This window comes from Suncus etruscus, chromosome 10 (assembly GCF_024139225.1).
Source record: "Suncus etruscus isolate mSunEtr1 chromosome 10, mSunEtr1.pri.cur, whole genome shotgun sequence".
Lineage (NCBI taxonomy): Eukaryota > Metazoa > Chordata > Mammalia > Eulipotyphla > Soricidae > Suncus > Suncus etruscus.
In genome coordinates, this window is record NC_064857.1 from 11,799,424 (window position 1) to 11,943,602 (window position 144,179).

Here is a 144,179-nt window from a genome sequence, read left to right on the forward strand (position 1 = left end):
CAAAGCCCAACTGTAGTTCCCTCATTACTTTCCTCTCATCTTCCTTCCTGCGTTGATTTCTTTCCTTCTCTGTCCTTTCTGAAACTCTGGGATCAAGAATAAGCTAAGCATTTCCCTTTAGTGCATTAATTTCCTCATCTAGTTATTCTATATATCACAGATTAGTGAGATTATCCTGTGTTTGTCTCTCATTTACTTCACTCAACATACCTTGCAGGTCCAACCAGGTTGTAGCAAATCACATGATTTCATTATTCCTTGAAGCTGCATATCACAATGACATTTTGATGAAGCCAGTCCAACTTAATACTGTCCCTCACTCCAGGTTTTTTTTTTTTTTTTTTTTTTGTGGCAGGGCTACAAGGTGTGCTGGAGACCGGGGACCATGTCCCCAGCTAGACTGGAGGACTCAGGCCCAGTGGTGCTTAGGCCTCCAGGGCCAAATAAAGTACCCAGGGACTACTTACCGGGGAGTGCTTGCAGACCAACATGGTCTGTCACTGCTTGGGGCAGGGGTGTAGGTACAGATTGGGAATTAAAGTTGGGGCCTCATACATGTGAGGTAGCTTGAGTTAGCTCTTGTGCCCCAAATTGACCTTACTTCCTTTTTTTTTTTTTTTTTTAATTTCTGGGCCACTATGCAGTGTTTGGGGAATAGGTGCTCAGTCGACTTTGTGATGGCAATGGAGCCCTGAGCTCAGCAGGTAACACATTTGCTCTACTGTGCTCTCAGGTCCCAAATTGGCTTTGTCAATCGCACAGTATGATAATACTTTATTTTTTAAAAATCAAGTTTTTGAGGGTCAAGGGAATTCTTGACCAACTGCACTGTCAATTCAGTGTTAAGGGTTCAAGGATATGATACTGTTTGGGCCCTGCATTGAATACCTTCAGTACATGGAACCACCCTGGAAGTAGGGAGGCGGTTCCTAATCATTGCACCCTTTATAAATGTCTATAAATGCTAGGCATGTGCCCCACCTGTTGTACTGTCTCCTGCCCTCCCACTTCTTGGGTGTAAGGTACAACTCAGAGCCATGTGGTGCCAAGGATTGAATCTTGTCTTCTAAGCGCAATGTCCAGTCAAGCCAATTGAGCACTCTGGCTTAATTCCTTTCTCCACCAAAGTCCTTACGGGGTCCAGAGGCAGTACAGGGATTAGGGTACTTGACTTAATCTGACATCACTTATGGATCCCATGTACTGCAAGAGGCAAATTCCTGAGTAGATAGCCAAGAATGATCCCTGAGCATTACAAGACAAGGCATCCTCATATCCCCAAGTACTTCATTACTATTTACCTTTACATTTACCCCCGTGTCCCCCAAATCTGGCAGTTACCCAAATATCTAGAATTTATTTCAAGAACCTCTTAAAAATGGAATTCTATAGCATGTGACCTTTTGAAATAATCCTTTATTTAGTATAATTCCTTTAATAAGTACCCTTGAGGCTGGCTAGTACGGGGGCTAAGATCCTTGCCTTACATGCAGCTGACCTAGTTTCTATCCCTGGAACCATGCATGGTGCCTGAGTACCACCATGGGTCCAAACACCTTCATCTATATTTACTTTCAATCAACATTCCATTTTTGTTGTTGGTGGTGATGATAGTTTGTGACGATAGTTTGTGTCTCTGGGCCAATTCACTTAACCACCCATAAGAGGGCATTTAGGCTTTCCTGATTTGGGGCTGTCATGAATAGGCTTTATATCAATATAAAACATTTCCCTCCCTCCCTCCTCAGAAGACATAGTACCTTCCCAATAGCCTGATTCTGAGCTTTCATCACTTTTAATTTCCCAAGGGCTGGACTCACCTGGTTACACACGATTCTTGGCACATTATTCTCACTCAACATGTAATCTGCTACTCTAGAAATGAATCTTGCGACTCCACTTCTTTTCCTCCATTCCTGTGTACGTTTTCTGATTGTAATTCAGATATGGGCTTGTGGTGACAATAGGAGGGGATTACTATTTTGGGCAATGACAATGTATAGTGGGACCAAAAGTAGACATTTGGCACTAGAAGCCTCATAGAGGTAACCTAATAAGGACTGGGGTTTACCTATTGATTTCAAGCCTGTTTATGAATTCAGTTGATTCAAGTGTTATAAGGGATAATTATTCGTAAGATAGATAACCATTATTCTCTTACCCACATTATTTTAGTCAGATACTGGTTTAACTTCTGCAGCGTTCCCTGTGAAACCCTTTTAGGTTAATTAAAACATCCAGACTCACAAAGTCAACAATAGGCTAAGTTGGTACCAATTTACTCATAAGGCTACAAGAAAGGAATCATATTATAAGCAGGTCAAGTCAGACCTTTTTACATTCATTTGACTTTACCAGTCTTTGTAGCAAAACATAAAGTCCAAGAAGTAACATCTTCCCAGCAGTGATGAGTTTCTGTCTTCTGGAAACCTTAAAGCTATAATTTACCATCAAAAACCCAGAGATACCCCAGTGCAGATGCAACTTGCAGTCATATTTTACAGAAGCAAAGTCTGATAATGTTGACACAGACTACCCAATTTTAATTCCAGCATTAAGAACTTTCTTGGTTATTAACTGAAGGCTGCAGAGTTATTAAAAGGTCTTAGTAACTTTTCAGCCTTTTTAACTGTCTAGGAGATACAAAACACAAAGAACATTTGTAGTTGTTTTTCCTGATAATTAAAGTTCATGAGATTTGTTTTATGCCTGTCATCTGTTTCCTAGGCTAGCTTACTGATACTGATGTAATGGGAGGATTGCAGAAATGACACTATGATATGAATTCTCACAAAGACTCCCCTCTCTGGTCCCATTCCCACCTGAGTTGCCTGTCTGCAGTCACAGTGAACCTTTCACTTCTAGCCTTTCTATGGCTAGAAGGAAAAGAAAGAAAAGCCACATGTTTTTTCACTCTTTCTCACTGCCTTGAATCTTCCTTTGGGTTGACTATGAAAGGTAGAACACCACGATGAGTTCTTTAATGCGCTGTTTCTCAAAATGGGTCATCTGACCCCAGCCCAAACGATACTGGCCTTGGGTATAATGGGAGAAAACTGGTTGTTTGCTTGAAGAAAACAGATTTCTAGGGTGTGTGGAGTATCCCCCCACTCCCTGGAAATGAGTGTAGTTGTTATAAACTGCTCTCCAGAAGTCGGTTTGATCTCCTTGCAGACTCTCCAGAGCCTCCTGTGCTGTATCTCATCTGCAGAGACAAAGGGGCAGAGGCATCCTATTCTGAAATACTTATCTTCATTCCAACCTTCTAAATGAAATTCTCATTTCCACTGTGTGATACTCAATTATTTGCCATAGAATTCAATGTGGCAGAGCTTCCTTCACTATTTTATGCTTCACTCTTTCATAGCGTAATTAATTTTAGAGATTAGTCACCTTCTGTATAATCTGTATTATGCCCTAATTATTAATACAATGACTGCATCATACAACATCCTTATTAATAGCCTATTTATTGCATATATGTCATATTTAAAAAAACTACAGGTAAGTTTAAAAATAAACAGTGATTCGGATTTGGGAAGGAATCTATTCAACCACGTGGACTACTGTCATTATTGCACCTTTGTATCTTCATTACTATAAATTTTATTTATAGTAAACTAAATATTTTAGGGAAAAATGGACAATAAACTAGTCAAAGAAAGGAAACTTCTTACCAGGATTTTATGTACTAACCAGTGAATATGTTACAGATAACATTCCGAGATGTTAACTCCATGATTATAATTTTTAAGTTAATAAAATTATATTGCATATTAAAATAATGATCAAAAATGAAATGTAAGTTTTGTATTAAGGAAGCCCAGTTTGCTAAAATAGCATTAATATCATTCATATCAGGTTTGATGGTAGCAATTAAAGTATTGTTTACTTAGGACAGAAAGGGCTATGGGGGGAGATGAACCAGTCATTTGAGATACACAGAATTTTCGTGAATTTAAGAGTAATCATTCTCAAAACAAATAGAAAATCATTAGATTCATCTGAATGTTCTAATGCTTATGTAACTCCAGATGATTTTATAAAACTTTGAATGCAAAAGTGGGACACTGGACTTTATATTCCTAAGAATCAGATTACATCCATTTATTATGAACTGACCATCATTTTTGAAAATAAAAGTACAGACGTGCCTTATTTTTAATTTCACAAATTCCTAACCAGCACCCCAAAGTAACATGTAAACAACCTCTGTGCTGCTCAATTTCCAATTTCTAGAATGAAGTAAATGTTACTTGATCTAATATGTGACTTTCTTGTTAACTTATATTTCATTCATATTAGTGTTAGTAATAGCAAAACGGGAAAAATTTCAGCTATTTTGTTTATAAAACAAAATGACAGGTTCGATCACCTGTCCAGAAAAGCCAGCAGCATTTTTTAACATACTCAAGAGTAAGATTTGGCCTAAGCCCTTAATACCTTCCTGAATGGCCATGCAACTAAATACCCTTAGAAGATGATACAAAAGGGAGAAAGAAGAGTATGGAGCAATTTTTACTTTTTCCCCTGGATAAGAAGAAAGAAGTTAAAGCAAATCCAGATATTTTTGAATGAATGGTGGTCATGTTTAATATACTCAGAGCTCTATAAAACTAGAGCCACTATCATATGTTTATAGAGATAATATACTTCAAGTCTCTTGCTTGCAAATTGATCTTTTTCAATTATCTTTTGATAATTTTGATGATCTTTTTCCTTATCAGTCACTTGTAGGGAACAATAAATAAAGTAGAAAAGGATGAATGTTTTTGCATATTTCTGTGGAAGAACGGAAAACATTTATACTTTGAGAGGTTCAGAAAAGTCACTGTACAGAATGGACAGTTTATATACACTATCTGTGCAATTTTCCTTGGCTGGGTATTTAAATGCAAGAGCTCCTTCGAGTCAAGCCACATTCATTCTTGTCCAAATCCCTCAGTCTCTTCTATCGCAAAAAGAAGTTTTTCCTTTAGTTGTTCATAACTCTTATATGGTGGTAGATCCAAGCGATTAAAGCTGAACAAAAACAAAAATAGATGTGTTTCAATAAAACAAACTAAAGAGATTTCTAGTAAGTAATTAAAAGCACATTTGATAGACAATTTTTTACACCAAGCCAATTCCCTGGACGTAAGACTTTTTTTGGTTTTGGTTCGATTCGGAGGCCACACCCGGTTGGGTTGTGCTCAGGTACTGCTATTGGCAGGGTTTGGGGGACCATGAGTGCCTGGTCTGCCATGTACTGGTCTGCCACAGCAAAGCAAGTGCCCTACCCATGCCACTATCACTCCTCTGCCCCTCCCACCAAAGGCTGATAATTTTAAAATTATCAGCACCGATGGATAAGCAGCACATTCGCCACAACTGCCTATGCCTTTTCGTGAAAAGGCACTGCCTGACCCCTTTCAGAGAACCTATAGATTAGGACAATACTAAGTTGAACAATAACTAATGACCTGAAGGAGCTAAAGAGCCAGTTTGCAGAACCAGTTCAGTGAAGGTAGTTGGAGATCCAAGCCCCTGCTTTAGGCCTCACAAGCCTCTTGGGAGGCTTCCACTAGCTGCCTTCAATACTAACCTGTGTTGCACATTGCCTCAGCCTATACCCTGCATTGGTACAAGGCTCCAACCATCTAACCAGGTGCAGAAATGTTGTATAAAGAAAGCAACACTCAGTGGGTGGCTCTTGTATTCTGGGCACTATTTCCTTTGAGGTGCAGAAGCTTCTCAGCTTCATATAGTCCCATCTATTTATCTCTGCTTTCACTTGTTTGGAGAGTACGGTTTCCTCTTTAAAGATACCTTTAGTCTCAATGTCATGGAGTGTTTGACCTACATGTTGTTCTATATACTTTATGGTTTCAGGTCTGATATCTAGATCTTTATTCCATTTGGATTTTACCTTTGTACATGATGTTAAATGGAGGTCTGAGTTTGCTCTTTTACAAGTGGCTAGCCAGTTGTGCCAACACCAATTCTTGAAAAGGCCTTCCCTGTTCCATTTAGGATTTCTTGCACCTTTATAAAAAATTAGGTGACAGTATATCTGGGGAACATTCTCTGAGTACTCAAGCCTGTTCCACTGATCTGAGGGTCTGTCTTTATTCCAACACCATGCTGTTTTGATAACTATTGCTTTGTAATACAGTTTAAAGTTGGGGTAAGTAATACCTCCCATATTCCTTTTCCCAAGTATTACTTTAGATATTCATGGGTGTTTATTGTTCCAAATGAATTTCAGATGGAGGTCTGAGTTTGCTCTTTTACAAGTGGCTAGCCAGTTGTGCCAACACCAATTCTTGAAAAGGCCTTCCCTGTTCCATTTAGGATTTCTTGCACCTTTATAAAAAATTAGGTGACAGTATATCTGGGGAACATTCTCTGAGTACTCAAGCCTGTTCCACTGATCTGAGGGTCTGTCTTTATTCCAACACCATGCTGTTTTGATAACTATTGCTTTGTAATAGAGTTTAAAGTTGGGGTAAGTAATACCTCCCATATTCCTTTTCCCAAGTATTACTTTAGATATTCGTGGGTGTTTATTGTTCCAAATGAATTTCAGAAGTGTATGATCCACTTCTTTGAAAAATGGCATGGGTATCTTTAGAGGGATCAAATTAAATCTGTACAAAACTTTGGAGAATACTGTCATTTTAATGATATTAATCCTGCCAATCCAAGAGCAGGGTATGGATTTCCATTTCCGTGTGTCTTCTCTTATTTCTTGTAGCAGGGTTTTATAGTTTTCTTTGTATAGGTCCTTCACATCTTTAGTCAAGTAGACTCCAAGGTACTTGAGTTTATGTGAGACTAACGTGAATGGGGTTGTTTTCTTAATATCCACCTCTTCCTTATCATTATTTGTGTATAAAACGGCCATTGGGAGAAACTATTCACCCAATACCCAACAGATAAGGGGTTAATATCCAAAATATACAAGGCACTGACAGAAATTTACAAGAAAAAAAAAACATCTAACCCCATCAAAAAATGGGGAGAAGAAATGAACAGACACTTTGACAAAAAAGAAATACAAATGGCTAAAAGGCACATGAAAAAATACTCGACATCACTAATCATCAGGGAGATGCAAATCAAAACAACTATGAGGTACCATCTCACACCAAAGAGATTGGCACACATCAGAAAGAATGAGAACAAGCAGTGCTGGCGGGGATGTGGAGAGAAAGGAACTCTTATTCACTGCTGGTGGGAATGCTGTCTGGTCCAACCTTTGTGGGAAGCGATATGGAGATTTCTCCAAAAGCTGGAAGTTGAGCTCCCGTACGATCCAGCTATACCACTCCTAGGGATATATCCTAGGAACACAAAAATACAATACAAAAATCCCTTTCTCACACCTATATTCATTGCAGCGTTGTTTACAATAGCCAGACTCTGGAGATAGCCTAGATGCCCCTCAATAGATGAATGGTTAAAGAAACTGTGGTACATATACACAATGGAATATTATGCAGCCATCAAAAGAGATGAAGTCATGAAATTTTCCTATACATGGATGTATATGGAATCTATTATGCTGAATGAAATAAGTCAGAGGGAGAGAGATAAACACAGAATGGTCTCACTCATCTATGGGTTTTGAGAAAAATGAAAAACATTTGTGTAATGATTCTCAGAGACAAAATAGAGGAGGACTGGAGGGTCCAGCTCCTGACATGAAGCGTTTAGTGCAGTCACAGAAATGATTACACTGAGAACTATCATAACAAAATGTGACTGAATGAGGGAAGTAGAAAGCCTGTCTAGAGTACAGGCCGGTGTTGGGTGGGGAGGAAGGACACTTGGTCATGGGAATGTTACACTGCTGAAGGATTATATATATATATATATATATGTATATGTATATATTTTATAAAAAATCAAAAAGAAAAAAAGAAAAAAGAAGGTTTCCCAATTCTTACCACAGGCTGTGTTCTTTATACTGGCTATATAGAAAGAGGAGGTACAGTAAATGCACCCCATATACACCTCAACCCAGGCCCTTTGCCTGGTCTGTATTGTGAATTGGGGGACAAAAAAAAAAGAAAGAAAGAAAGAAAGAAAGCAACGGTCACTTGAGTATTCTGGAAAATTACCTACTATCATACACTACAACTTAGAACAAACTCTGCATTCTCTGGCCATCTGTCTTCAAAGCTTCACTTCTAACCCAATAAGTCACTGCTTCCTCACCATTGTCATCTTTCTTCAGAATTCTCCAGTGCAGTTTTTATATAATCAGATATAATGAGCCCGTCATTATGGAGATCATTATCCGTCACTATGAACACTGCTTTACTCTCCTTTCTCTTTAGAACCGACAAACCCAAACTCAACTATTAAATGAATTCAACCCTCTCATTCACAATACCCCGACAGCTGGAACCTGGGGTGAGATCAGTATGAGTCTTTTGTTATCACTTTAAATGAACTAAGTTCAAGCAGGCAGTCTAGCAGAGCCAAATTCGTAGCCACACCTCTTTTATTTTCTGATAACTCATATTATCTCTGGAATTTTTTCTTTCTTTAGTTCAGCCACCCCACTCTTTTAAGACCTACCTTTAATTTAGAAAGTAGAAATAGCAGTTGATAACTATTCCTTCACAAACTCTAAAATCTACATCATTTAGTTTCTATTTACATTTTCAACTTCTTTCTATCCTTCTCTCCACTGATTCACAGAGTTCTGTTCAAACCACGACATCTTTCATTTCCTTGAAAACTCGTTTATGACTTTAATATCTTTACTAAGGACGCTACTAAAATGTGTTTTCCCTCTTTCCAAGAGCATGCTATTTGTCGAAGTGTACTTACACATTCTCTTTCCAAGAAGTCTTCCTGAACACCAATTTCAGATCACTATTCTCCATTATATTGCCTGGTTTATTTCCTCAAGGATTTTCTAGAACTTGCAAGTACTTATTTGTCTGCCTATTCATTATTCGCGTGTCTTTCCCTCAATGACAAGTACAAGGCAAGAAGCACTTCACTTTTATTTTATGCATAAGATGAAATCAAACTATTTGTTCAATCATTGGATCTCTTTCTCAAGTACTTAACCAGTAAGAAATCGTTTTTAAGTGTTTAGCTATATTGCAGCTGAAGAGAAAATACAACAACCTGGGTTGCATGCTAACCTGGGTTTGATCTCCAGTATTTCATACAGCCCCCAAATCAAAGGAGTAATACCTGAGCACAGAGCCAGTAGTAAACCCCTGAGCATTTCTGGGTGTGGTGCACCCTCCATTTTCCCAAAATATGCTCAGCTGTCGATTGTTACGATTGGTTTGTTTCAACCACTATAATGAATAGAAGTTATACTAGTCTTACATACATTTTCAAAAACTACAGATGCTGACTTAATATTTGGGATTCTTGAACTTACCATGTATGGCTTCTTGGTAACCAGGTATCTTTGCCAACTTTTTCAATGCAAAACTTTTGAGGCCCATTACTTCCTATACCAGGAAAAGAAGACAAAATGTTTCTAGTCCTTAAACTTAAGTGTTAAAAAGGAAGGTTATACCATGTAGTCATATCCATGACACAGAATGCATTCAAATAATGCTTATGATGAAGAAGCTTACTGTTGGAAATCAAAAAAAAATTTGTGAAGAGATACACACCTGCAGAATTCTGCCCCTTTCACAATAACCCTGTGAAGCAATGCAATGGCCAACCAGGCTATGTGAGACTTCCAATTTATCTTCTAGAAAGTATATTTAATGTTAACCATTAATATTTTTCTTATGATAAGATTCCTTTTATACAATACTTAAGAATAGTCCTTATTGGGTGTAAAGAGTTAGTACAGGAAGGCACTCACTTTGCATGCTGCTAACTCTCTGTGTAGGGTCCCCTAAGACTTGGCCAAGTCACTGCTGAACAGTCATGTAGAGTATCCCTGTGCACAGCCTGTTGTGGTACCCAAAAAACACGTCTACATGAAAAGAATAACTTACTGGCTGTCTAAAGTTCATTTCCACAAAATCACGTCCAGAGAAATCATGGTAACACTGTACTTACCCATGAGCTCAGCAAATCCCCCTAGAGGTAAACGGCAAGTTCCAGTGACAAACTGTAGAAGCCGCATTCTTACTTCATTGTCTGTCTCTTTCACAAACTGTGTAACAAAATAAAATTGATTTTAACACATATAGGTTTTCCTTGTGACAAAATAGCAAGTCTATATCTAAATAAACACCTCAATCAATGGTGATGAAACACCATTATTCAACAGTTGGTTTATTAAAAGACTTGACTAGAATACACTTAGAATATAATAGTACACCTAGAATATAGTTCACTTCAGTTCCCTCCTGGTGGATAATTAGACACTCAAATATTACTGTCTACAAATATGTTACAATAAATGTATTATGTACTAATTTACATAACTTAAGTATAAGATAAAACATATTGTCATGATATACATCCCATGTAAAGACACCACTTCTTTTTTTTTTTTTTTTTTTAGAATTGTACCATCTTAATATACTAAGGACCCAAGGGGAAAAATAAAACCTAAAATCTATAACTATAACTTTAGAACTTTATGAATATAATCTTGGGGGTGATGTTTGTATAATCCAAAAAACTTAAAACCTGAAAATCTTGAGCCAGAGCATCTCAGAGCCTTACACTCTTAGGATTTCTGCACTTCAGAATAAGAGACTTTGGGATTTAGATAGATCCTGAGGAACCAAAGACTCCGTGAAACTTTGAACATTTGCATTGAGATTCAGCAGAACTTTAAAATCCAGAATCCTGGAGTGTCCAAATGGGAAGTACCCTGAGGTGGGTCAATAGGCCAACCTTTCTTTTATACCTGGCTAGGGCTCTAAGATGCAGAAAAGGCTGGGGCTGGGATGGAAGTGGCTGGAAGAGAGGGCTGAGTGGTGGGGAAGATGAAGACACAACTTCTAAGGCTGGAGAGAGTACAGTGGTAATGCATGGCTTGCACATGGCTGACTTGCATTCGATCCCTCGCATCCCAGAAGGTCCCCTGGGAACCCACAAGAGTTAATTCCTGAGCTCAGTCAGGAGTAATCCCTGAGCAAAATTAAAAACAAAAACTCACAACTTTGGAAAATCCTTCTACAGTACTACAAAACTCCGGCTTATTTTTTACTTGAAAGCAAAACACACAAGAGCCTAACTTCATGACCAAGTTGCTCAAATGTACCCCAAGTCGTAATTTATGTGAGTAATATTTTTGAGTATTTCAAAATTCAAAAAAAAAAGTTCAATATTCATCTTCGAAGAAATTATTTTCATTACATTTCTCATTAGAAGCATACGTGCTTCATCTTTCTGGTAGAAAATGGACCAACTCCACTGCTAAGCTCCAAAGGAACATGTTGGGCACCAACTTTCCAGACAGACTGGCCCAGGCTGACAACTCTCGGGTCTTTTCAGAATAGGGGCAAGCAGATTCCATTCCTTTTTCTGCTTCAAGACACAGCAGCCTACAACCCACAGGAATAGCCAAATTCCAGAAGTTATCTTCTCAAACAGCCAGGCAAGCAAATGTGTTCTATAGATCTATAGATCCTGACCACATGGCCACAGGATATTGCGGAGTACCTCAACATTTCATATTGTTAGCCCAATAGGTCACAGAAAATGTGATGGGGAGTTGTATAGAAGCACACCAGGCTCAGCAGGTAAGCCTACATAGCCACACAGAAGGCACAATTAGCATGGACTACATGGCCCACTACAGTGACTTTAACACCAGGGAGAGATGTGAAAGTTATTCCAAAATGACCCTTCCTGATTTAAATTTTAGTAATATCATTTGCCTTTGTGTTGTAGCAAACAATATAAAGTACATTTGTGTGTGCCTACATGGGGGTGGGGTAGAAAGATGGGTGGGAAACTGGGAATACTGGTGGAAAGAAGGTCACACTGTTGATGGTGTTGGTGTTTGAACATTCATGCCGGAAACTTTATGATGAACCACTTGATAAATCAGTTACAATAGAAAAATCGAATGAAGTAGATGTAAATGTCCTCATTCACTTCTAGACTTATGTAAAATTTATAGACTCTTTGAGACTTGCTAAAAGATATTTTATCTACAATTATTACCGTGAAACTATTAAAGAAAATTTTTGTCCTTAGTTCTGTTTTATTTCAGGAAAGGAAAAGAAAATAAGCAATAAAAATACTTAACATATTGTCATGCTGTTATTTATGAATCAGAACCAAATGAATAAAACTATGTTCAAAGTTTAAAGATTAGGTTTGACTTATTTTACTAGAAAATACTTTCTCTGAATATGCTTTGAAAAAGACAAAAGAAAAATACCTGCCAAAACCAAATGATCTGCTTGCTATTTCTTGTATAATGTCGATAGGCAGTATTTCTCTGCCAGTCTGTCAAGTCCACCTCTTGCATTCCACACAACATAACCTGGGTAAGAAGCAGAGTATCAAGTATGTCATAGTATAGATTTAGTGATGAGAAAAACATGGTGCAACTAATATCCACTTATGTACATGCATATTTATATGAACACTTTGAACTCTAGAAATCATCATGATAAATCCAACAAACTTGTACGCAAAGTTTTGGTACTTTATCCACATTTACAGATATCAAAAAAAAAACAATGTAACTGTCAATCAATAAAAACATTAAATGATTAGATATTAGATCTCCTTTTCAATAGCTATTTCAAACTAGACATAAGAATTTTAAATATGTAATTTGAAAACTGTGTTATATTAGTATTTAAACATGAAAAAATACAGACTTGCTAGTCATTTATTCAGGCTATTTGGGAATAAAGTAGTGTACATATAAAATAATGTAATACAGATTAATATACATGGGATAAAAGGCATAATTAAATACAGTATAATAGGTTTATTCCACAAATCAATGTTATAAATTACCAGTAATAAAAGAAACTAAGTACAGAACTACTTGAGTTCTGATAGATGTATGAAGCTATGTTACCAGAGCATATCTTGTACAATATTTCTATTGTGTCCCTTTTCTCACAATGCTAGAGCTTGAACCATGTCCTCACTCGTTAGGCATGAGCTCTAACCCAGAGTCATATCTTCACCCCCTTTCTGTCCCTTTCGTAGTAAAGGCTATCATCATTTCTGACTTATGTGATAATTTACCGGATTATTTATTATGCATATAATTTACAGAAAAACACATTCTGTTTTATTTTCTTTCTTTTCCATTTGTCACATTTTTTTTGAGATCAAACTGTAGTATGTACTAGTATTTTATATGAAAATACAATTTACTTATCCATTCATTCACTTGATGCATTAAGGTCACTTCAAAATTTTTGAATAAAATTATGATGAACATTTACATACAACTGACTCTGTAATTGTATTTCATTTCACTTGGATTACCATTTAATAATTAAATTTATCAACTAACAGTACATGTTTTAATTTTGTTTGCCTTGGGAGAATGGGAGATTTGGACTGGTACCAGCCAGTGTGCAGGCATTACAGGGGACTGTAAGAGGTGCTAGGGACTGAACCCAGGTTGGTTACCTTACCTACTAGCCTTTACATAATACTAGCCTTTAATTCATTTTTAGTTCGTATTTCCCCAACAGTTGTGACCTAATTCTAATCAATTTTTGTCTTTTCATTGAGTTATAAACAGTCTGGTTTAGATTCTGGAGAGGTTTTGAAGGGGAGCCCTACAGTGAGAAGTTCATCTTAGGATAGGGAGGGGAAAGGGCATGGAGCCTGTATGCAGGGCATGTACATTTTTTTTGTTTTGTTTTGTTTTTGGGCCACACCCAGCAGCGCTCAGGGGTTTCTCCTAGCTCTATGCTCAGAAATTGCTCCTGGCAGGCTCGCGGGACCATCTAGAATGCAGGAATTCGAACCACCGTCCTTCTGCATGCAAGGCAAATGCCCTACTTCAATGCTATTTCTCCGGCCCCTGCATGTACATTTTTAAAAAAATCTCAACACCCAGACTCTAACAAATGAATTTTAAAAGGTGTCTGTCAAGATGGCAAGCTGAGAGTGGATGGGAATGGTTGGCAGGTAATGAGAGAGAATCTGGGGATACTGAATCTAAGAGAATCTGAGGAAAGTTGACACTAGATGGGATTGGTGATAGAATACTGTATGTCTAAAGCTCAACTATGAATTTTTATAAATGACAGTCCTTAATAGAACAAAAAAATATGGCCTCAACACAGCACTGTTTGCCATTTCTTTCATGCACCAAGTGTCCTTTGCAGAGAATAAGCTTGAGTTTTGATTTGTACACGTAGATACTTTGTTTTCTCCCTAAGAAACCAGTATGTATCTTCTATGATTTCTAACTTTCATATTTACATTTGTTATTTATTTTAAATCCTTGTAGGACAGAGAGATGGTGCATGGATTGAGGTGCTTGCTGTAGCTGACCCCACCTCAAACTCCAGAACCACATGGTTCCTTGAGCATTGCCAGGTACAGTCCTAGAGGAACCAGAGCACCAAGGGAGTAGCCAGAGAGGTGTCTGAATATCACTGGTATGGCCAGGTCAATTCTGACACTGCAGGACCCAAGAGCACTGCATTTTCAGACCAGCCAGACTCGCCAAGAATTGCAAGAATCGCTAAGGGGGCCTCTGACCTCCTGAACACTACTGCTTATACCCCTAAGTACTATTACTTATAAATAAAAGATGAAATAGAAGCTAAGGTTAATTTTCACCCATGTTGATCCAGCACAATTTCTTGAAAATATTTCATTTTCCACAAAATATCTTACCCACTCCTGTATAAAATCAGCAATGTATGTTGGGACTATTGCAAAAACTTTATTATGAACTACTATTTGTTCATACTTTCACAGATACCACACAGTATCCTGTAAAAAATGTCTGAAATTAGATAAAAAAGATCCTTGAGTTTGTCCTTTCTCAAAGTTGTTCTGGTTCAACAACAGCCTTTGAATGCCCCGTAATTTTATAATCAGTCTATCAAGCTACCAAAACTTCTGCTAGTATGCTGACTGGTATTATGTGGAACAACTAGATAAGAACTGATGAGCTTAGAATAGCACGTCTTCTCATGGCATAGATTCATTTAAAATTTTTTGATTTTCCTAAGCAGTGTTTTTGGGTTACCTTTGGTTAAGTGTGGGTTTATTTTAATGCATTCATAAATGAAATTTTATGATTTAATTTTCTCCTAAATTTTGCTAATACACAAAGGGCATATTATTAACTTTATGTTACTAACCTTGTAACCTATAGTCATTAAATTCGATCATTTATGGAACTTTCTCTTCTCCCTAGAAAGTTCCTTAGTATTTTCTGAATTGCCAATCATGTTATCATTAGTAAAAAACATATTTTTGGGGGCAAGAGAGATAGCAGTGGATAAGGCACTTGTCTTGCATGCAGCAGACCTGTGTTCACTCTATTACCACATATGGTATCCCACTCTACCCCACCCCATCCCACTAAACCCCAACAAGAGTGATTCCTTGAACATACAGCCAAGAATAAGCACTGAGTACAATTGGGTCCCAAAACAACCTGAACACATTTTTACTTCTTTCCAATCTTTTTTATTGGGGTGGAGGACATATGGTAGAATACAGAATATAAGTTGTGGGAATAGCTATCTTTGAGCATCTCAATGAAAATTATTTTAAGTATCAACATTACCTAGAATGATGTTATTTTCAACCTTTTATATTGATGTCCTTTATCAAACTATCAAAGTTGTTTTCTGTTCTATAAAGAATGACTTTCATCATCTCATTTTATTTCATTAATTGTTAAGAGAAATAACAAATGCAAGTAAAAGAACAAGAGGAATAAAAAAATAATCAAAAGCAACACTGACCGCCCCATCTGTATTTTCTATACTAAATACCTTAGCATTGTGAGTTAAAGACAAATCAGAAGCCAAATTGTCTATAGTCTATTAAATGATCACATATCCAAACTATATAACAGGGTTTTCTGTGAAAATACTATACATGTTAGCAAGTGTTATATAAAAGTATACATTTAATTATTGCCTTTTTAATTTATTTGTGTTAAGATTAACCTCTAAAGTTGAATTTCTATCATGAAATTTTAAAACTAAAGTACTAAGCATTAGAAAATGATGGCCTCAGGAGACTACAACAGAAAATTAACATGGAAATATGTGCTGTGCTATGCTGTGCTGTACTGTACTATACTATAATTGTCACTGAGTGTCCAATTCTAGTCTTCACATACCTTTGTCCCAGTTTACGCACTCCTTTCTGCTTTCCCTTCAGTAGCTGGCCTAACTGGACTTATAGCTCAAAAGTTCATTTTTGTTTTATGTAGCTCATCTGGTACCGTATGAGTGAAATCATATCACATTTCTCTGGTTTGTCTCACTAAAGAAGTATGCTACCATACTATCTGTGTTAAAACATCTCTCTTTGACCAGGAGGATAATGTTATTCCAAATGGTAGATATTTTAGTTGTATGAATTCTGGAAATATAATTGTTTGCTTTTCTTTTGAATCTTATGAAGATTGGATTCGAGATAAGAACTCTTAAAAATTTTAAATTCTGATGTATTTGCAATTTTATAAGGAAATTGTTTAAAAAAAAAAAGGGTGGTCAGGCTCAGTGTCTTGATTTATGTAACTTTTTTTTTTCCTCCCCTAATTTCAAGACTTGAACTTCGTATAGACCAAGATAGCTAATGTTAGTATAGGTCTAGGGACAAAGGATATGAGGCTCAAAAGGAGTGGAGTACATGCCCAACAAATTTAGACTCTGGGTTGGAGCCCACATTCTACATATGTCACCCTGACACTCCTCCACCTTGCCCCAATCTACCCCACACTGTACTACGGTAGTTTGGTCAAAGGTCACAGGGAGCCAATGACAAAAAACGTGACCAGACTAAGAGGACCTGCTCAGGAAACCTTAATGTCCGATTATGTTCTATTTCATACAAATAAAAGTAGACTTTAGGGATTAATAAACAATAATCATTAGGGAAATATAAATCAAAACCACAATGCGATGCTATGTTCTATTGTCCTAGAATTTTTATTATAAAAACCCAGAAAATGGAAAGTAACAAATATTGGCAAAGATGTGGAAAAATTAGAACTTCTGTACACTGTTGGTGGGATTTTAAATAATACACTATAAAGCTGTTCCTCAAAAAATTAAATATAAACTTAATATATAATTCAACATTATCTTATCTATTTATAAGTCTCAAAGAACTGAAGAAGTTTCTCAAGGAGATATTTATATTTTCATGTTCACATTATTTCAAATGGCCTAAAGGAGGAAGGAAGTCTCATCTATTGCTGGGTAATTGGATAAACAAAATGTAAAATGTACATATTCAGAGAAAAACTAAGTAGCCTTAAATATAAATTCTGGTACATGCTACAATATCAGTAAACACAGAGACATTATGTTAAGTAAAAAACACCAGTTGCAAAAAGACAACTTACTCTATAACTTTACTTATATAAGATGCCAAGATTAGTCCAATTTATAGTTAGTGGATTTCAATTTTATATGATGACAGAGTCCTGGAGAGGTTGTACAAAAATGTGAACATATTACCAAACAGTAATATTTCATGGTTAAGATGGTAATTTTCATGCTATATATTTTAATATATCCACATTTCCTGATATATATTTAGTCAGTTTAATTATAGTTTCAAAAACACTGAAGAGGAAAAACTTTTGATTTTGGAGGCAAGTCCCTACTAAACCAGAATCTCAGAAAGGTCCCAAAATGATTCATATGATTACAGATATGCTCAAGAATTACTTACTGCTGACAGAATGGATTATAACTTTGACATCATTATTTAATAGCATTATAACCTTGCCATCACCATGGATCAGAAAGCCTAATGAAGATCCATACGCATGCAGGATTTAATATCCTTAACACATGCAGAAATGGCAGAATGTATGAGGAGATTCCAGATTATGCCACATGGTTTAAAAATGTGTGGCTAGCTTTCTGTAGCATCACCATAAGCCCTTCCTCCCACTACCATTCCCTAGAGTAATAAAAGAGGCTGACCTCCAATTCTTTTTCATCGAAGTACTGTAGCCACTGAAGGGGAACAACTTCATTAAAACCATCAAGGAATGCTTTGGTTTGTTCTTGTACCCCTCGAGAAAAACGCCATTCTGTCATTAAGCTGAAAATCAAGACGGTATTTAAAAATAGGTGATTTATGTGGAGGTAAAAGGCTCAAACACCAAGCACTTCTTAAATTCCTTCTCTTCTCCTAAATATACCATTATAGATATTTGTATCACAACCACGAGTGTATACATTTTAAGAGCTAGTACATGCTTCCATCTGGAAAAGTCTACCATATTCATTACTACAGAAAATATTATGTTTCAAAATAAATAGGGCTCTAACTTATAAGACAAAGTCTAGCAGTTATTAATTCTTGCTAATTTCTAAATAACTCCAAACACTGCATGCTGATACAGCAATGAATAGCTATAGTCAATAGTAAAAATAAAATAAAATAAAATATAAAACCATCCCTCCACTGAAGCAATTCTGAAAGATGGCTTGAGAACTCATGACTTAAGCTAATTCAAAGGCTTCTAGAGAAGGAAGGGAAGAGAGACTGTGTTCATAATAGAAAGTAAAAATCTGTCTTGTCTAAGCACAGCTATGTGTGACCCCCAAACAAGTACAACAAAAATTTCATCTTCACATAGATCTCAAAACTAGTCTTCCCCAAAATTATTTTGATTTCCCAATCTTGGTTTGTTTGTTGTATTTGTTTTGTGTTTGTGGGCACTTATGAGTGCCCTACTATGCTATACCCATTATGCTATCCCTCCTATTTTCTTATAAATATGCTCACTCTGAGAGAGTTAAGCAACATAGCTGAAAACAAAACAAAAAAAAACATGAGTTATGTCTGGTAATTTTTCTATACAGAAAAAAATAGGGAGAAAGAGAAGATGAGACTAAAAAGGCCATATTAAATTAGTATACACATATAAACCAAGGATACATAATGGAAACTCACTGCAAAAGGGGAAGAAAGAAATGCTATAAATTTCTAAGAGAACAGCACAGCAACATCAGATTTTCTGACCTAATCACTTCATATTTTTAAAAATCTATTTTACAAAAACAAAAGTAGCAGCCCACACAGATTGATGTGTTAAGGGTGTTTTCTGTTGTGTTGAATGGCCCAAATTAGACTCTACTCGAATGGCATGTAGAAAGAAAAATAGCCAAGTAACATAGAATGCACATACCAAACTGTATCTTGCTATTAGAAAATGAGTTAAATATGGGGCCAGAGCTAATGATAATACAGCGGTAGGGCATTTGCCTTGCACACAGCTGACCTAGAACGGACCTTGGTTCAATCCCCGGTGTCCCATATAGTCCCCAAAGACAGGAAGATTTCTGAGCGCATAGCCAGGAGTAACCCCTGAGCGTCACTGAGTATACTCCCTCACCAAAAAAAAAAAGAAAGAAAACGAGTTAGGAACATCCCAATTGAGCTGGAGGGTGGAAAACACTAGAGCAATGTGTTTGATAACTCAATTTTGATACAAAAATTGTGAAAGAAGAGAGAGATGATACTAAGATGGGCAGTAGAAAAAGAGGGAAAAAAAATCTACAAATGAAAAAGAATACTAAAAGCATGAAAGTAGCATCCGTGATAGAAATATCAAGAAGGGTAAAACATAGGGGCCGAAGAGATAGCATGGAGGTAAGGCATTTGCCTTTCTTGCAGAAGGTCAGTGGTTCGAATCCCGGCACCCCATATGGTCCCCCGAGCCTGCCAGGAGCGATTTCTGAACATGGAGCCAGGAGTAACCCCTGAGCCCTGCCGGGTGTGACCCAAAAACAAACAAACAAACAATCAGAAAAAAAGAAGGGATTCGATTCTGGTGTTAACATAGGTCACTAGAAGCAGGTAAATTATGACCTACTGGTAAAATCTTAACCTGCAATCTTTTTTAAAAATACAATTTGTGAAGAGTTTTTACATGATATTTTATGATTTGGACATTACATGAAATCAAATTCAGTGTCGACAGAAGCAGAGCAATGTAGTTGTAAAAGAGATTATATATATAGAGTACAAGTATAAAATATTTACTATCTGTTTTCTTCTTTGAAAGTTTGGATTTACTTGGCTACTTAATAAAAATTCTTTCCAATTTTCGGATAGCTTTAATTAAAAGAACAAACAACAAATGAAACCCAGAAAACCCAAAGTCAAAAAGGCAAATTACTTAGAAAAGCAGATGGAATAAAAGTCTTCAAAATGATATACTTTTTGGAAATGAAGAAATTGCAAAACATCATTAATATAAAAAGTGAAGAACAACAAGAGATCATAAAATTTGAGAAAATACACAAGAAGCATACTGTTGAGAAGAATATAAAAGTAGGGGCTGGAGGGATAGAATGGAGGTAGGGCATTTGCCTTGCATGCAGAAGGACGGTGGTTTGAATCCTGGCATCCCATATCATTCCCTGAGCCTGCCAGGAGCGATTTCTGAGCATAGAGCCAAGAGTAACTCCTGAGCACTGCCAGGTGTGACTCAAAAACCAAAAAAAAGTATAATGGAAATAAGGGAAGCTTTTTTCTTTAAAGGGTATTTTGAATTTTAAATATAACTTTATAAATTACGAATAAAAATAAGATCAAGTTAAGAGAAATAAATGAAAAAAGGCAAGTGAAGGAAGGAACAAATATGGAACACAGATAAAATAATGGCAAACTTTAAACATGTTTTTGTTGAAGATCTAGAATTAAAGTCAATATTTAATTACCCAATATATTCATCCTTGTTCTCTTCAGTGACCAGGATATTGGAACCTCCTAACTTTAGATCATGTGAAGTAACTTTCCCCAAAATCTCCATGTCAACAGAAAAGTACATTTCTAAGCCACATTCTTCAATGTTGTTGTCTCTGAGGGACATAAACAAATACATATTAATATATATATATAGAAAAAAAGATAAAGGGGCCGGGTAGGTGGCGCTGGAGGTAAGGTGTCTGCCTTGCAAGCGCTAGCCAAGGAAGGACCGCGGTTCGATCCCCCGGCGTCCCATATGGTCCCCCCAAGCTAGGGGCGATTTCTGAGCACATAGCCTGAGCGTCAAACGGGTGTGGCCCAAAAACCAAAAACCAAAAAAAAAAAAAAAAAAAAAAAAAAAGAAAAAAAGATAAAAAGATATATAACCACTGCTTAGTGAGATATATAAATTGTTTTCCAGAAAATGCCATACTGACGGAGAAAGCTTCATACCTTATCCAGATAAGAGAATTATAAAATTCAGTATCAATAGATTCCAAATCCTTAATGGTGAGTTTTTTACTTAGCATCCGCTTATAGAATGGTAAAGAGAAACCAGTGTCAATAAACTTCCCATGAAAAAGTGCCTGTCAAAGAAGAAAAAATTAATGAATAACAATTTTCATTGAAAAATAAAACTCCTGAAAATTCCTAAAACATTAACGAAGTACAATTTCATTGAATAACAACTCAGATTTTGCATTTATAAAAAAGTAAGCTAAAATTAGGATTTAATTTATAAATTAAAGGGCCTTTAAAAACTAAGCAGCCTAATTAGGATTGGAGTGATAGTACAGCAGAAGGGCTTTTGCCTTGCACCACTCCATTCATTTGCCTTGCACCCGGGTTAATTCCCGACATCCCATATGGTCCCCTTAGCAAGGTCATAAGTAATTCCAAGTCAAGACCAGGAATAATCTCTGAGCCTCACTGGGTGTGCCCCACCCCCAGAAAAAAAAAACAAGTAAAAATAAAAGCTAAGCAACTTACTCAAAAATCCTCAAATTCACAACATAGGCATTCAAAAATATATGCTATAGTTTGATATAAGGCAAATTTCCTTGGTAAAAAATTTGTGAATACATCTAAACAAGCTCCATACATTAAGAACTGTAAAATGCTTTTGAAATAAATGAAGCTTAAATAAACAAAGAAAGAAAAGAATGAAAAGTAGACTCACCATAGCAATAAAACGACCAATAAAACAGAAGTATGAAAGATGGTCTGGATTAATGGTTGATGCTGGATTTATCTGTAGACAGTAGTTGTTCTTGCCAGCATACTCAAATAAGCAATACATTGGATTCAAAACTTCATGTGAAAGCAAGAAAAACCACTCTCTAAAAGAAAATAATGAGCAGCTTTTAGTATTTATATAGACATATATTTAAAAAGTACAGCCAAACATATATCATACCTCTGCTCTGGAGCCATTTTTTAAAAACTCCATTGTATAATTTCTTGGCCTCCCAAAAAGTATTTTCATGGTATAGATGGGCCCCCACTCAATGTTTCCTGCCAGTTTCTGTACTGCTGAAATTTTCACAAGCAAAAATTCCATATTCCTGACATATAGCATGCTTATTTCTATACTATATCTTTTGCTGGAAATGTTTCAACTTCAACTCAGCCCATACGAATCCCACTTTTCCTTTCAAGTCCAGCATAGATGCTGTTTCAATAAGTTCTAGCATTAGCTCTATCATTTATGGGATATTTTGTAATAACCTCACAATTTTATTAATTTTCTGTATATGATCTGCCCACCTACAAGATCCTAAGTACATCAAGTCAAAAACCACATCTCTCTAAATTTTTTATCCTTAACTCTAAAGAAGACAGCTGCATACCACATGTTTTAATAAATAATTGCAGGTGATAACTGATACACTGCCCTCTTGTTGTGCAACACTTAATTTTATTACCACATTAAAAACGGAACTAAAAATTGGAAAGAAGTTTTTGAATATATCTTTCAAGTTTCTAAATTATATCTATAACTAAGTATGCCACTTCTTTCTCATTAAAAGTAAATTCAAAATATAATCCAGCTAGATAATAAAATTCACAAGTTCTATTATGATATACTCAATTAGCAAAAACTCTCCAATACCATTTATATTCTCCTTTTTAAAAAAAAAATTTTTTTTTTTGTTTTTTGGGCCACATCTGGAGGCGCTCAGAATTTATTCCTGGTTGTGCACTCAGGAATCACTCGTGGAGGTACTCAGGGAACCATATGGAATGCCAGAAATCAAACCCAGCTTGCCTGCATGAAGGCAAATGCCCTGACCATTGTACTATCTCTCTGACCCTCAACACCATTTATTCTTAAGGCAGGGATCCAAATATAAATGTGCTGAGGAATCAGTGTTAAGTATGTTCAAGTATTTACACGAGCGTTGCATTCTCTTGGCAGCAATCCTCTCTTTCCTCATTTAACTCTGACCAAAAAAAAATTGTTAATGTTAAGAGAAAAATTAAGATTACTGATTAAGCTAGAGACAAAGTACAGCAGTTAAGATGCTTGCCTTGCACTCAGCCAACCCAGGTTCAATCTTCGGAATCCCAGAGTAACTGCCTGTTGAGCACAGAACCAAGAGTAACCCCTGAGCTTTGCCAAGTATGGCCCCAAAAAGCAAAAGGAAAAGAAAAATATGAAAAGAATTATTAGCTACAGTATTATAATCTTTAGAAGACTGGGCAGTGGTGGGCGCAGTATTGAAAATGTTGATAACTTTAAAGAGAAAGCGGCTACCTCTCAATCCAGTCAACCGATGCCATAGGAGAAGGTACAAATACAGGTTAGTGTTGAGAGAATCAGGGGTTTTGATTCCTCAATATAATCCAGTGGTTCTTCTAATATGTTAATTGATGCAAAAATAAAATCACTATGGGAGCCACCACTCTTTGGATAGCTCTCTGACCTGTTCACAAATGCTTGCTCTATAGCTTCTAAAAGTAATCATAAAAAGAAAACACGGACTTTAGAAGGGAGACCCTAAACAAAATTCACAAAATAAAATTCAGTGCCTAATAGTATAGTAGTTGACCCAAGTGGACTTCCAGCTGTGTTGAAGCTGAATTAGACATATTTCCAGTGATGACAACTTAACAACACAACTAGTGAAAATGAGTTTAGACACACACATAAAAAGCAGAAATAAAATCATCAGCTACTGCATTAAGTTTTAGTGAACAACATCCAAAGAAAAAACACAATACTTTTATAAAAATACAGCATTTAACTGATATACTCTCAGAAAGGCCAATTCTACCAAAGTGCTTGCTTAGACAGCACTTATACTAAAATAGGAAAAATTCTATCTAGCTAGTAAGAGGCAGAAGAGTTCACTTTCAACATTTTCAACATTTCAACCCTTTTCTATATTTTCAAATGAAAAATATAAAAAATGAAACAATAGATGAGCTAGCAGAACCTAGAGAAGAAAATGAAGAAACAATAAATACACTAATTAAGAAAAAAATATATCAGAAGCAGCAAAAAAGTAGGGGAGTACTATAACAGTGACAGTTTGGCAAACTTCAAAACAAAATGGAAAAGCATAAAGACAAAAATGATCAGAAAAAGATGACAGATGTGTAAGACTGACAAAGGAGATTCCACATACCCATGACTGATGTTCCTGAAGAAAAACAGAACAAATGGAACAGAAAAAATATTCAAAACGTAATAGAAGAAAAGTTCCTTTAGCTTAAGGACGATCTTAATATGTTCATTATAAAGATAAGAGATAGTCAACGATGAAATCAACAAACTTAAAAAAAAAAACCAGACCCCAAAACAAAACAAATGTAGATCCCCAGGGTAAAAAATGCTTCCTATAACAGCTGGCCTCCCACTCTGCAGTGATAATAGTCAATGATTGAGATAGTAAAAAGAACACAGAGTACTAGAAAAAATTATGGAGGAAACTTATATCCAAGATAGTTATGACTGGATGATACAAAAGTAACAAAAAAAATTCTCAAACATGCAAAAACTAAGGAATAAATCAACCTAGTGAACAATTAAGTAAATCAAACTAATACATGAATCATCATAAAATATTTGAGAATAAAAAAGGCCATGACATGGAAGAAATGACCAGATGTATCAAAAACACTAAAACAGAAACCTAAATTCAAACAGTTGAAGTAAATAAGGATCCATATAAGAATGTTAATATTATTTAGATATTATAAAAACAATACTAATATTCTTAATGTCTGACTATCTGTATATTTTTTGGTTTTGGGGCTGCACCCAGTTTGTTTCTCCAGGCTCTGCTCAGAAATGATTTCTGGTAAGCTCAGGAGGCCTTACGGAATGCTGGGGACCAAACCCAATTGGCCATGTGCAAGGCAAATGCCCTACCTGCTAAACTATCATTCAGGCCCTGAGCATTTCTAATATTAAAATAAATCACAGATGTGATATGAACTTTCATTGCGATTGGAAGTGGCATTCTTTTCTGCAAAAGCTTAATAATACTCTGGGTCAGAAAATATGCTAATATAAAAAAAAACTTTGATAATCCACATATATATAGCTGTCTGTTCTGAGTAGCTGTGCCTGGTCCTTCATCTCTTTATGCCAATTGTACTAGAATTGTGATCTTGTAATTCTGTACACTTATGAAATCTAAGTTCAAAGGAGAGTTGATTCTATGAAACTGCAAGATTAATTCTTGGAAAGAGTCAATAAAAGCATTTTTGTCCCCGCCCCAAAAGAAAGCATTTTTAAAACATAAATCAGTCACATTTGGTGTAAGATAAGAAACTGAGAAGAAATTTTAAGTGTAAAATAATTTTCCATTGATAATGCTTCACAAGTGTATGTATCATCGATCATATTTAAGGTGAAAAATGTCTTTCTCAGAAGGTCTCAGATTGGATTAAAAACACAAGCACAAAAAGAGCATCACTGTTAAAATAGCAAACAAGCCTATGCACGCTGATCCATTAATTACTGTATCCACATACAATGATAAATTGTACAATGGCATATAAATAACGTATTAGGTTTTATATACTTTGATGTAAAAGATATCCAGGGTAAATAAACAAAATTAAAATGCTATAATTATGCATTATAGGACCATTTTAATATAATTAGCATATATGCACTAAATATAAATCTACAAAGAAATGTACAGGATGATCAAAATGGAATAATTTACCTCAAAAATTGTGTAAGTATTAAAAAATGTTTTAAATAGTAATTCTAAATTTTATTTTTAAAATACAGCTTTTTAACAATATATCCATTGCATACAGTGAGGGAACAATTATTTTAGAGCAGATATACAATACTCTACCTTGCTAGACCACCATAATCAAGTCCTTCTTCTCCTCTAAATATTACATATAGTCGCCTCCTCAAGTCATAAGGTTTTAATGCCATAATCTAAAAATAAAACATGGATATGTAAGCACTCATAAATAGCATAAGTTTATTCTGAAACTATTTAATTTATTAGTTACTTTCAAAATTATACATTGCTTACTTCACAAATATATCTTGGGAGGGGGACCATACTGAGCAGTGCTCAGGGCTTACTCTTGTCCTCAGTGCTCAGAGATCTCTCCTGATTGTGCTCGGGGGACCATATGGAATATAGGGGATTGAAACTGGGTTGGCTGCATACAAGGAAAACACCCTACCGACTGTATTATCTCCCTAGCCCTTCATATAAATATGTTTTTAACTCATAAAGGGATTGATTTATTGTGCAATAGAGATGTGTTATACTCTATAGAAAGTTTTTGGGCCATGCCCATTTCTGCACTCAGGTTATTCCTGACAGTGATTAAAGGACCATATGGGATGCTGGGGATCAAATGCAGGTTGACCACATGCAAGATAAATGCCCTACCTGCTGTGCTATCATTCCATCCCATACTCTATGAAGCTTTTTCTGGTTTCACTTAGTTTGTATCTCTTTCTCCTCTACTAGCATTAAATAGTAATTCCATTTCAGACTTTTGCAAGAGAGAAATTGTTTGAAACAAAAAGCTTTCAAGCCAGAGAATTCAAGATCCTAGAGCAAATACTCGCATGCAGGAGGCCTAGGTTCAATCCAGACACTATCAGAAGTAATCCAAGAGCATTGCTTGATTATGGCTAACGCCATGTTAACACCCTAAACACCATTGCTAACACCCTTTAAAAAACAATAAAAAGCTTTTAAGATATGTATTTCTCCCACCCCACCCAATCAAATCATAGCATACTATTACAAGTGGAAGCCTGTAAATTTTTGTTATACATAACACTAAACAAGAGGTTAAAAAATGTTCTATGAGGTCATTTACAGTACATATTCTGAAGAACTATCAAAACAAGTAATTCATATAAGATGACAAAAATATGGGGCCAGGAAGGTGGCGCTAGAGTTAAGGTGTCTGCCTTGCAAGCGCTAGCGTAGGATGGATTTGATCCCCCGGTGTCCAATATGGTCCCCCCAAGCCAGGGACGATTTCTGAGCGCATAGCCAGGAGTAACCCCTGAGCGTCACCGGGTGTGGCCCAAAAACCATAAAAAAAATGACAAAAATATACAATCTGCCATAAATTTAAGGTCATATTAAATGAAATACATCAATTTTCATAATCCTTAAAAGGTATCAGGCTTCTAGAAAATAAACTATAGTTGTGCCACATATATATATTAGAACCAAATGCAATGATTAGCAAACCTAGGCCACAGTGAAGCTCCCTTGATTTTTCCCATTTAAGGAGTGGTCATGATAGATTACAGGTTTCTAACGCCAAGGCAGGTTTCACAATAAATTTTGATGTATACTTACTAAAAGCTCTAACAGAATTAATACAAGCTGATCTACATAACATTTTTTTACTTAAGCAAGAAATTTTTTTAAGACAAAAGTGATTTTATTTTTGCTTACTATATTCTATATTGTTATACATATAGCCTAATCTTAAACTAGTAAAATTAACAAATTTCGTTTTGATAAAGCCTTATTCCATTTGGTCTGTACAAAGTATGTTTAAAAGTCCCTGTATACATATACACACAATGAATTTTGATTTATCACTGTGATTCTTTGGCAGGGGAAGAGAGAGAGAGAGAAAGAGAAAGAGAGAGAGAAAGAGAGAGAGAAAGACAGAGAGAGAGAGAGAGAGAGAGAGAGAGAGAGAGAGAGAGAGAGAGAGAGAGAGAGAGAGAGAGAGAGAGAGAGAGAAGAAGAAGAAAATGAAGGCAGCCTGACAGACTAGCAGTGGAGCCATTTCTACCCTAGGTCAGTGAACCCTGAAGTAAAGAGAAGCATCAGGACGATGATAAGGGTCTTCCAGCCACACAGTCCCAAGAAAAAGAGGCAGCCAGATCCTTTTGGACTCAAATGAAACATTTTCAACCCAGGTCTTTGAGCTCTGAGAAGAGCACGACTGTGAGGCCAGGCTTTTCTTTTAGTCCAGGAGCCCCACTGCAACACAGGATAAACACTAGCATGCTCCAAAGGCCACAATGGGAAAGCAAAGCAGAACCCCATCATGCTTCATGCATGAAGATGGTGGTTTTGAAGACACAATTAGTATTAGCCATTTATACAGACTATCTGAAAATAACTTTTCAGAAATGTTCAGAATATTCAAGAAACCCAAAGAAACCATGGAATGAACAGTCAGTACGACTCAAGAAGATGTGAGAGTAAAAATGAGAAAATTTCAAATAGAAATGACATAACTTAACTCTAAAGGTTAAATGGAAAACTCACAGTAAGACCTCACAAGCAAAGTTAAAGTTGTTGAGGACAGAATCAGTGAGCTCAAAGATGAGCTGCATAACACTTTCAGAAGCAGCAAAAGATGGAAAAGATTCTTAAAGAAAACCAAAACACAAAAAACAGAAGACGGAAAAAAAATCCTTAAACAAAATTATGACAGAAATTCAACAGAAACAACATAAAAATCATTGGGGTCCCAGCGAATCAGGTAAAAAAAAATCCTATGAAGAAGCTACAATCAAAAACATCATTGCTGAGAAGTCCCCAGAACTGAAGAGTACAAACACTCTAAATATATACACCCTTATGGGCACCTTAAGAGCACATCCAGTCACAATGATGAAAAGCACAGACTGAGATAGAATACTGAAAGTAGCAATGCTAACAAAGGAGACTACATACAAAGGAGCATCCTTAAGATGTATGGTAGATTTATCACAAACAACCCTTCAGCCCCAAAGGTAGTAGGGAGATAATGAAGAAAAAACAACAACAACAACAAAGTGAATGTCTAATCAAGAATACTTCACTCAGCAAGACTCTCATTCAGGTTTGAAGGAAGAATACATACCTTTACAGATAAACAGAGCTCAGGAAATTAGACTCCAAGTCAATTTGAAAGAACAGATTGGGTACATTAAGGCAAGACAAACCCTACAAATACACCAAACTTCTACAAAAAGATGGCACAAATCCCACAATAATTTCTCTCAAAACCAATGAAATAGTTGCTTCAATTAAGAGAGAGTGGAAAAATGGATCATAAAATGAAATCAAACATTGTGTTTGTGACAGGAAAATACATTTGAATAGTCAGAGCAAAGACAGATTCAAAGACTGGGGTGGCAATACTAATATCAAATGGCATACACTTGAGGCTCTAAAAAGATAAGAGACAAAGAGGGTCATTTTTTTTTAACATTAAAAGATATGTACATCTGGGGCCGGCGAGGTGGCGCTAGAGGTGTCTGCCTTGCAAGCGCTAGCCAAGAAAGACCATGGTTCGATCCCCCGGCGTCCCATATGGTTCCCCCAAGCCAGGGGCAATTTCTGAGTGCTTAGCCAAGAGTAGTAACCCCTGAGCATCAAACGGGTGTGGCCTAAAAAACCAAAAAAAAACCAAAAAAAAAAAAAAAAAGATATGTACATCAAGTATGTACACCTACCAAATTATATGCATCCAATGAAGGGCCAACAAAATACTCAAAAGAAATGCTAATAGACTTGAAGGCATTAATAGAAGCAAAGCAGTAGTTGAAGACTTCAACACCACTCTGTCACCTCTTGATCAACCAGGTTAAAAGTCAACAAGGATATACTGGCTTTGAAGGAAGAAATGGAAGAGTGGCTTAGAAGATAATACAAATTCTTCTCCAATGCACATGAGATATTCTCCAAGACAGATTTCTTGCTGAACCACAAAATATACCTCCATAAAATCAAGAGGATAGAAATTGTATCTACTATCTTCTCAGACTATGCTGCATTGAAAATGGAGGTCATAAACAAAAACAAAGAAATAACTAATACCTGGAAATTAAACAGCTCACTAATGAACAACAGTTTGTCAGATACTAAATCAAAGAGGAAATCAAAAGATACTAGAAATAAAAAGAGAATAAAGACAGAAACTATCAAAATTTGTGAGACACAGTGAAAGTGTTACAAGTAAGAGGAAAATTTATAGCTTTGCAAACTTTCATCAGGAAGGAAGAAATGGCCTGCATGTATAACTTAATGGCACAGTTAAGAAACTGGTGATGGGAATGTTGCACTGCTGAAGGGGGGGTGTTCTTTACATGACTGAAACCCAACTACAATCATATTTGTCATCAAGGTGTTTAAATAAAGATTAAAAAAAGAAATTAGAAAGGGTTAAAAAAAAATGAGCCAAAAGTGGGAGCAGAGAGGAAATAACAATACTAAGAACAGATATTAATAAACTGAATACCAAAAAGACAATAAAAAATCAATTAAGGTCAGGCAGGAGGAGGTTTGGCAGGCCCACGCCATGCCGGAGGCCTGCTTGGCCAGGCCTAGGGGGGGTGCGGGATTTGGGTAACCCCAGCACCCCTCTGCCGCCTTGCTCCAGATCTCCAGGGCTTCCCCGGGCCACACCCCTGGGCAAGCCGTTGAGTTGGGTCCCTTGGTGGAGCTTGAAGGACCCTAGGCCTTCCCCCACTATCCATGCGGCTCCTTAGGGAGGGTCTGGGTGGGGCTCTGAACTTCTGTTCTCCCAGCTTCTTGAAGGATCTCTCCTTCCTGGGAGCCGGGAGTCAGGCAGGAGGAGGTTTGGCAGGCCCACGCCATGCCGGAGGCCTGCTTGGCCAGGCCTAGGGGGGGTGCGGGATTTGGGTAACCCCAGCACCCCTCTGCCGCCTTGCTCCAGATCCCAGGGCTTCCCCGGGCCACACCCCTGGGCAAGCCGGTGAGTTGGGTCCCTTGGTGGAGCTTGAAGGACCCTAGGCCTTCCCCCACTATCCATGCGGCTCCTTAGGGAGGGTCTGGGTGGGGCTCTGAACTTCTGTTCTCCCCCAGCTTCTTGAAGGATCTCTCCTTCCTGGGAGCCGGGAGTCAGGCAGGAGGAGGTTTGGCAGGCCCACGCCATGCCGGAGGCCTGCTTGGCCAGGCCTAGGGGGGGTGCGGGATTTGGGTAACCCCAGCACCCCTCTGCCGCCTTGCTCCAGATCTCCAGGGCTTCCCCGGGCCACACCCCTGGGCAAGCCGGTGAGTTGGGTCCCTTGGTGGAGCTTGAAGGACCCTAGGCCTTCCCCCACTATCCATGCGGCTCCTTAGGGAGGGTCTGGGTGGGGCTCTGAACTTCTGTTCTCCCAGCTTCTTGAAGGATCTCTCCTTCCTGGGAGCTGGGAGTCAGGCAGGAGGAGGTTTGGCAGGCCCACGCCATGCCGGAGGCCTGCTTGGCCAGGCCTAGGGGGGGTGCGGGATTTGGGTAACCCCAGCACCCCTCTGCCGCCTTGCTCCAGATCTCCAGGGCTTCCCCGGGCCACACCCCTGGGCAAGCCGGTGAGTTGGGTCCCTTGGTGGAGCTTGAAGGACCCTAGGCCTTCCCCCACTATCCATGCGGCTCCTTAGGGAGGGTCTGGGTGGGGGCTCTGAACTTCTGTTCTCCCAGCTTCTTGAAGGATCTCTCCTTCCTGGGAGCCGGGAGTCAGGCAGGAGGAGGTTTGGCAGGCCAACGCCATGCCGGAGGCCTGCTTGGCCAGGCCTAGGGGGGGTGCGGGATGTGGGTAACCCCAGCACCCCTCTGCCGCCTTGCTCCAGATCTCCAGGGCTTCCCCGGGCCACACCCCTGGGCAAGCCGGTGAGTTGGGTCCCTTGGTGGAGCTTGAAGGACCCTAGGCCTTCCCCCACTATCCATGCGGCTCCTTAGGGAGGGTCTGGGTGGGGCCTGAACTTCTGTTCTCCCAGCTTCTTGAAGGATCTCTCCTTCCTGGGAGCCGGGAGTCAGGCAGGAGGAGGTTTGGCAGGCCCACGCCATGCCGGAGGCCTGCTTGGCCAGGCCTAGGGGGGGGTGCGGGATTTGGGTAACCCCAGCACCCCTCTGCCGCCTTGCTCCAGATCTCCAGGGCTTCCCCGGGCCACACCCCTGGGCAAGCCGGTGAGTTGGGTCCCTTGGTGGAGTTTGAAGGACCCTAGGCCTTCCCCCACTATCCATGCGGCTCCTTAGGGAGGGTCTGGGTGGGGCTCTGAACTTCTGTTCTCCCAGCTTCTTGAAGGATCTCTCCTTCCTGGGAGCCGGGAGTCAGGCAGGAGGAGGTTTGGCAGGCCCACGCCATGCCGGAGGCCTGCTTGGCCAGGCCTAGGGGGGGTGCGGGATTTGGGTAACCCCAGCACCCCTCTGCCGCCTTGCTCCAGATCTCCAGGGCTTCCCCGGGCCACACCCCTGGGCAAGCCGGTGAGTTGGGTCCCTTGGTGGAGCTTGAAGGACCCTAGGCCTTCCCCCACTATCCATGCGGCTCCTTAGGGAGGGTCTGGGTGGGGCTCTGAACTTCTGTTCTCCCAGCTTCTTGAAGGATCTCTCCTTCCTGGGAGCCGGGAGTCAGGCAGGAGGAGGTTTGGCAGGCCCACGCCATGCCGGAGGCCTGCTTGGCCAGGCCTAGGGGGGGGTGCGGGATTTGGGTAACCCCCAGCACCCCTCTGCCGCCTTGCTCCAGATCTCCAGGGCTTCCCCGGGCCACACCCCTGGGCAAGCCGGTGAGTTGGGTCCCTTGGTGGAGCTTGAAGGACCCTAGGCCTTCCCCCACTATCCATGCGGCTCCTTAGGGAGGGTCTGGGTGGGGCTCTGAACTTCTGTTCTCCCAGCTTCTTGAAGGATCTCTCCTTCCTGGGAGCCGGGAGTCAGGCAGGAGGAGGTTTGGCAGGCCCACGCCATGCCGGTGGCCTGCTTGGCCAGGCCTAGGGGGGGTGCGGGATTTGGGTAACCCCAGCACCCCTCTGCCGCCTTGCTCCAGATCTCCAGGGCTTCCCCGGGCCACACCCCTGGGCAAGCCGGTGAGTTGGGTCCCTTGGTGGAGCTTGAAGGACCCTAGGCCTTCCCCCACTATCCATGCGGCTCCTTAGGGAGGGTCTGGGTGGGGCTCTGAACTTCTGTTCTCCCAGCTTCTTGAAGGATCTCTCCTTCCTGGGAGCCGGGAGTCAGGCAGGAGGAGGTTTGGCAGGCCCACGCCATGCCGGTGGCCTGCTTGGCCAGGCCTAGGGGGGGTGCGGGATTTGGGTAACCCCAGCACCCCTCTGCCGCCTTGCTCCAGATCTCCAGGGCTTCCCCGGGCCACACCCCTGGGCAAGCCGGTGAGTTGGGTCCCTTGGTGGAGCTTGAAGTCCCTAGGCCTTCCCCCACTATCCATGCGGCTCCTTAGGAGGGTCTGGGTGGGGCTCTGAACTTCTGTTCTCCCAGCTTCTTGAAGGATCTCTCCTTCCTGGGAGCCGGGAGTCAGGCAGGAGGAGGTTTGGCAGGCCCACGCCATGCCGGAGGCCTGCTTGGCCAGGCCTTGGGGGGGGTGCGGGATTTGGGTAACCCCAGCACCCCTCTGCCGCCTTGCTCCAGATCTCCAGGGCTTCCCCGGGCCACACCCCTGGGCAAGCCGGTGAGTTGGGTCCCTTGGTGGAGCTTGAAGGACCCTAGGCCTTCCCCCACTATCCATGCGCTCCTTAGGGAGGGTCTGGGTGGGGCTCTGAACTGCTGTTCTCCCAGCTTCTTGAAGGATCTCTCCTTCCTGGGAGCCGGGAGTCAGGCAGGAGGAGGTTTGGCAGGCCCACGCCATGCCGGAGGCCTGCTTGGCCAGGCCTAGGGGGGGTGCGGGATTTGGGTAACCCCAGCACCCCTCTGCCGCCTTGCTCCAGATCTCCAGGGCTTCCCCGGGCCACACCCCTGGGCAAGCCGGTGAGTTGGGTCCCTTGGTGGAGCTTGAAGGACCCTAGGCCTTCCCCCACTATCCATGCGGCTCCTTAGGGAGGGTCTGGGTGGGGCTCTGAACTTCTGTTCTCCCAGCTTCTTGAAGGATCTCTCCTTCCTGGGAGCCGGGAGTCAGGCAGGAGGAGGTTTGGCAGGCCCACGCCATGCCGGAGGCCTGCTTGGCCAGGCCTAGGGGGGGTGCGGGATGTGGGTAACCCCAGCACCCCTCTGCCGCCTTGCTCCAGATCTCCAGGGCTTCCCCGGGCCACACCCCTGGGCAAGCCGGTGAGTTGGGTCCCTTGGTGGAGCTTGAAGGACCCTAGGCCTTCCCCCACTATCCATGCGGCTCCTTAGGGAGGGTCTGGGTGGGGCTCTGAACTTCTGTTCTCCCAGCTTCTTGAAGGATCTCTCCTTCCTGGGAGCCGGGAGTCAGGCAGGAGGAGGTTTGGCAGGCCCACGCCATGCCGGAGGCCTGCTTGGCCAGGCCTAGGGGGGGGTGCGGGATTTGGGTAACCCCAGCACCCCTCTGCCGCCTTGCTCCAGATCTCCAGGGCTTCCCCGGGCCACACCCCTGGGCAAGCCGGTGAGTTGGGTCCCTTGGTGGAGCTTGAAGGACCCTAGGCCTTCCCCCACTATCCATGCGGCTCCTTAGGGAGGGTCTGGGTGGGGCTCTGAACTTCTGTTCTCCCAGCTTCTTGAAGGATCTCTCCTTCCTGGGAGCCGGGAGTCAGGCAGGAGGAGGTTTGGCTGGCACTGGTAATCTCTGTCCAGTCTACATTTTCAAAATCGCGTGGGGGCTATTGCCCCCGCGCGCACAAGAAACATTAATAGTACTCTCACAAGAAACATTACTAGTACTCACTATCATTGAATTATGTTTTTATGTATGCAGAATGTCCATTTTGTACTCTGCCCTTTTGCATACCCCTTCATAAGTTCATATTTCTCTTTAACTTCTTTAACTCCTATCATCATTACTCCTTTTTTACCCTTTCTAACTTAAGTACTCTTGAGTCCTAATTCACAGACCAAAGTGGTGCCCTAGAGTTAACACCCACACAACTATTTTAAAAGGCATAAAAAGGACACATATCTTTTCAACATTTTATGCGTGTTTTCTTTGACGGCTATAACTTTTGCTAAATACTTTCTTATACAGTGATGATCCCCCCCCATTTTTTTTTATCTTCTCTTTGTGAACTACTCAATATGGAATTTGGTGTGAAAGAATCCCTCAGTTTAATACTTATGTTTGAACCAAGTCATGGGTCTTGTTGGAAATGTTCTTATGCCCCCATATATCTGATAGCACCACGTGGCTTTATATCTTGTTTGCGTAGGCACACTGACATGGGAAAATACTATACATACCAATAAGTTCTTATCTAATAGAAAGGGGAACACACAAATCTTGTAGTACAATGAGACCTTACACCCTGAACATTGACATAAAGACCTGGCACAGGCCTCAGAAGAATGGACATTCTCCATTTACCCCTTGATCTACAGAAGACATTTACAAAACATCCAAGGTTGTATATAACATCACCCGGAGGCATTCCTGTACCAGGGACGACCCTACAGCTGCTCTGACATCGATCTACTCAAAAGAGACATCCCTTAGCACTGAGAAGACAACAAGAACAATGACCTGTTTACTGGACAGGGCTTGCTGTATTGCCCATTTATGGTGAGGTTTGTCTATAACATCACCTGGAAGCAATCCTCTACCACGGAAGACCCTACCACTGCTCAGACATCGTCCTGCTCAAAAGAGACTTCCTTTAACACTGAGAAGACTTAACAACAACAACAACCTGCTTATAGGACAGGGCTTCCTGCATTCCCCTTTCATGGTGAAGTGAAACGAGAAGGCACTCCTCATCATGACTTCAATGTAGGACATGCAGATTCCAGAATCTTTAATACAGAAACATGAGACCAACAACAGAGACTCTGTGATAAGTGTGTTGGCGCTACGGACAATGTCTTGGAGCGAACGATAACTTTCCTGAGGCCTAGAGCTGGTCTTATGCCAGGAAACTTCAGGGGTAGGATCTCTTTGTATTTAGGCCAAGGCTATTCCTTTCCATGCCTCTCATATTTTGGTGGGCCTATGCAAACAACAATTGCCACTCTAACACCGTTTTTACTGTGCTCCTTTGACTCTAATCCTTAAAACACACCCACTTAAAATTTGAGGTTAACTTAAGCTAATATGCATGTACATGGAAATGTAAAAAACACTATGCCTCTAATGTTTAAGGAGTTACGTAAGCTTGATGGCTTTAGATTGCCTTGTGTGCTGTTAAGAAATATTATAATGTGCTACAATCTGGGGACTTGAGGGAAAAAGTAATTGCACATGGATTCTGTTTTATTTATCTTAACTTTTTTTGGTGAAAATTCAAAGTTAAGATATCAGCAAGGGGACTTCTTCTGATAATTATGTTATGGGTGATTGTCCTTCCACTGTAACTTTACCTTATCCTCTTTCTTTGCATCTTTTGTTCTCATAATTCATAATAAAAAATTATAAAAAAAAAAAAAAAAAAAAAAAAAAAAAAAAAAATCAATTAAAACAAGAGTTGGTTCTTTGGGGCTGGAGCACTAGCACAGCAGTAGGATGATTGCATTGCACACAGACAACACAGGAGGAGACTCTCGTTCAATTCCTGACATCCCATATGGTCCCGAGCCTGCCAGAAGCGATTTCTGAGCACAGAGCCAGGAGTAACCCCTGAGTGCTACTGAATCTGGCTCAAACAAACAAACAAAAACAAAACAAAACGAAAAGATTACTTTGGGAATCTTTATGCCACAAAATGATAGAGGACCTAGAAGAAACGAATAAATTCTATCTCCCAAGAAAGAACCAAGATGATGTGGAATATATGAACAGACCAGTCAGTATTGAGGAAATTGAAATGGTAATCAAAAGGTTTCCCAAAAAACAAGAGCTCAGGCCCATATGGATACCGTAGTGAATTCTTTCAAATCTTTACTCTGATAACAAAAGTCAACAGAGACACCACACACAGTAAAAGAATTACAGGCCAATATCCTTGATGAACACAGCTGTAAAGATCATCAACAAAGTACTAGCATATAGAATCCAACAATTCATCAAAAAGATCAGACACCATCACTAAGTAAGATAAATCCTAGAGAAGCCAGGATGGTTTAACACATGCAAGTCAATCAATATAATATATAATTATCAATGGCAGAAAAAATTAAAATCATAGTCATAGTATTAGATGCAGAGAAAGCATCAATTTACCCATTCATGAAAGTCTCATCAAAATGGGAATTGAGTATCATGTCATCTGCAAACAGTGAGAGCTTGACTTCTTCCTTTCCTATCAGGATTCCCTTGATATCTTTTTCTTGTCTAATCGCTATAGCAAGTACTTCCAGTGCTATGTCGAATAGGAGTGGTGAGAGAGGACAGCCTTGTCTTGTGCCAGAATTTAGAGGGAAGGCTTTTAGTTTTTCTCCATTGAGGATAATATTTGCCACTGGCTTGTGGTAGATGGCCTTAAAAACCCTAAAGACTATCAAAAAGCTTCTAGAAACAATAGATTCATATAGCAAGGTGGCAGGCTACAAAATTAACACACAAAAATCAATGGCCTTTCTATACACCAATTAATAAGGAAGAAATGGACATTAAGAAAACAACCTCATTCACAATAGTGCCACACAAACTCAAATATCTTGGAATCAACTTGACTAAAAATGTGAAGGACCTATACAAAAAACTATAAAACTCTGCTCCAAGAAATAAGAGAGGACACGCGGAAATGGACACGCATACCCTGCTCATGGATTGGCAGGATTAACATCATCAAAATGGCAATACTCCCCAAGGCATTATACAGATTTAATGCTATATCCCTCTAAAGATACCCATGACATTCTTCAAAGAAGTGGATCAGGCACTTTTGAGGTTCGTTTGGAACAATAAACACCCTCGAATAGCTAAAGTAATCATTGGGAAAAAGAATATGGGAGGAATTACTTTCCCCAACTTTAAACTGTACTACAAAGCAATAGTTATCAAAACAGCATGGTATTGGAATAAAGACAGGCCCTCAGATCAGTGGAATAGGCTTGAATACCCAGAAAATGTTCCCCAGACATACAATCACCTAATTTTTGATAAAGGAGCAGGAAATCCTAAATGAAGCAGGGAAAGCCTCTTCAACAAGTGGTGTTGGCACAACTGGATAGCCACTTGCAAAAAATTGAACTTAGACCCCCAGCTAACATCATGTACGAAGGTAAAATCCAAATGGATTAAAGACCTCGATATCAGACCCCAAACCATAAGATATATAGAACAACACATAGGCAAAACACTCCAGGACATTAAGACTACAGGCATCCTTCAAGGAGGAAACTGCACTCTCCAAGCAAGTGAAAGCAGAGATTAACAGATGGGAATATATTAAGCTGAGAAGCTTCTGCAAAAGAAATAGTGCCCAGGATACAAGAGCCACCCACTGAGTGGGAGAAACTATTCACTCAATACCCATCAGATAAGGGGCTAATCTCCAAAATATACAAGCACTGACAGAACTTTACAAGAAAAAAACATCTAATCCCATCAAAAAATGGGGAGAAGAAATGAACAGACACTTTGACAAAGAAGAAATACACATGGCCAAAAGACACATGAAAAAATGCTCCACATCACTAATCATCAGGGAGATGCAAATCAAAACGAGATACCACCTCACACAACAGAGTGTGACACATCACAAAGAATGAGAATAAACAGTGTTGGCGGGGATGTGGAGAGAAAGGAACTCTTATCCACTGCTGGTGGGAATGCCGTCTAGTTCAACCTTTATGGAAAGTCATATGGAGATTCCTCCAAAAACTGGAAATCGAGCTCCCATACGATCCAGCTATACCACTCCTAGGAATATACCCTAGGAACATAAAAATACAATACAAAAACCCCTTCCTTACACCTATATTCATTGCAGCACTATTTACCATAGCAAGACTATGGAAACAACCAAGATGCACTTCAACAGATGAATGGCTAAAGAAACTGTGGTACATATACACAATGGAATATTGTGCAGCTGTCAGGAGAGATGAAGTCATGAAATTTTCCTATACATGGATGTACACGGAATCTATTATGCTGAGTGAAATAAGTCAGAGAGAGAGAGAGAGAGAAAAATGCAGAATGGTCTCACTCATCTATGGGTTTTAAGAAAAATGAAAGACATTCTTGCAATAATAGTTTTCAGACACAAAAGAGAAAAGAGCTGGAAGTTCCAGCTCACCTCAGGAAGCTCACCACAAAGAGTGATGAGTTTAGTTAGAGAAATAACTACATTTTGAACTGTCCTAATAATGAGAATGTATGAGGGAAATGGAGAGCCTGTTTAGAGTACAGACGGGGGTCAGGTGGGGAGGAGGGAGACTTGGGACATTGGTGATGGGAATGTTGCACTGGTGATGGGGGGTGTTCTTTACATGACTGAAACCCAAACACAATCATGTATGTAATCAAGGTGTTTAAATAAAAAAAAAAAAAGAAAAAAATGGGAATTGAAGGAACTTTCCTTAATATAATCAAAGCAATTTACTAAAGCCCATGGTAAACATTATACTCAATGGGAAAAAATTAAAAACCTATTCTCTAAGATCTGATGCAAGACAAAGTTGCCCAATCTCACCACTTCTAATTAATATAGTACTGAAATTACTTGTCTTAGCAAATAGGCAAGAAAAAGATATCAAGGGCATCTACATAGGAAAGGAAGAAGTCAAGCTTCTTCACACTGTCTGTGGATGACATCTTTCTATATTTTTGAAATCCTAAAAAACCTATAGAAAAGCCCAAAACAATAAATTTACATATTAAGTTAGCAGGCTACAAAATCAGTATACAAAAATCTAGGGCTTTTCTATATACAAATAATGAAATAGGCAAAAGATATTAAAAAAAAAAACTCATTCAGAACTGAACCACAAAAAATCAAAACCATGGAGTCAACCTAAGAGGTAAAAGACTTACACAAAAAATATACAAAACACTGCTTCAAGAAATAAAACAGGACACAAGAATATGGAAACATATACCTGTTCATAGATTGGGAGCATTTAAATAATTAAAAATAATAAAATTCTCAAAGCAATGTACAGTTTTAATGTACCCTATACGGATGCCATGCCATTTTTTAAAAAAATAGATCAAACTCTCATGAAATTCATATGGAAGAGTAAACATTCAGGAACAGCTAAAGAAATTCTTTGGAAAAAGAAGATGAGAGGTATCACTTCCCTCACTTCAAATTGTACTATAAATTAGTAGTCATAAAAACAAACATGGTATTGGAATGAAGACAGGTCTTCAAATAAAGGAATGAAGATTATATCAAATGAAAAATCTGAATAGAGTTGAATATCCTGGGACTAATCCTCAGGTAAACACTCAATTTTTGATAAGAAAGCAAGAAATACCAAGGCAAGGAAAGCCTCTTCAACAAGTGGTGTTGGGAATACTGGTCAATTATGTGCAAAAAGTGAATGAACTCAGACTTCTCTTTAATGCTGAACACAAAGGTCATATCAAACTGGAATAAAAACTTTGACATCAAACCTGAAAACATAAGATACACAGAGGAAATGTAGGCAGAACGCTTCATGACATTGAAGCAAAAAGCATTTTCAAGGATGATACACTACGCTGACCAATCAAGAGGAAGCAAAGATAAACAAATAGAACTACATTAAATTAAGAAGCTTCTATAGGGGCCGGGTAGGTGGCGCTGGAGGTAAGGTGTCTGCCTTGCAAGCGCTAGCCAAGGAAGGACCTCGGTTCGATCCCCCGGCGTCCCATATGGTCCACCCAAGCCAGGGGCGATTTCTGAGCACATAGCCAGGAGTAACCCCTGAGCGTCAAACGGGTGTGGCCCAAAAACCAAAAAAAAAAAAAAAAAGAAGCTTCTATACCTCAAAGAAAATGGTGACTAGGATACAAAGACAGAACATAGAATATGAGAAACTATTCACCCAAAGACCCTTCTGATAAGCAGTTACTATCTAAGGCACTGGTAGAGCTCAATAAGGAAAAAAAAATCTAACCCCATTCAAATATGAGAATAAATTAATAGACATTTTCTCAAAAAAGAAATACAGATGGCCAAATGGCACATAAAAATGTTCCACATCATTAATCATCAGGGAGATGCAAATCAAAACAACATTCATATTACAATGAATGGCACATATCACAAATAACAAGAACAACCAGTACTAGTGCAGATGCAAGGAAAAATGAATTTTCTTTCACTACTGTTAAGAATGTTAATTGTTCCAGTCTTTTTGAAAAACAATATGGATATTCCTCAAAAAACTAGAAACTGCTTCCAAGTATGACCCAGAAATATCACTCGTAGGAATATACTATCTTAGCCCCAAAATACAATGAAGAAAAACCCTTTTAATTCCTTTGTTCATCACAGCACTACTCACAATAGCCAGTATCTGTAAACAACCTAAATGTCCAAGAAAGAAATAGTAAATAAAGAAAAGATGGTACATTTGCAAATGGAATCCTATGTAGCCTTTTTGAAAAATGAGGTCATAAAATGTGCTTATAAATGAATGGGTATAAAGAGTATATTATACACAGAATGATCATACTTGTGTGGTGGAATATTGAATAAAAAAATATACTAGCTTGCCACATAATACTGTGGGAGTGCAGTTGGGGCAGAGAAAGGATCACAATGACAATGATAGTTGGAAATGATTATGCTGAGAAGACTGGGTGCGTAAAGTGATATGCATGATACAGCTTTACTAATAAGATTGCAAATGCAGTCTAAAAGAGAAATAAAAGGAAGAGTGAGACAAAGAAAAATATATCTGCCACACAGGCAAGCAGGCAGAGGAAAAGAAAAGGGTGTGAGGGAAACTGGGGACTTTGTAGTAGAAAATGTGCTCTGATGAAGGGTGTTATACACTATATGACTGAAACTCAAGCATGAACAACTTTACTACTGTGAAAAAATACTCTATTATCAACAACAATGTTGAACAACGGTGTCTGATAAATTTTTAAAGAAAAAGGATAGTATTTTGATCTTTAATTATTTTACAGATGAACAGAAAAACAGACATTTAATAATCAAATATTGACATTTGCACTATTTAGGTACTGGGCGTACAGAGTAGCAATAAAAGAAACAGGTCAGGTGTAATGAGAATCACAAAAAAAAGATAAATTACCATATTTTCCAGCATATAAGATGACTTTTGAAACAAAAAAAAAAAGTCAACCGATAATCGGGGGTTGTCTTATATGCCAAGTATATCCCGAAAAAATGTTTCAATATGCCGCTAAACAAAAATTGTCTGAATATTACCACAAAACAAATTTTCCAACTCGATCCTGCACCAACCACTGCAAGGCTGCTCAGACGCCTCTCTGACTCAGCCAATCCAAGCAGGCTTTTTATGCATGCAAATTGGACAATGTTCTGGACCCGAATCTACACTGTCAAAAGCCTGCTCAGATCGGCCAGAGTCAGAGAGGAAGTCTATGACAGTATGACCTTTGAACCTTTGCTTGTTGTGATTGGTTCACTGTGGTATATACAGTAGCAGCACAGGAACGTTCTGTCTAATACAGCGAATATAGGCCTAAACCTATGTTTTAACTGCACAATTAGGGGGTTGTCTCATACGCCGGCAAATACGGTATAAAAGGTCAAAATGTCACTGAGTTGAACAGGAACTGATATTTGCATAATGAGCTACCATAAGGTATCTCAGAACTTATCACATTTAACAGAAAACTAAGGTGTGAGAATTAACATTACAGTTGCTGAAGGAACATTTAAATGAAATACAACATCTATACCAATTTAATTTTAATTTCATTGAACTCAAGACAGTTTTGAGTTAATACAAAGACTCAGCAATGTGTCAAAAAGAGTCACCCTGTTGTCAATTTGACCATAAGCAACTATTCAAGTTTTATTTTAATAAACTAATTTTAAAAAGAAAAAATCTAATTAATGATAAAATGCTTGTTGTTTCTCAGCTTCACTACCTTTACCCATAAAAAGGAGATAAAGATACATACTATCTCAAAAAGACATTGTGAGGATAAAACAATAACTATAAAGCATAGAGCATTTACTTATTATGTGATTATTACTATATTATAAAGGGCCATCAGTAAGTTGGTAATCATTGCTACAGCTGCACTCTAAATGGTTTAAGATGTTTAAGAATCTGGGGCTGGAGTGGTAGCACAGCGGTAGGGCATTTGCCTTGCAAGCAGCTGACCCAGGACGGACGCTGGTTTGATCCCTGGCATCCCATAGGGTCTCCTGAGCCTTCCAGGAGTGATTTCTGAACGCAAAGCCAAGAGTAACTAACCCCTGGGCGCTGCCGGGTATGGCCCCAAAAAACAAAAATAAAAATAAAAAAATAAGATGTAAGACTCTAATTCTGTGAGTTAAGATGTCTTTTTTTTTTTTACTGCAACAAAATCTTCCTTACCTGTTGGAAGGAATCTTCAAACAGTGTCTGCCGGGACACATTTATCTTTACATGACTGGGTAGGGCATTAGACTAAGAAAACAAACAAACAAAAATGACAGTGTCACGTAAACTGTAGTTTATATACTGTGTAAAGATAAGACTAAATTATTATGAATTTAAGATTTATTTACCACTGTAGTACCTGGCACAAATAACGGAAGTGGGCAAGTTTCCACCTAAAGCTGCGTTCATAAGCAATTTGTGGACCACCTTTAGTTCTAAATAAAAACAAACACAAGTCTAATTTTAATGACATATGATTCATCATACTGTATGAAACAGTGTTCTGAGATCTTTACGTAGGTATAAAAAGCTATTTGCTGGAAGAGAAATAATACCATACATTTAATGACCATTAGTGGATGGAACATGGAGGGCATGTTACACACAAAAGGAAAGACATTTTATAAAGAAGTTAAATAAAATATTATATATATTACTACTTCAAAAAAAACTTTAATAATCCCATATAAGGATAAAGGCCCTAGAAAGGAGACATGAAAAGAAATTCTACTGTATCTTAAGCCTAATCTGAAATGTCAGTATTGATAGAGAGAGCAATCAAAGCAAACTCAAATTCTTAAGAGCTCTTCTGGTCACAAAGCTCTCAGTCAGCAGGTAAGAAGCAGAGCAAAGGCAATATAGAGAGGTTTTATAATGTCAATTAGTCCACATGACAAATTCTGTGCCATGGAATTTGAGAAAGACATGTAAGAAACATGTAAGAACAGGTAAGAAACACAAACATAGGGAATATTTTGGAATCAGGTTCAACAGAAGTGGTTCAGCAGTATTTATAAAACTTATAGCATGCATGCTCCCTCTTCTAGTGTGTTTTATTATTTGTTAATAAAACCAAAAATGTCTGCTTTTGTACAACTTATATAAGACAGTCAAGAAACAAAAGTCAACTACAAATGTAGCATGATATAAGACTAACAATAACTTCTTATAAACAAAAGAATAAATGGGTAAGACTATGTAAAATGAGAAAGATATTGTACAAAAACTCAAAAATTTCTCTCTGAAAAGGATCAAGACCATAGCATTCAGGGAAAATTTATCATTTAAGTAAAATCAAAGTGCATAAGTTATGCAGATATCTGGGTAGAAGAACATATTAAACGGAAGGAATACAAGCTCAGACTCAAGAAATGGAAAGAAGTATCTTTCCTTTTTAATTTGCTTTTTAGGCCACAACCAGTAGTGCTCAGGAGACCCCATAGGATGCTGGGGTTCAAGCCAGGAAAAGCCAAGTGCAAAGCAAATGCTCTACCCAGAGTCCTGTCTGGCCTCCCCTCACCCTCTTTTGAAGAGAGTCATACTCTGGATCAGATGCTCCTAGTTACTCAAACAAGACAACTGCAATCCAACTGGATAAACAACATGGAAGTCAAGTGGGATTTCCTCCAAATTGGTGGAGGAAGTCCACCAGTTTAAGAGACTAGGAACAGCAATAACTGAGACAACCCCACACCTTGTTGTAAAAGACCTATTAAAATAAATGTTCACTAAGTGGTATTTTTAGAAGAATCCATTTAGTGAAAGTAACTTCTGATAAGACAGGGAAAAAAATCTGATACCATGAGAAAAAAATATCTTAACTGCTTGAACAATTAAGTATAAAAGAAGAGGAAAGATGTATACAGAAGGAGGGTCTGGCTTTTGATAGGTCTAATGACAAATCACTTAAAGGATTTAGGGAAAAAAGATGGTGCTATGTATGTAAATATGGTAGAAAGATTTGTAAAAGAATGTTCAAGACTGCTCTTTTCTTGTGAAGCAAAGATATCACACAGAAGAGTTGGGATGAAAGATCTGTCAAATGGCTATATGCCTTTATCAAAAATCTTAATTTTGTTGAATACCTTATTCTCTGAAGTTTTAAGAATATAGCTGCAGTTAAAGAAACTGACTCAGAAGACAGTGACTTGGTTTGAAGCATCTACATTATTAACACTATGATTTGTGCAAGGTAGTTTGTCCTACCCACACCAAGAAAATTTCAGTTTTTATACTTGTAAGAAAGACAATCTAAAATCATCTACAGGGGTTGTTGGAAGATAAAATAAAAAAGCATATATGTATTTACATTTACACATATATAAAGTGCTTAGAAGAAGAATCCTATGCATGCTTAGAACAATTACAATCTCTTGCATGCAGCAATGACTACATACAAATATTTTATATTGCCATGAAAGAATTACCTGGCACAAATCCATTCTGTAATAAGAAAACAACAGCTTTAGAATACCACATACTTAAGTTTCTTGATACAGAAATTAAAGTTTGTGGCTGTACTTCAGTCTAAGTGACAGATTAAACTTTATGTCTCCATTTGACAGAATTTAAGAGGGGCTGAAGAGATAATACAGTGGTAGGGTGTTTGCCTTAAAAGAGGTTGAATACCAGGTTCAATACCTGACACCTGATATTAGTCCCTTGACCAACACCAGGAGTGATTTCCTAAGCACAAAGTCAGGCCTAACCCCTTAGCACTGTCAGGTGTAGCCAAAAAAAAAATTTTTTTTCCAATTAAAATAAAAATCAAAAAAATTTAAGCCTTAAATTTTTCACTCACACAGATGACTTCCCATTTCGAGGATCTTTGAATGTTGTTGTTCTCGTATTATGATCGACAAAGTACCTAACACCTTCCCGAGTGTACCTAATTTCCCAGCCTTCTGGAAGGGGCTCTTCATTTTGTAAGCTGAAAGATAAAAGTCAACACACAATAAGAACTTGTTCCAGGAACTAACACATCTAAGTCAAGATTTACTTGGTTCTATCGACAGAAATAAATGACTTAAGTAAGGCTGCAGCTATAAGATAGATACCCTTGAGTCCTTGGGTCTTCCCACTGGGTTGTTTTGGTGTTATGATTTACAAAGTATACTCTGTCCGTGGAATCCACTCTTTTTTCTAAAAGACAGAATAGTACAGAGTTCAGCAACTATTTGATAATGATATGTATATCTATTGTTCAGATACTCTTTAGACCTTTTTACCAACAATAGAATGCTTACCCCAGCCAGGTGGCAGAGGCCCATATGGGTCATTTTCTGCAGCTAGCATTGAAGCCTGATGAAAGAAAGAGTTGAAATGACATTTTAATATAAGAGATAAACGAGGCATAACAGACTCACATTTTTAGCAATGTCTAAAAGTCATACAGATATATCTGAGTATGTTCATTTCAAGTTATGTCTAAAAAATAACATGAAACATGAATTAGGGGCCAGAGCAGTGGCACAAGCGGTAGGGTGTTTGCCTTGCACGTGCTAACCTAGGATGAATCGAGGTTGGATCCACTGGCATCCCATATGGTCCCCCAAGCCAGGAGCAATTTCTGCGTGAATAGCCAGGAATAATAACTGGACGTCATGGGGTTATGGCCCAAAAACCAAAAAAACAAAAACACAAATAAACCCATGACTTGGAGCTGGAGAGATAGCACAGCAGTAGGGTTTTTGCCTTGTATGCAGCTAACCCAGGACGACGGTGGTTCGAATCCTGGCATTTAATATAGTCCCCCATGCCTGCTAAGGGTGATTTCTGAGTGCAGAGCCAGGAGTAAACCCTGAGCACCTCTGGGTGTGACCCAAAAACAAAAACAAACAACAACAACAAAAAAGAATTAATAAAATTGATCAGGCATGAGTGTTGCCTGTACATGATGCTTGAGTATGTCACAAACATCATCTCTCTTGAGATATGTACTTTCATACTTTAATGTGTGTCAGGTCTTTTCTGCCTTTGGAGATGTCTGTGCTATCTCTTGAATGTGTTATCTTCTCCCTTTCTTATGTTTCCCCACCCCTGCCTCAGAATTTAGAAATAAAATCTGGTTTTACTTAAAATAAAATAAAAACCCGAGCAAATAGTAAAATTATTTTTTCTAAAACAGATTTAAAATGATATAATATCAACATTTTAATCTCTTTGCCTATAATAATCTGTAACGATAAAATAAGAGAACATAGAAAATTTTATGTTAAAATTCTATTAAAAATTAAACATTTAATTAGCATGGTCTATATCAATAATTAGCACAAAAATCTAACTGTGCTAAAATTTTATAATTATTCTGCTAAATTTGTCCATTATTTATTGGCACTGATTATTCTAATGACTAATTGTTAGCAAAGTAATTGGTAATTAGCAACTATTGTCTAAGAATAAGACCAACATTAAGTTATAGTATCATATAAACATTACATGTGATAGCGTTCAGGCATTACTCCTGGCTCTATACTCCTGGCAGTTTTCAGGGAACCATATGAGATGCTGGAAATTGAACCCAGGTTGGCCACATGCAAGGCAAACACCCTAGCCACTGTACCACTGTGTACTCCAACCCACGAATTTTTATTAAGTTGGTATCTTTTATTTACCCATACACTTATGCTTACACATTATATACTTAAAATAAAAACTTAAAATTCTATCAATTAAAATAAACAACTTTGTAAAAATTATTTTCTAAATAATCTTGAATTATTTTATTACTGCTATACTGTTAACTAAATTTGATACTTATTATCCTACTACATCCTGGTAGCCAAACAATTTTTTCTTATAGGTAGCAGAATGTAGATAATATTCCATTTCCAGACTTCCATGCTATCTGGCCAATAATATAAAGAAATTCCTGGGCATCGCTTCCCGAGTAATGATCCAAAAGTTTGTCAGAACGATGCTATTTCTCCTTTCCAATTCTTTCCCTTTCTTTCTTTATGACTAGACTTTGAAAGTGAGGTCCAGAAGACAAGTGCTCCTCATGATTGAAGTAGGTACTATAAAACATGAGGATGGAAGAACAAAGGGACAGAAAGAATCTTGGTATCGGGGCTGGAGCAGTGGCACAGTGGTAGGGCATTTGTCTTGCACACTGCTGACCCAGGATGGACCGTGGTTCAATCCCCTGGCATACCATATGGTCCCCCAAGCCAGGAGCAATTTCTGAGCCCATAGCCAGGAATAACTCCTGAGCGCCACTGAGTGTGACCCAAATCCCCCCCCCCAAAGAATCTTGGTATTATATTTACAAATTTTGGCATTTGTATTTAACTTATTTATGGATGTCTTCATGCCGCTTGCAGGTGAATAATACATGCTTATTACTTTATTCTGCTCTGTCGTACCTCTTCAACCTCATATTAGGGTTTTTAGCAACAAAGTTCAGCCAAAAGTAAATATACATCATTCAGATTTATCTTATAAAGCTATTTGATGGAACTGTGCCACAAATTTCTATACAACCACAAACACAGAACTTATAAATGTCAGGCAAACTGGGTTTGTATCTGCTGACTATATATGTATCCAGGAGAGGAGTCAACTACAAATGACACTTTATTATTTAACATCTGAAGAAAATAAAGATGAAGGTGTCTGAGTTAGAATTCTAGAGAGGCTTTTTGTTTTTTTGCTTTTCCCTTTCCTATTTTACTTTACTCTGATCATCTTCACAATTTGGGTTTCTTCATACTTCTTTTTTGTTTGTTTCTTTGTTTTTGGGGCCACACCTAGTGACACTTGGGGTTATTCCAGGCTCTACTCTCAGAAATCACTCCTGGCTTTGGGGAACCATATGGGACACCAGGGATCGAACCGACGCCCGTCCTGGGTCAGTCGTGTGCAAGGTAAATGCTATACACTGTGCTATCACTCCGGCCCCTCTTCACACTTCTTTAAAACAATAGGATAGTCCAGATGTGCTCAGTACCTAAGATTTTGTTGTTGTTGTTGTTGTTGTTTTGATATGTTTTTAAGCCACATCCAGTAATTCTCATGAGTCAATCATGGTTTTACATACTTAGTAATAACACCTGCAGAGCTCAAGGGACCATATGGATACCGGGGATCAAATCCAGGGGAACCTGTGCAAGGCAGGTACCCTACCCACTCACTATACTACTGCTGCAGCCCCATTCCCTAACTATTTATATTTTCTACTTTGAGTGGTCAAATTCACTTAATATTGTTTCCACCCTATTCCCTAACCTTGTCCGACTTTTGTGGATATTTTCTTATAAACTAAATAACTTATTGGGTCAAAATTTCAGACAGTGTTAGTTTCAACAATAGTCTCTTTCTGACTGCAGAACCAGAGCAACCTGAGCACTAGGTATAAACCAAAATAAGCAATAATAACAAAAAAAATTACAACTAAGAGTACAAATGAGTCATTCTACTTACAAAATCTTATTTATGAGTTTACCACATAGTAAGAATAAGAAGAGTATATAGTTGCTATAATCAAAATTAAAAAGGATGTTTTTATATATCAGAATGATAAAGTAAAAATTTTAATGCAGTTTGTATGAGTGAGAGAAGTAGAACGCCTGTCTCGAATATAGGTAGAGGGTGGAGAGGGAAATGGGGCATTGGTGGTGAAAATGTTGTACTGGTGAAGGGGGGTGTTCTTTATATAACTGAAACCCAACTACAATCATGTCTGTAATCAAGTGCTTAAATAAAGATATTATTAAAAAAAAAAAAAAAAAAAAAAACAAACCCTAACCAAGTAGTAAATGACCAATACCCAGAGGAAAAAAGTTAGATGTTTAAATTTGAACACTACCGAGTAGAGGTATCGTTGGTTAAACTGTTGCATAGCTCCTTGCAGTTGGTTCCGCTGAGATTGCCACTGTTCAAAATTTCGAACTGATTCCATGGTGGGCCGCTGCCAGGTGGTTGTTCTAGTGTTATGATCTACATAATACACTCTTCCACGGTCATCGACTCTTCTTTCCCAACTACCAGGAAAAAAAATGCAAGCATCTGACTATTAAAAACTGGGAAATAGTATTTCACTCAATTAAAAAAGAAAAGATTGTAAATACTGATACTCTTCAGAAAAACTCTGGACACATAATATTTAACTAGATTACCTTTCCATTTAACCAGTACATGGTTTCTATAGACTATCCTTTAAAAAAAAAAAAAAAAAAAAAAAAAAAAAAGAAGAGGCCAGAGATTGAAAAGTATAAATCTGAAAATCCTCACTCATACTCTAATAGGTGGTATATATGGAAATAGAGTAAGGTAACAACAAATAGTCAAAGGCAACAGAGCCTGAAAGGTGGTCTACAGAATTGACCTTATCTAGAGCACGGGCTGAGGAAGGCTTGAGGGAAGGGATTCTCAGGACACCAGTGGAGGGAAGGCAACAATCTTGGTGGGGTGTGTGTGGTGCTGGAAGAATGCATGAAGTCCTTCCACTAACAGCATAGTAAATCAAGGTGCCTCAATAAAAATGGGGGCGGGAGAATTTGACATCCTTTCCTCCTTTGTTTGACAAGCATTTAACTGAGTGCATAAATCTAGTACACTGGTTCTCCTTAAGATTTTAAACATTTTTTAAGTTTCTAAATCAATTTTCCTGATTGTTGCACTGCTACAAATCTGAAGTACAAACCAAGCGACATGTCATTTCATGTTAGTAACACCATCTGTGTCATTAAAAATTAAGAATTATAAAAAAGGGGAAAGTTTGTGATTGGCCTTAAGAGACAACATACAACATCAAATTTTATTTAGTATGCCAAACTTTTCATTCATTTGAACCCCTCTACAATCTTAGTTATCATGTAATCTAACAATATTATAGCAACCTTTGCAAAGGTCATAATTCTGGACTACACTAATATATCTTACATTATTAAATCACATGAAATAACAGTTCACAATCTAAATCTCTAAATTACTACCAATGGTGAAGCATACAATAAACTGACCTACTTATACACAAGCCTTTTGATCCTTATAAAAGGCAAGAGTCCTAATTCTGGTTCAAAATTCTACAACTACACTAGTTGTAGTTGTAGAAAATGAAAAAAAAAATCTTTCACAACTATTCTCAATAACTGTACCAGTGTGTGACAATTAGGCAGTCCTTTAGACTATCTATAAAAGAGATAGCATAGTCATTATACATAGAAGAAAATAATGAAAAATATGTAGAGTGAAACATTTTGTTATAAAAGTTTTAAAAAATAAACAGATAAGACACATTTAGGAAGACACATAAAACTGCCATATTACCCGGGAGGCAAAGGTTGTGGCCTCTCCCATGTGGTTGTCCGAGTGTTGTGATCCACATAATAGGTTCTACCATGAGGATCCTTCCTCTGCTCCCACCTATAAAGATGCAGAGAGTAAAACAGAATAAACCATGATATGAAAAAGGATTCCTTCTTACAGTAAGGTTCTTATTTATTTATTTTTATTAGTAGTACTCGAAGTTTAGAAAGAATAATTAGCAGAAGACAGAAAAAAATATCTAAAGTTCCTAAGTTAATATTCAGAGAAAAAGATTCACAAACATGAAGATAAAAATTTTCATATTCAAAGAATTAACCAAAATTCATTGAGCTTTAAGTTAAAAAATAAATGTATAGCAAGAAATATTAGTTTGAGAAATTCAGCACATTATAGTCTAATGTAAAGCCTAAATATCTGTGGTTCAACTAGTAGGTCCAGGGCTAGCCTCTGAGTACTGCTAGAAGTGATTCCAACTTCCTCATCCACCCTCCTGCCAAAACCAAACAAACTTAAATAAGGAGAATTTTTTGCTTTCGAATGAGCTATTAGATGCCAGACGATTAGGGTGTTTGCACTGCACACCGCCAACCTGAGAGTTCATTCTCTAGCACCACCAGGAGTGATTCCTGAGTGCAGATCAGGAGTAAAATCTGAGCATCACCAAATATGCTCTCCTTCCCCCAAAATACATAAGAATGAGCTACTAGGATCACTACTTGAAAGGAGAAACAGCAGGTGCTGACCAAGAGAGAAAGGTAGAAGGGGGTTGTGTGCCACTGGGCAGGGCTACATGGCTCCCCTTCACATACAAGAAAGGGACTGCAAAACAATTTTACATAAGTAACAACATTTAAGATTAGGGGAAAAATAAGAATAAATATAACCAAAAGTCAATCACTGGCTACAAAATCCTTCTCTAGTTTTGCCTTTTTGTTAGCAAGAGCTAACTTTTCTAATTTAATAACCATTCTTTAGTAAGTATTTAGGCTATAATCATAATGACAGCCATTGGTTTTCTCCCTTTTTTTAAGATGAGGGATTATCAGATTTTAGTGTTTTTCTTCTAGAAACAGAGTTTTTATTTCTCACATTACTCATTTGCTCTTTAGAAAACTGTATTCAGATTCCTTTTGAAGAGACTGTAATTTTTCTACAATTCATTTACAAGGATCAAATGGTAGGCAGACTTTCTGTAAAGTGCCACACTAAATATTTCCAGCTTGGTAAAAACAAGAGGCAAATCTGTGACTGATAGATATTTATATTAGAAGAAAATCCTGTCCTGGCTCACTTTCTCTGCCTGGACTGGAACCTCTCAGACCGTGTTGCCCTCTGCTCTCAACATTCTTGGGACAGAGAATTCCAGTCCCTCAGGACAGGATCCACCATCAGCTCCAGTAACCCCAGGATGTCACTGTGCTTTTCTCTCCGTTCCTGACAGCTGGTCCAGGGGGAACCAACTTGCCAAGTCTCCCAGCATCTGACTTTTAGGGTCTAGCAGTTGCCAAAAGTGAATCTAAATCGTGTACACAGTAACCTGAGCAGGCCCTAGGGGCAGCAATGAGAGGGGAAGGTATTAGAAGGCGACTCTTGTACAGGGGATAAGGGGAATAATTTGGCTCAGTCTGGTAACAAATGATAGCTCACTAGAGGTATACCTGTGTGTCCTATTAACATGGTAGACTAGACTTAATCAAAGATTAGTTTATCCTAGTAGTGGACACTCATGAATATCTCCAACAAAGAGGTGCAAATTACCTGACTGGTAAGACATCAACAGAATCCTTTAATTTCAAGAAAAGTAATGTCAATTTGTAACTGCCACATTTCACCTCCAAGCATAATAAACACCCTTTTAACATTTTTTGTTTTTGTTTTTTTGGGCCACAGCTGGAGATGCTCAGGCGTTACTCCTGGCTCTGTGCTCAGAAATTGCTCCTGGTATGGGGAACCATATGGAGTGCAGGGGATCAAACAGTGCCTTTTTAGTTTTTAGATATAGTTTCTGATCTGAATCTTCAAGTTCAAGTTTTATAACATAGAATGCTTCTTACTGAGCAAAGAAAATCATGGGGAAATGTAAGATTAAGAATTACTAAACAGGGCCGGAGAGATAGCATGAAGGTAAGGCGTTTGCCTTTCATGCAGAAGGTCATCGGTTCAAATCCCGGCGTCCCATATGGTCCCCCGTGCCCAACTGTTCAGGAGCAATTTCTGAGCATGAAGCCAGGAGTAACCCCTGAGCACTGCCGGGTGTGACCCAAAAACCAAAAAAAAATAAAATAAAATAAAAGAATTACTAAACAGGGGCCTGGAGAGATAGCACAGCGGTGTTTGCCTTGCAAGCAGCCGATCCAGGACCAAAGGTGGTTGGTTCGAATCCCGGCGTCCCATATGGTCCCCCGTGCCTGCCAGGAGCTATTTCTGAGCAGACAGCCAGGAGTAACCCCTGAGCACCGCTGGGTGTGGCCCAAAAACCAAAAAAAAAAAAAAAAAAAAAAAAAAGAATTACTAAACAGGGGCAGAGTGAGAATAGTGTATAGGTCGCATGCATTGCACATGGCTTGGGGCTCAAACCCTGGCACTCTATATGAGTAACATAGAGAGTGATTCCTGAGCACAGAGTCTGGAGTAAGCTAAGCTCTGAGCACTGACAGATGGGACCCAAAGACCAAAACACTCAAAAAGAATTACTAAGCAGTAATGCAAACCTGAGATTCTAACAAAACTAATCAGCAGGGTCAGAAGACGGTCCCTGCACTCAGGACAAAATGAGTAAACCGATAGCTCTCTGTTCTCAAATTTAGGACCTGAGACAACCATAAAGGAAACTAGAGAGCCAAAATCATTAGGGAGTGTCATGGTCTTACTGAAAAATAAAAATGAATCAAAAATCAGACCACAGGCACAGCAAATTAGCACCAAGTTTTGGTGTGTTTTCTCCTTTTTTTTTTTTTTTTTTTTTAATTAATTTTTGGGCCATAGCCGGTGACGCTGCTCAGGGGTCACTCCTGGCTATGAGCTCAGGATTCGCTTCTGGCTTGGGGGAACATATGGGACACGTTGGGGATCAAACCATGGTCCATCCTGGGTCAGCCACATGCAAAATGCCCTACTGCTGCGCCATCGCTCCAGACCCTGGTGTGTTTTTAATTTACCCTTTTTATAGCCTTCAACTAGATACATAAGTTTTCTTAATTTTTAAAAGATGACTTGGAGTAAATAGAGCATGAATCAAGTTTCAAATTACTAACAATGAAAGAAAACACATAGATACCAGTCAATTCACCAACTACTATTAAAAATGTTGTTATTTAGATATCGCCAAGTAGCTAAAAATAAAAATTTCAAGTTGTATACCCTGGGCCGGAGAGAGCACGGAGGTTGGGCACCTATCTTGCACGTGACCAACCCGAGTTGGGTGCATGGTCCACTAAGCCCTGTCAGGAGTAATTCCTGAGCATTACCAGCTGTCGGCCCAAACAACAACAAAAACTAGGTCACATACCCGGAGGGCAAAGTTTCAGTGCTGGCATTTCCTGAGTGCTGCCGAGCAGGCTCTGTAGACCCATCTGGTTGTCTTAATTTGGCGGCCTCAAAAGCAGAACTAGTTCCAGAGTTAGTGGTGGCAGGGTCCGTGAGGCTTCCAGCTTCAGAACCAACTGCTGTACTATTAAGAAGAATACATTCATCGTTTTCGGCGGAAGTTTGGATTTCCTGACCTGGAGGATCTTCAGCAGTAGTAGTAGTGCAATTTGAAGACAAAGCAGTTTCTTCAGATGCTACTGCAGTACCCGTGGTATTGTCAGTTGGTGCAGATGAGGATGATTCTCCATTGAAAGAAAATAAAAAATTAATAAGATATTATCTAGTAAGGAATTAAGAAAGTAACTAATTAACTCATCCATTACAATAATTTCAAGTCGCACACACCGGTGTGGTACTAATGAAACTAAAGTAGATTCTATCTTTTACTGTAACATTTAGAGAGGGACATAGAAATGATAAAATTTCATATATAAAATTACTAACTTAACTTTAAGAAAGAGAAATCAATATTTGGGTAAGACATTTTTCCCTCCAAAATGCTAATTTTGAGAGAAACTGTATACTAGATACTTATACAACATTGTGTGTGTGTGTGTGTGTGTAAAATATGTTTGGTTTTTGGATTATACTTGGCAGTGCTCAGGGGTTAATCCCAGCTCTGTGCTCAGGAATCACTCCTAGAAGGCTTGAGGGACCAAATGGGGTGTTGAGGTTCAGCAAAAGTACAGGACATGAATTTTTTGTTGTTGCCATTTTGGGACACACATGATTATATGCGTAGGGACTATTGCTGGCTCTACACTCAGGGATCACCTCCAGCAAGGGTTAGAGAACTGTATGAAATGCCAGGTACGGAACCTGGGTCAGCTAAGTGCAAGGCAAGTGTCCCACCCACTGTATAGCCTTGGATGACATATTTCTGATTGGAAATGTAACTATTCACATAGATCAAAGACATTCAGCAATGTCTAGAAAAGTATCTGGCATGTATTGGAAAAGCGGAGTAGTGGTTAAAATGCTTGGCTTGCAGTTTTGATCCCTGGTCCCCTGAGCCCTGACTGAAGTGATTCATGAGTATAGAGCGGGGATTAAGTCCTAGATAGCACGAGATGTCCCAAACCAATCCAAGAAAAAAATAAGTCTATAGTATGCAACTGAACCATCTCTGATGTCTGTTTCCATCAACCTGCACTATTCAGTCTTTGGTAGCTGTGAAATTCACATCTATTAAAAAAGAGCTAAGGATGGCTAAATGGACTGACAGAAAAACACAAGGGTACAGAAGGGGAGGGAGAGAACAAAGGAGAAGAGGATAATTGGATCCCTGCTCAGGAAAGAATAAAGAGGATTTTATGTAAACAAGTAATTATAATGTCATGTCAGGTATTATAGAAGCTTACAAGAATTATTTCCTTCTCCACACATGAATGATGTTGCCCATAATTTGGTTTCTTAATGTACCCTAGGTTTTACTTTTAGCCATTATGACATTTGGGTTAAGAAGACAGATCTTCCTAATTTCATGTTTTATCCTTGAGAAGTTTTGCATGATATTTTTAAGCACATATTTTTCATAATATGTACCCTTCAAAGCATCATACACTTGTTCTTAGTCTACCAGTTTATGCAAATAAAGCAGAAAAAAGGGTAGCATTAATAAAATACACGAATGCCATTTTCATTCCTGACAATGGCATAACCTGAGAGCCTGGATTACCTGAGAATTTGGAACAAGAAGTCATGAGCACTTGACATGTGGCAGAGAATATACCTTGCATAAAAGAGCCTGGGCTTAATCTCCAGCACTACATACCCCACCACACATACTCATAATGAGTTCCTAGGGCCACCAAAGAACTGCCTGGTACAGAGCACCTCTCAAGAGTGGCCCCGTACAACAATAAAGAGTCAGCATGAAAAATGGCTGGTACTGCAGCCCAGGATTCCAACAATAACAACAACAACAACAAGATGTCTTATTGCAGAGGCCCAACTTGGACAACAGAGACTGAGCAGAACCTTTGGATCCAGAATATCCTAAGCTTCGGCTTAGGGACTGAATGAAAACAGGGAGCAAGCGTTACAGAAGACTGAACACAACAACGATAGGAACCTCTAGAACCGTAAAGACTCTATCCTAGACCCTGACCTATAACCTGAGCAAATACCAAGATCGTTAGCTACAGTGGCTTGATTTTCTCACCCACAACTGAGAGGAAAGTTTCCTGTCACCACAAAAAAGCCTTTGGGATGGGGTAATGAGTATATATGGAGCCAGAAGTTGATCCCATGATGGTATGCTTCAAGGATGGAGAAACCCTTTCTTCCCCAATGCTTACTGTGCCTATGCAAAAAAAAAAAAAAAAAAAGTGGTGGGAAAGCCAAACCCTGCCACTCCAGCACCCCTTTTTCTTGTTTTGTTTTGATTTGTTAGTTTTTGACTTTATTTTCCTTCTCTTTTTTCTTCCACTTTTCTTTTTCTTTGTTGCTCTTATGGTTATTATTTGGTGATTTATTTTTATTTGCCGGGTGCATTTTTTAAATTTTTTCTTCCATTTCTTTTCCTCTCTTTCTTTTTCTGGAAGTTATTACCAAGTTTTTATTCTCCCCTATTTCTTATTCTTTTTATCTCCAATGACGGTGTAATGGATGCTCAATCTACAACAAGCTGTAAAGTGGAGACCAGTTGCACTAGCATTCTGTGGGGTAACGGAGGGAGATATGGGATACATGCTGGGAACAGGGGTGGAGGGAGGACAGCACTGGTGGTGGGAATGCCCCTCATTCATTGTCACTATGTACCATAAATGATGCAGTGAAAGATTTGTAATGCACCTTGGTAACAATAAAAATTAAAAAGAAAAAAGAAAAATGGCTAATATACACAGGACATTTTTTTAAAAGTCAATTTACACAAACATGTGCATGCGCGCGCACACACACACAAAGGCCAATTCACAGGGTAAAGATTTTCACACTCAAACACTGGAGAAATATGTTCTATTTTATGTTGGGGCTGGACTGATAACACAATGGGTAGGGCATTTGCCCTACATGCATACGGCTGACCTGGGTTCAATCCTTGGCATCCGATCTAGGCCCAGGAATGCACCACCAGAAAGGACCCAAGAGTACAGAGCTAGTATTAACCCTTGAGCACTGTCAGGTGTGACCCAAAAAAGAACCCCCAAAAATACCGTAAAAATTTAATTTTGAGTGAAAATAGAATTTTTATAAAGGAGTTAAAAAATTGAGGATATTAAATTTGTCACCATGGTCCACATAACAGTTAACTCTTAAGTAGGAGAGTCAGGATTTGAATGCTGTGCTATTATGACTGCCTCCCATTTCAATTTAAAATAACTATCAGAGGCTGGAGCAATAGCACAGCAATAAGGCATTTGCTTTGCATGATGCCTACCTGGGATAAGCCCAGGTTCAATCCCTGGCATCCCATATAGTCCCTCAAACCTGTCAGGAATGTTCTGAGCTCAGAGCCAGGAGTAAGCCCTTAGTGCAGCTGGGTATGGCCCTAAAACCAAATAAATAAATAAAATAACCATCAATATCCAAAGCCATAAAGCTTATGCAATGAATCCCTTTGATCAAGACTCAACAGAACAAGTGGAAATAAAAAGTCCTTACTATGCCCTGTGAAAAAAAATCGATGCTCTTAAACCACAAAACCAGGTCCAGGTTTCAAATTCTTTATCTAAAAGCTTCAGGTTCAACTACATTTAAGAATTAACAACTTTCCAGAATTTAAAAAGGTAATATGGTACATATATCCCACATTACATTGCTACCACATCAAGTCTGAAAACTACACAACCATCACATACAACTAAGTACAATCAAACTGCTAAGTTACAAGTACCATTAAGTCAATTTTAGTAATTCGGCCATCAAATGAATTTACTAAAATACATGTTTCTTAAAATTTAACTTTTCGAGTTTTTAAACTTTTAATTTAAAAAGATTTGGGCATCTTGACATGCCAGGTAAGAATTAAAAAGATATTATGTGCTATACACAGACTAGAGACATTTTTACCTGATCCAACAATAAAAATACATTTTATATTTTTAAAATTCTTGCTTAGAAAAAGAGTAACATTTCTGCTCTTATACCATAAAAGAGATCAAACTTCCTTGAAGAGATACCTGAATTCATCCCCCAACTAAGAAATAAGAGAGCATTAAAAAAGTTAAATGGTTGCTAACAACAAGTAAAGTTCTAGAAACTTTTGTCAACTAGCCTATAGAATGATGGTTGGACTTCTTTGGCAAAATCTACTCTTATAAAAAGAGTTAGCACAATCAGGGCCAGAGTGATAGCACAGTGGTAGGGCATTTGCCTTTCATGCCGCTGACCTAGGACTGACCGAGGTTCGATACTGGTGTCCCATATAGACCCCTGAGCCAGGAGTGATTTGTGAGCGCATAGCCAGGAGTAACCCCTGAGTGTCACTGGGTATGGCCCCAAACCAAAAACCAAAAAATAAAAGAGCACAATCATTAAGTTGTTGAAACAATACAACCAGAAACCTACCTTACTACAAAAGATATACGTATGTATGTATATATATATGTATGTATGCATATATATATATAAGTATGTATATATGCATATAACTTTAAGACACTAAAAACATGTTATGTTTAAGTGAACAGAAAGGCAGAGTTGAAAGTCGTAGAACTATGAGTATCAATTACTTTCTTCTATTTCCTACCAGTAATTTCTCTGCCTTATTCCTTTTCAAGAGTAAATAAGGAAAGATAATAGAATATATTCAAAGTGGGGCCGAAGTGACAGCACAACGGTAGGGCGTTTGCCTTGAACAGGGCCGACCCGGGACAGATCTGGGTTTGATCCCTGGCATCCCATATGGGCTCCCAAGCCTGCCAGAAGTGATTTCTGAGTGCAGAACCAGGAGTAAACCCTGAGCACCACCAGGTGTGGCCCCAAACCAAAAACAAACAAAAATTCAAAGAGTCACTAGGAGAATTAATTAATAAGTTAATATCAGGCATTTAGAATATGTATAACACAAATATTAGCTATTGTTGTTGTTGTTGTTGTTATTGTTATAATTAATGTCTTAGGTTTCCTAAGATAGAAGGGAACTTACTTTACTTATTGTGAATGTCACTGGAATTACAATAGGGATCATCATTTCACTTCATCATGTTTTACTTTTAATTTGAAATATCATACAAAGATAAATGAGATGGAGAAAGTGAAATGATCACTCATAGAAAGAGCCTAGAAAGTACCTGACAAACTGGAGAAATAAGAAACTACTGTGAGAGGGACCCAGCCAGTCTTCTCCTTTTCCCATCAGCATCTAAATACACCCAAATGCTGTTACCTAAAACTAACAGTTGGTAAATAGCTACTTTACTAATCCACTAGACATTTACATATTTCATGAAGACGAAATAAATCTTCAATTGTAGACAAGTCAGTAGGAAAGCAATGATAGAAATGAAGTACAATGGTGTTAAATGTGTTTTGAAAAAAGCATTCAGGAACTTGAAAGCACTTTTCATGTATTTGGAGTAGACAATAAATAATTAATACTCATTACTTAATTCCTGACAAATAAAATTAGTACCTTACTTGCTTGTCTTTTGTTTCTCTGCCTGCTTTCTCACTCTTAAGGAGCCCATGTTCTCGTTTAAACATGTACTTATTCTTTCACTCCCTCTACACTTTTTCTTTATTTGGGATGGGGCGGGGGAGGAATTGAGTTACACCCAGCAATATAACGGGCATATTCCTGGCTTTGTACTCAGAGGTCATTCATGATTGGGGAACCACATGGGATGCATCTAAGTAAGTTTAAGTAAAAAAACTGTCTTGCTTAAAAGAAAAAGCAGATAATAATTTATAAATTTTACAGCTGAATCTGCTGAAACACGGGATTATAGATAAAACGGGCATTCTTTCTTATAAGAGAACAGTTTTTACTCTTGGAAAATGTAAAACTTTCTAAGATCCCTGTCAGCTCAAAGTACATATTTCTAATTTATATGTCTTTATTTTGAACTATTTGTAACTCAAGTTTCAAGGTACAAGAACTCAAGAAGTTACTAACTCAACTTCTTGCAAACTGAGTGAGTCTAACTCAAAAAACTATGTAGAGTGAAAGCAAAATACACCATTCTTTATTAATGAATTAATTAATTAATTTAAGTGATATTGATGTTTTATTATACAAATTAGTGTCATAAAGCCTAATCAATTCACAAATACTTATTTTGTGAAATGAATTGATTTCAACTAATACTTTTGAAATGTCTTACAAAGTAACCTAGAAGAATTATAATTATTAAAATAATTTTCAGTGTGTAATTAAAAATTCTATCACAGATCTGAAGATTAAGAAAAACAGTAAGAAAATACAGTAAGAAAAATCTAAGTGTGGATACATTAAATTTAATTCTTCCCCCTTTAAAAAATAGTAAACAAGGTATCATGCCGGGCTATGCTTACCAGTGTCATTGGTAGGCTCAGATGAGAGTGGTTTTGGAGCTGGTGTATTTTGAGATCTGGCAGCAACCTGAGACGGAGATGAAGATGTGCTGTCTCCATTAACTACGTATGAACAACTTGAGTTTGAGACTAAGGTGCTTGTAGATACATGATTATTTACTTCATTAGTTCCTTCAACAGTCAACCTTTAAAAAAAAGATGTCTTATTTTAATGGAGTTAAATGAATTAAAACAACTTGTCATCAGAATTTCTATCTGAATTAGGAACTTCTTGACATGAAAGCAGAGTGAGAGTAATAAATTAAGAAATTATTTTCTGTTGCAAGCATATCCACTCCGGCAAAAAATGTAATCAGACATACACATATTCTAATAATAAATTCAATTTCTCAAAAACAAGGATCAAGGGGCCAGAGAGGTGGCGGTAGAGGTAAGGCATCTGCCTTGCAAGCGCTAACCTAGGAAGGACCTCAGTTCGATCCCCCTGTGTCCCATATGGTCCCCCCAAGCCAGTGGCGATTTCTGAGCGCAGAGTCAGGAGTAACCCCTGAGTGTCAAATGGGTGTGACCCCAAAAAACAAACCAAATCAAAACAAAAACAATGATCAAAGCATGTTTTTTTTTATTTTAAGAGTATTGTTATTCTAAAATGCTCCAAAAGCATGTTTAAAAAAAAAAAGACAATTAAATTTAGAAATCACTTCCTAAATATGTCAATTTTATAATGAAAAATAGCTAAGTATTAAAATTTGTACTGAATAATGTAAAATAAGCTGAGAATGTATTCAAAATTGAATATAAATTATTATAATTTATAATAAACACTAAATAGGTGGTTCACTTTTGGATTTTAATTTTAGCCTGAATGACATTTACTCAAAAGACAATTATTTAACATCTGTCTTTAAAATAAGTTAAATATTTTCCCCTGTCAATGAGCCCTTGTTTAAAGGAGTTAATATTACTTAAAACTGCTAGCTCTGACAAGTTCATTTATTTTGTTCCTTTGTTGACTGACTATCGTTATCTTACTTATTTATCTCACACCTTTATTTGAGCAGGGCTAGTATGCTTAAGTAGCTGAACTAAGATCTGGCACCAACTGGTTACCAAAAATAAAGGGGAAAGAAAGAACTGAATGCAACCCTCCTTATCCTATGACTTACATATTTGGAAGAAGTAGTCAGGAAAAGTTGGGTCAGAAAATGCTGAAGAAAACACTTTTTTTTTTGACATGTACATTGCTTTTTAGAAAAACACCTGGCAAGACAGTGATTAAGAAAGCCAAGCAAAACACAAGAAACAAAATACCTACCGGTACCTTAAATTCTAGTGATACAGAACAGATATTTGATTCAAAATGTCTTACTATGTAGTAATAGATTTCAAATTGGAAGTGTTTGATTCTAATCATCTAAAATAATGTCTCAAAACTTAAAAGACATATATGCACAGACCAATAATAAACACAAAATAATATTTATTTCAGTAAATATGCATCTAAAAGACATATTCAAGTGTTCTACTTAAGACTACTTAATGGTTACTTGAAAGGTATTAGAATACTTAAATAAAGGGTCACAGATTGCCATTTATAACTTTTTTCAAATATAACAGGTGAGATTATATCAATGTTCTTGCCAACTCATTAGCAATTTGTTGCCCATGCTGCACATAATCTGGTTCTACTGCATAGTAAAAGATATCAAGATATAAATTCTAATGAGCTATCTCTCTTATAAAAGAAGTAGTGTTTATATATAGCTATATCGTGGACACATTCACATTAGGAAAAACAAAACAGAAAAACAGACGACAATCTGCTTGATAAAATCTATATGCAAGAGTCATAAAGGACAAGTCTACTGAGACAAAAAGTAGATCATGAACTGGGTAGAGAGATGCTCAGGACTTAAGAGTTTCGTTCTGATGGTGATAAGAAGGTTCTGAAACAATTGTACAGCTCTGATTACTTTAAAAAAAAAACCTCTGAAATGTATATTTTAAAAGGGTGAATTCATGTGCATATCTTGATAAAACTTTTTTTTTGTGTGTGTGTGTGGCTTTTGGGTCACACCCAGCAGTGCTCAGGGGTTATTCCTGGCTCCAGGCTCAGAAATTGCTCCTGGCAGGCACGGGGGACCATATGGGAAGGTGGATTCGAACAGATGACCTCCTGCATGAAAGGCAAACACCTTACCTCCATGCTATCTCTCCGGCCCCTAAAACTATTTTTTTAAAAGAACTTGTTCCCCCTCTTAATTGAGGGGGGTAAAAAGTGGATAGTACCAAGGGCATGCAGTCTCAAGACCACTGAGTGAAAATAAGAAAAAAAGATCAGCCCTAAATGCACAACCCAAAGTCAACAACAATAGACTCAAGAGATCCAAACTACAACAAGCTATACACAAAAGGGACCAGTTACTCTGGCAGTCCAGGGGACTATGGGTGGAGGTATAGGATGCATGTTGGGAACAGGGGCAGTGGGAGGTCAACACTGGTGGTGGGAATGGCCCTAATTCACTGTCACTATGTACCTTAATTATAACTGTGAAAGACTTGGAATTCCCATTGGTCTCAATTCTCAATAAAATTATTTAAAAAAACAAACAACTACTTTTACAAGGCTAAAGAGATAACACAATGGGCAGAGTGCATGGCTTTGTATGTATTAGGTAAGGTTTAATGCTTGGCCCCTCATGGCTATCAAAACTACCAGCAACACAGTAGAAACTGCCCCCATTCAAGAATAGCTCACTGGGTAGGGCCCAAAACCTCTATATACAAAAACTAGTCTCATAAGACTTGCATGTGATATTAGGTAGAATCTTTCAAATTGTATACAAATTTATTTAAATTTAAATAAAATAATTCACATAAGGAGAATGTTGTATTATTTTGCTGAAAAATAAACAAAAATAATTACCTGGTAGTTCCTCTTGCTGAAGGTTCTCCATTTTCATGTAAGGCACCACCATTTTGCTGTATTTCTACTAACAATAAGAAAAAGAGAACAGTTTTTATATACCTCCCTCCATACTTTTTTTCTTTCAGACTTTATAAACACACATAAAATTAGCTTACTGGCTGGAGATGAGCTACAGTTTGTTAGATTTTCTTGTTCAATCATCAATCCATCAAGAACAATTGTTAATTCACCCGTTTGCACTATGCCATTCTTATTTTCCATGGAGAGTTTTAATTGTTCTTTTACTTTTTCCACTAGAAAAAAATATTATGATTTAAAGATTTTAGCACACACATAAATGTTACAGAAATCAAAATTATCAATAATTATTCTAATAACTATATCTAATGGCTACAAGCAGAAGAAACTATTTTCACTATCAATTACTGGATAGTTATAATCATCAGTAGTAGACCTACTACTATAAGCAGATTAAACCCTTTCACACCAAAATTGATAACTGCTTTTTCCTTAACACAACAATAAATTTCAAGGGCTGCAGAGATAGTACATGGATAGGATGCTTGCCTTGCTCAGTCAGTCTAGATTCGATCCCTGGCACCACATTCAGCCCCCCAGGTCCTGTCGGGAATTATCCCTGAGCCCGGAGCCAGGAATAAGCTTTGAAACCACCATGTAAGGCTCAAAAACCAAACAACAAAAACTCATGCAGCACATTAAACATCAAGAGAATATAAATGTACCTCAGATAATAAGAGTAGTCACTGTATTAACTTATTTTAAGCCCAATGCATAACATAAGACATGGCTCATAAAAACTTTCTGCATTTAGAATCAGGATTTTTAATATTAATGTCAGTTCTAGTACTACTGTACTGTAAACCTCAATGTCTTCAGTACGAAACAAAAATAGGAGCATTAAACTAAGAAGAATGCCATAAAGTTCAAGTGTGAAATCATAAATAGTATAGAACAGCATGTCTAGTATACAGTAAACATACAATAAACATAATACTGTGACAAATGCTTACTACTTTTTATATAAGGCCACACTTTCCTCTTACTAGAATATCAAAAAAAATTTTTTTTGGAATGTGGGTCACGTCAGGCGGCACTCAGGAGTTATTCCTGGCTTTCTGCTCAGAAATCGTTTCTGGCTGGCTTGGGGGACCATATGGGATGCCGGAATTCAAACCACTGTAGGTCTTGGGTTGGCTGTGTGCTAGGAAATGCCCTACCGCTATGCTATCTTTCCGGCCCCTAGAATATCAAATTCTTACATAAATTCAATCTCTCTTGCCCCTTAAATTTTATCCCAGGGAATATATAAGAAATTAATTAGTGTGATATTCCAAGTGCACCCACCCATCATCTGCCCTCACCCTCCCCAATCCCAGTCAAGGCTAACATGGCTACAAAATAATTTTCTCCTTTAGAAACCACAGGAACACAGTTTGGATTCTTGCACTGAAATCACTCTGGAGTGGTTTAGCTGCTGCCCAAACCATACCATGCTAATATCAATTTAATCCTAGTTCTAATCCTAATTCCCACAAATACCCACAAAGGTAACCAATGAAGTAATAAAATCAAATAACCCTAACTTACAACCAGAAAGGTGGCAGAACCAATGACTTGAAAGCCTTCTTAGAATCCTCTAATGAAACTCTAAATAACTATTTAGTAACAACAAAATAGGTTGCAACAGCTACGACAGGGAAGGAATAGAGCACACAGCTGGCTTCCCAGAGAGCTCCCTGGTGAAGTCTTGAATGGTGAAGTAGAAAGACTCAACTCCAAACTGCACCAGAAGCGATGAGGAAGCAGTACAGAACACCACACTGCACAATAAAGCATGCTATCAGAAATGAGCAAACACAGTAAGAAGTGAGAACTAGGGGCCAGAGAAATAGCACAATGATAGGGCATTTGCCTTGCATGTGGCCAACCTGGGGAGGAACCCGGTTTGATTCCCAGCATCCCATATGGTGCTCCAGCCTGCCAGGGGTGATTGCTGAGTGCAGGGCCAGGATCGAACCCTGAGCACCACTGGGTGTGGCCCAAAAACCAATCAATCAATAAATAAGTTGTTTTTTTTTTTAAAAAAAGAAGTGACAGAACTAAAGTTTGGTATGTGAATTTAAAAATTCAAAGGAAGGCCTTGAAAGCGGAGCAACAGCAGCTAAGGATAAAATCAGTATGTTCTGAGGAGAAGAAGAAAGTGGTAGAGGAGGTAGAGGGAAAGGAGAAGATGCAAAGGAAGAGGAAGAAGAAAATGAGGAGGAGGAGATGAAGACGACAGAGGAGGAAGGAAGAAGACATGAAGGAGCAGCAACTGTAAATAGGAAATGTAAAATGGCAATGCAGTTACAATGATGTCATATGGATGGCCAAAATCCAACATGGCTGTTTTCTTATAAAATGAAGACATTTGGACAGAAATGCAGACAGGGAAGATGATATGAAAACTAATTAAAGATAATAGCCACTTACAAGCCAAGGAAAAAGTTCTCAGATGATACTGACCCTGCCAAAAATCTGGTCTACTACAGCTTTTAGATCCCAAAATGATAATAAAACATATTTCCAATTTTCAGACTGCTCAGTCGGTGGGATGGCCCTGGAAAAACTATGTATCTTCCAAGTATAAAAGAAAACATTACTAATCACTGAGAGGTGTATAGGAAGCTACTATTATAATTCAGATTATTTCTGTCAAGTCCCTAGACATTACAACCTTCCTACAAAATCATTGAGTTTAGTCTAATCTTTGTATGAAAGATAATTACTACATTTGAAGTTTAATACAGAATAATATAACAAAATTGGAAGCAAGCTAAGGTGCTTATCATATATAGTTTTGAGTCACAATGTACAGTCTTGCAGGGATGGCTCTGAGGCTAATGCATAAAGCAAATTTGAACAACCATGCTGTCCTCATGTGCCAACCTGAGTCATTTCCAGAGTCCTAAAGCCAGGTATGTGAATACTAGTGCAAACCAGGTGTGCAAGCTCCAGTGAACATGACAAATGAAGATGTGTCAGCACTGTGACTAGTACTCCAACATCTGGCAAGCATGCACAAGCATCTCAGGTCTCTTCAGCAGGTACTACGACCAGAATGCACACAAATATCACAACTAAAGGGCTGAAGCGATGGCACAGAAGTAGGACTTTTACCTTGGACAAGGCTAACCCAGGACAGGCCTCCGATTGTTCCTAGGCGTCCCGAGCCAGGAGCAATTTCTGAGCACATAGGCAGGAGTAGTAACCCATGTGTATCACCAGGTATGCCCCCCCCCCAAACAAACAAAAAAATCACAACTAAAGGAGATCAATTTCCAGTGAGCACCAATGTAGAGTACGTAAGTGCTGCAACCAGATTCATTAGCCCCAGAAAACCTTGTAACTTGGTATATGTGTAATAAAACCTGGTCGGTCATCACAAAAACAGGGAGGTGAGAAAAGTTTTAAAAATGTGATATACCATAAAACTATACTGTAGTTTACGCTTATAAAAATTATAAAAACCAGCTACCACTGAATTATTCCAGGATGTAAATTATTTAACATTAAGAGAATGAAACAAAACTAAACTAAAATGGAATAATCCCAACTGTTATACATATAGTCTAAAAAAAAAAGCCTTAGCTTTTTATACTGCAATTCTGTATAAATAAAACTGTGAACAGTATGCTCATCATTTTTTTTTGTTTTAAGACATGTTAAATAAATAATAATTTAGTAATAAATGGGTATTAATGAAAAACTGAGATCACTCTGTAAATCTGTAATTTTCAGGAAAAACTTGCCAAGATGAATGTGATTATCCATCTAATGCCATATAGAAGTACTTTTAGGTAATAATGAAAGTTCTCTTCCAAAAGAATAAACTAATTATGATTTCTTTTGTTTTTTTAAACTTTAAGATGTTTTCAAAGTGTCTTAAGTTTTTTGTTTGATGTGAAGCTTTAAAAAATATTTAGATATCTTTAATAATAAATTATTTCCCTCCTTTTACTTATTTTTATAATTATCATAATTTAGATAACATGGTCACAGCATTATTAAAGCTTATGGTTCTGATGTAGACAGTTACTTATATTAAATCAAGTTTTAAAGAAACAAGTTAGAACAAAAAACTTACATTTTCTATTGTGTAGCAACAGAGCTTGTTTCAAATCTATAGTTGCCTTTCCTAACAAAGCATCTGATTTTAAAGTATGATGACTGCAAACTCGAAATTCCAATGTAGTCTGTGGGGTCACATTTCTGTAAAAGTTTAATAAATACAAAGTCTGTCGTTATTCTAAATTATAATTCCTAATAAATCATTTACTTTAATCTTTTTTTGGGGGGGGGTTTTGGGCCACACCCGTTTGATGCTCAGGGATTACTCCTGGCTATGCGCTCAGAAATCGCCCCTGGCTTGGGGGGACCATATGGGACACTGGGGGATCGAACCGCGGTCCATCCTACGCTAGCGCTTGCAAGGCAGATACCTTACCTTTAGCGCCACCTTCCCGGCCCACTTTAATCATTTTAAAGGTCTTTAATTCAGTTTAGTTGAGGCAAAATACTTGTAGCCAAAAGCTTTTTATAAATAAAAACATTTTTAGAACTTAAATAGCTATTTTTTCTAATTAGCAATACATGTGATTATAAAATGTGACACTATTTCTTTTTTAAGATTACTGGCATTCGATGACACTATTTCTAATTTAAAACAATTCTAAAGCTTCAAGACAACTGATAGCAATAGTTTAAAAACATAATTTTTTTTTTGTCTTCTTCCAGCAGAACCACACAACTCAAATCATCTTGTTCTGCCTCATGAATTGAGGGGTAAAATAAAAATGAATGGTACCAAGTCCAAACAGTCGCATGAACATTGACTGGAAATAAAAAATGATCAGACTTAAACACCAAACCCTAAGTCAACAACAACAGAATCGATACCCAATCTACAACAAGGTATACAGAGAGGGGAACAGTTACATTAGCCCTGGGGAAGGAGGGGCAGAAGAGGGAAATATGGGACACATGCTGGGCAAAGGGGTGGAGAAAGACCAACCCTGGTGGTGGGAATGGCCCTGGTTCATTGTCACTATGTACCTTAAATATTACTGTGAAAGATGTTTTTCACTTTTGGACACAATAAAAATTATTTTAAAAACATTTGTAACATAACTCAGAAATGCCAAAATTAAAGTAACTGATTATGTTTTCAGTTTTACAAAGCAGTGAGATAAAATTCAGTTATATAAAATTATTTTATATGGTAAGGTAAGGATTATTATGCCTGCTCTCATATAATTTTAAAAGAATAGTATACACTATGATCAGACATCTCTCTCTCTCTCTCTCTCTCTCTCTCTCTCTCTCTCTCTCTCTCTCTCTCTTTCTAATCAGCACCCTCCCCCATAGATTCCATATACAAGATACTTACATAATTAGCTGCTCATCCCACTTTGGGTTAGAAGAACTACTGGATTTTGCCGTTTTCTTAATTTCTCCATCTACAACTACTTCTGTATAGATTGCTGTTCCAAACCAGTTCTTCTTTCGCTTTAGTTTGGCACTAGAAACTACAACAAACACGACAATCACTTGAAAATAAATACTCTTCAAAAGCAGTATTTTCTACTAAGTCAAAAAATAGAACTTGTTCTGTTGACAGAACTATTCTTGCTGACAGAATAAAAAAAATACATGCACAATAGGTTATATTATGCCTAAAACAACTGAAATTTGTGTTACTAAAATATAATTCACACACTTTGCATATTATCTATTCAACCTATATATTTCAAGAGTTTTAGTTTTAATTACACAAGCATAACCAAAATCAATTTTAAACATACTATCTGCAAACCCTGCGCCACTATGCAGACATCCTATTTCCTTTCCAAGCCTTCCTATACCCCCTATTCCCCAGAACTTTAAATCTATTTTGAGTCACTTTAGGTTGGCTAACTGTGGACAATTGATATAAATGTATTAATAAGTTTGTATTCCATTTATTATTGGTTTCTATCACTTGGCAGGTTTTCAAGGTTTATACACAAAAGCTTAAACATTTCAAGGTGTATCATGTTTCAATAATTATTTTCCTTATGATGAGCAATATTCTATCATATTATATATTACCTTTTATTTTTATTCATTCAACATTTTATAAGGATTAGTTTCTCTTTTTAACTATTATGATCCTGGGTCAGCTGCATGTAAGGCAAATGCCCTTCCGCTGTGCTATCTCCCCAGCCCCAACTATTATGATCAAAATTAATTCAGTAGGTTTTGTATGGATGCATTTTCATTTGTGCATGTATCTAGAAGTGAAAATACTGGACCATAGAATGACCAGACTATTTCCTAAAGTGACTGCTTTAGTGGCTAGAGTGGATAGTACAGTGGGCCTTCCATGCTGCTGACCTAAGTTTGATCCCCAGAACCCCATATGGTCTCCTGAGCACAGCCAGGAAAGATACCTGGCCTCTAAGTAACTGTTTAAGATTTCTAACAGTACAGAAATATGGAAACCCATGTCTCCACATCCTTTACAACTATATGAATTTAAAAGTACACTATGGGGCCAGAGAGATAGCAAAGCAGTAGGGCGTTTGCCTTGCATGCGGACGACCCAGGAGGGAACTGTTTCGATTCCTGGCATCCCATATGGTCCCCCAGCCTACCAGAGGCTTTTTGTTTGTTTTTTGGATCACACTTAGCTGCACTCAGGGTTACTTCTGGCAATGAGCTCAGAAATTGCTCCTGGCAGGCACAGGGCACCATATGGGATGCCGGGATTCAAACCACCATCCGTTCTAGATTGGCTGTGTGCAAGGCAAACACTTTGTCGCTGTGCTATCTCTCCAGCCCCCAGATAAGACCTTTCTATATATGATGACAGCAGGAGAGGTCAGTACAGGATGATATAAAATGCTTAGGGAGAGACCTTTCAACAGAGAGCATCATTAAAACTGGGCATATCCAGGGCTAAAGCAATAGTAAAATACAGTGGGTAGGGTGTTTGCCTTGTAAGTGGTCAACTTAGATTAGATCCCCGGCATTCCATATGGTTCCTTGAGCCTGCCAGGAGTAATTCCTAAAACCAAAACCAGCAAAATCTGAGCAAAAACCTGGCAAAAACCCCAGCAAAACCAGAGCAAAAACACTGGCAAAAAGCCCAGCCAAACAAAAAGGGCATATCCTTGTGTTAAAAAGAAATAACACAGATGTTATCCTTCTTTCCTTCTCTCTCTCTCTCTCTCTCTCTCTCTCTCTCTCTCTCTCTCTCTCTCTCTCTCTCTCTCTCTCTCTCTCTCTCTCTCTCTCTCTCTCACACACACACACACACACACACACAGAGATGAAATAGAGACTGTTCATTGAAACCTAAAACAGATGTTTTGCAGAAACATTGTCAAATTTGCTTAATTTAAGCTCACTGCAGCACTATTCACAATAGCCAAAATCTGCAAGCAAGCAAAGTGAGTATCCAACACATGACTGGATGAAAAAACTGTGGCATGTGGAATATACTGACTTGGCTATAAAAAAGATAAAAACAGGCAATTTGCTGCTAGGTACATGGATTTGAGGAGTATCAAATTGAGTGAACTTTACTCAAAAGGAAAAAAATATAGAATGATCTCTTTCATAAGAGGGATACAAAGAAACATAGTAATGAAATCAAAGGCAAAAGAACCTGAGAACTGGTCTTCAGAATACTGTTACTAAGGGGGCAATTGGGGAATAGGTGGAAGATATAGGGAGAGGACCCTGAAATAATGGTGAAAATTGAAAATTTCCCACACTCTGATGGAGACTGTGGTGTTAGGATGTTGTATGCATGAAACTTTATAAATAACGATATAAAACAGTTTCTAAAATATAAAAGCAAAACAACCCCCCAAAAAAACAATGTCAAAAGACAAACAAAAAGAACAGCAGAAAATATTTGCAAGAAAAACAGATATTAATAATTGTTCAAAATAGAATTTAATCTATTAATTAATTTTAATTAATCTTTAATTCAGCAAAAAGCAAAACAAAACAAAGACAAAAAAAAAACCCAAATTTTAAAATGGGTCAAAGCTCTTATAATGTCACTGAAAAGGATAAAAAATTGGGAAGTAACCTGACAAAGAGACTTCACATTATAAATTATCAGTGTCAGGGTAGAAAATTCCTAAATATTTGATCTGAAGAAATTCACAAGTCCCAGAAGTCTCTACCATGTGATGTCTCTGCATCTCACCTTCAGATTACTGAAGGAAAAGGAAAAGTACTCTCCTAATTGCTCGGAACAGGCAGTTATGAAACAAGACTACCTTAGAAATGAGGATTCAGGGGCCGGCGCGGTGGTGCTAGAGGTAAGGTGTCTGCCTTGCCAGCGCTAGCCTAGGACGGACTGTGGTTCGATCCCCCGGCGTCCCATATGGTCCCCCAAGCCAGGAGCGACTTCTAAGCACAGAGCCAGGAGTAACCCCTGAGCGTCACCGGGTGTGGCCCAAAAACAAACAAACAAAAAAAAAAAGAAATGAGGATTCTGTCCTTTTAACTCTCCTTTTTTCAAGATAAAGGGGTAAAATATTTAAGGCAAGCAGAGGGCTATAGATGGGCTTTACCTATAAAGTTTAATTTCTTTCCTGAAATTAGGACTTTCCTATCCTTTTTTGTATTCTGTTTTTAGGGAAACACCCAAAAGTGCTTGGGGCTTACTCCTGGCTGTGTTTAGGGATCACACTTGATGGGGTTTAGGAGCCATGTGGTCCTGGAGATTATAGGAGGGTTAGCTGTCTGCAAGGCAAATGCCCCATCTACTGTACTCTCTCCAACTCTCTACCTTCTTATGGCAAAACCAAACAGTCAAGGTGATTCTAAACACAGAGCACCTTCAAAAGACAATGTTAGTATTAAGGCAAAGGAGAGTACAATGTGTAATTCAGGCTGTCATGCCAACTTCATGTACTTTGAAATGATTGCATGAGAAAAATTTTCAAACTAGACTTTACCACTCTCCTTAGGAGGAAGGCCACTCACACCCACAGCCAGTACACTGTTCTGATCATCAGAGAAATTCAAAATAAAATGACCAAAAGAAAGAACACTGGCAATACCTAAGCCTGAGGAGGATAGAGAGCAACAGGAATGAAGTCCTTTTCATTGTTGGTGGCAATGTGAAGCCAGACGTTGATACTTTTGCAAGTCTGATCCCTCTCCCACTAAATGCCAATCTAACAAGAGAGCAACTGGTCCCTTCTGCAAGAATTACTGTGTTACCCTTGTGAGACCTGCTCTTATTCTTTTTGCTATGTCTATAAATCATGTCCAATCCAGGTAGACATAAAACAGCTTTCTCACTGTGTTCAATTAATGATCACTCACAAATTAAACTGTCTCACAGTTTATGTAGTAACAAGACTGTTTTCTAATATATGTAAAGCAACTTACAGATATCTGCCCAATGACTGACTGAATAACTAAAAAAGAAGTCTTCAGTATCCTCCATCCTAACAATCATTCAAGCAATGGCAATGAGATTAATCCAATATCCAAATTCTAGAACTATCAATGAGCAACCGCAATGAGATTAAACCAATATCCAAATTCTAGAACTATCAATCAAAAGATACGTTGTAAAATATCTAAGAAAAATATTTTTAAACAAAGTTTCATCAGGGCCAGAGCAATAGCCTCAGCAGGTTGGGTGTTTTGCCTTGCATGTGGCTAACCTGGGTTTGAGCCCTGGTATCCTGGATGGTCCTCTGAGCCTGCCAGGAGTGACTTCTGAGCACAGAGCCAGGAGTAAATCCTGAGCACTGCTGAGTATGGTTCAAAAACACAAAAAGTGGTGAGTGCAGTTAGAGAAAAAAACTATACTAACAACTATCATGACAATGGTAGTGAGTGAGATAAATGGAATGCCTGTCTTGAATATAAGCAGAGGGTGGGGGAGGAGGGAAATAGGGGGCATTGGTGGTGCGAAGCTGCACTGGTGAAAGGGGGTGTAAAAAAAAAAAAAGAAAAAAAAGTTTCATCAGGGGCCAGAGCGATATAGCACAGTGAGTAGGGCATTTGCCTTGCATATAGTCAGCCCGGGTTAGACCCCTGGCACCCCATATGATCCTCCAAGGCCGCCAGTAGTGATTTCTGAGCACAGAGCCAGGAGTAACCCGTGAGCACCACCCGGAGTAGCCCAAAAACAAAACAAAAGTTTTATCAGTGAATCACTATTTTATTTTATTTTTTTTAATTTTTTAATTTTTAATTATGAGAACAATGATGCAAAGAGGACAAGGTAAAGTTACAGTGAAAGAACAATCGCCCATAAACAGAGTTCTCAGAAGAAATCCCCTTGCTGATGCCTAAATATTGAACTTACAGTCAAAAAAACATTAAGAAAAATAAGGCAGAACCCATGTACATTTACTTTGTCCACAAGTCCCCAGATTGTAGTACATTATAACATTTCTTAGCAGTACACAAAGCAACGTAAAGCCATGAGATTTATGTGACTCCTTAACTTTGAAGGCATAGTTTTTTATATATTCATGCACATGCATATTAGTTTAAGTTAACATCAAAAGTTTAAGAGTTTTTTTTTTTTGGGTTATTCAAAAGGGCACAGTAAAAAGTGTTAGAGTGGCAAATATTGTTTGCATAGGCCCACCAAAATATGGGGGTCATAGAAAGGAATAGCCTTGGTCTAAATACAAGGAGACCACTACCCCTGAAGTTTCCTGGCACAAGACCAACTCTAGGCTCCAGGCAAACTAGTTTATTCAATCCAAGTCATTGTCCATAGTGCCAATACAGTTATATTTTTCACGCAGCCCTATTGTTGGCATCAGGTTTCTTTCTGTATTAAAGATCCTGAAATCTGCACATCCTACATTGAAGTCAGGCTGGTGTGGAGTATCCTCTAGTTTCCCCTCCCAATTAAGGGCAATACAGCAAGCCCTGTCCAGTAAGGAGGTCATTGTGAATAGCTATTTTAAACTATGAAAATAACTTACCAGTTACCTTTAACTGTAACCTTCCACTATGGTTATTACTAGTGTCAGACCTTGGTGAAGCAGTGGCCATGTCCTAAAACTCAGCTTAAACCTGTTTTTAAAAACAAAAAAAAATTCAAGTGTTAGAATATTATTTTCAATTTAAAAATCTTTATAAAATAATAAACCTTACAAAAATAAGTAATTTAACCCAGCACAAATTGTTTTAATCCATTCAAACAAAACAGCACTACAAACATTTCAGAAATATATAGTAAAATTAGGGGGCCGGAGCAGTGGCACAGCAGTAGGATGTTTGCCTTGCACGCTGCTGACCAAGGATGGATCACGGTTTGATCCCCAGAGTCCCATATGGTCCCCCAAGCCAGTAGTGATTTCTGAATGCAGACGCAGGAGTAACCCCTGAGCTTCACCAGGTGTGGCCCTCCCAAAAAAATAATACAGTAAAATTATTCATTATTTGGCCAGAGATATAAAAAAGAAATTAATGCATGAGGCCAACCCCTGTCTATTCCTGAAACCACAATATAGTCCCCCCCAAAATAAACCAAGATTACAAAGTCAGGAGTAAGCAGAAAAAAAAAAAAAAGACTAGTTAAGACTAGTTAAAATCTTAGTAGCAAAATGAAAACTTAATATTGAATCAATAACCTTAAAAACAAGGTACACAACATTATTAATAAAGAAGAGGTAATATGAGTCTGGAGATAGTACAGTACAGCAGGGAGAGGTCTTGCTTTGCACACAGCTAAAACAAGTTTGATCACCAGCATTCTATATAGCCCCCTGAGTACCATCAGAATGATTCCTGAGTACAGGGCAAACAGTAAGCCCTGAGCACAGCTGAGTGTGCTCAGTTCCCAGTTCCCCCAAAAGAATGAGAAACATGAATAAAATTTAAGAGATTTATCTGACAGTATGAAAAAGAAAAATTCCTCAGAATCACAGGAATTCCAAGGGAAGAAATAGAGGTAGGTGAAGGGGAAGAAGAGATGTTTGAAGAGATAAATACCTGAAAGTTCTCTAACACGAACTGAATGTCTAAAGGAAATGGCAGATGAAAACGCATGGTCTCAAAAAAAAAAAAAAATCCACCAGGATACAAAACTACTATAATAATATATCAGCATAAAAGATGAAATAGAAGTAATCATGCATGCTAAATTAAAATTTCCCTAACTAGAAATGGTCTGAATTCACCAGTCAAAAGATACAAAGTGACGGCTAGGGAGGTAACTCAGCTAAAGAGCATATTTTTGCATCAAGAACCCTGAGTTCCATCCCTAGCCCTAGATGGTCTCTTGAGCACAGCTGAAGCACCACTGGGTATGGTCTAAAATCCAATAAAGTGAGGGAAAAATCAAGCAAAACTCTTGGCTTAGGAATGAAGTTCAGCTAGAAAAGAAAAAGATAAAAGTAGAAAGCAAAAAAGATATTATAAATTCGGAAAGCATGGAGTACAGTGTTTAAAGCCTGAAGCAGAAAAAGAACAGGAGCGGCTATATCAAATAAAGAGTAAAGTATGTATATGTATATGGCATGTATATGTAATGAAATTCTACTCAACTATTAAAAAAGATGAAGTTTGTGTATTTCTGGACAATTAGGCAGTAGAAGATAATTTTAATAATTTCAGTAGAAGACAATTATCAATAATTTCAGTCATATGTGGAATTAGTGTTTTAATGATAAAAAACTTACACCAGTAAGCTTATAGAGAGAAATATATAGAGCAATATATAGAGCAGATAGGGCTTTTGCCTTGCATGAAGCAGACTGGTTTGTTCTCCAGCACCATACAAAGTCCCTTGCGTCCCACCAGAAGTGAATCCTGAATGCAAAGCCAAGGGTAAGCCCTAAGCACTACTGGATATGGCCTCAAAACAAAACACAAACCAAAAATACATGCCCTCTCCCCTCTGCCAAATTTAAACAGTATGCAAAGTGGTGAAAAAAAAATAGGAACTTGAAAGCCAAAAAGAACAACAACACACAAACACACAGACTGTAAGGTCAGTAAATATATACAGACATAAAAATAAAGCTCACTATTCATGAGAGAAATACAAGTTTACATACAACCACATGACTTATGGAGCTGAGAAATAATCACTCAGCTCTACAGCATATTCCTTGCATATATGAGGATCTGAATTACATGCCTAGCACAATACACACACAGAAACTACATCAGATGATAATGTAAAACTCACAGAATAGCAAACACCAGTAATTTAATAGTGCCAAATAAAGAGGAGGAGAAAATATCAACAGTGGTGACTCTTGTAAGGTGTTTCATTAACAGTGTTGGGAAGCAATTTGACAGTTCCATATGAAATTGAACATCTACATGTCCTTCAATAAACAGGTAGATAGAAATCATAAAAATTTTGGAGTTTTGTGCATGTATAAATATTCTTCACAACAAAACAAAGAATACTCAAATATCCATTGGTAGAAAATGGTTAAAGGAATTTGGGTAACTCATACAAGTGAAACTACTAAGAAATTTAATATTGAGGAGGTAAAAAAAATAGGCTAACAGGAGTTCTGAGCAATAACATCTTCCCCTTAGTCCAAGCACCAAGGTTTAACACTACAATGAAATGATGGAGAAATACTTTTTTTTTTTTTTTTGGTTTTTGCGCCACACCCGGCGTTGCTCAGGGGTTACTCCTGGCTGTCTGCTCAGAAATAGCTCCTGGCAGGCACGAGGACCCTATGGGACACTGGGATTTGAACCAACCACCTTTGGTCCTGGATCAGCTGCTTGCAAGACAAACACCGCTGTGCTATCTCTCCGGGCCTGAAATACTTCTAATTCTTAATGACAAAAGAGATAAGGATTCTTTTAGTGGCTATCATGACTTCATATTTTTCTGTTCATTTTCTATGACAGTTTTATGATTCTATAATCATTGAAGCAGCAATCCAGAATCATGGGGTATTGTGGATCCTGAATTTCAAATGTTTTTTTTTTTTTTTTGAGTCCTTGGAATTACTATCTTCATTCACTATATGTTGTGGGGTTCTGCACTGCCCTCCCATTGTGACAACTGCAGTTTGTGGTAGTTTTGTATGTGTTGTGGTGGGGCTCTTTGCCTAGAATCAATGTGAGGCTGTGAAGGAAACTGGCCTCACTGCTACCTCACTGCCCTGGCTGGCCGTCTCACAGCCACACTGCTTTGGGGCCCTCCTTTTCTGTCAGACTTAGCCTTGGATCGTTCCTTACTTCCTCAAGGTTAATGTTTGTGTCACTTGGGCAAAGAGTCTGGGCCACCCGACAAGTCAGTGTCTTGCTGCTCAGAGTCGAGCCTTTGGAATAAGGGTGGCACTCCCAGACCGTCTCCTAGCAAAGGCACCTCCATCTCGTGACCATACCCCATTGTTTTCTGTCTAGCAGCACCTTTAAAGACTGGTATGGCTTAATCAGTGCCCTCCTATTGTAGCCTGGCTACTGCTCCCTCCCTTCTACACTAATATCTGCAACTTGGGCTTACGTGTCCATACAACATTCCACAATTCTTAGCCCTGCTGCAAGACCAATTCAGAGCAATACTTACTTCTGTCTCTGTGAACACTGCAGCTGCAGTCACTACTTCGAGCTCAGTTTCTGTTCTCTAATATTGCTCCATTGCCATATTATTTTTCTGCCAAACTCTCCTAGTGCTTGATATTTGATCTAGTAAAGAAGACTTTGCTTCTTCTCCAGGTCTCTAATGCCTTGTTGTGGAGTCAGGGGTTTTGAGAATTTCATGCTCGGGTCGCTCAGGGATGAGCTGTTAGGCATCTTCAGGCTACTCTGTATTATTACCCTACTGCTTCTGCTGTCTCCCCACCATTTTTCCTCCTTCAATATTTTCTTTACAGTGTATAATGATTGGGCTGGAGAGACAGTATATCAGGGAAAGTCCTTGCAATGCATGTGGCCAACTAAGGTTCAATTTATTGGTACCGCATGAAGTCCCTGAACACCACCAGGAATGATGCATGAGCAAAGAACCAGAGCACAACATAGAACCCTGATCATGACAGGGTTTGGCAAAACCCAAAAAACTTAAACTAAAACTTAAACTTAAAATGTGATATATGTGAAAACTTCTGAGTTAATTTTCCTATATAATAAAGATGCTAGTTTTGCAACCTTTTTAATAGTTGATAAAGAAAAACAAATTCAGAGGAGAAATTACTTCATGGGCTAGAGAAAGACAAATTTATGGTTAAATTCCATAAATTACAGATAATCTAAGAAAGTTCAGGTTTCAAAATGTTTAAACTTTCAAGAATTCATGGATGACAAGGAATTAGATATAGGAAAATATGATTAATAATTCATCAAAATTGATGGATATGAAGAAAATAGGGGTTTCCTTTACAGATGGTATGTAACTAATTCCCAAGAAAAAGGCAGTTCTCTCTTTGAACAGCAAATGAGGAGCCTAAAGAGAGGTAAAAATAACATTCCTTTGCAAGTAGATCACAGAAATCTAACTAGCTTTATTGATGAATTAAAAATCTAATTGCTGAAAAGAAAAAAGTCAAACAGTCATAGGATTTATAACTTGAGTTTCTTTTTCTTTTGTGGGGCTCACACTTGCCAGTGCTCAGGGCTAACTTATAGCTCTGTGCCCTCACATCATTGACAAGCTTAGGCGTCCATACATGATGCCAATGACCAAACCAAGATGAACTGCACACTGGATTCATTATTTCAAAAGAATTTTAAAATCTTACACCATCATAAATTCCCCTTAAATCTCTCTGGCAATGAAGAAGACTGACCGTGACATAAGAAATAAGTACCTTGAGCCTACAGAAGGAAACTTGGTAAAGTAGTACAAAACCCCACCACACCTTGTGGGTGAAGAGTGCAATCTGCAAACCCAATCAGTAGAACTAATTCCCTAGAAAATCTACCTGTAATGGAAGTCAGGGTGAAAATGTTTAGGATGTTCAATATATTTAAAAAAAAAAAAAGGAAAGAAAGAAATATACTGCCAATAAAACACTGGAGGATACAAGAACAAAAATGAGAATATACAAATAGAAATATCAGAACTAAAAATTTTGGTAGGCAAAATGAAAAATTCAATGGAAGGCCTCACCAGCAGAGTAACAGCTGCTGAGGACAGTATCAGCGAGTTCGAAGATAAGGTGCAGAAAATGAACAACAGAAGATGGAATAAAAACTCAAGGTAGGGGCCGGCATGGTGGCGCTAGAGGTAAGGTGTCTGCCTTGCCAGCGCTAGCCTAGGATGGACCGCGGTTTGATCCCCCAGCGTCCCATATGATCCCCCAAGCCAGGAGCGACTTCTGAGCGCATAGCCAGGAGTAACCCCTGAGCGTCACCAGGTGTGGCCCAAAAAACAAAAAACAAAACAAAAAAAAAAAAAGACTCAAGGTAAACAACAATGACAAAAGAACTGTAGAATAAATTCAACAGAAACAACTTAAGAATCATTGTGTTTCCAGAAAGCCAATAGGAAAAAACACCATAAAGAAGCAACAAAGACATCATCACTATGAAGTTTCCAGACTGGGAGAAAGTAAGCACCCAAATCCTGGGTGCTTGAAGTGTACCAGATAAAAGAGTTCCAAAAAAACATCTCAAGGCATATTTATTCAGAATGATGAAAATCCTAAAGATAGAATAGAATACTGACAGCAACATGATCAAAACAGGAATTACATATAAATCACATACATTCCTTTAGATTTACCAAAGGAAACATCTGACCCGAAGACAGTGGTGGGATATAGTGAAAAATCTCAATGAAATGAACACCTCAAAAACAATACTTTACCAGCCAGACTCTCATTCAGATCTGAAAGAATAATGTAAAACTCCATGGATAATTAATAGCTCAGGAACTTCACCGACTCAAAACCATCTTCAAGAGAATTACTAGAGGCTACTTTGATATAAGACAAATTCAACAAACATACCAAAGTTCTATGGCACAAAACTCCATGGCAATGTTTTTCAAAGTTAATGGACTAAATGCAACAATTAAGAGACACAGAATGAGAGGAAGGATTAGAAAATGGAACCCAACATTCTACTGCCTACAAAAAACACATCTGAACAATCAAAGTAAACAAAGACTCAAAGTCAAAGGCTGAAAGACATTCTCCAAGCAAACATCCCTCTCAAAGTATCAGGGTGGTGACTGATGGATTGGTTGGTTGTTGGGCCACACCCAGCGGTGCTCAGGAGTTACTCCTGGCTCTGTGCTCACAAAACGGTCCTGGTAAGCAGGAAACCATATGGGATGCCAAGAATTGAACAGGGTCCCTCCTGAGTCAGCCACATACAAGGCAAATGCCCTACCACTGTACTATCTCTCCAGGCCCAAAGTTCATTTCTTAAAGATCAAGATACATGTAAAATACTTAGAACTGTAGACGTTAGAGAAGACATTTATAGCAATACAATGCAGACAACTGTCATCTCTCCATAGATCAACTACACTAAAATTCAGTAAAGGAAAACCTTGCTTTGAAGGAAGAAATTAAATATATATGCCCTTCTCTTTAATTATATATATATATAATTATATATATTAGAGAGAGAGAGAGAGAGAGAGAGAGAGAGAGAGAGAGAGAGAGAGAGAGAGAAAGAGAGTGCGTGTATGCATGCCATGCCCTGTCCCAAAAGCCAAATACACATTATTAACTAGTGTACATGGGACATTCTTGAGAAAAGACTATGTGCTGGGACCAAAAACATACACATACACAAAGTCAAAAGGACAGAAATCATACTGAATACCTTCTCAGATGAGGAATCACTGAAAACAGATGTTAATCTAAAACAGAAACATAGAAAAAAGACTGAAAGCACCTGAAAAATAAATAGCTAATTATCCAACATCCAGTGGGTCAGAGAAGAAATTGAAAGATTCCTGGAAATGAGAATGGGGATATGAGCTGCTAGAACAGCAACAGAACAGAAAGAAGAAAAATTAAGAACAAAGTTTATAGTTTGGCAAACATTTATTAGAAAGAAGATCCCAAATTGACTGAACAACTTAGGAAATTAAAAATGTACAACAAAATGAGCTTGAAAGCATTCAGGAGAAAGGAAATAATAAAACTTAGAGCAGAAGTTAGTGAAATGAAATTCTCAAAATTAATCTAAAGGATACATGAATGCAATAGTTTGTTTTCTTCGACAATAAGAGAGAACCCAAAAAATAAATTCAGAAAAGGAAATCACAACAGATACCACAGTAATTCAAAGGATTATCAGAGATTACTTTTAAACTTCTATGCCACAAAATAAGAGAAACTAAAAAATAATGGATAAATTCTTGGACTCCTATAACCTCCCAAGACTATAACTAAGATGACTTGGAATACCCGAACAGACCTATCAGTATTGAAGAAATTGAAATAGCAATCAAAAGCTTCCCAAAAACTAAAGCCCAGGCCGAGATTCACAGTGAATTATTTCAAACTTTTTTTTGAATTATTTCAAATTTTTTTTATTAAATATAATTTTTATTTTGATCATAGTGGTTTACATGTTGTTGACAATAATATTTCAGTTAAATATTTACATAATATCAGGGGGGATTCCCATCACCAAATTGTCCTCCCTACACCTCCGTTTTTGTCCTATCTCCCGTATCCTTTTCCCTCACCCCCAGGGCTGCTAGAATATGTGGTCCCCTATGTACCTAACCTACTACATAGTAGTCTTGAACTTTTAAAGAGAACCAACTGCCAATATTTTCAGGCTCTTCCAGGAAATTGAAAAAACAGAAACACTTCCAAATAGTTTCTATGAAGAAAACATCACTAAAAGCAGACACCCCAAAACGAGAGGGGGGATGGACAACTGCAGGCTGATATCTTTGATGAACACAGAGGCAAAGATCCTTAAAAAAAAAATACTAACAAGTAAGATCAAATAATGCATCAAAAAGATCATACACCGGCGAAAGTACACCGGCCCAGTGGGGCCCAACTGTGAAAAACTGTGAGTGTGACCTGTCTATGTCTGTCTACTGTCCTCTTGCGTGAAACTCTTGCGAGTGGGGCAAAAAGAGGCTCCAGAAACCTCGCTTGCCCAGACGCCATTTTCAGGGAGGGACTACAGAGCATGAAAACCGGCAAGGCTTTGCAAAAGCCGGCTCCCTGTGTGTGACACCAGGCGGGGAAAATCCGCGAAAGTACACCGGCCCAGTGGGGCCCAACTGTGAAAAACTGTGAGTGTGACCTGTCTATGTCTGTCTACTGTCCTCTTGGGTGAAACTCTTGCGAGTGGGGAAAAAGAGGCTCCAGCGGAGCACGGCCACTCCGCTTCGCTACGCGGCCGTGCACTCTTTCTAAGGAAAGAACACCATTGCAACAAAAAGGAAAAATTACACTAAGAATGGTGCTATATCACAGAAGCAATCATTTCTCTCCGGACTGTCTTCTCTGTTGCATGCTCGGGCCTAAGATTTGACCCAGTGTGAGGCTTCATCCACGGAGGACTCCCCTCCCTTAGAGGCAAGTCAGCCCATCCAGAAAGGGAGGAGCCAGAGGAGTGTGCGGCCTGCATCACATAGACAATGAATACCACCACATCACGAAGAAAAACCCACAAGTGTGACAATGGGGAAACAACGCAGGCCAGCATCAGACATAGAGAATGAAGATGACAATTCTGAGGACCAGATAATGACCAACCAACTAATCAACCTCTCAGATAAGGACTTTAGACTAGCAATATGGAAGATGCTCACGGACTCCAAGAAACCATGGATCGAGTTGAACAGAACACTAATAAGAACCAAGAAAATATGAAGACAGAAATCACAAAACTCCAAACTGAAATAACATGTCAACTAACAGGACTGAAAAAGTCAGTAAACGAAGTGAATGACAAAATGGATAAGCTCTGGGACAGGGTATCAGAAGCTGAGAATAGACTTGGTGCTGTGGAAGATGAGATACATAACAATTCCATACAGCAGGAGAGATTGGACAAAAAACTTAAAGCAAATGAGCAGACAATGGAAAAATTAGTCAAAGAATGGGAGCAGATGAAAATAGAAGTCTATGATAAGATCAACAGAAACAACTTAAGAATCACTGGAGTCCCAGAGACCCAGGAAGAAAATTTCCAGGAAGAATCAAAGGTCAAGAACATCATTAAAGAGAAACTTCCAGAGCTAAAGAATATATGTGATCAAATCCTGCATGCCCGAAGAGTACCAACCAAAAGAGACCCCAGAAAAACCACCCCAAGACACATCCTAGTCACAATGACAAATCCCACAGATAGAGACAGAATTCTGAAAACAGCAAGATAAAAAAGGGAAATCACGTTCAAGCAAGCTTCCCTGAGATTTACAGCAGACCTGTCACCAGAAACACTCAATGCCAGAAAGCAGTGGTGGGATATTGTGACAAGACTGAATGAAATGAATGCTTCACCCAGAATACTATACCCAGCAAAACTCACTTTCCGGTTTCATGGAAGAATACATGGTTTCACAGACAAAAAACAGCTCAGAAACTTCACAGACACAAAACCAGTCTTAAGAGAAAAACTGAAAGACCTAATCTAAGACAAGACTACCCAAAAGACACACCAAATTTTGAAATAAAGATGGCGTTAAATCCGAGGACAATTCTTTCTCTCAACGTCAATGGACTAAATGCACCAGTTAAGAGACACAGAGTGGCTAAATGGATCAAAAAACTCAATCCAACCTTCTGCTGTCTACAAGAAACGCACCTGAATAGTCAGAACAAACATAGACTCAAAATAAAAGGCTGGAGAAAAATTATCCAAGCAAACAACACCCATAAAAAAGCTGGAGTGGCCATACTAATATCAGATAATGCAAACTTTATACTCAGGAAGGTTGTAAGGGACAAAGACGGACATTTTATATTAATCAAGGGGTACGTAGAGCAGGAAGAATTCACTCTCCTAAACATATATGCACCGAATGAGGGGCCAGCAAAATATATAATACAACTGTTGACAAATCTGAAAAATAATATCAACAACAACACAATAATTGTGGGGGACCTTAACACGGCTTTGTCAACACTGGATAGGTCAACCAGACCGAAACCCAACAAGAATATACTAGACCTGAGGAGAGAAATGGAAGAAAGAGGCCTAGTGGATATATATATAGGACACTCCATCCCCAGAAACCTGGATACACATTCTTCTCCAATGTACATGGGACATTCTCCAGGATAGACTACATGCTGGCACATAAAACATACCTCCATAAGATCAAGAGGATAGAAATTTTGCAGACTACCTTCGCTGACCACAAGGCTCTGAAATTATTTGTGAACTCCAAAGGGACTCAGAAGAAACACTTTAACACCTGGAAGTTAAACAGCCTCATGCTCAATAACCAGTGGGTCCGAGATGAAATCAAGCAGGAAATCAAAAGGTTCCTGGAAACAAATGACAATAAAGACACAAACTATCAGAACTTATGGGACACAGCAAAAGCAGTACCGAGAGGAAAATTTATAGCTTTGCAAGCACACATCAGGAAGGAAGAAGGAGCTTACCTGAGTAGCTTAATGACACAGCTAATAGAACTAGAAAATGCTCAACAAAAGGACCCAAGAATAGGAAGACAGAAGGAAATAACAAAGCTGAGAGCAGAAATCAACGAAGTAGAAACTCAAAAAAAAAAATCCGAAAGATCAACGAAAGCAGAAGTTGGTTCTTTGAAAAAATAAACAAGATTGATAGACCACTGGCAAACCTAACAAAGAAAGAGAGAGAGAGAAACTTGATAACTCGTATCAGGAATGAAAAAGGAGAGATCACTACTGATATGACAGAGATTCAAAGGGTAATCAGAAACCACTTTGAAAAACTCTACGCCACTAAAAATGAGAACCTGGAAGAAATGGATAAATTCTTGGACTCTTATAATCTTCCACGGTTGAAGGAAGAGGATGTAGCATATCTAAACACCCCCATCACCATTGATGAAATTAAAACAGTAATCAAATGTCTGCCAAAAAACAAAAGCCCAGGTCCAGATGGATTCACTAATGAATTCTATCAAACTTTCCAAGAGGAACAACTGCCAATCTTGGCAAGACTCTTTCATGAAATTGAACAAACAGAAACACTTCCAAATAGCTTTTATGAAGCCAACATCACCTTGATACCTAAACCAGACAGAGACACTACCAAAAAAGAAAATTACAGACCAATATCACTGATGAATGCAGATGCAAAGATCCTCAACAAAATCCTGGCAAGTAGGATTCAATGCCTCGTTAAAAAGATCATCCACTACGATCAAGTAGGTTTCATCCCAGGAATGCAAGGCTGGTTTAACATCCGTAAATCAATCAACATCATACACAACATCAATAACAAGAAAAATAAAAACCACATGATCATATCAATAGATGCAGAGAAAGCATTTGATAAGGTCCAACACCCATTCTTGATCAAAACTCTCAGCAAGATGGGAATGGAGGGAACCTTTCTCAATATAGTGAAGGCCATCTACCACAAGCCAGTGGCAAATATTATCCTCAATGGAGAAAAACTAAAAGCCTTCCCTCTAATTTCTGGCACAAGACAAGGCTGTCCTCTTTCACCACTTCTATTCAACATAGCACTGGAAGTACTTGCTATAGCGATTAGGCAAGAAAAGGATATCAAGGGAATCCAGATAGGAAAGGAAGAAGTCAAGCTCTCACTGTTTGCAGATGACATGATACTCTACTTAGAAAACCCTAAAGACTCTATCAAAAAGCTTCTAGAAACAATAGACTCATATAGCAAGGTGGCAGGCTACAAAATTAACACACAAAAATCAATGGCCTTTCTATACACCAATAGTAATAAGGATGAAATGGACATTAAGAAAACAACCCCATTCACAATAGTGCCACACAAACTCAAATATCTTGGAATCAACTTGACTAAATATGTGAAGGACCTATACAAGGAAAACTATAAAACTCTGCTCCAAGAAATAAGAGAGGACACACGGAAATGGAAACGCATACCCTGCTCATGGATTGGCAGGATTAACATCATCAAAATGGCAATACTCCCCAAGGCATTATACAGATTTAATGCCATCCCTCTAAAGATACCCATGACATTCTTCAAAGAAGTGGATCAGACACTTTTGAAATTCATTTGGAACAATAAACACCCTCGAATAGCTAAAGCAATCATTGGGAAAAAGAATATGGGAGGAATTACTTTCCCCAACTTTAAACTGTACTACAAAGCAATAGTTATCAAAACAGCATGGTATTGGAATAAGGACAGGTCCTCAGATCAGTGGAATAGACTTTAATACTCAGAAAATGTTCCCCAGACATACAACCACCTAATTTTTGATAAAGGAGCAGGAAATCCTAAATGGAGCAGGGAAAGCCTCTTCAACAAGTGGTGTTGGCACAATTGGATAGCCACTTGCAAAAAATTGAACTTAGACCCCCAGCTAACATCATGTACGAAGGTAAAATCCAAATGGATTAAAGACCTCGATATCAGCCCCAAAACCATAAGATATATAGAACAGCACATAGGCAAAACACTCCAGGACATTACAGGCATCTTCAAGGAGGAAACTGCACTCTCCAAGCAAGTGAAAGCAGAGATTAACAGATGGGAATATATCAAGCTGAGAAGCTTCTGCACCTCAAAGGAAATAGTGCCCAGGATACAAAAGCCACCCACTGAGTGGGAGAAACTATTCACCCAATACCCATCAGATAAGGGGCTAATCTCCAAAATATACAAGGCACTGACAGAACTTTACAAGAAAAAAACATCTAACCCCATCAAAAAATGGGGAAAAGAAATGAACAGACACTTTGACAAAGAAGAAATACACATGGCCAAAAGACACATGAAAAAATGTTCCACATCACTAATCATCAGGGAGATGCAGATCAAAACAACGATGAGATACCACCTCACACCCCAGAGAATGGCACACATCACAAAGAATGAGAATAAACAGTGTTGGCGGGGATGTGGAGAGAAAGGAACTCTTATCCACTGCTGGTGGGAATGCCGTCTAGTTCAACCTTTATGGAAAGCGATATGGAGATTCCTCTAAAAACTGGAAATCGAGCTCCCATACGATCCAGCTATACCACTCCTAGGAATATACTCTAGGAACACAAAAATACAATACAAAAACCCCTTCCTTACACCTATATTCATTGCAGCACTATTTACCATAGCAAGACTCTGGAAACAACCAAGATGCCCTTCAACAGACGAATGGCTAAAGAAACTGTGGTACATATACACAATGGAATATTATGCAGCTGTCAGGAGAGATGAAGTCATGAAATTTTCCTATACATGGATGTACACGGAATCTATTATGCTGAGTGAAATAAGTCAGAGAGAGAGAGAAAAACGCAGAATGGTCTCACTCATGTATGGGTTTTAAGAAAAATGAAAGACACCCTTGTAATAATAATTTTCAGACACAAAAGAGAAAAGAGCTGGAAGTTCCAGCTCACCTCAGGAAGCTCACCACAAAGAGTGATGAGTTTAGTTAGGGAAATAACTACATCTTGAACTGTCCTAATAACGAGAATGTATGAGGAAAATGGAGAGCCTGTTTAGAGTACAGACGGGGGTCAGGTGGGGAGGAGGGAGACTTGGGACATTGGTGATGGGAATGTTGCACTGGTGATGGGTGGTGTTCTTTACATGACTGAAACCCAAACACAATCATGTATGTAATTAAGGTGTTTAAATAAATTAAAAAAAAAAAGATCATACACCAGGATTAAGTAGGATTCATCTTAGAGATGATTTAACATACACAACTCAATGTAATACACTATTATCAATAAAAGGAAAAAATCATAATCATATAGATTTATACAGTAAAGCAGCAGGCAACAAAATGATCACACTTAAAAGCTCAGGGCTTTCTTATATAAAAAAAATGAAAAAAGAGAAAAATTATTCAAAAAGCAATCCCACTCACAACTGTGCTTCAAGTATATTGGAATTAACAACAGTCGCTACAAAACACTACTTCAAAAAATAAAAGAGGACGTGAGGAATTGGAAACACATCTCCTGCCCAAGGACTAGAAACATTAATATCACTAAAATGGCAATACTCCCCAAAGCATTATATAGATTCAATGCAGTTCCTATAAGGATACTTATGACACATGCGAAAATGCTCCATGTCATCAATCATCAGAGACATGTAAATCAAAACAGTGTGATATCAACTCACACCAGAGAAACTGTCATATATCAAGAAGAATAAGAAGAATCAGTGCTCGTAAGGAGGTGGGGAGAAAGGGACTCGCATTCACTGCTGGTGGGAATGCTGACTGGTCCATTCTTTTTTGGAAAACAATATGGATATTCCTCAAAAAACTACAAAGTGAGCTCCCATTCAATCCAATACCACTATATCCTAGGTACCCCAAAACACTGTGCAGAAAAGGATCTGCGCTCCTATGTTTATTGCAGCACTATTCATAATAGTCAAAATCTGGAAGTGACCAAAGTGTCCAAGAGCAGATGAGTGGCTCAAGAAACTGCTATATTTACACACAAGAATACTATCTAGCTGTTAGGAAAAAATGAGGTCATCAAATTTGTTTATACAAGGATGAATATGGGGAATATCTGAATGAAATGAATCAGAGGGAGAGGACAGGCATAGAATGATCACACTCATCTTTTGGATTAACAAAAAAAAAATTAATAACCTATTGTATGAGAATAATACCCAAAGACAATAGAAATGTTGGGTTGAAAGTGCAGTTAACACAGAGAAATGACAGTAATAGTTGTAAACGATCACTCTGAAGAATTGGCATTGAGAGGAAAGAGTGCTTTATGGACAGGCTAGGGGTTAGGGTGAAAGTGGGACAACAGGAAGATAACTAGGAAATTGGTGGTGGGAAATGAAAACTGTTGGAAGGGATGGGTACTGGAACACTGTGTGACTAAAAGTCAAGTATCAACACCTTTTTAACTTTCACTTAAAAATAACACTAACAAAAAAGTTAATGTCGTTATGGCCATACATTAAAGAAAAGAGCTTTTACGTTTCAAACAATTGGGGTGGGATCAGGGCCAACTAAATTAAAGAATGCTTATTCTATTTCTGAAGTCTTTCTGTACCTGGATTTCTGAGCCCATGCTATTTCTTCCTAGTCATTATAAATTAATCCTTAAGATTCAAGAGCGCATGTCTCTGTTAGCAAGTAACTGAATTTTAAATTTCAAATTATGATATAGCTGGTTCAAAATGTTACCATTCACCTTAAAAAGGAAGACACAGGCCAGAGTAATAATATAGTATGTAAGGCACTTGCCTTGCACACAGATGACCTGAGTTCAATACCTGAAACCCCATATGGTCCCCTGAGCTCAACAGGATTGATCTCTGCATGTAGAGCCAGGTATATGGCCACCAAATATCAATCAAACAAAAACCAGAGCAAATGGGGCCGGCGAGGTGGCGCTAGAGGTAAGATGTCTGCCTTGCAAGCACTAGCCAAGGAAGGACCATGGTTCGATCCCCCGGTGTCCCATATGGTCCCCCCAAACCAGGGGCAATTTCTGAGTGCTTAGCCAGGAGTAACCCCTGAGCATCAAATAGATGTGGCCCGAAAAACCAAAAAAACAAAATAAAACAAAATAAAACAAAACCAAAACCAGAGCAAATAAAATTATGAATTTCAATATGTAGATTTAACACTTGATCTGCTAAGTTGCATGGACCTTAAAGTATAACCCATTATTACATATACTCTTTACATTGAACATTTTAGTAAAACATTGAATAGTACCCCTATCTTACAGATGAGGAAATTGAACCTTAGGTATTAAAGGTCTACAGCCATATATACTTATAACAACATACGTGTATATGTAACAACAATAAGCTTGCATAGGTCTAAAAAGGCTTTATCAAATGCATACTAAGTTTGCTAAATAGTCTTTATTTTTTTAAAAAAAAAGTCAACACTTACTATGTACCAGGAACTGTGCTAGACACTGGGAATATAAAGATGAGTAACACACGATTCCTTCTTTCAAGGAGCTCATAGTCTAGTGAGGAGACGAACCTGTAAACAAATAAATAACTTTCAGTGTGACACTTGTTATAAGAAATGCAATTATTAAAGCAGTATATGTAGAGCATATAAGATAAAGTGGATAATCTAAAATAAGGTGCACAGTTGTGCTCAGGGGTTACACCTGGTTCTGAGCTCAGAAATCACTCCTGGAAGGCTCGGGGAAGCATATGGGATGCCAGGAATCGAACCCAGGTCTGTCCTGTGTTGGCCATATGCAAGGCAAACACCCTACCGCTGTGTTATCACACTGGGCCCTTGGATGAATGTTTTTCTGCCTTGGGGATAGATATCCAAAAGCAGAATTGTTGGGTTATATAGCAGATACTGTATTTTACACCCCATAAGACACTCTTGACCATGAAACGCACATAATTTTTAGATGCTCTCCTCCCCTGCATTCAGGCTTCAGCTCAAGGCGGCAGACACTTCATAAGATGCATCGTGTGTGTGTGTGTGGGGGGGTGTAACATCTTATGGTACAATATGGTAGATTCTGAGTTTATTGAGATTCATTCATACAATTTTACATAGGGGATGGATCAGGCAACATTCCCACTAAAGTGGATGAGAGTTCCTTTCTCACCGCATCCCTGCCAACACAAGTTGTCTCCAGTATTTTTGGTATGTGCTATTCTAACTGATACAAGATGATATCTAATTGTCATATTGATTAGGATTTCCTTAATGATAGTGATTATGAGCATCATGTGCCTCTTGGCTATTTGCTGGTCTTCCTCAGAGAGGTTTCTATTCATTTTTCTCCCCAATTTTAAATGGGGTTTTGGATTTTGCACAACTTTTATGAATACTTTGTACATCCTAGATATCTTAGGTGCTGAGTAAAAATATTTTCTCCGACTCAGTCAGCTGTCTTTTAGCTTTAGCCCGTTTCTTTTGCCAGAAAGAAACCTTTTAGTTTAATGTAATCCCATTCATTCAGATTTGATTCTATAGCCCTTGCCATTGGCACATGGTTGGAAGAATCCTTTGAGGTCTAGGACTTGGGAGTGTTCTGCCTGTTTCCGCAATGTATTTTATGGATTCAGGTCTGATATCAAGGTCTTTGATCCACTTTTTATATGTGTTTATCCAACTGTCCCAACAGCATTTGTTAGGAAGCTGTTTTTATTCCATTTTATGTTCTCAACTCCTTTGTCAAGGATTAATTGACCATATATTTGGGGGTTTGCCACTGGGCATTCTATTCTGATCCACTGGTCTGAAACTCTATCTTTGTTCCAATACCCTGCTATTTTGATCACTATCACTTTGTAGTAGAGCATCAAGTTAGGTAATGAGATGCCTCTCAGTTTGTGTTTCAGTAGGGTTTTGGTTATTTGAGGTCATTTATGGTTCCAGACAACCTTTTTAAGTGACTGTTCTAAGTTCGTGAAGAATATTGTCTAAATTAGACTAGGGATTACATTAAATCTATATAGCACTTTAGGTAAGATGGTCATTTTGATAGCATTTGATTCTTCCCATACACAAGCATAGAATGTTTTTCCATTTTTTCTTAGATCCTCTTCAGGTTCTTTCTTTCTTAACTGTATTTTGAATCTTTCGTGGTATAGGTCTCTCACCTCTTTTATTGATTCCTATGTACATGGTGGTTTTTGACAGTAAATGAAATAGACACTTTGATCTTTCTCCCTATGAGTTGTTACATGTACAAAGGAATGCAACCAACTTTTGTGTATTGACTTTGTAACCAGCTGCTTTGCTGTACTGCTTTATTGCTTCTAGGATCTTTCTTTGTGGTTTCCGATATTTATCACGCCACCTGTGAATACAGATAGTTTGACTTCCTCTTTTACAATTTGGGCCCCTTTGATTTTCTTCTCTTGCCTGATTGCTGTTGTGAGCACTTTTAATACTGTGTTGAATAAAAGTAGAGAGAATGGATATCTTGACCTATAAAATGCTTTAGGTTTTTCACCATTAAGAATAATACTACCTATGGAATTTTTATAGATAGCTGTTACCATTTTGAGGAAGGTTCCTTCCACCTCTAGTTTTAATCATGAATAGGTGTTGTTGGATCTTGTCAAATGCTTTCTTTGCGTTGATTAATATGATTTTTATCTTTCCTTTTAGTAATGTGATGATTAATGTGTCTATACTCAATCATCATCATACTTGCATCACCAAGATGAAACCCACTTGATCAAAATGCATATTTTTTAATGTACTGTTAGATTCATGTTGCTAAGATTTTGTTGAGGATTTTTGCATCAATATTCACCAGTGAGATTGGTTTGTAGTTTTCTTTCTTGGTAGTGTATCTGTCAGCTTTGGGAATCAATGGAATGCTAGCTTCACAAAAGGTATTAGGGAGGGTCCCCCTCTCTTCAATACTTTGGAAGAGCTTAAGGATCATTGGTAGTAATTTTTGTCTGAATATATGATAAAACTTCCATTTGGTCCTGGACTTTTAGTCCTGGAAAGATTTTTAATTACTGTTTAAATTTCCTTGCTTGTAATTTGCCTGTTTAGGCTATATATTTCTCCTCTTTCAATTTAGGGAGATTACCTGTTTCCAGTAATCTGTTCATTTCTTCTAGGTTCTCTAGTTTAACAAAACAGTTGTTCATGATAAGCTCTCTTAATGTCTTAGATTCCTATTTTATTATAATTTATCCACTTTCATTTCAAACTTTTCATTTCAAACTATCTCAGAAAGTCTAGCTAAGCACAATCATTCCCAGTTTAATACATTATTTTTAACTCCTGTGCTTTTATTATAAGGCGCTCTCTCTCTCTCTCTCTCTCTCTCTCTCTCTCTCTCTCTCTCTCTCTCTCTCTCTCTCTCTCTCTCTCTCTCACACACACACACACACATACACACAGCCTTCAAATAATCTCAGTATTAGTGTCTTTTTTGGGGGGGAGGGTTGGATCACACCTGGCAGTGCTCAGGGGCTACTTCTGGCTCTATGCTCAGAAATCGCCCCCCGGAAGGCTTCAGGGACCATATGGGACACCGGAATTCGAAACACCGTCCCTCTGCATGCAAGGCAAATGCCTTACCGCTGTGCTCTCTCTCCGGCCCAGTATTAGTGTCTTAATTTATACATTTATCTATTTGGGACAGAGCTGTTTATTTCTAAAAGTTTCATTCTCTACACAGACCTCTCTACAAATATTCTCGATTATTTTCTTAGATTATAGGAATAAGGCAAAACACAGGAAGGACGGTCACCCTCTCAGTAAGTTACAGTGTCATGTGATATTGGTTAAAAAAAAAAGAGTAAAACAAAAACTTTGCCATCCTAGAGACTTGAAGAATCCTCAGATGTGTTAGGAGGAGGAAAATTAAAGATGGGACTCTAGATACTGTTTTGTTTGGGGGGGGGGGAGAGGAGATTGTGTGTGGAGATATTTTCAAATCTTGTTCAGGAGAATATGTCTGGCAATCACTCCCAGACGTATTTGAGCCAGCTGTGGAGACCAGACTCTTCAACGCTTGGGGCTCAGTGATGTGATGTTTCTTAGGCCCAAAGGTACTGAAGTCAAGCAGGATCACACCCAGAGTACTTAGGATGGTACTTGGTGCTGGAAATTGAATTTGGGGCCATTCATGCTCAAGGCAAGTGCTGCAGTCCTCTGTGCTTTCTTCCCAGCCTTGTAGCTTGTCGTTCTCAATGAACAAAAAATAGCTGTAACTATCTATCTAAAGGAAAAGTAACTATCTACTATTTCAAATAAGTTTCATGTGAACTTTGTGCTGGCAAAAACTACAGGCTCTTCCTTTCTACTGAGAATAAAATGTCTTCTCAAAATGTAGTAAATAATAATAGACATTGGACAGAGGACCAGAAGCTAGGCCAGGAATAACCATGACATACCAAATCCAGATATCAAATATCAAAGATATTTCTATTCTTAATGGACAGAGTGCAGGTTGCTTTCCAGGTCAGAGTTTAGTAAGCTTTTTTTTTTTTTATAAAACTACACTGAAGAAGACTTAATTTTAAATTAATATTTAAATGATATAAAACCCTAAAATTAATATTAGAAGCAAGCCCAATTCAGGCATGTGGTAGCTTTAAGAACTGAAGAACATACTATGATTGAGAGCCCCAAGTTCACTCCCCAGTGCACATGGCCCCCATCCAAAGTGCTATCAAGACATTTCATGTTCAAGGAATGTGGGTCATTATGAGCAAGAAAGAAACAGTTTATGCTCAGGGAAGAAACTGTTAGGGTAGAAAAAAGTTATGTCATAGGCTGGAGTGATAGTACAGTAGAGTAGGTAGGGTAGTTGCCTGGGTTTGATCCATAGCAACCCATATGGCTCTCACCCAAATCCCACCCCAAAACCCACCAGGAGTGATACTTGAGTACAGAACCAGAAATAAGCTTTGAGTACAATAAAGTGTGGTCACAAAACACAACAAAGTGAGGGGAAAAAAGAAAAAGAGTTATATCATAAAGAATATTAAGCACAGGCTGGAGAGACAGTACAATGGTTAGAGCATTTGCCTTGTATGTGGCTGATCAGGGTTCAATCCCTTGCATCCTATGTGGTCCTCTGAACCAAGAATAACTCCAAACACTACTGGTATGGTCCAAAAACAAAAACAATCAAAAGAATATTAACCACACCAGAGACCTAAATTTTTGGAACTACTTTTACATCTTGTGAAGTTAGCCTAAAAATGGGCTTGGCCAGAAATAGTCTTAAAACAGGAAGAAAAAAGGGCATAAAGCAGATGTTAGGGCAATTACACACAATTAGTAGAACAGACAGACAGGACCTTGAACTACCAGTAAAAAAGTGTTGATAGATGACTATACACAGAATTGATAAAAAGAAAACATCAAGAAACCATCTCAAGCACCCTAATAAGATAAACAGAAAATTGTTTAGTGAACAATAATGCTGCTACCTAACACTTAACCAAAGCAATTTTTGATGAGGGATTCAACGGGTGTAGCTCAATGGCGGAGTACATGCTTCATATGTATGAGACCTGGGTTGGCGACAGCACCAGAATCCCACCAAAACAAGAGCCAAAAATCTATCTTTTTGATGAAGTGGTACGTTCAGAAAGTAATGATTGGAGCCAGACATACAGTACAAGAGGATGGACCGAAGTGGTGGCACAGTGGTAGGGCATTTGCCTTGCACATGGCTGACCCAGGACAGACCACAATTCAAGCCCCTGGTGTCCCATTTGGTCCCCCAAGCCAGTAATGATTTCTGACCGCATAGCCAGCCAGGAGTAACCCCTGAGTGTCATTGGGTGTGGCCCAAAAACCAAAAACAAACAAACAAAAAAACCAGTACAACAGGTAGGGTGCCTACCTTATATGAGGCCCACCCAAGATCAATCACCTCATCCCATATGGTCCCCCAAGTACTGGCAGCCATAATTCCTGAGTGCAGAGTCAGGAATGACCCCTGAGCATCACCAGGAAGGCCCCCGAAAAGTGAAGCAAATGATCACCCAGAAACTCAACAGGAGAGTAAAACTTAAACACATATTTATAACCTTATTTTTTGAAAGTGGGTTAATTTGAAAAATGGTCACAGGCAGAAAAATGTTAAAAAAGAGCACAAAACCTTGCCATACCAGCCCTCTTTCCCCCCTTTTTCTTTATTGTTTTTTTTTCTGTTGTTTAGTGGTTGTTTATTGTATCATTGCTGCTTCTCACCCTCCTCCTGCTTTCTTCATTTAAATTGATATTGATAGCTCCTAGAAAGACTCCTCCCAGCTTTTATTTTTCCAACAGAACCACAGAACTTGAATTATCTTGTTCTGCCTCAAAAATTGAGGGGTTGGGGGAGAAATAGATGGTACCAGGAGCAAACAATCACATGAACATTGAGTGGAAATAAAAAACGATCAGACTTGAACACCAAACCCAAAGTCAACGACAACAGAATTGATATGCAATCTACAACGAGCTGTACAAGTGGGGAACAGTTACATTAGCCTTGTGGGGGCAAAGGAAGAAGATGTGGGAGGCATGCTGGGAATTGGGGTGGAGGGAGAACAATACTAGCGGTGGGAATTGCCCCATTTCACTGTCACTATGTACCTTAAATATAACTGTGAAAGGCTTGTAATTCACATTGGTCACAAAAAAAATTGAAGTAAAAAAAAAGCTGAAACTACAAAAGACAATTATTACTAAGGAAAAAAACAAATGCAATGCAGGAATTGGTTGAGATTTAAAAGAGGTACAGATAGAAATAGGTCCTACACTAAGACAAGATAGAAAGAAAAAAGAATGGATATAAATGCAGATCATGTCTGAAAGATTTGGAAAGAAAGTAAAGAAGGTTTTATTCAACAATATCTCAGTAAAAGAGGCAATAGTTGAAATCCTAGGAATACAATGGCAAACAACAAAAACATAAAGATACTATTCATTTTTTTTTTTGTTTTGGGGGCCACACCTGTTTGATGCTCAGGAGTTACTCCTGGCTAAGTGCTCAGAAATTGCCCCTGGCTTGGGGGGACCATATGGGACACCGGGGATCGAACCGCGGTCCTTCCTTGGCTAGCGCTTGCAAGGCAAACACCTTACCTCTAGCACCACCTCGCCAGCCCCAAGATACTATTCATTTTAAAAGAGACATGACTAAGTAAGAATTTCAAGGCAAAAAGAATAGGGACTTGGCCCTAGTAAGTAAAAGCATGAATTGCCAGAAATGTGAACTTTCTCCAACTCTTAATTCTAGAGTTTGTGGCTGTATAAACGGTACAGCAGGTAAAGAACTTGCTTTGCACACATACACAAAAACCTTACGCACATTAAGCCTTAAGCACTGCTGGGTATGTTCCAAAAATCAAAACAAAATTGTTAAGAGCTTTACTGAGTAGGTCTCAGAAAGGGACCAATCAAACCACAATGGATATAAAAATATATCGAATATGTACCTTATCATTTTCATTTATTAAAATACAACTAAAAAATTATCCAGAAAAATTCTTTAGCTAAAGTAGTCAGCCTCATATTATTTTTATCACTCTTTCACTTTTCCCCAGCCTGGCAACACTGTCAGAAATTACCTGGGGATGATGCTGGAGCTAGGTGATCTTCACATAAATACACTTAAGTGTCAATGGCAACCTACTTATCACACTTACTGTTCATCTACCTGATTCTATTCATCCTTCAAGTCGTAGCTCATGGAAGACCTTCAACTCAAGTACTATCATCACATTTATTTTTTAATCTTCCCCATTACACTGTTAATGGTTCTTTCTAGTATACATTGTAATTGCTCCCACCAAGGCAGTATAAATAATGATCAAATGTGTACAAAACAAAGAACACAAATAATATCAAGCATTATCTACATATTCTCTTTAGAACTGAAACTTATTATAGCTAGTATATAATATATAAATATTATAATGAAGATCCTATTCAGGTAGGACTAAAAACAACCCTCCCCCCTCCATTTCTCTACCTTGTGAACTCCATGTCCACTTTACCAACTTGAGTTTATAACTACAGTTGCTCATATGAAAATATTTAATGTCAAAGTGAAAGATTACTAAAAGTGATTACCTAAAACACTCATTTGACTTTTTAAATATTCACATGACAAAAAGTATTTGAATTTTTTGAGTTCATATAAGAGAAAATCTCAGAGAAAAGAAGAGACTAAGAGAAAAGCTCTTAGTTTCTACACCGCAAATTGAAAAACATGAATTTGAACATGAAAGGAACACAAGCATCTTAACTATAGCATTTAGTATAACAGTCAAAATATGGATACAACCCACACGTACAATTATAGATAAATGGATCAAGAATTATGACATGTAACACTATGTAGCTGAAAGAAAAGACAAAAATCATGCTGCTTTCCGCCAACAGGGATTGTACAGGAGTAGCTCATTATGTTAAGCAAAATAAGTCAGAGGGGGAAAGGATGAATAGATGATGATGTCACTCATCTGTGGAACACAGAAAATCAAAGTAAGAATACAGACAGTACTACGCATTGGTGATGATCCCCTGACATTAGAATACAGACCAATTAACAAATGGAGGGGATGAAAAGGAGGTCAAGGCAGACCAGGCCAGAAGAGACATAAAGACCTAGAGCAGGTCTTGGGCACTCGGTGGGTGTGGAAGTGATAGTTTATAAAGGGTGGGGATATAGGTTTGTATATCAATATACACATTTCAACTATGTAATTATCTAGACTTAATTAAAAATTAAAAAACAAAAACATAATGCTCTCGGGTCCAGAGCAGGTAGGGCATTTGCCTTGTATGCAGCTGACCCAGGTTTGATACCAGCATATATAATCTAGTATCTCATATAGAGAGCTCAAGCACTGCCAGGAGTAATTCCTAAGCACAGAGACAGAAGTAACACCTAAGCACGATGGATGTGGGTCCTAAAACAAACAAAAAAATTAATGCTCTAACTCTGATTTCAAATTAGCTCAAAGCTAATTTCCAAATTATTCATTTATGAGTGGAGAGGGAGATGGCTGCTTAAATATATATACACACATATATACACAACACACACACACACAAAGTTTTCCACCAAAATGTATAATTAGTAGTGAGACATTATGACCAACCCATACAGCTCTACCAAAACCATAAAAATCAAATTATGTGTTATACAAAGAGACCTGTTATTTGTACAATTCATGATACTTCTCTGTGGTATATGTACTACACAAGCAGATTTTCAAAATAAATTGCTAAGATGGAAAAAAATAAGGACTGGGCCAGAGAGATAGCACAGTAGTAGGGCGTTTGCCTCACACACAGCCAATCCAAGACAGACAGATGGTGGTTCGAATCCTGGCGTCCCATATTGGTCCCCTGTGCCTGCCAGAAGCAATTTCTGAGTGCAAAGCTAGGAGTAACCTTTTAGAGCCTCACGGTATGACCCAACACCCCCCCCCACCAAAAAAATAACCCAAAAAGGAAAAAAAAATTGACGGTACTTTGTATTTTGCCTAGAACAGTGTTTAACAAACTATTTTGTATCTCTTTTATCTAAAATTTCTGAATTCAAAAATTATATTCATCCAAAGAGCTTTATTTTTAGACTAAGTTTCAGCAAAAGTGCACAAAAAATTCTCACCAATGCATTCAATTGCAAGGGAATCTCCTTCAAAGTCACTGGAGTTTTAAAAACATACTTGCCAATGAAAGACAAGTGTAAATAGAATCTCAAAATCAAATGCATACATCCAAACAGCCTTTACTTTTCAAGTGGTCTTTTAAAGGAGCAACCATGCTTCTCAAATTTATCTCTTTAAAATTATCAAAATGAAAAAAAGTAAAAATGAGGTATTAAAAACTCCTCCCCAAAACATCAGATTAGAAAGCACTGCTTTAGACAACAATGTCATTAAAATAACTGAGTAAAATGGGGAACCTAAATTTCACTGGGTCTTCAAAGAATTATGAAAGTAGAAATAAAGCAGAAAAAAAAAAAAGAAATAAAGCAGAATTCTCTGGTAACTGCATTTGCTTTCCTTGAAGCAAGCAATAATTTCCAGTAAAGACTCCAAATTATAAGTTCATTTGAGCCCTGGGTCAACATCACAAAACTATTTAATTTATGCTTTCAGTTGTTGAAAACAAAATTCTGGCAACAATATTGTAGAAGGCCACAAGATGGTGTTGTTGCTTCAAAAATGCATCTTTCCAAATAAACTCATTTGCAGGATAATAATTTCCTACCATTAAAGAGATATAAGAATATTAGCACTTCACTAGGAAACATGAGAACACAAATGTTAATCAAATTTAGCAGCAATTATTCTACCTTGTAGGGACAGTTCGTAAAATTGGACTCTGGCCCCATTACTGTGTCTTTATCACATTTCTTTTTCTTTTGGCTCTAGCTTTTTACTACACCGGTCAGAATTTTTAAAAAAAACTATTTTTGTCTTCCTTTGGAGGTGGGGCCAGCCCAGTGTAAGACAAAAGACTTATCCACTTATCTATCTCTCCTGCCTGTATTTTATCTTTTCAGGCACTGTTTTTTTTTTTAAGTCTTAGTTTAGGGAAATGATTTTTGTTTCTTTGTTTTATAAGGACAGATATTAAAAATCATTTAGATATTAAAAATCATTTATGTCAATGAAGAATTATACTTTAATGATTCCATTGTTAAAAATGCAATAGTATCATCTTCCTACTTTACCATGACTTCTCAATTTCTTAAAATAATCATTATTTTGCTTACAATGGAAAACTACCAAGACTTTTCAAGCAAATTTTCTTGCTATTTGGAAATTTCACCACAGATTTTGGTGAATAGCCATAGAAAACCAGTTTCCCATTTCCGTGCTGTATAGTATCAATCAAGAAAATAAAATCTGTGCTCGCTTCGGCAGCACATATACTAAAATTGGAACGAAACAGAGAAGATTAGCATGGCCCCTGCGCAAGGATGACATGCAAATTCGTGAAACGTTCCATATTTTAAAAAAATAAATAAATAAAATAAAATTTGAAATTAGGGCAAAGAGGGACCACTGTGACAATGATAGCTGGAAATGATCACTCTTGACAAGAACTAGGTGCTGAAAGGGGGTAAAGTGATAGGCATCATACAGTAACAGTATTGCAAACTGCAGTGCTGAAAAGAGAAAGAAAGAGAAGAAAAAGATAATAGAGCAGGCTGGGGAAGGAGGTCTGGGAAGAAAGGTAGAATGGTAAAGAGATGGGTGTTGGAACCTTATATGACTGAAACTCAATCGTGAACAACTTTTAACGGTGTAGGTGATTCAATTAAAAAATTCATTTTATTTTATTCTTTGGTTGGTTTTTTTTTGGCCACACCCAGAGACACTCAGGGGTTACTCCTGACTCTGAGCTCAGGGGACCATTGGGATGCAATGGATTGAACCCGAGTCCATCCTGGGTCACCCACATGCAAGGCTGTGCTACCATTTCGGCCCAACATTTATTTTAATCTTAAAAAGGAAATAAAAATTGAGCCAGAGAGATAGTTGCCTTGCATGCAGATGACCAGAGAGGGGTGGGGGCGGGGGGATTATAGTCTCTTGAAAATCTGGTTTGAAATGTATGAAATTAAGTATTCTGTAGGCATGAGAATAATAGTCATAACTGAGTCCACTTATTTTGTTTGTTTTAGGGGGGGTCATACCAGGTCACACTCAGGGGTAATTATTCCTGACAGTGCTTAAGGGAGGGATGAGGGGTGAAGGAAATAGTCAGGAACTAACCCAGGTCAGCTCTTGGGCCCTGGGCACATGCCTACTTTTTTTGCCTTTTTTAAAAAATGGAATCCTATATTTTTCTTTTTATTTCTTAATTACTTCATATAAGTATCAGGCAACAAAGTTGTTCAGAATATAATTTTTTCCCCAAAAAGTTGTTCATGATATTCAGTCATACCCTTCACCAGCGCATATTGCCCTTTGTCCCTCCCTCTCTCTACATTCTCTTCCCCCACTCTTTATACACTGTTGTTTTACTCTTGAAGTACATTTTTATTGACCCCAGAGCGATAGCACAGGGGGTAGGGCATTTGCCTAGCATGAGGCCAACCCAGGTTCAATCCCCGACATCCTATATGGTCCCTCGAGCCTGACAGAAGTGATTTCTGAGCGCAGCCTGGAGTAACCAGAGTGCCAATGGATATGGCCCCCAAAATAACAAAAACAAAACAAAACATTTTTATTACATTTCATGAAGCAGGAAATAGAAGTCAGGAATGGACAGAGATAAAACTGAAGCTAGGAAAACACATAACTTTCTTCTGTGTCTGGAGAAGCCCCCAAAATAAACAAAAAGAACTTCATGTACCGTATTTGTCGGCGTATAAGACGATCCTTCAACCCATAAAAAACTTCCTAAAAGTCGGGATTCATATTATATGCTGGTATACGGCATGCTGAAACTTGTTCCAGCTTCAGGGATGAATGATCTTACTTTTAAGACTTTTAGGAAGTTTTTCATGGGTTGAAGGGTCGTCTTATACGCTGGCAAATACGGTAAGTAGTCATGGAGATCTGCCAACGATTCAATTCCAAAGTGCCAATTTCTAGTCTGAAAAGAGCATCTTGGGGTAGGGTAATATAATACAGAAAATTGCTTCAAAGTCAGACCTACTCAGACCCAAATTTTAACTATTTTAACACGACTCTCAGTTTTCTTATTTGTAAACTGGAAAAAATGAACATAGCTTCATGAAGAATAGAAATATCAATATTAACTCAGCAAAACAAAACTGTTTCTAGAATATGAAATATTGAAGGCGTTCATTCTAACATGAACACCCTTCCATCACCTCACCATTTTCAATAAGCTTGATCCTGCGAAACGCCAATATTTTCCCACTGCATTAACATGGCAATGCAGAGGTTATGAAAACCACTGCATAATTGTCACAGAGTTGGTGCCAATTTTGACCAAAAAGGAGGGTGTGACCATTATGGGAAGCTGCCATATACCCCTCTACCCCAAACTGGGACTGTGCAGGTATTACTTAAAGTGAGAGTGGACAATTCTGTACTGAAAGATAGCATTTCAGTCATAGGAATATGCTGCAAAATATATACATAGCAATCCCCTGTCTATATTGATCTGCAGTAAAATTCAGGTCAAAATTATACTTAAGCACTTGATAAGAATATTGCAGTACTAAATTTTATCATGACTTCAAGATATTTTAGTTATCCCATTAACAAAGAATATCAATATACTATTTACAGATACACTTAAGTATTTTAAAGCTTTATACTTCTAAGGAGGTTATATATGCAAATAATTAAATATATCTCCTCTCTAAAATTAAGAAAAGAAGCACAACAGTCATCAATGGCCAGGTATCAGGAACTCAACTTGAAAAAATAAGTTATTTATTTATTACTTATTTATATGCAATAGTTAGATATTATAGCACTAAGTGAATTTACTAAGTGCAATAGCTAAAGTCACATACTAAGTATGAATTGGGAATTATAATTGTCATTCTGCTTATGAATGAAAATTTAATTCAAACAAGACTTTAAATCTAAGAATGATTTGATCAAGATCACTTTGCCAATAACTGAACAATATTCTTATTTTTATTCCAACAGTATTCTCACTTTTATCTTAAACTCCAAAACAGACATTTCAAAGAAAAAAAAACCCACAAGACTTTAAAACAAGTCATATTCACAAAAATTTCTTAACTAGAGCAATAAATTTCACGAGAATAATGCATACTTTCCATTCACACCTAAACATAATATTTTTCACAGCTCACAGGACAAATAAGACGTTAAGTTTATGACTCTTTCTCTCCCAAAAGATTGGACTACAAGATCCGTAAAGTCAAAAACAATAGCCTTCTCAAACAAATGCCAGCTAATCCTTCATCCCTAAGCTATGGCAGAATCATGATTTTGGCATGCTTCTTTTTCAAACCTCAAAATGTTCTAACAGGATAAAAATATGGTTGCTTTCCAATGACAGCCCCACTTTTAAATATCTGCCCTTCAATTACAGGGACAAGATTCATGAAGATTTAAGTGACATGGACCCAGGCTGCCACAACCAATGTCCTCAGCAGAAGCCAGAGAAAAAAAAAGTGTCGATGATTTTTGACTGGAAAACTTAAAAACCATTTTTCTCAGGCTTTCTTTTTAAGTTGGTGGCCTCGTGCTAGACACTGGCTTTTCCCCACAAGCAATGTCCTTGGCACCCTCTTAGACAACAAAAACCCAAGTTCAAAAAGTCTTCCAATCATAACCTTTTTAGCAAATTATTTTAGTTATGTGACAAACACAGTATAATCTGATTTAAAAAATAGAAATGTCTAATTGTTTTACTGGGCTTTAAATAGATCTCTTATTTAAAAGAATCTTTTTTTTTTTTGAAACATGAGGATTTTTAAACTTTAACAGAAGGAAGCTTCACTGATGTATCTTGCAGGGTTACTTATCTCTTGCTTAATACATGCAGTAATCAGTCTTATCAAGTTTATTTAGCTTAGTTCTTTGTATTTATATTATACTTGTACATTTAGTGAACAATGTAGCTGAAGAATTATCTTAGGGGGCCATAGTGATATGATTGTGCTAGGAGTAAGGCAGGGGGTAGGGCTGACCCGGGGTTTGATCCCCTGCATCCTATCTGGTCTCTAGAGCCTGCCAGGAATGATTCTGAGCTCAGAATTTTTGTAAACCAGTTTTGTAAACCCCGAGTGTCGCCGGGGATGGCCCCAAAACCAAAAACTTAAACAAAATTATCTCGGGACTGAAGATATAGTATAGCAGATGAGGTACTTGCCTTGCACCCGGCTGACTCCAATTTGATCCTCAGCATCTCGCATCAACCAAGCCCGGCTTTGATCCCTGACATCATATATGACTGATTCCCTGACTCAGAAGATCATTGAGCACAGTGCCAGGAGTAAGCCCTGGGCACGGCTGGGTGTGGCCCCCAAAACAAACAAATTATCTCAGAGAACTGTAGAACCCCAAATTACCTGTTTCTACAAGCAGTTACCAAACGATTTCTCATAAAATCATCTAGGTTTGTAAAATGAAAAAAAAAAAAAATCTGGGTTTGTAAAACAGCAGAATTCTTCACTGAGCTCCACTGCAAAGGACCATCCCACAGACTTCAGAATTGAACAAGTATACCATACCAGATGGAAGAACTGTATTTGGACAAATGCTATTCTAGCCCTAGATTATAATTCAACCATGCACAGTGGGTAACAATTTCTTACTCCCAAACTGCATAGCCAAAAAACCATCCTGGGATAAAAACAGCCAGTCATGTTGAGTCAGTAACTTTCTCAGAGCCCAGTCTTTCAGAAACATGTTTTTTTAACTGTTTGCATTGGAACCTCAGCATTCTTTTTATTGTGGTGGGGTCAGGGAACAACCTTGTGATCTCCAGTAGCCACACACTTAGATGTGATGCTTCTATGCAAGCTTCACAGTGTGGAGATCTGGGAATCACCCCTGGTGAGGGGAACAGCAATGGTGTTAAAACTGGAGGCACCATGCAAGCAAGGCAAGCATCTGGCCCCGGACCCATATCCCTGGGCTCTTAAAACACATTTCTTAAGTTGAGATAAGATTTGATACACAGCTGTGTTCCTGACAAAATGAAGCTATTGCCATCCTTAAGGAATGAATGACTCAAAGAAAAGATTGCTTGCATAAACAGTCAACTTCATAATTATAATAAATTAGGAGCAATAAAATAATTTAAGAGACCAGGTGGTAGTACAGCAGTTAGGAAACACTCCTATGTAGTTAGCCCTGGTTCAAGCTATACTCCACCACCAGGTACAGCATCAGCAGGTAAAGTCCTAGACCCCCAAGTGTGACTGGGTACTGCTCTGGAAGCCCCAAAACACCACACAGTGTGGCCCTGGAACTCTAGAACCATATCTGCAAGTCTTCACATTAATTAAACCTAGCTTAAAATTAAACATTTTGCTTAGAGGGGCCTCAGGCACCCTGAGCATTGCTTGGAAAATCCTCAAATTCAGAAAAAAAAACTATGTGGGTGTTGCTTCTGCTCAGGAACTAAACTTTTTGCTTCAAAAATGTTATTTCAATCAATCTTACATAAATCTAGACAAGGGGCTGAAGATTTAGCAGAGCTGACAGGCACTTGTTTGAATGCCTCTGACTCAGATTCAATCCCCAGCACCACTGCCAGGAGTGATCCCTAAGTGCAGAGCCAGAAGTAAAGAAGTGTACTGTTTCTAGCACTGCTTATAGAACTAAGAAAATAATGCTATGAGTGGTATCGAAACTTCCTTACTTAAAAGTTATGGTTCTTTTTTTTTGTTTGGTTTTTCAGGCCACACCCGTTTGATACTCAGAGGATACTCCTGGCTAAGCGCTCAGAAATTGCCCCTGGCTTGGGGGGACCATATGGGATGCCGGGGATCGAACCCTGGTCCTGATCCTTGGCTAGCGCTTGCAAGGCAGACACCTTACCTCTAGCGCCACCTCGCCGGCCCCGAAAGTTATGGTTCTTAACACATTTCAGCATGCCTTTAATGACAGGAAAATCTAATTCACTTATTATTTCTAAAGTAAAGTATGTTCTAACTTCTAACTGATAGAGTTCATTTAACTCTGCTGCACACTAAATACAACTCTTGACAATTTGATTAATCTATGACCACAGTGTTCTTCCAGTAAGAACTCAGCAGTTTGCTTCCCTCCAATCATATTTAATCATAATTGTAGGCATAATAAACAATTAGCAAAAGAACCCAGTCTCTTTTGTTAATGCTAACTCATTTATAATTCTGTTAACATTAAAGATTTTTTCTAAACTGCCCAAGTAACTTGGGTCAGGGAGGAATTGTCAAGAAAACACTTTAAGGTACTTTTATCTAAACCCTTCTTTGTGCACCAGACTTTCCTATTTATATAAATTACATATCTCAGTGCATTCTATTGTCATACTCCTCCCCACAGAAGCCCAGAATTTACAGAGGTTTGATCGAGGACACAGAGGCCAATCTTTTTTAAATGTACATGAAATGCCTCAAAAATATACCCAAACATGCTTAAATACTTAAAGACTACAATCCTATTATATAATCATTGTGAAACAAACAAAAATTATAGAGCAACACTTATTTTCTTCTAAAGGTAAGTGATAAAACTCCAACAAGCAAGCAATGGATCTATCATATCAAGGAGAGATGGCCATCACTTATTCCACACATTTCCCTAGAGAGAGAGGAATTGTATTCCAGTCTTCTCAAGGAAAAATGTATTCTCTTCAATATCGTGAGTCTTCTTCATGGAATAGTAGCTGATCCCAACAGTTTTGAAAAGAATAAATGTGTGAGGCAGCAGCAATGGGGCTATGCTCTTTCCAAGCCTCAAAACCTAGTTGCTTCTGCTTTTGGATTCAAGTGATCCATTAAAATGACACAGTGTCAGCTCTGCAATACTTCAAGCACAGAAACCAGGGCTTTCAGACGACAAAACTATGTGGTGAAACAGAAAGAACAGAAAGGTGAAAAGGAGAAAAATCAGTATCCAGATAATCTTTCTGGTAAAAGCAGCCTTTGACAGTGGTGAGGCACAGTCAGCCTGAGGGCCTTACCAGGCCACAAAATCATGCTTCTCACAGGTTGCCCACAGCCTGTCTGCCCATATTATATGACCTGAGAATGATATAAATATCCAAATGATCGTTGGCAGAAAAAAACATTCTCCACTTCTGCTTTAGAGACCACCAGGAAACTAAGCTAGGAGTAAGAATATGTGAGTGAGTTTGAGTGAATGAGTGAGTGAGTGAGTGAGTGTGGGGGGTATGTATTGTGTTTCTCAGAAAAAAACAGAGAAACTAATTGTTTTAACAGTGTAAGGCTGCTACACAGCACTGTATAGTCGAAACAAAGCTCATCTTTGTTTCTTAGTTTTCACACCATTTCTTCAAAACTCAGAGAAAAGGAAGGGTATTAAGTCTGATCCCAAACATTCACACAACCTTGGGAGATCAAGTCTACACTGGTGCTCAACTGAGAGACTCTACTAAGTTCCATGTTCTAGAGGACAACTACATATTGGATCTCAGCACTGTCTCAACACCCAGCACTCCTAGACTGCAAGCAAAGGTGGACCATTACGGTATGAACGAATAGGATTTAAGGACTCTTAGAAAATGCAGATAGATGTTCCTTGTAATATAGGAATTCTATGATATTTGGCATAATATAAATGTGTTTATTTTAAGTTATCTAAATTAGACATTTTCTTTCTCTTTCTTTTTTTGGTTTTTGGGCCACACCTGCCTGCAATGCTCAGGGTTCTTCCTGGCTCTGCACTCAGGAAGTACTCCTATGGGTGCTCAGGGCTATATGGTTGGAATGCCAGGAATGGAACCTGGTTCAGCTGCATTCAGGCAACTCCTTACTATCACTCCAGCCCCTATACAAGGATTTCTTAATATTAAATGGAAATACTTTTAACATAGTGGCAAAAAAAAATCACAAAATGTCAAAATTACATTTTGAGGGTTAGATTCTCATATGCTCCACCCAAAGCAAATCTGCAAGCTTAGACTTTTCGAAAATTAGAATTTTATCTAGGAAATCAGCCGAAATCAAATCAACTAATTTTCAAAGGTTGAATACCTACATTTCATCACTGTGCTCTCAGAAAAATCTACATTAGCTTTTTTCTTGATAGGAGGAAAATGACATAGTGATACTGCTTAATAATCTGTCAACAGCCACTGTAAGGAAGTTTCTGTTTTAATCCAAATGAAGGAATATAAAAGCTCAGATCTACACAATACAAAGTTCATATTCCAAATTCATACTTCTCATAGCTATCAGTTAAATTTCCATTAGTCAGTAGGTAAAGATATGTTTTACCACTAGTTCTAAATTTAGCCACTCTTTCGCCATGTGCCTCAACATTTTAATTTTAAAACTCTGAGTTTGAGATTATTCATCTAAGATATGATTATCTCCTGACACACTTATGCTCTGTGGTCATGAGTACCAAATAGTCTATGAAAACATTATGAAGAAATGAAAAATGCTACAGACAGTAAGATATGATATTTTTCATAAAATCAGCAAGCATTAAAACATCTTATGTGCTATTTAGAAATGTAATTCTTTAATAGATTTTAGTTATTAATTCTTTGAAAACACTGAAAAGGCTGATTTACTGCTTTTCCACTACTTGTAATAATTAACTCATATTTTGATAAGAGAACAAAAGACCCCCATGTTTCTAATTATTTATTGAATCAAAGTCTCTAGAGCTGGAAAAGGTATCTGCTCATTTCCCTACCAGAAGGTAATCTCATAGGAGTCGAAAAGTCAATTGTTTATCAATAAAACTAGGTCTTACCCACACTAAGACTAATTACCTAACCCGATTAAAATGCATTCACTAGAACCCCACATTTTATTCTGTCTAGTTTACATTTTGGCCTAACAAATGCTTTTTGAAAGAAAGGACTAATTCTAAGCTGAATTTCAGTTGAATTAAGATAAAAAATTACCCAAAAAGTTTATATTTTACACCTACCTTGAGGGGATTTTTATCAGTAATTAAAAGGATCTGAAGGTACTGTTGTTTTAAAATGTTTACAATAGGGCAGTACAGAAGGTGAGGCTCTTACTTGTATGTGCCTGGCTCTGATTTAATCCCAGGGACCATATATGTTCCTCAAGCCTCATCAACAGTGATCCCTAAGCGCAGGAGTAAACTCTGAGCACTGCTGGGTGTGACCCCAAAACCAAAAATAATAAAAATTAAGTAAATAAGGGGCCGGCGAGGTGGCGCTAGAGGCAAGGTGTTTGCCTTGCAAGCGCTAGCCAAGGAAAGGACCACGGTTCGATCCCCCGGCGTCCCATATGGTCCCCCCAAGCCAGGGGCAATTTCTGAGCGCTTAGCCAGGAATAACCCCTGAGCAACAAACGGGTGTGGCCCGAAAAACCAAAAAAAAAAAAAAAAAGTTGGGGAAAGTAATGCCTGGGGCCGGGCGGTGACGCTGGAGGTAAGGTGCCTGCCTTGCCTGCGCTAGCCTAGGACGGACCGCGGTTCGATCCCCCGGCGTCCCATATGGTCCCCCAAGAAGCCAGGAGCAACTTCTGAGCGCATAGCCAGGAGTAACCCCTGAGTGTCACAGGGTGTGGCCCAAAAACCAAAAAAAAAAAAAAAAAAAATTAAGTAAACAAAAAGTTTTGCAAGAATTCTGAATTGCCCCCATCCCAACTTCCTGGTCCTGGATTCACAGGATGAGGTTTAGGTGTTCTGTGTTCTCCCTGAAATTACATCAACAAGTTATATATGAAAATCTGCCAGCTCAGAGATCAGACGTACTGCACTGCTGTGGTTCCAGCTGCTGGCCCTGCTGCCCTAAGCTACAGCTCAGTTCCCCGATGCTTCTGATCAGCCGCACCCGCTGGCAGAGGGCACCCAGTGTTGGCAGGCTCTCCCTAGGTGGTGGGCTCTCTGGGCCCCAACTCTGCAATACCCAGCTGCAGGCTGAAGGCTGAGGACTGAGGGTAGCCATAGGCTCTCCTGGCTATTTCTTCGCTTTGGCGGAGTTGTAGGTCAGGGTGATGGGCCCAGACTTCCCCTTGTTCTTATCAGCCGGCTTAAACATCTGAAAGGAGCACATGACTGTCTTGTCCACAATCATCATCACTCCTGTGATGTCGAACTCACCGCAGAAGTTGGGAGCTAAGAAGAGTGTCTCCAGCGGCTGCCTGGCAAAGAACTAGTGGCCATCCTTGACCACCGGCAGCTGAGGTCCAGGTCGTGCTTGTGCAGGAATGTGGCCACCACCTGGGCCTCGAAGGTGAAAGAGAGCCCGTGGTCCTTCTCGCCCAACTCTGCACATCCTTGTTGGGGTTCGAACACTACAGCCGGTCGCATAGCAGCCCCTGGTTGGGCATGTCCCTCGATCTCATGATGGGACAGATCTGCTCCAGAAACTGCAGGTCTAGGAACAGGCCTCTGTGGCAGCAAAAAATCTCTGGTCCACGATGGCTGCGATGGGCAAGCAGTTGAAGCAGTCAGTGAAGAACTTCCACAGCTTGATATGGTAGCACCTCTTATTTGTTGTAGAAGTCGTAGATGTAGTTGATGCTGACACCCTCATGGTTGCCCTGCAGCAGGAAGAAGTTCTTGCAGGGCCAGAGAGAGCACAGTGGTAGGTCATTTACCTTGCACGTGACTGACCCAGGATGGACACAAGTTTGACCCCCGGCATCCCATATGGTCCCCCGAGCCTGCCAGGAGCGATTTCTGAGTGCAGAGCTAGGAGAAACCCCTGAGCACCTCCAGGTGTGGCCCAAAAGACAAACAAAAGAAGTTCTTGGAGTACTTGATCTTGCAGGCCAGCAGCAGGCAGATGGTCTTGGTCTCTAGTAACTGCTTGCCTTGGTCCACGCAGACCCTCAGAAGAGGGAACTGATCCGGGTGGGAAGGCCCCATACTCGAAAAGCCACAGTACATGGTAGTATTGGCCTAGAAGTCGCTGCAGATCTTGAGGGGTCTTCGAGCTCTAGCAGGCTGGGCTGGCTCAGGAAAATCTCCTGGAACTTGAGGCATAGGCTGTGGATCTCATTCTCTGCCAGCTGGATGTTCTTTCCAAGCTGTGAGTTTCACACTTGCAGCAGGATCCCAATGAGCAAGTGTAGGTTGAGATTCTCCCTGTCGAACAAGGTGGCCTGCTCCTGCCTCCCCTTCCCTTTCTTTTTTTTAAACAAATCTAGACACTTTTGATTTTTCTCTCCACAACTGCCAGGACTGGAGTAGAATAAATAGAATAAAACCATCAGAAGTTGACTAAAGGCTGTAAAGTATTACTTATGCCACAGAGAAGAGCTCCCATGAATATTGCTCGAAATTCTGCAACAAATCTTCCTTCCCAACCTGGCTCAGAAGCCTCTTAACTTTTACTGTCTTCGTTTTCTCTCCCAGCATCCAATCCTATTCCACTTTGCTCCTCCTTTCCATTTCCTATCTCACCCCTCAATTCAAACCCTTAACACATATGATCATGGCTATCAGTAGTCATTCTACCTCCAGGTTCTCTCTCCCCACTTACAACACGGAACTTCCAGAATAATCCTCTGAAACCAAAGCTTTAATCATTTCATTCCCCAGTCAAAAACATCTGGAGGGGGCAGAGAAATAGCACAGAGGAAGGGCTTTTGCCTTGTATGTGTGCATGACCTGGGAGGATCCCAGTTAGATTCCCAGCATCCTATATGGTCCCCCAGCCTGCCAGCGGTGACTTTTGAGTGCGGAGCCAGGAGTAATCCCTGAGCACCATTCCCATGACCCAAAACCAAATCAATGAATAAATAAAGTTAAAAAAAAAAAACAAAAAACAGAAACATCTGGAAGCCACCTACCATGCACAAGTTTCTCAGCATGGCATTCCTAGGCAATCAATTAATGACCTAGATGATTACTTCCGGCTTCAACACTTTTCCTTTTGGGGACAAATACTTTGTTCTCCCCATTCCTTGATTGGATTATCTTTCCCAGCTATCAGGAGATAGCCATCCCTCCAAAGAATTGTGCAGCCTGAAGCTCTGTGAACTAATAATAATCCTCCCAGCTTTTCTATTGCCAAATGAGAGGTGAGCTCTAGCTATCTCCCAGCTCTGATTCTAAAATCTGTGTGCAAGTTAACTACATGGTAAAAGGCAAATAAAGCGTTTCTATATGGCCCTACCTGTCTAACTAGTTTGTGAAGGCCAAACGTGTTATCATCTTCCTCCCAAATATCTCCCCATCCTTTCGGTCATGCAGAAGATACTTAACTGTAAGAAAGTAAAATTTCAGCTGTCCTTGAGTAAACAGCTCTTTAAAAACAGGCTTAACTTCTACATCATCATCTTCTATTTTGCCAAAGTGTCCCACACACACACACACCCCCAAACTAAGCCTCGGTTACTCATTTTCAAAGGCCTGGTGCTCTCTATCTTACAAGTGGTTTCCCATTTCAAAGAAAGATCTATTTGAAAATGCAAAGCTATGTCCTAAAGAACTTTACACTACTACTCAGCTAGAGTTAACTCCCAAACATCTGGCTCTAACTTCTCCATGAAAGAAAAATACTATCTATGATAAGTGATCGTGTGCAGCCACAAGTCTGTCATGCCTCAAACAAGCCGGATAAGTTTATTTTCAAGGTGTCTTTTTGCTTGCATTATGCACGCAGGTAATTATTACTGAGACCTGTTCTTACATAAGAACTATCGTAAGAACCTGCAGACAACTGTAAATCAGATCTTTCACCAAGAATGAAAGGAGGAGCTAACTGGGTATTATCTTTCTCCGGTATTACCCACGGTTATTTTAAAGCAGGACCTCAAATCTTTTTTTGCATGTTAGCCTAAAGCAGAAAAAGAAGTCAAACACACACACATATCCAGAGACACTCCCTCCTCATCAAACAGAACACAAAAAACATCGAGCCTTCCTGGAAAAAATGTTTTAACCCTGAAAGGGCAGAAATGGCCCAGTATTATAACTTAGCTTCTTTTAGCCATGAAGTGTTCCTATCATCACAGAAGCAGCCAAGGAAACTCCACTCCAAAAATCGATGGGAATCAAGAAAAGCACTGAGCCCCAGCAGAATAAATCTCAAGATCGTCAGAGTCAAAAGAAAAAGGGACAACTGTCATGAAAAATGAATAAAGAAATAAATAAAAACCAACAAATCTATTTCCAGGATGAAAGAGGGACAGGAAGATCCAAGAAGTCACGGAGGAGCTAAGTCAGGACTTTGCAAGCACAAAAAAACTGCAAGGTCACTGGAGCCTACTGGGTCACAAGGTGGAGAGAGAGAGGGAGAGAGGGAGAGAGGGAGAGAGGGGGAGAGAGGGGGAGAGAGGGGGAAAGAGGGGGAGAGAGGGAGAGAGAGGGAGAGAGAGGGAGAGAGAGGGAGAGAGAGAGAGAGAGAGAGAGAGAGAGAGAGAGAGAGAGAGAGAGAGAGAGAGAGAGAGAGAGAGAGAGAGAGAGAGAGAGAGGGGTGCAGGAGTGAAGAGAGCTGCAACGCTGCAAGAGAGTCAGTCCCAGTCCGGCAAGAACCTGGGGGTCATTGTTTTAAAATAAATAAATAAACAAACAAACAAACAAAGAGATGCCAGGAAAAGCTTCATCTGGGGCTGGAAGTCCTTGCAAGCAAGCCAGCAAGTGAGAGATTACATGTCAGGACGGGCAGCTCCTGCAAAGTCCCCAGAATTAGGGGTGGTGGGGAAGGAGGGAGGGAGGGAGGGAGGAAGGAAGGAGGGAAGGAATCAAGTGAGTTTAGAAAAGGACTTTGAAGGAGCACTCCGAGCTGGAGCACTACGGCTTGCAGAGGAGTCAGGGCAACATTTTTTTTCCTGCTGCAAGCTAGTGAGTGAGAGATTGCAAGTCAGGATGGGCAGCTCCTGCAAAGTCCTCAGAATTTGGGGATGTCAGGACGTTGGAGGGGGGAGAGAGGGAGGGAAGGAAGGAAGGAAGGAAGGAAGGAAGGAAGGAAGGAAGGAAGGAAGGAAGGAAGGAAGGAAGGAAGGAAGGAAGGGAAGAAGGAAGGAAGGAAGGAAGGAAGGAAGGAAGGAAGGAAGGAAGGAAGGAAGGAAGGAAGGGAAGAAGGAAGGAAGGAAGGAAGGAAGGAAGGAAGGAAGGAAGGGAAGAAGGGAAGAAGGAAGGAAGGAAGGAAGGAAGGAAGGAAGGAAGGAAGGGAAGAAGGAAGGAAGGAAGGAAGGAAGGAAAGAAGGGAAGAAGGAAGGAAGGAAGGAAGGAAGGAAAGGAGGAAGGAAGGAAGGAAAGGAGGAAGGAAGGAAGGAGAAAAAGGAAGGAAGGAAGGAGAAGAAAGGAAGGAAAGAAGGAAAGAAAGGAGGGAGGAAGAAAGGAGAGGAAGGAAAGGAGGAAGGAAGAAAGGAAAGGAGGAAGGAAAGGAGGAAGGAAGAAAGGAAAGGAGGAAGGAAGGAAGGACGGAAGGAAGAAAAGGAGGAAGGAAGGAAGGAAGGAAGGAAGGAAGGAAGGAAGGAAGGAAGGAAGGAAGGAAAGGAGGAAGGAAGGAGAAAAAGGAAGGAAGGAAGGAGAAGAAAGGAAGGAAAGAAGGAAAGAAAGGAGGGAGGAAGAAAGGAGAGGAAGGAAAGGAGGAAGGAAGAAAGGAAAGGAGGAAGGAAAGGAGGAAGGAAGAAAGGAAAGGAGGAAGGAAGGACGGAAGGAAGGAAGAAAAGGAGGAAGGAAGGAAGGAAGGAAGGAAGGAAGGAAGGAAGGAAAGGAGGAAGGAAGGAGAAAAAGGAAGGAAGGAAGGAGAAGAAAGGAAGGAAAGAAGGAAAGAAAGGAGGAAGGAAGGAAGGGAGGGAGGTAGGAAAGAAGGAAGGAAGGAAGGAAGGAAGGAGAAAGGAAGGAAGGAGGGAAGGAAGGAAATGGAGGGAGCCGAAGGAGCACGGAGCGGCTCGCCGGAGAACGGAGGCGACGTTGTGCCGCTGCGAGGCAGCGAGCGAGCGAGCGAGCGAGCGAGCGCGGAGACGGCCGGCCAGGACGGGCAGCTCGCTGCAAAGTCCTCAGCGTCTGGGGCTGTCGAGGCGGAGGAAGAAGGGTTGGAGGAAGCGGGAAGGGCTTGGAAGGGGCCCGAGAGCCCCGGCAAGGGAAGACAGCCTCCCGGGCAGGTCGTGCCAAGTCCCCGGTGTCGGGGTCCGGGAGGGAGGGGGGGGGAGGAGCAGGAGCACTGGAGCTGGAGCAGCGGAGCGAGTCCGGGCGACATCAGCATCGGGTTCTGCGGCTGCGAGGAAACCAGACCCTGCGGACCCGGACACACGGCGCGGCCAGGCCGCAGCCCCGCAGCCCCGCCGCCGCCGCCGCCGCCTCCCGGCCCGCGCGCCCGTCCTCGGCCCTCGCTCACCGGCTCCTCCGCTCCGAGTCGCCGCGGCGGCGCCCGCCCTCAGCCTTCGCCCACCGCGGGCGCCATCTCGCTCGCAGCGGCCCCGGGCGCCGCCTCAGCTCCGCCGCGCCCCCCGCCCCGCCCGGCCGCCCGCCCGCCCGCCGCCCCGAGGCCGCCCCGAGGCCAGTCACTCAGCGCCGCCGCGGCGGGGACCGGCGTGGCGCGCATGCGCGTGCGCGCGCGCCCCGCACCTCGACCGACTGAAGCGACCGCGAGCCTCCCTTCACCTCGGGGGGCCGGCCCGCCCGGAAGCGAGTCCCCGGCGAGCATGCGCAGAACGGCGCAGAGCGGCGCAGCCCGAGCGTTCCTCCGAGTGGGTCTTCCGAGTGCTCAGGGGGAGGGGGGGAGGCCGACCAATAAGAGGGAGGTGGGCGGAGCTTTGAGGCGGTGAAGGGGCGTGGCAAATAGAGGGCGTGCGCAGACTTGGGCGTGGCCAAGGAGGAGGGGCGGGGCTAGACAGGAGCAGCGAGGTCACACAGGAGGACGGGGCCAGACAGGAGGGGCGTGACCCTATAGGATGGGCGGTGACAGACGGGGCGGGGCCATGCGGAGGGGCGGGGCCAGACGGGCGGGACCAGACAGAAGGGGCGTGGACAGAATTGGTCGGGGCCAGGCAGGAGATCATGGCCATGCATGAGGGGCGTGGCCGGACAGGTGGGGCGGAGCCAGACAGACGGGGCGGGGTTAGACAGGAGAGATGGGGCGGGACCAGGTGAGAGGGGCGTGGCTAGACAGAAGGGAAGTGGCCAGACAGGCGGGGCAAGCCAGACATGAGGGGCGTGGCCAGATAGTTGAGGCGGGGCCAGATATGATGAGCGGAGCTACGCAGGAGGGTTAGAGCAAACAGGAGGGGATGGGGCAGACACCAGGGGCGTGGTCAGACAGGAGGGATGGGGCCAGACAAGAGGGGACGGGCCAGGCGAGGCTGGGCAGATCTCTTGGCAGGTGGTGGGCTCTGCTCAGTTGACTTTCTGGTTCACTGGCCCATTGGGTACAAACCCCACCCACCCAAGTAAGGTCATTGAGACACTAGCACTCTGAACTTGAAAAATCTACAGCAATAATTGGCTGTTGAGTACTTTCTCTATACTGTGATACATTTATGTCATGGAAAATTATACATCAATGAAAATTAATAAATAGTGGACGAAGGAAGGAAGGAAGGAAGGAAGGAGGGAGGGAGGGAGGGAGGGGGAGGGGGGAGGGAGGGAGGGGGGAGGGGGAGGGAGGGAGGGAGGGAGGAGGAGGAAGGAAGGAAGGAAGGAAGGAAGGAAGGAAGGAAGGAAGGAAGGAAGGAGGAAGGAAGGAGGAAGGAAGGAGGAGGGAGGGAGGAGGAAGGAAGGAAGGAAGGAAGGAAGGAAGGAAGAAAGAAAGAAAGAAAGAAAGAAAGAAAGAAAGAAAGAAAGAAAGAAAGAAAGAAAGAAAGAAAGAAAGAAAGAAAGAAAGAAAGAAAGAAAGAAAGAAAGAAAGAAAGAAAAAGGTACTTTTTAGCGTACTCAAGTAGGATTTGGGGAAAGGATTTGGTAGTGGGAATATTGCACTGGTTAAAGGGGGATGTTCTTGCTTATAATTCTAAAATTCAACCACAAACATGTTTGTAATCATGGTTCTTAAATAAAGATAAAAAAAAAAGCCATTCAAAGAAAAGATAAGTGTATCTGAGAGATACCAAAGAACTTCCAGTCTATTTTTACTAGGAATCCACCAGTAGATTCAGTGATTAGCTTAATAATGAACGACCCAATATAATCAATGGATTCAATGTATACAAAGTCCCAATAAAGGAGAGATTAATAGCCTCACTTGCATAAACGTGTCATAGTGTATAAAGAAGAGATCTTGGTTTTGTAGATTGTTTTTAGAAACAAAAAGAAAGTAGCTGGTATTAGAAGCCAGTTTTAACCATATTATTCATCCATAACCTTTAGAGAATAAAAGCCATATTTCCCAAACTACACAAATGATCTACATTCATACCCAAGTTTATTATTTTTTCCTATTTTACTTTTGTTTTGGATCACACTTGACTGTACTGCGGACTCACACCTGGTTCTGCTCAGGTATTACTCTGGGAAGTGTTTTGGGGAGACGTCATGCATGACACCAGAGACTGAACACAGGTCAGCCTCTTTAAGGGAAAGTGTACTACCACTTTGCATAACTTTCCAGGCAACTATTTTTCCCTGGACTAAAAGATTAGGTAACCCACTTTCATTTCAAAGCAAACCATTCCATTGTCTAATTCCTTCCGTGACCTCCTTCTCAGAACATCTTTGATCTCACCTTTCTTTTGCCTGCAACTTCTGACTTTAAGACTTTATTCTTAGTTTTCTTCTGTTACACCTAAGCCTTTGGAGAGACATGCACACGAAGAACAACACTAACATTCCTTCAATATTGGAAGATTCGATAACAATTTCTTATCTACATTATCTTCCTTCATCTATTTCTGCCCTTCTTACCTTGTATCTGGAATTTATGCACATTAAATCCACAAATCATGTTTTTCCATTGCTTAAAAACCATTGATTGATTCTTCAAATCTACATACTTTCTCTCTTACACAAACACACACGTTACAAAGTCCTCATAGTTTCCTGTTTACCCCTCTCTGTTAATGAGAATAGTTTTCTCTAAATTTTCCCTCTTCCTTTTAATTGTCCAATTTTTTTTTTTTTGGAATATAAATCCTAGGACACACTTCCAACTACACTCTTATATATCAATATGTATATATGTTCTGGGAAGGTCTGCAGTCTTATTTCCAGAAAGTATACGGTCTTTATTTTACTTCCACTGTGTTGCTTTTCACTTAAAAGTATCATAAGCACTGTTTACCCTTCACTAAGCTTCATTCAGAGACCCTTAGTATTCATGTAAACAATGCTTTGCAGACAATATTGAATCAGCTTCATATAATTAAATATTACCTTAGCTTTAAATAAACATCATTAAAACTAACTATATTTTTGTTTTTGATTTTGGGGCCACACCTGGCAGCACTCAGGGATTTCTCCTGATTCTGCACTCAGTAATCACTACTGGCAGGCTCAGGGGACCATATGGGATGCTGGGGATTGATCCCAGATCCACCACATGCAAAGCAAACACCCTACCCACTGTGCTATCACTCCAGTCCCTATTAAAACTCACTATATTTGTATAGCCCCCTTTCCTGTATGATTTACTGTCTTAGTTTAAAATCATAGAAAGTAATCAAAGTTTTGAACAGTTTTAGCCCGTTTGAAATTTAGAGAACTCTGCAGTCCATGAAGAAAATAGTTTGGGTATAACATTACTTGAGCTCAAAATACAGATCTTCCTCCTGAGCCACAGTCAGATTTTCATGCAGCCTATATATTTTTAGTTTGGAGGAGATCTTAACCTCCATCAAATATTATTTAACATTAAATTTATAAGGCCTGAGATATTGGATCGGGATTAAGGCACTTATTAGCACATGGCTGATCCAAGTTCAATCCCTGACACCACAGACTATCCCCTAAGCACCACTAAGGAGAAAACAATAATAAAAAGTGAATTTTTTTTTTTTTTTTTTTTTTTTGGTTTTTGGCCCACACCCTGTGACGCTCAGGGGTTACTCCTGGCTATGCGCTCAGAAGTTGCTCCTGGCTTCTTGGGGGACCATATGGGACGCTGGGGGATCGAACCGCGGTCCGTCCTAGGCTAGCACAGGCAAGGCAGGCACCTTACCTCCAGCGCCACCGCCCGGCCCCAAAAGTGAATTTTAAAGGAACAAAATTGAAATAAAAAAAAGACATGACAAAACATACATGACCCCAGAGTATGGCGAGGAGAAGGAAAAAAATTGAGTGGAGGAGAAACACAAATAAGAAAAGATGGGGAACAGCAGTCAAGAGGTCTCAAGTGCATTGGTGGTGTTAAGAAAGAACAAAACTAAATATCCAGGCCAAAGTCAACAACAAGGAAATCATGAGATCCACACTTTAACAATCAAAACTTAAAATGGGCCTGTAATGCTGGCAAACTGTAGACAGGGGTGTTGGTATGAGATGCCCTCAGGGAACATTGGAAGAGAGAGCATGACACTGCTGGTGGGTTTGGCCCTGAAACATTGTATGTCTGAAACCCAACTATGAGGAACTTTGGAGATCACAATGATTTCAAGAAAATATTTGAAAAATAAATGAAACAAGGTATAAACAAAATCAAAGGTCAATGTTTAGCTCAGTTCACACACACACACACACACACACACACACACACAAAATTACAGCATGTTCCACAGAAAATAAAAGGGTACTAAGAAACTATGGTGAACAATTTCATGACAGTAAATTTTGAAATTTAAAAAAGGTGAATGAAATTTTAGAATATATAACCTTCCAAGAAGAAAATGAAAACTTGAACAGGCCAATTATAATAAGTAAACTGCAATAGTAAACAAAAGTCTCTTCCAAGACAAAAGGTTAGATTCAGATATGTTTTTATTATTGATTTTCACCAAGCCATCATAGATGATTTCGGGTCGGGGAGATAAGGCAAAACCCTGTACTCGTGTTCTTCATAGAAGAGGGCAGTCTCTCTGGTCTCTGGCACCAAATGTGAATACTTTCAGCATATGAAACCACAATATATTAATATCAGAAACAAACAAGAGCATCAGAAAAAGGAAAAAACATATATATTATCCCTATAAAGATTCAAGGCTCTTCAACATATCTTAGCAAACAAAATTAAAATATATAATAAATGTATAGTATGCCATGACTAACTGGTTTTTATACCATGAATACAAGGATGGTTCAACATATGCAAATAAAATAAGATAATATACTACGTTATCAACAAACAGAAAGATAAGAATCATATAATCCTATAAGAGACGCAGAGAAAACTTGGATAACCTTTAAAAATCATTTGTGTAAATATTCTCAATAAAACTGGGAAGAGAAGGAATAGTAAAGGTCATATGTGACAATTTCATACCTGATATACTCAAAATGAAGAAATGAAATGTTTTTCTCTAAAATCAGGCACAATTGGGGCTGGAGAGATAGCATGGATGTAGGGCATTTGCCTTGCATGCAGAAGGACAGTGGTTCGAATCCTGGCATCCCGAGCCTGCCAGGAGCAATTTCTGAGTGTAGAGCCAGGAGGAACCTCTGAGCGCTGCTGGATGTGACCCCAAAAAATCCCCCCCCAAAATAAAAATAAAATAAAATAAAATCAGGCACAATAAAAGGATGCCCAGGATCTGGAGAGATAGATCAGAGGAGAAGGCAGTTGCCTTGCATGCAGCTGACTCTAATTTGATTCTCAGCACTGAAAATGTCCCCTGAATCCAAAGCCAGAAGGAAGACCTGAGCCAGAAGGAAGACCATCAGATGTACCCTAAAACTAAAAAATGTGTGCATGATGAGATAAAATATTACTAAAGGGAAAAAGAAAATACATTCACACCCCATACATATACAAGATTTATAAAGAACTCATATTCATATTTACAAAGAACTCATGGAAAAGGAAAAGAAATGTGGAAGGCTAGAACTTTCAAACCCATACTCCAGATATCTGTGGAGGGTATAGGATTGTATATTTAATTAATTAATTAATTAATGGTCTGGAGCAATAGTATAGTGGAATAGAGTGTTTGCCTTGCATGCACTGACCCAAGTTCAATCCCCACATCCCAAATGGTTCCCCAGGCACCACCAGGAATGATTCCTTTGTGCAAAGCCAGGGATAAATTCTGAAGGTCGCAGGATGTGAGCCCCCTAAAAAACATCATCAATGATAAATGATTTTAACAACCATGTTTATGTATTGAAGACTTCATTAAAAATTAAAGGAATGCCAGAGTGAAGAGACTACAGAGGTGAAAGTGTTGCCTTGAACAGGACTGACCCTAGTTCTAAGTGCCTCCCAAAGTGATCCCTGAACACAGCAAGAGTAAGACCTGAAAATAGCTAACTAGAACCCAAAAATGGAGGGGAAAATTTAAAGAGATAAATCAGAATGTTTTCAGATTGGTGAAGACATGGAAAGGGGGGCAGAGTGGCATGTACAGAAAGCAATGAATTGCCACTCCTTTCCATAAAGCTTTCTCCAGTTACCTAACTGCATAGTTATTCATATGTACTTTTTGTTTGTTTGTTTTTTGGGTCACACCCGGCAGCACTCAGGGGTTACTCCTGGCTCTATGCTCAGATATCGCTACTGACAGGCTCAGGGAACTCTATGGGATACCAGGATTCGAACCACCATCCTTCTGCATGCACGGCAAATGCCCTACCTCCATGCTATTTCTCCGGCCCCCAAGTTATGTACTTTTATAATAACCCAGAATATTAAGCACAGCCTTTCTCTGAATTCTTTGAGTTGTACTAGCCTCCCAAAATGGTAACAGAAACATCTGAATCCTGCAGTCATTAGGTCAGCCTGAACCTGACAGCCTGAATAATTAACAGCTTGAACTTGTGATCTTCCTCTGAAATTAGTGCAGCAGTCCTGTAGGACTAAGTCCTTCCCTCTGAGAACAAATGTTTTCTGCAGGGTTATAGTGTATGAATTGAGTTAAGTCACAGAACCACCAGCCAGTCTTGACTTACTAATCTAGTACTGGAATTAAAGGATGACTTAGTGTTGGAAACACACACACACACACACACACACACACACACACATGACTTAGTGTTGGAAACACACACACACACACACAAATATTATATTAATGGATATCCTAATGTTTATCTTGGTGATCCTGGCTCAGTCTTTATTGTTTTTGGTGTTTTTTTTTTCTTTTAAATATTAAACAGCCTATCAAAAGCACTTGACAAACTCTTCTGAAAAACCTCAGGACCATTTGTAACATTCATAACAGAGGGATTTGTCTTGTTTTGGGCAGAACAAAGACTGGTTCATGACTCAAGACATTCTTTTAAAAGTCAGTCTGTAGCTTAAGACCTAGCTTGCTGTAAAAAGTTTGTCAGCACTAGTCTATATATAGGATATCAGTTACAGATGTTCAGAGAGAAATACAGGTAACAGAAGAGCATAAAAATAAAGAAATTTATGGGACTGGAGCGGTGGTGCAAGCAGTAGGGTGTTTGCCTTGCACATACTAATAGAGGGCAGACCACGATTTGATCCCCTGGCATTACATATGGTCCCCCAATCCAGGAGCAATTTCTGAGCACATAACCAGGAGTAACCCCTGAGCGTTTAGATGTCAATGAAATACAGTTATAAATTTACCTACAAAACTCAAAGAGAAATCATCAACATATGTAGTTGTTATTGAGGGAATTTTGGTTAATTCCAACTCCCTAAGTTGCTAACTCATTTAGTACCTATGTATCCTAAATAGAACTTCAGTTTCCCAGGAATTCTGACCACATGACTTTGTGAGACTATAATAGTATAGATCTCCATGTTTCAACTGCAGTTTCTACAATGGGTGTTTTTGTTGTTTTGCTTTTATTTTCTTTTACTACCAAGAAGAAACCAATTACACTGGATTTCAAACTGCTAGGCCTTGGTACTAAGAAGTCCATAAAAATTCAAGATCTAAAAGTACATCAGAGATCGTAATGGTTTGTCATTTTCTTGAAATATTGGAAGATTCCATTTTTCAGTAATATATTTTACTACTCATCCTTAAGAAGAGATTATAGTTTTTTGTGTGTATGTGCATACTTAATCTGAAGCTTAAAATTTCTGGTACATACTATTTCTGTAGTGAACCCTCTATCATATCTCTCTTATCATTTCACGTTGCTACTTTTGACAAAATTGCTTGAAATTTATTAATTGCTACTACTGCATAGGTTTCCTTTTTCTTATATTTGATGAATATACAATCAAAGTATTATTTTTTAAGAAACCCAGGACTTTGTAAAGTAACACATTCCAAACCTCAAACCTTTAAAATACTTAAGTATATTTTCTTTATAAGTGACTTCATTTTAAGACCATAATACATAGTTGGTCATAACACGTTTCTTTCAAGACCAATTTCACCAGCAATATAAAATACAAAATATAAAATATAAAATTCCCCCCCCAACATTGACCCCGGATTCTCACCCATTCCCAAGCCTACCCCCTTGTCAAGCACAAAATAATATGTTTTATATAGCTTGTTCACAGGTAAGTGGTAATGTTTTGTTTTGTTTGTTTGTTTGTTTGTTTGCTGGGCTTGGTCCCGCCACTCAGTTGAGGCTCAGTTGCACCTCAATAAAATTATTTTTTGAAAGAGTACCGCAATAAGAAAATTTGTAAAAATTAATGTATCTCACAATGAGATAACTTACTCATTTTCTAAGCATAATGTTTTTAGTTGATTTTCTATTATTTGTTTTTGAACATTAGGTGGCTTTTAGTCTACATTGACATCAAAATTGTGTTCCTACTGGGATCACAGTATTGGAAAAAATTTGAGTTGTCCAAAATTCCAAGCTGTAGCTGATATTGAAGAGTTTGTGTGCATGGTTTCAGGTGCCAAGGCTTCTGGAAGTACAAGAAGATGAGGTTGGGGGGTAGGATTGGGGGATGGAGAGGTTGCTCACACTATTTCCTTAATTTTTAAAATTGCAGTAAGTTAGTGCTGAAATTCCAAAATCGTTGAGTTATTGTGCTTGATTCACAAAAGAATGGTGTAACTTTCAAAGCTAGACTTTGAAAGTTTATTTTCCATTTTTCCAAGCCAAGAAACAATACATATTCACAGTAGCTTCCTCTAATTTGCTAACACCAAGAGGCAGGTTGTTTTAAAATGTGTGGTATTACTGACCTTTTATTATTTCCTAGATTTGAAAGGGAATAGATGGGAAGATTGAGAGGTATAAAATCCTTATATAGGATTATATCTGCAGCCTGTTCTATGATGCATAAACTGGAGTAAATTAAAATAATAAATTAAAATTCCATTTCCCATTGTTGAGTATCCTACATTGGGGTGGTGAATTGGTGGGAGAGGAGCATAGTCAAGATTTTATAAAGGACTTATATTTTATAAAGGACTTATATATTTTATAGATATATATAGTTTATACACAAATATAAATATTTAAATATTTATATATTTTATAAAGGACATATATTTTACAAAGGACTTTCACTTAGTTTCCTTTTGCAAGCCATTTTAGATCACTGACTCTGGGGAAAATATATTGACCAGGGATAGCAAAATATATTAACAATCACAATGTTTATAACATAATAAAACATTAATAGAATTAGTACTAATGTTGATTTACAAGACTTTACATGTTTTATGAGTAAAATTTCACTGCTCTTCAAACTATGTTCAGTAACACCAAACTCTAATATATGAATATACTACTTAACAATGTGGTATCATTCTTAAGGAACTCTGCTATATGAAACCTTTATTTTATTATATGAAAATATTGCACAATTTCTGTCATACAAGGTTTTAAAATTTAGTATCACAGTATGATAAGAATGATAAGGAATCCAGGTGTCTAGAGAATGTATTGATGACTTCACTTTATGTCCTCTGTGAATCACCAATGTTTATTGTATAACTTAAAAGATCTCTCCCACTCTAGGCTTGGTCATACCACTTTCTTTGGCTAACAGGATGTTACCCAACATGACACATGCAGAGACTTGAAAAGTATATGTACTTTTATATAGTTCTCTTGCATGATTAGGCAGGTTCACTATTTTTTCCAGCTATACTGTGAGGACATGCCTGGGTTAATGAAAGAAATATATGAGAAATATGAGGAAGAGAACCAATTTGTTTTAGATATCCCACAAGAAACATCCTAGATCAGCCAACCGCCAGCTAGCCAGCTAGTCACCTGGATATATAAGAGAATTCAGCTTAGATACAAAAACATCTTGCTATAGTCATTCAAAATAATCAACCAGTAGTGGAGTTATTGTCTTAAGGCACTGGGTTTTGGCTGTTTTTTTTTTCAGAAGCATTTTTGTAGTATGAGATAATCCAAAGATGAAGAATGATACTAAGTCAATGAGGGGACAATTTAATGAAAAAGAGGGTGCCATGTTAAAACAAAGTAAGTTAGGAGGAGAAAGACAATCACCAGAGGTTCTACTTACATATGAATTATAAAGAAACAAAACAAGGCAATAAGCAAAGACCAGTGAAAACAAATCCTTAGAATCTTTCAACAGAGCTAAATTTATGAGTTGAGTGTGAGTGTTAAGGGAGTGGGGAGGATGGGAATGAGAAAGGAGGTGGTATATGATATATGACTATGAATCAAATCTAGAAACAGTTTTGAAATGATGTTTGTAGTTTAGTTTGGGGATGATCTAGCAAGGTATGCTTAAGGTTTAAATTTCAATTCATTAATATTTAAAACACTTAAGTATAATCAAATAAATATATATTGGTGACCTCAAAAAATAATTAAACCTGGGCTGGAGAGATAATGCAGCAGAAGGGTGCTTGTTCTATATGCTATAAACTAGTTTTAATTCCTGGCATTTCATGTGGTCCCCCAGATCCCTCCAGGACTAATCCCTGAGCAACAAGAATTGCCCCCAAAACAAAACCAGAAAATTGCTTTTGCTTATATTATTACAGGCATTTGCTTATATTATCAAATATCCAATTATTTTGGTGATTGTTTAAATTTTATTTCTAGATTACTGTAAAATCCATGAGAAAAAGAGAACAAGTTTCTTCTCTTAGTCATCTCATTTCCTGACATTGTATAATTTTTACAGATATTGTTAAAAAAATTAAATTATTGAAGTTTTTTTGTGTCTGTTTGAAATTTTTTAGCCACACTTGGTGATGCTCAGGAGGGTTACTACTGGCGCTGTAGTCAGAAACTACTCCTGGCTTACTCTGGAGAAAATAAGGTATGCTGGTGACCCAATGGATGTTGAGCACAATCAAAGTAAGTGCCCTACCCACTGTATTGTATAGCTTTGCCCCTAAATTATTGTCATTTTAGCTTCTGCCAAAGGCTAAGAGAAAATTACCATTATGTTATTCTTTTAAGAGCACTCAGTTCTTTTAATTTGTTTCATTACGACACTACCCAGCTGGAGATATAGTCGGGGTAACTTTTGACAATACTTATCTAGTTGCTAGATCCACCGAATAGTTTAATGCTTAGCCTAGCACTTGGGAGTCAGTGGTGCTGGGCAGTGGTGCTAAGGGATCATGTAGTTAGTGAAACTCATATATAGATAAAACTTAGATAATTTTAGTGGCTAGAGCAGTAGTAGAGTGGTTAGGGCACTTGCCTTGCACACAGTGACATAGTTTTAGTCCCTGACACCTGAAGTGGTCCACTGAACTCTCCAGAAGTGGCCCCTGAAATAAAAGCAAGTCCTGAGCACTGACTGGTGTGGCCAGAAAACAAAACAGAAAACTCAGATAAGATTTTTTTTATCTTGGTTTTTATTTTTATCGAGGCACTATAATTTACAATTATTCATAGTTGACTTTCAGGCATACAATGTTCCAATACCCAATCCTACCACCAACATCCCTCCTGTCAACTTCCCTACTGTGCTCCCAGCTTACTGTCCACCAGTCTGCTTCTTTGACAGGCACATTTTTTAAATTTGGTTTTTATAATTTGGATCCATGTTTTTAGCTTTGTTGACTCTGTGATTCAGTATCTATTTTCATGTCACCTCTATCCTACCAAAGTGTCTGAAATTCAGCCCCCTAGACCTCCCTCAATCTGCCTCTTCTTACTTCCTTTCCCGCGTTTGGACGTCTTTTCTTCCCTATCTAGGTTTTTAATAAACCAACCTCATACAAATCGTAATATTTCAATCCATATTCTTTCATGGGTCCCTATATTTTCTTCTGAAGACTTCCTCAGAAAGTATATGCTAACTTTAAAACTGCTTTCTTTTATTATTATTACAGTTATTATTATTTTTATTTATCACTGTGGTTAAAGAAATAATTCATAATTGAGTTTCAGTTATAGAATGTACACTGCACTTCACCAATGCAATTTTTCCCACCATCAATGTTCCCCATTCACCTCCAGCCCCCAAACCCCTTGCTTGTTTTTGGGGCAGGCATTTTGCTTCACTCTCTCACACACTCTTTCCTTTCTGACACTTTGGTTTTCACTATTGTTAATGAGGGATACTATGCTTATCATTTTATCACCTTTCAGCACAGTTATTGTCCAGGGTAATCAGTTCCAACTATCATTGTCCTGATAGATCCCACTCTACTCTAACTGCACTCAATGCTCTTTGTAGTAAGCTTCATATCATGGATTGGTCCTCATAGCTAATCTCTATTGTCTCTGGATATTATTACCATACTGTCATTTTTTTATATCTAACAGATGAGGAAGACTGCTCTGTGCTTATCCTCTTCCTCTGACTTACTTCACTCAGTATAATAATCTCCATATCAATCAATGTATAGGCAAACATCATGACTTTATTTTGTCTAATGGCTCTATAGTATTCTATTGTGTAGACAAAGCACACTTTTTTTTAGATATTCACTGTTGCTGGTCACATGGGTAGTTTTCAGATACTGGCTATTATAAATAGAGCTATGATGAACATAGAAGTGCAGAGGGCATTTTGTATTGTATTTTTGCTTTCCTAGAGTATATTCCTAGGAGTGGTATTGCTGGATCATATGGGAGCTCAATTTCTAGATTTTTTTAAACTATGGGAGCTCAATTTCTAGTTTTTGTTTTCTAGAAAGGCTTGACTAGATAGCATTCACACCAGCAGTGAATGAGAGTGCCATTCTTCTTGCATTCACACCACCTGTTGATCTTGTTCTTTGTAATGTATGCCGTTCTGTTCTCTGTGGTGTGAGAGGATACCTCATTGTTGTTTTGATTTGCATCTCCCTGATGATTAGTGATATGGGGCATTTTTAATGTGCCTTTTGGCCATCTCTATTTCTTCTTTGAGGAAATGTCTGTTCATTTATTCTCCCCATTTTTTTTTTTACTTATTCAACCTATTTTTAATATTTATAATTATGACTGTCCTTGATCCCTTACATTCAGTACCATGTTTTGGACTAATTCTCCCCATTTTTTTATGGGATTAGATGACTTTTTTTCTTGGTAAATTCTGTCAGTAGCATGTATAGCTTAGATATTAACCCCTTATCAGTTCAGACGAGTATATGGTGAATAGTTTCTCCTATACTGTGGGTAGCCTTTGTATCCTAGTCACTGTTTCCTTTGAATCACAAAAGCTTCTTAGTTTATTATAGTCTCATTTGTTTATCTCTGCTTCCATTTTTTTTTGGATAGTGGTGTTTCCTCCTTTATGCCTTTAGTCTCCGTATCATGGAGTGTTTTGCCTATGTTTTCTTCTATGTACCTTATAGTTTTAGATCTTGTATCAAGGTCTTTAATCTATTTTAATTTGATCTTTATGCACAGTGTTAGAGAGAGGTCTACGTTTGCTTTTTTGCATGTGGTTGACCAGTTATCCCAACACCAATTGTTGAAGAAGCTTTCCTTGCTCTACTTTGTATATCTTGCCTCTTTATGAAAGATTAATTGATTGTATGTCTGTGGACCAGTTTCTGAGTAATCAAGTTTATTCCACTTGATACAGATCTAGGTGTCTGTATTTATTCCAATACCATGGTGCTTTAATGATTATTGCTTTATAGTACAATTTAGTGTTGAGAAAAGTGAAACTTCCCATCTTTTTTTTTTAGTATTACTTTAGCTATATGTGGGCATTTATTGTCTCAAATAAATTTCAAGAGGGTTTAATCCACTTATTTGAAGAATGTAATGTATATTTTTATAGGGATTGCATTAAATATGTACATTTCTTTTTGGGAAACATTGCCATTTTAATAATGTTAATCCTTCTAAATACATGAACAGGGTATGTCTCCATTTCCTTGTGTTCTTTTTTATTCCTTGAAGCAGTCTTTTAGTTCTCTTTGTACAAGTCTTTCACCTCTTTAGTTGACTCCAAATTACCTGATTTTCTGTGGCACAATTGTAAATGCTATTCTTTAACATCTCATTCTTCTCTTTAATATTTGTATATAAAAATATCATAGATTATTTTGTGTGTTAATTTTGTAGCCTGCTACTTTGATATATGAATCTGTTGTTTCAAGAAGCTTTTTAGTAGAGTCTTTAGGGTTTTCTATATATAGTATCATGTCATCTGCAAACAGTAAAGCTTATCTTCTTTCTTTCCTATCCGGATGCTTTAGATATCTTTATCTTGCTTGATTGCTATGGCAAGTACTTCTATTACTATACTGATTATAAGCAGCAATATAAAAAAGTCATGATTTTTGTGTGTGTTAATTTTGTATTCTGCCACTTTGATATATGAATCTATTGTTTCAAGGAGCTTTTTAGTAGAGTCTTTAGGGTTTTCCAAATATAAGATCATATGATTTTTATTTTTTCTTTCGTTGATATAGTGTATTACCTTGCTTGACTTGCATATTTTAAACCATTCTTCTATCTCCAGAATAAATCTTACTTGGTCATGATGTATGACCTATTTTGGTGAGCCATTGGATCCTATTTGCTAGAATTTTGTTAATCTTTGCATCTGTATTCATCAAGGATATTGACTGGTAGAGCCCAGTAAAAATTATTATAAAAAAAAGAATTAAATTTTGGGCCCAATGAGAATTAAATAAAACATACTGAAGTTTTATGTATATAAAACTTATCTGATATAAATAGGGTCTTCATTCACAGAAAACTGAATATACATTCTTCTTCAATGCTTCTAGTTATTCTCTAAGATATACAACATGTTGGGCCATAAAATATACCTCCATAAAATCAATTTCCTGGAAGAGCCCCAAAAGGATTGACAGTAGGTCCTCTTTAAAAGTTTGAAAAAATTCACTTGTGAATACATCTGATCTTGGTCTTTTGTTTTTTGGAAGCCTTTTAATTACCATTTCAATTTCCCCAGTAATGTTACATTTGTTCAGATATTTCAGCTTATCTTATTAGTTCATCTTTGGGACATTATAGGAGTCCAAAAATTTATTCATTTATTCCAGGTTCTCTTGTTTTGTGGCATAGAGTTTCTCAAAGTAATTGCTGATTATCCTTTGAATTTCTATAGTATCTATAGTAACCTCTGCCTTTTCATTTCTAATTAGGTATATTAAGTTTCTCTATCTCCCTTTTTTTGTGCTAATTGTTTATTGATCTTTTTTATTTTTTCAAAGAACCAACTCTTGCTTTTATTGATCTTCTGGTGTGTGTGTGTGTGTGTGTGTGTTTCCAAATAATTTTTCTGCTCTGAGCTTTATTGCTTCCTTCTGCCTGCCTATTTTTGGTTCATTTTTTTCTGATCATTTTCCAACTTTTCAAGCTATGATATTGTTATTTATGTAGATCTCTTATTTCTTCCTGATAAATGTTTACAACTGTATATAAATGTTCCTCTTAATACTGCTTTTGCTGTATCCCACAAATTCTGATAATTTATATCCTCATTCTTATTTCCTGGTATCTTTTGATTTTATCTTTTATTTTATGTCTGATCTACTATTTGTTCAATAATGAAATGTTTAATTTCTAGGTTTTAAAGTTTTTTCTCAGTGTCTGTTTGTAATTCATTTCTATTTTCCGTGCATGATGCTCTGAGAAGATAGTTGATAACAACTTCTATCCTCTTGATTTTATGGAGGTATATTTTATGGTCCAACATGTTGTGTACTTAGAGAATATCTAAAAGCATTGAAGAAGAATGTATATCCAGTTTTCTGTGGAAGGAGACCCTATTTATATCAGATAAGTTTCATCTAGATAAAACTTCAGTACGTTTTATTTAATTCTCATTGGGCCCAAAATTTAATTCTTTTTTTTTTAAATAATTTTTATTATGACCAAAAGTGAATAAATCTTTCACAGTAATATTTAAGGTACATAGTGACAATGATTCAGGGCCATTCCCTCACCAGGGTTGTCCTCCCTCCACCACCTTTTCCCAGCATATCTCCCTCCTTTGCCTCCTGGAGTGCTACTATAACTGTTCCCCTCTGTGTATAACTTGTTTTAGGGAGGGTTGTTGTTGTTGACTTTGGGTTTTGTTTTGCTTTTTGGGTCATGCCCGGCAGCGCTCAGGGGTTGCTCCTGGCTCTAGCTCAGAAATTTCTCCTGTCAGGCTCAGGGGACCATATGGGATGTTGGGATTCAAACCACTGTCCTTCTGCATGCAAGGCAAATGCCCTACCTCCATGCTAACTCTGGCCCCTGGGTTTGGTGTTTAAGTTTGATCATTTTTTATTTCTACTCAATGTTTATACAGCTGTTTGGTACTAGTACCATTCATTTTTATTTTTCCACTCAATTCATGAGGCAGAACAAGATGATTCAAATAGCTAATATTCCACATTATATCTTTCCTGTGTTTTTGTTTATTTTACTGTTTCAGTCACATCTGGAAGTGGTCAGAACATACTTCCAGTTCTGTGCATAGCAATCACTCTGGGTAGTACTTGGGGAATCTAATGTAGTCCTGTGGATTAAATCAGGGTTCGCTACATACAAAGCAAACCTTTTCCTTAACCTTAACCTCTGTATTATCTCTTCAGCCCATATATATTTTCCCATTTTTAGGTTAAGTTTTATTAAGATATAATTGACAAATAAGATTTTGGAAAAACTGAAGAAATAAAGATACCAGACCCTCTTCCTCACATTTTCAAGTTAGTAATTAATACATTGACATATAGACCCTGAAAAATAATGAAATGATTAGTGGAATAATCATTTGGAAAGGTGTAACAGAAATATTCAAGGTAGGGGTAACTATAAATAAGGTCAATCTGCTTGCCTCCATTTTGCCTTAATTTTCAGCAGGGACATATAATTTGGAGCACAGTCAGGCACAAAACAGAGAGTTTTCTCCAGAGACCAATGGAATACCAAGGAGCAAAGTTTCAAAGCAGAGTACTTGGGAAGGCAGAGAGTGGCAACAGTAGACAAGACAGCCATCAAGAGCCCAGGAGTCAGGACAAAAATGTATGTGTTCTTGGTATGAAATCTGTCATTGGGTCGCTAGAGCTCTGTACCTGTAGCCTGTGCTCTTGGTTTTCTTGGTCTCTAAACAGAGACAGGTAAGTGAAAATCTTTGCTGTTCTGCCATTTGTCTAGAAATAGATGAAGGGTCCAAGACAGAAATCTTTTTGCTCTAGACTTTCTCTTATCTCCTCCCAAATCCTCCCCCCAAGCATCTCATTGTTTTGACTAAACACCTTTTTCCAATGGGATATAATTAAAATGATCAGTTAAATGAGCTAGTTTACTTAGTGCTCTACCATTCCATTCTGTCTACATAACATGGCACCAAACACAGTCCTCTGGGCACTACTAGCAGTAATTACTAAGAAGTCTAGTGTAAGCCCCAACCACCACAGTGTAGGGCTAAAAAAATAACGAACAACCAAAAAAATCCTCCCAAAACAAAACAAAAAACCCACCATCACCACCACCACCACCACCAAATAACTAAATAAATACAATAGACTTTTTTTTTTATTAAACTGAGAGGAGAGCACGAATGCAGTCCCCCCCCACTACCACAAATTATGCAGTCAAGTTTCCCACATTTGGGGAAATCGCAAGGGTCAGCACACCCGGAGTGCAATGGGTGAGCCTCGCCCTGGGGAAACCACCTTCGTGATCATGGTATCTCCCCTGCCAGGTAAGTATAATAAGTACAATAGACTTAAAATCACAACAATTGAACTAAAATACACAATATGGAGTATTAATATTAGAGAAGAAGAAATAATTTCTAGAGTTGATACATAGGAAAGTATTGTAGTGGTAGAACACCAACATAGAAGAGCAAATAGAAAAATAAAACAGTAAAATTTAAAAACTGTAAGAATTCTCTGGGGGCGATATCAACAGGAGAAAACTTGATTAGTAGATGTCCCAATTATAGAGATTCCAAAAAAAATTAAACAAATAAATTTAAAAAAATTGTATTTGAAGAAATAATGGTTAGTATCGTCTCTAATTTGAAAAATAAATGAGACATCAGAATGCAAGAGGGTCAAGAAGGTCCAAACAAAACTAACCCGAACAGATACATCCCCCAACAAATAGTAAGTAAAATATTGTTCTTACATGTGATGGCCTGGGTTCATTTCAGTGCACAATATTTTCTACTTGAGCCCACTAATGAACACAGAACCCTGAGCAACACCAGCTGTGGCCCCCAAAATGAACAAAGCAGCTAGAGAACAATAAATACACACAAGGAACCCCTATAAGATTTTCTTAAGACTTTTCCTCAGAAATCATAAACAACAGAAAGAAATGGCATGAGATATTCAAAGTTTCCTGAATAAAAAAAAGATTTTCGGGGCCGGCGACGGTGGCGCTAGAGGTAAGGCGTGTGTGCCTTGCAAGCACTAGCCAAGGAAGGACCACGGTTAGATCCCCCGGTGTCCCATATGGTCCCCCCAAGCCAGGGGAAATTTCTGAGCGCTTAGCCAGGAGTCCCTGAGCATCAAACGGGTGTAGCCCGAAAAACCAAAAAAAAAAAAAAAAAAAAAAAAAGATTTTCAACTGATAACACTTACCCTGTCATATTAGCATTTAGAGTAGAAGGATAAAGTATTTTACTGATAAAACAGCAGCAGCAACAGCGATTTATCATCAGCAAACTGACTTTGCAAGAAATAGTAGAGGATCTTTTTTTAATCAAAGAAAAAGCAAAAATCTTTAGGAAGTAGCAAGTCTCAAAGTAATTCCATGTTAAAGTGAGACAGATTGAAGAGTAAAATGTCACCTCTAAAAAATTTAAGATCAGTAAAGTATCATGTATATAATTTTACATATAAATTTCTGGAACAACCTTAATAGTAAAACCAGTAAACATATAAAATCTAAACAAGAAACCCAAAAATGATGTAAAAATGATCCAGAAAGAAAATATTCAAAAAGCAAAATATTAAAAAATAGGAAAATGTTAAATTAACAATAAAATGGCACCTGTTGGAACAATAAAATATTGAAATAATGTATTTCAAAAATCTTTAAAGGTTAATGGTCTTAATTCATCAAATAGAAAGCATAGGGTGACAGAATACATAAAAAATACAGTTTTTTTTCTTCTTACTGTATCTAAGAAGAAACTTTCAAGACAAAGAGAGGCTCAAAGTGAAAAGATTAAAAAATGTTCCTGTAAATAGATATTAACTTAAGGGCAGGTATAGCTCTGCTTCTATCAAATGGCATAGATTTCCTAATAAAAAGGTTAATAAGAGATCAGGGAAACAGTATATAAAGATATATATATATAAATTAAAAATTATAGGAAATTACAACTTATCAATGTCGGTATCTATAACATCTACCAACAAGTGGAACAGCAAAGCATATTAATTGTTAACAGAAATGAAAAGTATTGTGATAGTAATGAATTAATAGTATTAACACTTGTAAGTATTACATAGTATTTACAACTATAAACTGAAAATGATTTTAAGAGGCAGTTTTTTAAACTAGTAAAGGAGGACGTAATGGAGTTTTATAGAACATGCCATCCACAAAAACAATTTATAATCTTTCCCCTCCCCTGAATTTATATTTGGAATCAATGTATGCAGAGAAAGTGTTTGACAAGAGTAAGTGCCACTACTATTAAAATTTCAGTAAAATGTGGATAGAAGCATTATATGCCGCATATCAGAAGTCATATATTACAAACTCACAGCTAAATTGTGAAAAATAAAATCAAGATCTTCCACTATCATTTAGCTATTTAATTTAGTATTATATATCTTAGAGCAATTAATATTATATTAATACAATTATATTAATTATATTGCAATTAATATTACAAGGAATTAGCAAAGTAGCTATTATAAATCAAAAATATTATTGCATTCTTACATGCAAATAAGAATTAAGAGAAAGGGCCGAAGAGATAACATGGAGGTAGGGTATTTGCCTTTCGTGCAGAAGGACGGTGGTTCGAATCCCGGCATCCCATATGGTCCCCCTGAACCTGCCAGAAGCGATTTCTGAACATAGAGGCCAGGAGTAACCCCTGAGCCCAGCTGGTGTGTGACCCAAAATTCAAAAAATAAAAATAAAAAAGAGTTAAGAAAAAAGACATACGAAAGCAACCCCTTTCATACTTAGATTAAAAAATTGGGTGGATGTTGGGGCTGGAGCACAGTGGAAGGGTTTGCCTTTGCATGCAGCCAATTGAGGACGACGAATGGTGGTTCGAATCCTGGAGTCCCATATGGTCCCCCAAGCCTGCCAGGAGAGATTTCTGAGCGCAGAGCCAGGAATAATCCCTGAGGGTCACCAGGTATGGCCCAAAACCCAAAAAAATAAAAATAAATTAAAAAAAAATTGGGTGGGGGTGAAGAGATAGTTCAGCATGAAAGGACCTTGCCTTGCAGGCAGTTAACCCAAAATTCAATCCCAGCAAAACTTTATATAGTCCCCCCCCAACCCCTACCAGCAGTGATCCCTGAGCACAGACAAAGGAATAAGCACTGATAACAGACAGGTGTGGCCCAAAAGACTAAACAGAACAAAAATGTAGAAAAAAAAAAATGAGGGCTGGAGAGATACTATAGTGGGAAAGGCTCTTCTCTTGCGATGGCCTACCTGGGTTCAATATCTGGTATTCCACATAGTATCCAGAGAATTATCAGCAGTAAATTCCTGCGTACAGTCAGGAGTAACTCTGAGCATCTTCCAGGTGTGGCCCCAAGACCAACAATAACAAATAAACAGATGGGCTGGCTTTGGTGAAATGCGGGGGAGAGAGTTGGCAGAAGACTCTCAGAAGAGAATCTGTAGCTACCCTCTCTCCCTACCTGGGTCAACCAGGGAAGTGACTGGGGAGTTTTAGGACTGAAAGGGTCAGCCAGGAGTACCTGCTTAGTATAGACTTTACATTTACCTGTTGTAATATATGGTCCCAGACACCTGAATTCCTGACACCTCGGGAAGCAGAGGAACTCAAGCCCGAAAGTAGAATCAAGATGGCGTCACTCAGGTTTTTCTGAATTATTGCCTTCCCTCACAGAAAATATCTTAAAATGGAGATGGAGAGTGATGTGAGATAACTTTATTTGGGAAATGAGGGGAGGATAAGAGAGTTAAATGAACAGAGAGAATCTATGCTTCTTTAGAGTGGAAAAAAATAAAGTCCAGATGGTTTTGGAGGAAAAGTTTGTGTGGGAACTTGCCATGATTACCTCAGTCTTGAATATATTTTTAAATAATTATTTATTTTTAATTATTTTTATTTTGACCAAATCTTTCACAGTAATATTTTAGGTACATAGTAACATTGAATCAGGGGCATTCCCACCACCAATGTTTTCCTCTCTCCACCCCAGTTCTCAGCATGCATCCCATATCCCCCTTCTTTACCACCCCCCCACCCCCGGGGCTGCTAGTATAAGTGGTCCACTCTGTGTCTAGCTTGTTGTAGATTGCGTATTGATTCTGTTGTCGTTGGCTTTGGATTTGGTGTTTAAGTCTGATCATTTTTTTTATTTCTTCTCAATGTTCATACATCAGTCTTGAACTTTTTACACATAAAAGGATTAATTGGACTTTTTCTGGGGAAATGCATTTAATTGATCATGATCAGTTCAGTTATTATCTCAGACTTTGTGTCTCTTCTTCCAGAGACTAATGCTTTGGGACTGGGAATTTTACATCATAAAAAATTTTATGGATCCCGAGAAGGTGCTTGTCTCAAAGGCCATCATGCCTAGGATCTGGTTTAATTTCCAGACAGTGCTTTTCCTAGTACACATTACTGGGCCTCATCACACCTCCATTATTATTATTATTATTATTATTATTATTATTATTATTTATTTTTGGCCTGCAACAGGTTTATACTAAAGAAGTTTCTACTCTGTGAAAGAAACAATGGCTTAATGAAAAAGCATTCTCTTGAAAAGGGAAACATAAAGAGTCCTTGAGAGACATAAAGCACTCACAAACTCCATGACAGAAAACACCAAAACAAAAGAAAGAGAGAGGAAGGAAGAAAGGAAGGAAGGAAGGAAGGAAGGAAGGAAGGAAAGGAAGGAAGGAAAGGAAAGGAAGAAGGAAAGGAAGGAAGGAAGGAAGGAAAAAAAGAGAAAGAGAAAAAGAAAAAGAGGAAAGAAGAAGAAGAAAGAAAGAAAGAAAGAAGAAAGAAAAGAAAAAGAAAAGAAAAGAAGAAAGAGAAGAAAGAGAAAGAAGAAAGAAAAAGAAAGAGAAAGAAAGAAAGAAGAAAGAGAGACAGAAAGAAAGAAAGAAGAAGAAGAAAGAAAGACAGACAGAGAGACAGACAGACAGAAAGAAAGAAAGAAAGAAAGAAAGAAAGAAAGAAAGAAAGAAAGAAAGAAAGAAAGAATACCCCACCAAAATATCAAAAAATAGGGACAGGACCTGAACAGACATGGTCTCAAGATTGCCAATACACACATGAAAAAGTGTTTATCACTGATTATTGGGCTCTTCAAAACAAAAAGAAATTGTCCGGCGGAGAGACAATACAGGGGTTAAAGTATTTGCCTTGAATGAGGCTACAGGTATAGGAATTGGCTGACAGGAATCATCTATCATGGTGGGCAGAACAAATGCCACTAAAGTACAGCTTGAAGACTGCTGTTGAGAGCTGGTCAGACTATAAGCTCTGGATTGTGTGGTAGGTTGCTCTTGGGATCTAAACTTCTGTTATTTCTCCCATGAAGCTGAAAGGATAGATGGGTGGGAAAGGGCAGATTCTCTTCCTGAGGGTATCAACACTTGTCAACACTTCTCTTCACTTTGCATAAGTCACTCACATCAGATATATTAAAAAATGCTCATCATGATGTATTGTCAAAATATTGTACATTAAGACCACAATGACATAGCCCTGAATACCTGTGAAAGTAGTTGGCAAAAACAAGAAGAACCAAGTGCTGGAGAGGATATACAGTTCCTCTATCGGTGGGAATGTAAATGCATTCAACTAGTTCAGAGGTATATGGAACGTTCTTGAGAATCTACTTAACGAGCTATCATATGATTCAGCAATTCTACTTTTTTTTTTTTAATAAAATCTTTACTTAAGCACCATGATTACAAGTGTGATTATAGTTGGGTTTCAGTCATACACAGAACAACCCCCCCATTCACAATTGGTGCAACATTCTGACCCCCAATTCCACTTTTGAGTCTCTATATATATAGTGGAAAATACTAAATATAATAAAATAGATGCTAGAATTCTATTTAGCTATATTATAAAAGGTTTTTTTTTTGTTATTTGTAGCAAAAGGAGCTTGAGGGAGTTTATGTGGAAGATCTGTCAGAAAAAAAAGGACTATTAAAGATTTTACTATGTAATATAAGGGTATAAAATCTAAGAACAGATAAAATAATTAAAAACAAACTGGACACTGACAACAGCACTAAAGTTATCTGAAGAAAAAATTGTGGCGAAAGGAAAGCAAAAGTGGGACGTTTAAACAAGATAGGAGATTGACAAACTATTTTGATATCCATGATAATGACTTTTTTTGTTTTCATGTGCTTGGTTGCCATCTATATCTCTTCTTTGGTATAGTTTTATTTCATTTGTATTTCCATCTTTTAGTTTGCTTTTGTTTTCTGGATTTTTGTTTGTTTGTGGTTCATGCCTGGAGGTGCCCAGTGCTTACCCCTAGTTTATGATCAGAGGTCATGCCTGACAATGCTCAGGGGATCATATGTGATGTCAGGGATCAAGCTAGGATTGTAGCCAAAGAGGCCACAAGCAAGACAAGAGTCTTACATTCTGCACTAGCTCTCTACCCCACACCATTCTTTAAGTTTTTTCGTTATTTTCTGTTGTTGACTTTTTTTTGGTTCTTTATGTATCTTGATTACTAACCTTTTGTCAGATGTATGTATGGCTTGCAAATTTTTCTTCCATCCCATTTTTAAAATTAACATTTAAAAATGTTAGTTTCTTTTACTGTACAGAAGTTTTTAACTTGATGTCAATTTTTTTTATGTTTAAATTTTTGTTTTTTCTAGACTAAGCTGAGGAGCTCAGGGCTTATTTCAGGTTCTGTGCTCAGGGATCACTCCTGGCTATGCTTAGAGGACCACTATTTGCTGTTCTGGGGATTGAACTGGGGCGACTGAGTGCAAGGCAAGCATTTCACCCCGAGGGAATTTCTCCGGTCACTAAGCCAGATACTTAAAACATTTAAAAATTGATGTTTTAAACTTGAAGTGATGTCATGTTTACTTTTACTTTTGTTTTCCTTGCCAATGGAGTTAAATCTCCAGAGGCCACAAAATCAATATTATAAAATGCTTTGCTTATATTTTTCTAATGTATTTTGTGGTTTAAAGTCTAACAACAAGTCTAATCCATTTTCCAGTTAAATGTTTTGCATAGTATGAGACTGATGCAATTTCAGTTTTTTGCATGTGTATATCCTGTTTTCTCACCACCACTTGAAGAGATATTTTTCAAGTTCTTGGCATATTTTTCATGAATAAAATGTCCATATACATGAGGAATTATTTCTGCGCTTTCAGTTGAATCCATTGCTTAAAATGTCTGCTTCCATTTTAGTAGCTTAAGCACATTGTACTGACCTCTTTAGCATTTAGTATGAAGTGTGTGAATACAATGCCTCTTATTTTTTCTTCACAGGGTTATTTGGATTTTATTTTTGATAGTTTCATAAGTTTTAGTGATGTTATATGTACTTAAAGAATTTTATTGGAATTTTATTACAAATTGCACAGAATTTGCATAAAGCTTTGGGAAGAATGATAATTTAACAACAGTAATTATTCCAAATAAGAACATGGGACATCTTCCATTTCATTTTTTTAATAATTTTTATTATGACCAATGTGAATCACAAATGTGGCCCAAACACACACACACAAACCCAACCAAAAATCCCGCCACGTCTTTCACAGTTATATTTAAGGTACATAGTCACAGTGAATCAGGGCCATTACCACCACCAGTGTTGTCCTCCCTCTGCCCCTGTTCCTAGCATACATTAGATACCAGCCCCTTGCCCACTGGACTGCTAGTGTAACAGGTCCCTTTTGTGTATTAATTGTTGTAGATTAGGGATCTTGATTCTGTCCTCATTGACTTTGGGTTTGGTGTTTAGGTCTGATCATTTTTTTTTTGTTTTGTTTTTTTTTTGGCCCACACTTGTTTGATGCTTAGGGGTTACTCCTGGCTAAGAGCTCAGAAATTGTCTCTGGCTTGGGGGGGACCATATGGGACGCCGGGGGGGTCGAACCACAGTCCTTCCTTGGCTAGCGCTTGCAAAGGCAGACACCTTACCTCTAGTGCCACCTCGCTGGCCCCAGGTCTGATCATTTTTTATTTCCACTCAATGTTCATGTGATTGTTTGCTCCTGGTACCATCTACTCTTTTCCCCTTATATTTTGGGGCAGAACAAGATGATTTAAGTTCTGTGGTTCTGTTGGGAAAAAAAAGCTGGGAAGAGCCCATCTAGAAGCTATAAATATAGATTTAAATGAAGAAAGAAAAAGAAAAAAAATATCAAAACAAGCAATCAGGTATTCCCCTGATTCAATGTGAATATGTACCCAAAATACTACAGTGAAAGATATGTAAGCCATTATGAAAAAAAAAAATTGTGTTTTTAATCAGAAATTTTCTTTGACTTACATGTATTATTATTATATCAATTATATTATATGTTATGTTATGTCACTATATTATGTTATATTAGTTTACCTCATTATGTTAATCAATTTTGTCCTTTAAATGAATTCTTACTTTAAAAAAACAAAAACAAAAAAAAAACAACTTTTTTGCTCTGAAGAAAAAAAAAATAAATAATCAGATAAGATAAGGCCTCCAAATCTTACCACAGGCTGTGTTCTTTACACTGGCTGTATAGAAAGAGGAGGTACAGTAAAGGCACCATATACACCTCAACACAGGCCCCTTGCCGGGTATGTATTGTGAATTGGGGGACAAAAAAAAAAAAAAGCAACGACAAAAAGCGCAACAGCAGCTAAAAAAAAAAAGGCAACAAAACAACACCAAGAAAAAAAGGGGGGCTGTATGTTGAGTTTTTCCCTTTTCTTTTCTTTTCTTTTCTTTTCTTTCTTTTCTTTTTTTTTTTTCCTCTCCCTCCTTCCTTCCTCTTCTCCTCTTCTCCTTTCATCCTCTTCTTTTCCCTCCTCTCTCCTTCTTCTCCTTCTTTTTCTTCCTCTTCTTCTCCTTCCTTTTTCCTTCTTCTCCCTCTTCCTTCCTTTCTCCCTTCCTCCCTCCTTCCTTCTCCCCTTCCTTCCTCTCCCTTTTTTTTCTTCTCCTTCCTTTCTTCTTCCTCCTCCCTTCTTCCTTCTCCTCCTTCCTTCCTTCCTCCTCCTCCCTTCCTCTTCCCTTCCTTCCTCCTCCCTCCCTTCCTCCTCCCTTATTTCTCCTTCCTTCTCCTTCTTCCTTCCTTCCTTCCTCCCTCCTTCCTTCTTTTTCCTCCTCCCTCCCTTCCTCCTTTCCTTTCTTCCTTCCTTTTTCTTTTTTTTCTCTTTCTTTCTTTTCTTTTTCTTTCTTTCTTCTTCTTCTTCTTTCTTTCTTTTTTTCTTTCTTTCTTTTTTTTTTTTTTTTTCTTTCTTTTCTTTCTTTCTTTCTTTCTTTCTTTCTTTCTTTTTTATTTAACCAACTTTATTACATACATGATTGTGTTTGGGTTTCAGTCATGTAAAGAACAACCACCCATCACCAGTGCAACGTTCCCATCACCAATGTCCCAAATCTCCCACCTCCCCACCCAACCCCCGCCTGTACTCTAGACAGGCTTTCTATTTCCCTCGTACATTCTCATTATTAGGATAGTTCAAAACGTAGTTATTTCTCTAACTAAACTCATCCCTGTTTGCGGTGAGCTTCATGAGGTGAGCTGGAAATTCCATCTTTTTTTCTCTTTTGTGCCTGAAAATTATTATTGCAAAAATGTCTTCCATTTTTCTTAAAACCCATAGATGAGTGAGACCATTCTGCATCTTTCTCTCTCTGACTTATTTCATACAGCATAATAGGTTTCATGTACATCCATGTATAGGAAAATTTCATGACTTCATCTCTCCTGACAGCTG

At 38.5% G+C, this 144,179-nt stretch overlaps 1 protein-coding gene, 4 non-coding genes and 1 pseudogene across 6 annotated transcripts; 3 read left to right on the forward strand and 3 right to left on the reverse strand.

Moving 5' to 3' along the window:
- Nucleotides 1-3,453: 3,453 nt before the first annotated feature.
- On the reverse strand, nucleotides 3,454-91,719 carry WWP1 (WW domain containing E3 ubiquitin protein ligase 1). 2 transcript variants are annotated; one of them, XM_049782143.1, is made up of 24 exons: nucleotides 91,623-91,719; nucleotides 75,637-75,727; nucleotides 70,062-70,200; nucleotides 68,760-68,884; nucleotides 64,768-64,905; nucleotides 64,610-64,673; nucleotides 61,684-61,868; nucleotides 55,145-55,466; nucleotides 51,637-51,732; nucleotides 50,174-50,348; nucleotides 46,614-46,668; nucleotides 46,425-46,509; nucleotides 46,169-46,297; nucleotides 43,727-43,802; nucleotides 43,543-43,614; nucleotides 26,157-26,245; nucleotides 22,016-22,175; nucleotides 21,289-21,422; nucleotides 20,808-20,948; nucleotides 18,057-18,177; nucleotides 12,323-12,427; nucleotides 10,036-10,132; nucleotides 9,395-9,467; nucleotides 3,454-5,022 (listed from the first exon to the last, which is right to left on the reverse strand). In XM_049782143.1, exons 2-24 carry the CDS (start codon nucleotides 75,704-75,706, stop codon nucleotides 4,923-4,925), a joined length of 2,751 nt encoding a protein of 916 aa, XP_049638100.1. In that variant the 5' UTR covers nucleotides 75,707-75,727; nucleotides 91,623-91,719; the 3' UTR covers nucleotides 3,454-4,922. The 2 variants fall into 2 exon arrangements, with proteins under 2 accessions (XP_049638100.1, XP_049638099.1); XM_049782142.1 differs by having other exon boundaries at nucleotides 64,610-64,676.
- Nucleotides 7,915-8,047, forward strand: LOC126021131 (small nucleolar RNA SNORA51). The gene has a single exon (XR_007499741.1). It is a non-coding gene; the product is annotated as a small nucleolar RNA SNORA51 (small nucleolar RNA).
- A 10,338-nt stretch (nucleotides 91,720-102,057) lies between the features above and the next one.
- LOC126021442 (U6 spliceosomal RNA) lies at nucleotides 102,058-102,164 on the forward strand. Its single transcript, XR_007499957.1, has one exon. It is a non-coding gene; the product is annotated as a U6 spliceosomal RNA (small nuclear RNA).
- Nucleotides 102,165-111,734: 9,570 nt separating this feature from the next.
- Nucleotides 111,735-113,595, reverse strand: LOC126020849 (serine/threonine-protein phosphatase PP1-alpha catalytic subunit-like; annotated as a pseudogene).
- Nucleotides 113,596-134,603: 21,008 nt separating this feature from the next.
- Nucleotides 134,604-134,770, reverse strand: LOC126021580 (U1 spliceosomal RNA). The gene has a single exon (XR_007500084.1). It is a non-coding gene; the product is annotated as a U1 spliceosomal RNA (small nuclear RNA).
- Nucleotides 134,771-142,933: 8,163 nt separating this feature from the next.
- LOC126021201 (small nucleolar RNA SNORA51) lies at nucleotides 142,934-143,063 on the forward strand. Its single transcript, XR_007499803.1, has one exon. It is a non-coding gene; the product is annotated as a small nucleolar RNA SNORA51 (small nucleolar RNA).
- Nucleotides 143,064-144,179: the final 1,116 nt, after the last annotated feature.

Excerpts from the sequence above, each read along its gene's own strand:
- WWP1 (XM_049782142.1), bottom strand. The coding sequence starts at position 75,706 with ATGGCCACTGCTTCACCAAGGTCTGACACTAGTAATAACCATAGTGGA. Across the intron at positions 70,201-75,636 it reads GTTACAGTTAAAGGTAACTG|TTTCTAGTGCCAAACTAAAG; the intron begins GTAAGTTATTTT and ends TGTTTGTTGTAG. Across the intron at positions 10,133-12,322 it reads AGATCATTTGGTTTTGGCAG|TTTGTGAAAGAGACAGACAA; the intron begins GTATTTTTCTTT and ends TTTGTTACACAG.